This window comes from Pelobates fuscus, chromosome 6 (genome assembly GCF_036172605.1).
Source record: "Pelobates fuscus isolate aPelFus1 chromosome 6, aPelFus1.pri, whole genome shotgun sequence".
Classification (NCBI taxonomy): domain Eukaryota; kingdom Metazoa; phylum Chordata; class Amphibia; order Anura; family Pelobatidae; genus Pelobates; species Pelobates fuscus.
The window spans coordinates 90983654-91103653 of NC_086322.1; the positions used below are offsets into that span (position 1 = coordinate 90983654).

Genomic DNA, 120000 nt, shown 5'->3' on the forward strand with positions numbered 1-120000 from the left:
TGATAAAAAAATTAATACTGCTATGCCTACCAGATTGTCAGGTTATCTGTGGACACTGTGTCCTCTTCGGATGACGTGCATCATACTGGTACTGTCCCATCTCCTATTGATGCAGTGCGTCAATCTGGCACTGTTCCATCCTATATTGATATAGTGCATCATTCTGCCTTTGTTCTTTGTCATATTAACACAGTGTGTCAAATTTGCAATGTTCCTTCTCATATACATGCAATGAATCATTTGGTGTCAACTTTGATGTAGGATGTTTCTCTCCCCCTTCTTTTTATACGAATACACGCTTACCTCATGTACCTTTTTGGCTTTGTGAAAGTGATGCTCGACAGTAGCATATATATTCTCGCTGTTCTGTTTAATCGGTTATGGTCCATGTTACCTGAGAGGAGTGCATTGTAATCCTTGCGTTACTGTATTGTTAGTGACAGGGCTCTGTTTGACTACTCTGATTTCTGATTCACTTTCACCTCTACTTTCCTTTTGATCTATACTCCTGGACCTCGTTAAGACCAGCCCTGAAGACCAGTAATACATACCTATCCTACTTTTCTCCTTTTTGGGCTCTGCTATATTGTCCTATTCTCTGTGTGTTGGGGATACTAAATCCAGACATGAATGTAGCAAAGGCTGTGAATTCTCTGTTTCATAAAATAAGATGTCCCCTTTGCTTTGCAGAATTTAAGAGTAGAGGAAACTAGTCATGTGGAGAATATGAGTCCTGGAGACCCTAAACATGCAAATCCTATGGTGATAAATGGTCTCATTTGGCTGAAACAATTGGTCTCACTTGACTTCTCTCATTATATATAAGGTGATAGAGATTTTGAATCGCCATCAGGTTTAAGTGTTTTCACTACAGTAGGGGCTGTCTACAATAAAGTGTGTTATTCTTATCGTTCAACCCTATCCATTCTCTACTAAATTATAACCTTTGTGTTTTAAAGGTTGAACTCCATGGACTTGAGTCTTTATTCAACCTAGATGTCTATGTGCCCTCTCTTAATCAGTTAACAAATTTAAACTTTATTTCTTTCACGTTGCTAACAATGTACTCTTGTTCGTGTTACTTCTATACTCAAATACATGATATGATATGTATTTTTAGGGGGTTGAAGCAAAGATAATACCTTGTGACATTTATATATATATTGTAGAGGTTCATTGGTATAACATATCCAGTTTCAATCATTTCAGTTTCTTCTCACATAACTAATGTAAATGTTAAGCTGTTCGCCATTCAGTCTTCCATTAAGAACCTATTAAAAACGAAATACCTAAAAACGTATAAGACACAATGGGAATAGTAGATGACGCTTTGCATGATAAACTTTCAGGCTTTCATCAATAATCATGCATTTTAAAGTTTTGTAATGAACAAAAACAGTGAATGGTGTTGAACTGACAAAACAATTACAAACATTTAGATATTGTTGTGATCGACTCCTCATGAATTGGTGGTAACTTGGATGATACTATCTGTTCAGTAAATGCATTATAGCTTTCTTTCCTTACAGTTTGCTTTCAGAGGAACAAGTCTGCTGGCAGAAATATTTTTTTGAATATTTAAATGTCAACATTCTGAGGGAGTTTCAAGAGTGGCATTCTAGAAGATACATTGCTGAGGATAGTATAACAGTATAGATACAGCTGTGTATGCTGCATTGTATATGAATTATATGTGAGTGCTGGTATACACACTTTTAAGAGGTAGCATTTATTCCTAGATGTTTTCAATGTTTGCTTAGCACATATATTTAATAAATATGATTATTATTTTTTTTGTGATATAAAAAATAGCATTAAATGTAGAAATTCACACATCATCCTGGATATGAGTGACTCCATTTTGAATTCCTGTCAGCCGTTATAATCTCAGTAATTTGCACCTGTCAGTGAGCATAGAGAAACCATAGAGAGGTGGCGGAAAAAAACAAAACAATGCTTCTTTTACTCGTCTGCCAATGCAATGTGTGCCTTAACTAAGCCTGAGGTAAACTGGTTGTTAAATCATTACTATATATATTCAAAAGAAAACAATGCATCCCATTTGAAAAAAAATGCTGACAGAAATTTTAAGTGATTTTAAATGTTTATTCGGTGATGTGATTCCCAGATATGTCAAAAACTAATGGTCCAGTTTTTAGCATATAGAATTAGAGGTGGTTGTTCGGGGATGTTTGAAACAGTCAGCATGTACTAGAAGACACAGATTTTCAGATTGCAAACTCTTATTTTCAATTTGCTATTTAGAATGAGAATTGTACAGATATCAAAAAGTGAGATTCTTTTTGTGAGAAACCCATTTGTACAATGATGATACATAGTGTTGGACTGTCGTTGAGTTCACACCCATCTTTACCCACACATGATGTGATCATGTGCCCAATAAATACACGCAGCACAAACAATGGATTGTTTTATATCATTTTCTTGACACACATACTCTGTAATAACACTGTTCGCATCTTATACATAAATGAATATCAGTCAGATGTGTCTAGTCAGATAGTTGAAAATGATTCACAACTCTTTAGCTGACTCACTAGGGTTTATGTGGTTTTAGAATTAAACCATATTTTAACATCTTAATTACTTTTATCTTCGTATAATATTTATTATAGCTGCAAATGTGTCATTATATGCTTGTAGTCTCAATCTGGGTTGAGCAGGGCTCAAAATAGTCTGGAGCATTTGAAAGTTCAGCAGCACACCCTCCTGATGATCCTTAATTTACACTAAACACGACAAGTGCTCCTCAGCATTTTTTTTTAAACTTTTGTCACTGTACTTAATGTTATGCAATTTGTTTTTATCAATCCCCTTAAATAGAACCAGACAACATTCAATTACCGGAATGCAAGATTATAGCCCCATATGACCCTTAAATCCCCCACTCTATAGAATAATGTTACTATAGCTGGTTTGGATCCTTTTTTTGTATTTTATTTTTTTACAAAATAGTAATTTTTCCTATGTTTTGCAATTTAGATCAAATTCATTACAATTCAGCAGTAAATAAATACCATTATGCTACAGTGAGTTGAGTAAAAACTCTTGGCAATGTTTCATATGTTTAAACTATTACCCACTTAATTCAGGGCTCGACAAATCCCAGGCGCCAGGTCGTCATGTTGACTTAGAATTTTGCCCTGGCGTCTGGGATTGGTCAGCCCATTTCCTCCTCCTATCTCAATCCTTGTGTAGCTCTCTGTACGCCGGTGTACCGGGAGGAAGTGAACGGTAATTACTTTCTCCCGGCGCTGAGGCCGCGCAGGGAACTAGCAAGCAAGGAGGACACCTAGTAAAACCATCTGTGCACTGCCCTCCTCCCCCGATTTCAAAGACCCGCCCACCCATATTTCACAGATGCGACCACCCACCCACATTTCAAAGACCCGACCACCCACACAATAATTTCCCTGCGCGGCTTCAGCGTCTGGAGGAAGCTATTGCAGATCCCTTCACTTCCTTCCTGCGCACAGTGAGCTGCACGTGATATCGAGACAGGTGGAGGAGAGGAGTCTTGACCAGTGGCAGGTCACTCCCATTAGCTGTAGCCAGCCCCACCAGTCTAATATTTCCTGCTGTGCCCAGTCCCACTAGACCCCAGGGAAGCCACTCTCCTGCACCCAAAAGGTAGGAAATAGGAGAGTGGCTAAAAATATGTATTCGCTCTTTTAATTTCTGTGTGTACATCTGTCATGCTTGTATGTCTGTGTGTATTTGTCTGTGTGTATCTATGATTCATTGTGTGTGTATCAAATAATACATATATTGTAAGTGTGTAAGAGGATGTTTGTGTGTCTGTCAGTGTGTGTGTGTGTCTGTCAGTGTGTATGTGTGTGCGCATGTGTCTGTCTGTCTGTCAGTGTGTCTGTCTGTGTGTCAGTATCTGTCTGTGTCTGTCTGAGTGTGTGTGTGTGTTTGTCTGACTGTGTGAGTCTCTGTCTGAGTGTGTGTCTGTCAGTCCAGGTGTCTGTCACTGAATGTGTATGCTTAGGTTTCCAGCCCTCCTCCGATTGCTTGGGAATGGTGTTTTTACTCACCTTTTTTACAACGCCATGCCAGTTTCGCTGCAGCTGGCCTGCCTCCATAACTGAGATTATCAATTACCATTCAACATCTCTTCATAGTGAAGCATTAAAGCAATGAATCTCTATGGGGAACGTTCAGTGCTGCCTCCATGCTGAATGTAGGTGCTGCACATTGTGAAGTAGAATCATTACTTTCAGGCTTTTTGCTGTAAACACCATCTTTTCAGAGAAAATTCAGTGTTTACATAACAGCCTAGTGATAACTTCACTGGTCACTCCTCAGATGGCTGTTAGTGATCTTTTCTGGGTCATGGTTGCCTAAAATGCATCCAAACATTCAGTGTCTCCTCCCTCTGCATGCAGACACTGAATTTTCCTCATAGAGATTCATTGATTCAATTCATCTCTATGAGGAGATGCTGATTGGCCAGGGCTGTGTTTGAATTGTGCTGGCTCTGCCCCTGATCTGCCTCTTTGTCAGTCTCAGCCAATCCTATGGGGAAGCATTGTGATTGGATTAGGCAACCACTTCTGATGATGTCAGCAGGCAGTGGGCAGGTCTAAAGGAAACAGGGACAAAGCCAGTAGCTCCAGACTTGAATACCAGTAAGATTTTAATATATTTAGGGAGGCATGAGGGGACCAGGGTGGCTAGATGGTGGTTTTAACACTATAGGGTCAGGAATACATGTTTGTTTCCTGACCCTATAGTGCTCCTTTAAGACTTGTCTAAATGTCAGTAGAGGCCCACTCCGGGCACCATAACAATTTCAACTCAATTAAGTTGTTATGATGTCAGGCAATCCTAAGCTTAAGAAGTTCAACCATTTATGAATGGCTTACCCACAAGGATACGAAGATGGTGCCTGTTTGCACTGCCCCCTGGTTTCCGGCATTGACCCAAGGCTCCAGTGACGAAGCCTTGGACTGGGCACTGCTGATAGGCTGAAATTTTAAGCTAATGCTCTTAGCCTATCACTAGCTTTGATTCAAAAAACTGTGTTAGAAAGTTATGTGCCATTGCCTGTTATAGGCTGAGAGTTTCAGCTAGTGCTCTCAGCATATAAGCTGTGTCCAGTCTGTGTCTCCCTCATTGATGCCTTGCCCCCCCCTCCCCCCCCTGGTGGGAAGGGGGAGGGAGGCAGAGCGGATGGCTGCAGTCAATGCACAGTTTAATCCCTTAAGGTAAGAAGATAGCCCAGGACCTTCTGGTACCATAACAACTTAATTGAGATGAAGATGCTATCATGCCTGGAGGTTTTCTTTAACAAACCAAACATTATACGGTTGAAGCAACAAACCAAACAAGTCCAAAAATTAACAAAATGTTTAGTAATGTGATCAGACAAACTCAATATTTCCTGGAAAGAATTTATCTGCCCGTGTATTTATAAAAAATAAATTAAAAAAATCCTTGACTGTTTCTTTAAATGTGATACAAAAAAAAGTTAAATTTTATCTCTGAAACCTTTTATTGAAATGCTTATATAAGAGGAGATTGTTTTTAACAAACATTCACAATAGGTAACTAAATGATACACAGAGTACAATTGGAGTAATTGTCATTACATTTTTGCTGTTTATAAGATTCTTGCCTATACATGTATCGCAGACATAACATAACAGAGATGGGAAAAAAGTATTATGACATGAATCAGACTACAATCATGTAATTATGTGGCTCACTGCCTTGTAGATGTCAATTCTGAAAGTTAATCGACTTATCAAATAAAATAACTAATAGCTCCCAGTATTACTGCCAACAGGTGCTATGTGCAGATAACTACGAACTGACCAAGTAGGGATAATGAGAGCCATACACACCTATTTGTTTTTTTCACGTATATGCGCACACGCTGAACAGCTGTTATTATGCAATGACATCTTACATTCTCAGTCATTTCAAATGCAAATATATGATGACAGGGTGTGGTCGGCTGACACTAACAGTCATAGCTAGCCAAAGTCTAAATATTACAATCAGCACGGGATTAATTGTGAAACGAGAAGGAACGTTCCACAATAATATTTTTTAACTAAATTAAAAGCTATTTTTTCTTTCAAAAATCACAGAGAGTACACAGTACACTCTTGATACTGTATCTAGCACTTGACATATTTCTCGTGGCTGAGATTGCACCAATGCTGTATTTAACATTCACAATAAAAATGTTTTTAAAAAAAATAAAAATCACAGAGAGTGCTAAAATTTGAAAAGTGAAATTTTAATATCAAAATTGTCTGCATTCAACACAATTAAATGGTTTTCAGATAGAGCTCTCAACCATAATGTTAGAGAAAATGACAAGATATTATAAAATGTACAACATTGCCTTGCTAAAGTTCCCATTCTTTCACTGGTTGGGGTATATAGTGGCATCAATCTTATCATTTACATTTGCTATAGATTGTATTGTTCTTGAAATATCTGGTAAGGGGAAAAATTCCATTCACTTGCAAACAATTAATTATTTCTACTTAGTAGTTAAGGCTTTGCTTGAAGAATGGTATGTACCTGGGGAAGAGGCAATAGGTCCTGAAATTATAGTGTAAGATTGAACAGCACTAGAGCTCTTCACAGTAGAAAATACAATATAGTAACTGTAACCAGATTTTCAAGATGTTTTCCATGTCAGTCGTGGTGATGTAGGGTTTGTTTCCAATCCGTGCAAACTGTACTCAGAGCATTTAGCCAGTGGGCAAAGCATTGAAGCTACGCTCTGCACGTGTGGCAGCCATGATTTGGATTGTAAGAGGGTATAGGAAGGAATAATATTCTATTTTTAGTATTATTGGGTGACAGAGTACAGAGTGGTCGGTCATTGTCGTAAGGTTATAATATCACTGTATGCAGCCAGGGACGTGGACACTCCTGATTATATCTTAATAAGGTGTAGTGGACATTTAGGCAACATTCTCTGATCCTTCTTCATGTTAACAGCCACAAACACTAATGGTTTGTAAATCTCACACCCTACCATTATATTGTTACAATTATTTTCCTCTCGTCTCATGATGCCAAGGGATAGGTGTAAGGGGAAGGGGGCATTTACTGGCTAATGCTCATAATATTAAAATTGACATAAAAAACTCATACAGATGCAAATGGTGTACTGGTGTACAATATGTAGAACCATAGTTTTGGTTGCTGTGGTGCTTGGTCATGGGACTTGGCTTGCCTCAGAGACTAAAAGTTGCCAGGCAATGGCTAAATGGAATGTCAACAAAGGTGATTTATCAATCACACTTCAATATCTGTCAGACAAATAGTATAACAACCTCATTGGACAACAATATACATATACCCCTACACTGCCTTTTGACCTTTGGAAGAGATACTGATCTCCTTATAAAACAAATACAAGTCAGCAATGAACAGGAGAAAGGTCTTCATTAACAGCAAGTGGATTTAAGATTCTTTCTGCCATCAAAACTGAAATAGTTTCTTCGCTTATATATATATATATATATATATATATATATATATATATATATATATACTAATTAATATTTACTAATTTCTTATAATTATCTAGAATTCTGATTAGCAATGTCACGACCTGGGTATTTGTTTGCTTTTGCTTATTGCTTTTAATTATTATTAAGTTCACAGTCATTAGATAATTTTTTTTCCCATCAGGGTTCTTTTTCAAATATTAGGAAGGAATAAGAAAGTCAGATGTTACAGACGTTTGACACGGAGAAAATAGTACATTTGTCCCCTAAGAAAAAAAATTGTGAATCTAAACTTTTTGAGTCAGTATGAGTCCTACTTAGGAGCAGGTTATAATACCATATATTCTCATTGATTTATCAGCTGGTTAGAAACATAGTATGTGATGGCAGATAAGAACCATTCGGCCCATCTAGTCTGCCCAATTTTCTAAATACTTTCATTAGTCCCTGGCCTTATCTTATAGTTAGGATAGCCTTATGCCTATCCCACGCATGCTTAAACTCCTTCACTGTGTTAACCTCTACCACTTCAGCTGGAAGGCTATTCCATGCATCTACTACCCTCTCAGTAAAGTAATACTTCCTGATATTATTTTTAAACCTTTGCCCCTCTAATTTAAGACTATGTCCTCTTGTTGTGGTAGTTTTTCTTCTTTTAAATATAGTCTCCTCCTTTACTGTGTTGATTCCCTTTATGTATTTAAATGTTTCTATCATATCCCCCCGTCTCGTCTGTCCTCCAAGCTATACAAGTTAAGATCCTTTAACCTTTCCTGATAAGTTTTATCCTGCAATCCATGAACCAGTTTAGTAGCCCTTCTCTGAACTCTCTCTAAAGTATCAATATCCTTCTGGAGATACGGTCTCCAGTACTGCGTACAATACTCCAAGCAGGGCCGTCCCGTCCATAGACCGCGCTGGAGCCATGGCTCCAGGTGGCACTCTGACAGGGGAGGCATTTTGCCGCCCCTGTCATAATCTAAAACAGGATTTCCCAACTCTTGGCAGTGGTGCAGCAGCACCGCACGGGTTGGAAACCTGTGTGAGGGTCCATCGGGTAACCCATGCCATTAGGGCCACCCAATGGACATGTGCCATGAAGCGCAACCGGGCTCCTTCCTATCTGTGTTTGTGTGTGTGTGTGTATCTGTGTGTTTGTATGAGTGTATGTGTAGTGTGTGTATCTGTATGCAGTGTGGGTATCTGTGTGTTTGCATGTGTGGTGTTTGTGTTTCTGTGTGTAGTGTGTGTGTATATGTATAATGTGTGTATCTGTATGTGTGTAATATTTGTAGTGTGTGTTTGTATGTGTGTCTCTCTGTATGTGTATTGTGCATGTGTTTGTGAGTGTAGTGTGTATCTGTGTATGCGTAGTGTGTGTGTGTCTGTAAATGTGCAGTGTGTAGTTTGTTTATACTGTATGTATGTGTGTATCTATGTGTGTAGTGTGTGTATCTGTATGTATGTGTATCTGCATGTGTGGCAGTGTGTCTATCTGTATGTGTCAGTGTCTGTATGTCTCTATGTCTGTATGTCTGCAGGCATATCAGTGTGTCTGTACATATTTATGTGTGTCAGTATCTGCATGTGTGTCAGTTTTGGATACATATACTGACACACATACAGTTACACAGACACACTGATACACATGCAGATATGCAGACTCACAAACACAGCCACACATGCAGATACATAGACAAACAAATACATTCCCTGACACAGATACAGATACAGCCACACAGATACAAACACTGACACACATGCATATACACAGACACAGTGTATAGGTAAGTGTATTGGCTGCAGTGCACACACAGACACAAGCTACATTCCCAGCATACACAGACATATACTACATCCCCAGCACACACACAGACACATACTACATCCTCAGCACACACACAGACACACACTTCATCGCCAGCACACACACACAGACACACTACATCCCCAGCACACCCAAATAGAGACACCACCATTGCAGAAGCATATATGTTGTTTTTGGTTTTTTTTATTTCTTTTTTTTTTGGGGGTGGGGGGGAGGGGTGCAGGATTTCATACTTGGATCCAGGCAGCACAATGTCTTGGGCCGGCCCTGACTCCAAGTGAGGTCACCAGTGTTCTGTAGAATGGCATGAGCACTTCCCTCTTTCTACTGCTAATACCTCTCCATATACAACCAAGCATTCTGCTAGCATTTCCTGCTGCTCTATTACATTGTCTGTCAACCTTTAAATCATCAGAAATAATCACCCCTAAATCCCTTTCCTCAGATGTTGAGGTTAGGACTCTATCAAATATTCTGTACTCTGTCCTTGGATTTTTACGTCCAAGATGCATTATCTTGCACTTATCCACATAAAATATCAGCTGCCACAACTCTGACTATTTTTCTAGTTTACCTAAATCATTTGCCATTTGGCTGGTTGCAAAAATGTTGCAGTGGTAGAAAGTGTCAGAGTTAAATATAAACACAAGTCAGACGCAAAGAATAAAGCATGCAACAACATTTGCTTCAGAGTAATCATTTAAACACAGCTCAAATTCCAGGACAAGATATACTACAAAAATAAAAAGGAAATATATTAATTTTAAGAAAAATATAGATAAAAACACGATAAATCATGTATGAATGGGATGTTCCACAAAGTTATTTAGCCAAAATTACTGTATAGTAAATTCATTTTCCCCAACAAGTAATGTAATCACATTTAAATTTATATTTGCAAGAAAAAAAATATTATTCAAGATTGACCAAAAGAAAAAAAGAACAAGATGTAAAAATAACATTAAATGCATAAAATAAATGATAAAGGTGAAATTAGTGTGCCGGTCATTTTGTAAGTAGATTCTGACAATATATTCTGTGTGGTTGTATATCACAATTAGTAATTTCAACAATTCCCAGAGAAAAAATATATATACAGCACCCAGGATAGCCATGTCAATATGTTAGAGTAGTTTGAATCCTAGTTAGTTAGTTGCATTTAAATCTAGAGAGGAAAAGGAGGAAAAGGAGGATAATATTCAAAGTGAATTCAAAGTGAATTTCAAATCCAAGCCATGCTGAAAACATATCTTTTTAGAGAATGTTTCCATTTAGTCTGTTTTGACCTTAACCCCTTTAGGACCAAACTTCTGGAATAAAAGGGAATCATGACATGTCACACATGTCATGTGTCCTTAAGGGGTTAAAGGAACATCATAGTGTTAGGAATGCAAACCTGTATTCCTAACACTATAGTGCTCTTGTCCCTAGTTAGATACAGGTTGTCCCCCGGGTGCAATAAATAATGAATATAATAAATATTTTACTAACCTTTGTACTACCTCTGCACTGTCACATGACATCATCAAGGAGGCATGGCCTCGCCCAGAGATAATATAATCCAAAGTTTTTCATAGAGGAGCATTGATTACCCGATGCACATGAGTAGTGAGCACTGCATGCACATACAAGCTTTCTCATAGGAAAGCATTGAATTAAAGCTTTCCTAGAGGCCTTTGCACCATACGACCCATTTTTACTTTGTCAGTGCAGCAGATGTGCCTTTTGTGGCTTTCAGGAAGTCAACTACTAAACGTGGATTTAACCCTGCAATGTAAACATTGCAGTTTCTGAATAAACTACAATGTTTTACATTGCAGGGTTAAAAGGACAGGACCACTGCACCCAGACCACTTCAATGAGATAAAGTGGACTTTAGTGGTCCTTTGAAATTCACCTTGAATTCTAAGTTTAGTGAATAGCCAAAATACAACACTATATAATAAATCATGATCTCTATTTAGACTTCTAGGTTCCATAGCATGTAAATTACCCAATGCAATGTGCTTTATATATTTGTTTTATACTTTTTACCTACTCAATCATTCAGACATTGACCTGTAAGAAAGTTGTTGTTTTTTTGTTGGAAGTGAACGTGGATTGGTAAACCAACCCAAATGGTCCATATACTTTAGTATATAAACTACAAAAGATGAATAAAGTGCCAAATAATCACATATGGAAAATATGTATTAGTGAGATATAAAAAATTCAAATTAAATGTAGAAACCAATCCTGCCCCTGGTCTCCTCCATCTAAGCTCCCTGCCAATCGTTGTTATAAGATCCTTTGCACCTGGAAGTTAGCAGAGAGAAATCAAACAGGGAAGATGAGAAATTAAACAATGTATAAATTCCTTCTCTTCCTTTACAATGTGTGCCCTGGCTTTGCCTAGACTTGGATTATTATTATTATTATTGCCATTTATATAGTACTAACAGATTCTATAGCGCTTTACAATATTAACCCCTTCAGGACGGAGTCAATAGTGCACGTTCTGATCAAAACAAAACGTAAACAAAAACTGGAATTTGCGCTATATGTCTGTTCACCCGTAGTTCCCCTCTTTCAAATTATATGCACCCACACTTATTATATATCATTTTGTTCAGGAGAAACAGGGCTTTAATCTATCATTAACTATTCATATATGAAACATAATTTATTATGAGTAAAATTAAAAAAAATGTGAGAGAATAAGATTTGTTTTTTAATTTGCATTTCCGTCTGACATTTTAACTGTGAATGTCATAATACTGTTAGGTTTTACTGCAAAAAAATGCACATATTTGTAATCAGCGATGTCTCACGAGTACAACATTACCCCCCATTAACAGGTTTTATGTTGTTTTGGAAAGTTATAGGGTCAAATATAGAACATTCCATTTTCAAATTGAAATTTTCCAGATTAGTAATGTTACCTTTGAGACGGTGTGGTAGCCCAGGAATGAGAATTACCCCCATAATGGCACAGCATTTGAAAAAGTAGACAAGCCAAGGTATTGAAAGTGGGGTATGTTTAGTCTTTTTTAGTAGCCACTTAGTCACAAACACTGGCCAAAGTTAGCGTTCATATTTGTTTTTGTGTGAAAAAAGCAGAAAACGAATATTTGGCCAGTGTTTGTGACTAAGTGGCTACTAAGAAAGACTGGACATACCCCACTTGCAATACCTCGGGTTGTCTACTTTTGCAAATGGTATGCCATCATGGGGGTAATTCTCATTCCTGGGCTACCATACGCTCTCAAAGGCAACATAACCAATCTGGCAAATTTCAATGTGAAAAAAATGAAATGCAAGCCTTATATGTGACTCTCTAACTTTCCAAAACACCATAAAACCTGTACATGGGGGGTACTGTTATTCTCGGGAGACTTCACTAAACACAAATATTAGTGTTTTAAAACAGTAAAACATATTACAACAATAATATAGACCATAAAAGTGCAGTTCGCTTGTAAAAAATGTGAAAAACGTCACTTTTACTTAAAATATCATAGTTGTAATACAATTTACCAGTTTGAAACACTAATATTTGAGTTCAGCGAAGTCTCCCGAGTAAAACAGTACCCCCTATGTACAGGTTTTATGGTGTCTTGGAGAGTTACAGGGTCAAATATAGTGCTTGCAAATTAAATTCTCTGCACTTTCTCCCTGTGTTGTCAGGCATGTCAATCAAATTTTAATTAATCAAATCACATAATTACGTTAAAAGATTATTTAAATATACACGTAGAATTTTAATATATATGCATTTATAGGTATTTAAATTCTACGTGTATACTAATGTAATCTTTTATGTAATTATATGTATTTATCTATATATATATATTTGCGGTTATTTGTATTTTATATATAGATAGATATATATAGAATGTCATTCTCTGTGTATTTTGTTACTGATATATATATATATTAATAACAAAATACAGTTAGAATGAAATTACATATGCATATATAATTTATATTAAATTTTGTTTCAATATTTTATTTATTTATTTTATTATTTTATTTATTTATTATTTTAATTATACATATTTATATATAATATATATGTACATCTATTATATATAATATATATATATACATATTATATATATGTAATGTCATTCTAAGTGTATTTTAATATTAATATATATACTTATATTAATATTAAAATACACTTTGTATGGCGTTACATATATATAATATGTATATATTATATATATAATATATATACATATTATATATATATAAAAATATATTTAATTTATTTTTAAACATGTTTAATTTTTTTTTTTTATTATTATTCCTACCAGCAGGGGGACTGTCTGATATTTTAGCTATAGGGGGCCATGTGATCGCTCTTTGAGAGCGATCACATGGCCCCCGGGGGCCTCATTTGCCAGAGGGGGGCTGCCTGGGCTCTCAGGCAGCCCCCCAGAAGAGGATCGCGGCGGAGGTAAGTACAACTCACCTCCTGGGGCTGCAAGCCGTTACGATGTACCATGCCGTCGCAACGGCTTTAAAGCCCATTTAATGCAGGACGGCATGGTACGTCGTAACGGTGTTAAGGGGTTAAGATGTAATTTGTGAAATCATTAATATAAATGAAAAAGAAAACAAAACATATCATGAAAAAACTCATAGTTTGTGTTAAAAACAGAAATTTTCGGGGGGCGGAGCCTAGCCGCAGAGGAAAGCAGTCGCACTAATCCGGAGCTCCAGGGCCTAAACGGGAAAAACGAGAAATAACACCCAAACGGGGTACCCCCAAAACAAACCCAAGACCACCTACACGTCCCCGACGACATGGGACGCAAAACGAAGAAATTTAGCGCAGAAAAAGCCTTTCCCGGGCTCACAATAGGGGACATGTGGAGACAAGCGCGAGCGCCAGCGGGCCCAACATGGAGGCGCTCCACGGAGGCTGCTCAGACTTCTCCGATGACCTGTCGGGAGAAGAATACTCACCGGCTCCAGCACCGGGAATACCTCCACAGCCCAATAAGCCCACACCGGACTTCGCTCCGGTGACTACGCTGATCCTGAAGCAACTGCTTGCAGACCTTCAAACTAGCTTGCAAAAGGATATCATGGCGCTAAGGGGAGACCTGAGAGGCCTGACGACCCACATGGACACCCTCGAACACACTTCCACAAAGAACACCCGAGACATCGGGGAGCTCCGGAAAACCGTGAGTGACTTGCAACTACAGCAACGGAACACGGCACACCGCATGGCGGAACAGGAGGATACCAGAAGGCGCAACAACATTAAGCTGAGGGGGATCTCTGAGGCAATACCCACGGCGGCATTACCACAGCTCATCAAACGCCTGCTCACAAGCATATTGCCACCTACCCAAGCAGATAGAATAAGCCCTGATCCCCTCTTCAGGATCCCCATTCTGCCCAAAGCACCTACTCCAGCCACAAGAGATGTAATCTTTGCCTTCCGCTCAAGACAAGATAAGATGGCAATCCTCACCGCCCTACGGGGAAAAACACCACTCCAATTTGAGGACATGACATTGAATTTCTTCGCAGACCTATCGAGCGACACCCTGGCGTGGCGGCGCTCCTTCAGGCCACTCACCACGCTCCTACGACAACAAGACCTCCAATATCGATGGCAGCCTGCCCACACACTGGCCATTCACCAGGGGACAGACTCCCACCAGATCCGTGACATGAGTGAAGCAGCACAGCTACTGCAGGCCTTTGGCCTACCACGGGACTCTCTTACAGAGCACACCATCCCCAAATTTCACCAGGGACCCATCCCGAACAACCCCATTTGTACCACAGGGACTAACACCCGACCCCTATGCAACAGTCACCACATGAACGAATTATGGCGACATCGTACCCAAATCGGGACTCACCTAACATAGGCCATACTATTGCATACTTGTATTCTATTTTGTTTTTAATCCTTTTAATGTTTATTTTGTGTTCCTCCTTTTACCGTTTAACTGCCGGTTAATCGCGGCCACTGCCCTGCCGAGGCGCATTCTAAATGTCGCTCGACACACAATGAGCGCTCACCATAACACCCCCCGCTACTTGCCCACCGCCTATTTTGGCACAAGGAGGCTAGAAAACTCCTACCCTGACTTACCACCCAGCGGATGCATGCCCGTATCTAAGTACACACATCCTATGTTTTACTTAGTCTTCTAATTCCTAGTCTCTCCCTAAGATATGCGCCCATGTACGGTAATACCCCCAAAAAAGCATGGTTACCTAAACATCTACTGGGTACTATGTGGAATGAAATGTATGGTAGAAAAATGCATCACTCAGTATGACCCAAGCTGTCTACACACTACAGTGCTAGGCAGCTCACTAGCGGCAGCACGTTAATTTCGGCTTATCGATTAATACTTCAATCCAGTGCCACAGAACGGGTTAAAGTGGCATGTAACAGATTTTGTACAAGTATAGAAGTAATCAATTAGCCACAAAGTTATCAAAGTACTCCCTGAAATGGTCTGCCGCCCCCAACAATGCCTGCAGCCTCCCCCCCAGGGTAGTTTAAAATGTTAAAGCTGTTTTTCCAGCAGAGGAATAGTGTGAGTCATTCTTCCAGGCTTATGAGATAGCTAATATTCCTGTATTTTCTCTGAAATTGAGATTACCAAGATGACCCACTAACTCACTGTTAGGTGTTCCCTGCCCAGGGCTTATCAGAAGAGCACAGACTCGGCACGGTTACAATGCATTGTGTACACACACTGCTAGAGCGGGATTTAACTGTACACCTCTCTATTATCCATAGCTAGGGCAGGACTACAAACTACAACATTCTATGCCTTGTAATAGGTGCCGAACTTGTGAAATGGAAACATCAACATATTTTCTACACTTGTAAGCTAATTAACAGTGAAGTCTTGTTAGCAATAACCTTTCCTATTAATATATTCCTAGTCGAACATAAGCATGATCTAGTTTATTATAAAAAAGTGCAGCCTTATATGTCTCGTAAGGTCTGATCTACAATTGTTATGCATTAAGTGTTATCACTTGTTTTATTTCCTTTTACTCTACCAATATAATCGTCTAAGCTGGTCAAAATTATAAAAATGTGTGAATTCTCATGCCACTACCTAGCGTGTGTTAATCTTGCAATACGCTGTTGTGGCATCTGTTGATATCTTGTACCCACCTGCACAACATAAATAAAAAAAATAAAAAAAAGAAATTTTCACTATTGTGTTTAATGATGTAAATTGCGGAGAAGTGACAGATCCCCTTTAAGCATACTTATGAGTGTGGGTGGAGAGATTTACTACTTGTTTCTTGCAGTTTTTCTTTCTCACACTGCTGACAAGCACCGTAATGCAAAAACTATATTACCAATAAGCTCTAAAGTCAATCGGGGTTATCCACTAAAGTGAGAATTGTTGGGAATTCAAAGTGAATTTCAAATTAAAGGCTGAACTGATTCCATGGATGAATTGGAGAAATTGTGGCCTCAAAAGACCAGTTTTGGCACCATAACAACATAGAATGTGATGGCAGATAAGAACCATTCAGTCCATCTAGTCTGCCCAATTTTCTAAATACTTTCATTTGTCCCTGGCCTTATCTTATATCTAGGATACAACCCCACTGCAATTAAATTGTTATGTTGATTGGAGGTCCCCAGCATTACCTTATCTCAGTGGGAGTTCACAAACGGTTTAACCCCAAACAGTCCAATCTAGCATGTTCCTGGCTGTTCCCAACAACATTTGGAGTCTCAAATTTGGATAGAGGAAGTAGGGACTCCGGCTGGGCAAGGGCCTTGATAATTGGCTTAGAGCAGTTGATCTGATGCTCAAAGCCATATAGTATCTCCCCATTCATAAAAAGGTACGTACCTATTTCTGACACCTAAAAGTGTTATTCTACCTTTATATTGGTGATATCAGCCTTTTAGGTTCAGAATTAAATGCATGCACAAAATGAAGATATGCTGTTCAAAACAAACTTTAATCATTAGTAAGGCTTAAAGATGAAAGTACTCTCCAAGCACTGAAACCACATTTTCTCTTTGTATGACATTGTTACAGATAGGAGAAGCACAGTATTCAGCTTAATTAAGCAAAATCACCTACTACATGCGCACACATAGTTAATACACAGTGTATAACTCTTACGTGACTTATAGAAGGTCTCTCATAGCATATTGTGACCTTACCTGCATCATGCTTTGATGAGCCTGATTATATTTTAAAGGGACACTATAGTCACCAGAACAACTACAGCTTATTGCATTTGTTCTGGTGAGTAGAATCATACCCTTCAGGCTTTTTGCTGTGTGCTGTAAACACTGACTTTTCACTGACCACTCCTCAGATGGCTGCTAGAGCTGCTTCCTATCTAAGTCTTGCCTAGTGTGCATCACAACATATAAGTATCTCCTCCCTCTGCATGCAGACACTTAATTCTGCTCATAGAGATTCATTGATTCAATTAATTTCTATGAGGAGATTCTGATTGGTCAGCTGTGTTTGACTTGTGCTGGCTCTGCCCCTGATCTGCCTCCTTCACAGTCTCAGCCAATCCTATTGATTGGCTCAGAAGAACACTTCTGATGATGTCAGCAGACAGCTTGCTATTCTGAGGCAGACAGAGGCAAAGCCAGCAGCTTCAGGCTTGAATACAAGTAAGATGTTACTGTATTTAGGGAGGCAAGAGAGGGCCAGGGAATCTAGATGGTGGTTTTAACACTATAAGGTCAGAAATATATGTTTGTTAGGCATGTGCATGGGGAAAATTTTCGGTTCGGTTCAGCATTCCGAAATTCGGGACTTTCGCAATTCGCGACTTCGGCAATTTGCCACTTCAACACTTCGGAACTTCAGCAACTTCGGAACTTCGGCACTTCAGCACTCCGGAACTTCAGCACTTCGGAAATTCGGCACTTCAACACTTCGGAACTTCAGAATTTTGGAACTTCGGTGTAACGGACAACCTTCCGTTGACGGATGATCCTAGCGCTTCCTCAGGACTCCACGCACTGCAGACGACACCACAACCACCGCAGACTCCACAACCGCCGTAGCTTAACTGGAGCCGCGCCGTCTTCCTTCCACCCTGAATGAACCTCCAGCATTCAGGACCGTGTGGGAAAGACCTCTCCTCCAAGGAGAGCGTAACAGGAACAAGAACAAGTGATTAAAGCTCAAGGGAGTATGCAGCGCATAGCAATCCCCAGTGTGATATAGCCGTTCCATCCAATAACGAGACAAGGCTACGTATTGAGGGTCAAGAAGATCTCTGGTTTAATGACAGGGACTCTGCTTTTATGCAGTGCTCCCCTGCAAGGGAGGCGCCCACAGGCAATTAGGTATTAACCAATCACATATCGGTTACATTCCACATATTCCCTCCCCTCTGCTTGGGAGATAATTGAGTTTCCTACTGTATCTACTAAATTATCTCCAAGCTAAAACTTATACATTTTATACATTTATATAACTTGTAAAATATACATGTCACAAACATAAAACATAAATTTTCATAATCAATCCATTGAGGGGAACAACATATTAAAAAATGGCATGAATCAGACCAGGGGTTCAAAAGTTAGTAAAAGTATTTTTAAAAACCCACTGCCAGCATGGCTTTCCGGCCCAAACCAGTTTCAGAGTCTTCTATCCTGGAGATAATTGAGAAGTAATCCAATTATCTCCAAGGATAGAGGCAAAACTCCATTAGCCACATGGCAGACAAAGTACAATAAAATACATAAAAATACATACTGTTACATTTATCACATAGAACATACACATTCTACCTATCCCCAGATAGCTTAGATCTGAGCGCACATTATTACCGGATGGCGCTCAGATAACCTACATACAGTTCAATCGCCATGGAGCCAAAGTCTTTCGTACAGTCTTTCAGTATACGGCTGGGCTCCATGGCATAGCTATCTGGGGTAGCATGGCTTTAACAGTCCGCAGAAAGGCACAAATAAACCTTTCGGCAGGGAAAATAACAGGTTTGAACTGCAGGGCCATAGTCGCAGGGCAGGAGGCTAGCAATAAGTCCTCTCCAATGCCCAGTGGCAAATGGCAGTTTGTCACATTCGGCATTTCGGAATTTCGGGACTTCGGCACTTCGGGACTTCTCTTGCAGCTGCTTAGTAGATAACTCCCTAATTCCCACGGTATTAGGGAGTTATCTACCAAAAGGCTGAAAGACCTAAATAATTTTTTCAGCCAAATTTAGTAACTAAAATTACTTAGTATTAGTAAATTTTGCCCCTACTCGCTATACCGCGAGTAGGGGCATGTCTAGTAAACAGTGAGCAGCCACAGCCCTGCCGGGTGAAGATGGATAAAAAAAATTTGTGCTCGTTTTTTTTTATTGCGTTGGTTATTATGGCTTTTTATTTGTTTTTTTGGGCGGCTGAAAAAAGAAGATTTTAGAAGAAAGAAAACATTGAATGGTAAGTTTTATTTTTTTTTTACAGGTACTTCGTTAAAGGTCATTATTTTTAGGGTGAGGGGGGTAAGTAGGGGGTTCATTTTTTGGGGGGGGAGGGGGTGACTAGGGGTTTGGGGACCCCTAGTCACGTGGGGGGGTAACATTTTTATTTAGGGCCCCACCCGCCGCTTGGGGGGGAGGACAATAGGTCCCCCCCTATTGGTATTTAGGGCCCCCAACCGCCGCTCAGGGGTGGGGGCCAGGGGGGAGGACATTAGGTCCCCTCCTTATTAGTATTTAGGGCTCCCACCCACCGCTCGGGGTGGGGGCCAGGGGGGAGGACATTAGGTCCCCCCCTTATTCCAATTTAGGGCCCCAGCCCGCCGCTCAGGGGTGGGGGCCAGGGGGGAGGACATTAGGTCCCCCCCTTATTAGTATTTAGGGCCCCCACCCACCACTCAGGGGTGGGGACCATGGGGAGGACATTAGGTCCCCCCCTTATTCCAATTTAGGGCCCTCACCTGCTGCTCAGGGGTGGGGGCCAGGGGGGAGGACATAAGGTCCCCCCTTATTAGTATTTAGGGCCCCCACCCACCGCTCAGGGGTGGGGGCCAGGGGGGAGGACATTAGGTCCTCCCCTTATTCCAATTTAGGGCCCCCACCCACCACTCAGGGGTGGGGGCCAGAAGGGAAGGACATTAGGTCCCCCCCTTATTAGTATTTAGGGGCCCCACCCACCGCTCAGGGGTGGGGGCTAGGGGGGAGGAAATTAGGTCCCCCCCATTATTTTACTGTAGGGCCCCCACCCACCGCTCAGGGTTGGGGGCCAGTGGAGAGGACATTAGGTCCTCCCCTTATTAGTATTTAGGGCCCCCACCCACCGCTCAGGGGTGAGGGCCAAGGGGGAGGACATTAGGTCCCCCCTTATTTTACTGTAGGGCCCCCACCCGCTGTTCAGGGGTGGGGGCTGGGGGGGGCAATAGGTCCCCCCTTCAGGTAAGAAGCCCCCACTCACGCAGCCATAGGCTGTTCACTGTTTAATAGACATACCCCTATTTGCAATATAGCGAGTAGGGGCATCATTTACTAATACTAAGTAATCTTTACATAGTATTAGTAAATTTGTCTGAAAGACCAATTTATGTCTTTCAGCCTTTTAGTAGATAGCTCACTAATACCGTGGGAATTAGGGAGTTATCTACTTATTCATTCCTGTCATTACACTGACTAAGTAACTTACATTTTATATGAATGTATGTTACTTGATTGTTGTAAGTGTTGCAAATGCTTACAGATGAATCCTGGCTATGTTCGTATATTTTTTATTTAAACTTGTATACAGTGTAACATTCTTCATTCTTTCACTGGGTAAGTATATTAGTTCTTAGTCAATACTGTGCTTCGGAACTTCTGCAACTTCAGAACTTCGGCACTTCGACAATTCGACACTTCTGAAATTAGGTAATTTCGGGACTTCAACCATTCGGCAATTCGGCAATTCATCTATTCGGACACTCGGAAGTACCCGAATTCACATTCGGACCGAAACTAATTGCACATGTCTAATGTTTGTGTTCCTGACCCTATAGTGCTCCTTTAATGAATGAAATACATGACACAAATGTACATTAAACAATGTAGGGATTACAACAATATATCTGATAACCCATTATAAATATTTATGGCATATGCTCAGGACCTCCATTGAAAACAGTGTTAGGACAAGGAGTGGCTCAAAGTCTTAGCCGTTCACTGGGCCCTGCAGAGCTTCTGCAGGTGGAATGGCAGAAATGAAAACTTAGAAGTAATTATCCTTTTTTCCCCCTATATGTTTTATTTATCTGTTTGTCTTGCATGTCATACTATTAAAAAAGCCTGTGGCAGCTGAGAGTCATAGGAATTTCTGGTTAGTAACAAGGAACGCTGGTTTTCGCTGCATGCATGGTTCTGGATGAATACAGGCATAGTAGTACAATATAAATGCTGGGAGCTTAAAAGGGTAATGCAAGATTTATAAAAAGCTGATTTTAATTTTCAGCGTCTACTTACAATACAATGATGAAACATATCTTTCAATTTTGTAACATGTTTGAAACCAGGTCCCTGAAAGCTGGACAAAAAAAAAGGATAATTTCTGTTCTTAGCAAGACTGCCCCTTCTCAGACCTAAAAAGCAAAATGACTAAAAAAGAAGACATTGTTAAAATAGTCTTCACCAAAACACCACTTTCTCTCCTGACAATGCTTGATGTTTCCTAATATTGCTGTAGTAGATATATTGATTAAACATTTGCTTAGCAAGCAGGGCAACCAGCCTATTTAGAGGATGGCCTTTATTTTCCAACCTTGGATGGTTTGCCAAATAACATCATTACCATGATCCCTCTCATTTAAGATATGACATTAAAAATATAATGTATATAATGACAATTCTGTAGATCCTTTAAGATCTCGCTACATGAGTGCAATTAGCAAAACATATAAAACTATCAATCTACCCCTATGTATATCCCCCGGCAAAAGCAATCTCTTCCTTTCACCCACCATAATTCTTTGTTGCTGTGTTAACAGATAATGACAAATTAAATAAATCTTTCACACAGACAAAACTATTCTACAAGAAGTGCAGGTATGTGATGCCTTGCTCCTAGGTTTGCAAACCAGCATACAGTAGTAGGGAAACTGTAAATGAGATATCATAACTTGTGATCTGACCCTCAGGTCTTGGAGTGTTTTTGTCATTAAGCCATAATTTAAACCTGAAATCCAGAAGGACAAAAATTGTTGGGAAAACACCAAAATAACTTTAGCTTAATAAAAATGATGCACCATGCAGTCTAACTGCTCAATTCTATGTCATTTAGGAGATAAATAACTTTGTTCATGCGGTCCTAGTCACACCTCCACTAGCTGTGTGAGTCACAGCCAGGGAGATGTGTTTAGGGTTGCATAAACAAAGTGATTTACAGGAGCACCATGACAACATCACCCCAATAAGTTGTTTTGGTGCCATGAGGCCCTAGGCACCATCTTAGCTTAAGGGGTTAAAGTTATTTAAAATGGTTAAACCCCAAATTTTTGAAGATGGTGTCTGTAAGACCTGCCCCCTGGTTTCTGGTGATGTCCGTGATTTCAATGCACCTCAAATGAGAAGCTGACAACAGGACACCGCTGATTGGCAGGTAAAAACATGTGCGGTTAAAATCTTCAATATAATCCACACAGACAAATATATTAAAAGACACAAATTATCATGAGTTAATTGGATTATGGATTGATTTCCTGTTTGTCACTTTTTGCTATAAAAGCACATTTTTCACCATGTGGTGTCAGCTTGAAAAAGACCTTTATGGTCGAAACGTTGCGTTGCATTTTGTTACAATAAAACTGCCGGCGGCTTGAATTCGGAGTGGCTGTGATTCTTTCTTCTTTACAAATTATCCTGGGTCCCATATCAACTAACAAAAAATAATATCTTAAATAGTACCTTTATTTAGGATACATGTATTACCCTGCGGTTTGTATGTGTTTTTAGTGGCCAACTTGTATTTTTCTTATTTCCCATGCAGTTGATACACATTGCATGTGAGTACATCGTGGAAACAGTAGTGGAACGCAACTTGTAGGTTGGGAATTCAGAAATCAGCATCACGTGGAACGCAAGATTAAGTAATGGAACGCAATCCGGAAGTAGCTAGTGCTCCTGAAAACGAGGTGCAAACTGCAAACGAGTGCTAATGGAATACACGTGGAACCAAAGACCGAAGAACTGCTGATTAGATGATTGCCCCATTGGGCAAGTTTGTGACCTTTTAAGAGATGTTTGATGGGAATTGTACTGTTGTTTGGGGTTTGAGCTATAGAACCCATCGGGTGTTTGCTTCTATGTTATAGCATTTCATTATCTGTGCCTATCTGTCCCTGTTGAGGTGTGGAAAATGGTCCTTATGTTGGGAGGAATGCCCGGGGTCCACCGGGAGCTGCTCCCTGCCTCTTCTGGAGTTGAAATCTTCTTGTCTGACTTAAACCTAGTAGAACAGACCCGGAGAGTTTATTCACTAAACAAAGAGTTGTGGTAAAAACAAGTTTAAAGATTGAACTGTTGTAGCTTGTGGTGCTGTTACCATTACTTGCAGCAGCACCCTATCATTTGACAGAGGGGGAATTACCTACCACTAATTGCAAGAAGCAATTATCCATTATTATAAATATATCTAATTCAACAAAACTGTTATTAACAAAGACTCTATGTTTCTATAGTAAAGTAGGAGACCATATTTAAAAGAAAAAAAACTACCACAACAAGAGGACATAGTCTTAAATTAGAGGGACAAAGGTTTAAAATTAATATCAGGATGTATTACTTTACTGAGAGGGTAGTGGATGCATGGACTAGCCTTCCAGCTGAAGTGGTAGAGGTTAACACAGTAAAGGAGTTTAAGCATGCGTGGGATAGGCATAAGGCTATTCTAGCTATAAGATAAGGCCAGGGACTGATGAAAGTATTTAGAAAATTGGGCAGACTAGATGGGCCGAATGGTTCTTATCTGCCGTCACATTCTATGTTTCTATTTAAATGCATTCTTCCAGTAGAAAGTTTACTATCAAATATAAGTCAACAGCATGGAAATTCCCTGTGGCTTTGGCTACACAAAATACATTCTTAATCTTGGATACACAACACTGTCACAACCGTTACTTACTAAGGTTGAAACAACTATTATGATACTGTTCTAAATTACTCATTATAAAATAGCAGCTTTAAAATGTCAACTATAATGACTATCCGAATATTGAATTCTTTGCACTTGATTCCATTATTCTTGCGTAAGTCTGACCCACCATCTATGCAACGTTTGCTTTCCAGAATGGTGGACCTCAGGTCGATGGAGGAGCTTATCTTTAGCTCTACCAGATTTATTAACACATACACTGCAAACTGGGCCCAGTGGCTGACCTCTACAGGGTTCGCTGATCTTCAGGCAATTCTTGCTAAACATTTTTTTATTACATTCACTAGCATCTACAGTCCAAGACTGGTTAATAGCTAAGTACGGCTGATGTGATCACGAGATCCACCACTTCCTATTTTTATCTTACCCACCATACCGCTTAGGTTTCTTTCACCCTATCTCTCATATAAGATAATTATTCAATAGCTGGATAAGCAACTGTTCTTGTCTTTTGAATCTATGTGAAAGCTATCTTATAGATATGACACTCTGTACAGTTTTTAAACTGTGCTATATATACACTCTTTTAAATATTTGTAATCATTGAGACCCTCTTGCTTCATCATGACTGACTGAGTCACATATTGAGCTACTGGTAGATCATCTAAATGGAAAATTTTATTTATTTATCGCTTTTATTTTTACTTTCGTACAATAAAAATAAATTGACAAAAAAAGGCATTATAACTTATCGCGGTGTGTTTGATTACATTTCTAGGTTCAGCAGTGTGTCTCTAGCCATGATATCTGCTTATACTGTCTAATTGCAAATGCAAGAACGAAGAGGAAAAAAAAAACACTGACTACTTTTAACTGTTTATTATTTATAGGCGGGTTAATATACTGAAATAATATAAATTATGGGAGATATTTGTAAACATAGATTGTGTATATAAATTATATAGCAAAGGATAAAGCAAATTAACTCCTTTAAAACCACCCATGTAAGGGGCAATCTTACAGCTACAGTGACTTACGCAGAATCCTAGTCTGTGAGCTACAACAATAACAACTTATATGGCACTAAGAATGACGCCTTAAAATAGGTGCGAGTATCAGAGGATTATTATTAGTAAGAGAGCACAGGTGATTGTTTTACCATGTTTAAAATGCAGTATTATTATTATTGACCAAAAACAGGGTGAAATACAGACTTTATAAATTGTGTAACCTAATTAATAATAGCAGGGGATATGAATCCTGCTTAAGGTTTGATATATTTAATAATTTGCATGCAGTCATTTAAGCACATGGTACACCAACATTATTTATTTAAAGGACTAAAATATGAATTACATGTATTTATTGAAAAGCAAAGTTTCAATTAACTGGTTTACTTTGGATTATTTTTCACTATTAATATGCAGCAAGAGATCACCAATTATTGGTTATACCCGTGATACTATATCTACTAGCAGTTTACTGCTTTTCCGATAGCCAAAATATTATTATTAAAGTTTATCTGTCATGAGTGCATGGATTTCATTTTGTTGAAAAAGTTACATTGTTTGCAAATGTATGATTTTGACATAATCCTATTTAAAAATAGAATCCCTTCCCATCTCAATCAAGTTGCAGCATACACTTTTATGCTGTCTGATGAGTGACAGGAGCTAGCAGGAGAACCCTCCTACAGGCACTTCTCTAGTCCTCTATCAAAGCAACTACAGCATATGTACTGTAGCTGCTGTATTTACTGCTCTAGATCATCCAACTGATGGTAGAGGAATATAGAGTCAGAGTGAAAGATGCAAATGCACTGCTAATGAAGCTAGCATCTAATAGCCAAGTACTGTACTCCCAAGTAGTGGCAATCAGGTCAAAAGGGGGTGGGAGTAAGGAGGGAGCCAGGGAAGTGTCGCATATTAATGAAGCTTTTTTTAAAAAATGAAAACTATAAAATAAATGCTCAGGTTTCTGAATTGGGGTCAGATGTTGCTCTCTAGTTGAATTTAAATTACCTTCTTTCACCTACACATGCATTACCCCTCCATACACACTGCCCCCCATACACACATACATTGCCCCCCATAAACATACATTGCCCCCCATACACACACAGTGTACCCCTCACACACACTGCCCCTATACACATACATTGCCCCCCATACACACACAGTGTACCCCTCACACACACTGCCCCTATACACATACATTGCCCCCCATGCACACACAGTGTACCCATAGGTGTGCGCAGCCTATTGTATAAGGGTGTGCACACTAAAGCAGAAACACACACGCCACGTATATATATATATATATATATATATATATATATATATATATATATAAGGTGGAGCTTTGAAATAGAAATTCTGCGGATATTCTGCAAAATAAAATCGGTACAGAAAATAGTGCAATATGTCTTTAAAACACTATATAAAAATAAATAAAAGAGTAGTTAAACTCACAAGCCTGGAGTCATACCCTCATATGACTTGAGTGGTATAGTCCTCTGGACCATTTGGGGGTTGTCCAGACCCTTCTTTCCAGCGTTCTTAGTGGATATCCCTCAGCTGACTCCCAAGTATAGAAGTGCCAAATGCAAAAGGGTCCTTTAAAAATAATTTTATTTCTCCAAATATAAAAACAAAATATAAAAATCAATATATTGGTGCCAGATATTTCTGGATAGACTAAATAGTCCAAAACAGTGTGTTAAAGTCCAAAACGCGTTTCGCCTTATTGAAAGGCTTCCTCAGTTGGCTGTTGTGTATTTAATCTGCTGCTGCTGCTTTTAAATCACCCGCTTGCCGGTTTCACTCATTACGTTCGTCACTTCCGGGTTTCGTCCTGTTGGAACACAACGTGCGTTCCAGCGCTTACCGTCACTTCCAGGTTGCGTCTTATTGGAACGCACATGCATTTCAGCGCTCGTTCTTCTCTTTTGGTTTACGTGTATGCTATTCAGAATAAGCATACCTTCAAGCTTTATTGTTATACAGTCAATATGTTATGTACAATATATCTCTCTACTCAAGGGTAGTTTGTATAAACTATATTTAGACTTATGGGAGTATTAGTGCATATAGGTATTTATGTCACTTTAGGATCCCCTTTTCTATTTTTTATTACATGTGTATATATATCAAATTTGTTATTGTTTCAACCTCTCAATACTTAAAGAAATATATACTTATTTCCTAAGAGGTGTATATCTTTAGGTATATATCCAAATAATATTAAAGTGCAAGTGCAGTGGTACATGCTATAAAAGTGCAATGTGGTGATGTGTCACCCATATAGAGGGAATATTTAAAGAGATATACACACAATATAAATATACAACATATAAAAATATATTAAACCATGTGCACGCATTTTTGCTGTATATATATATATATATATATATATATATATATATATACACATACATACACACACACACACACATACTGCTGTGTGTGTGTGAGGGTGCTGTGTGTGAAGGCGCTGTGTGTGTGTGAAGGCGCTGTGTGTGTGTGCGGGCGCTGTGTGTGTGCGGGTGCTGTGTGTGTGCGGGTGCTGTGTTTGGGGGCAGGTGCTGTGTGTGTGTGTGAAGGTGCTGTGTGTGTGTGAGAGCGCTGTGTGTGTAAGGGCGCTGTGTGTGTAAGGGTGCCTTTTAGTGTGTGCTGTGTGTGTGTATTTGTAAGGGTGCTGTGTGTGTAAGGGTGCTGTTAGTGTGTGCTTTATGTGTTTGAGTGAGGGTGCTGTGTGTGTAAGGGTGCTGTTAGTGTGTGCTGTGTGTGTAGGGGTGCTGTGTGTGTGAGGGTGCTGTGTGTAAGGGTGCTGTTAGTGTGTGTATGTGTAAGGGTGCTGTGTGTGTAAGGGTGCTGTTAGTGTGTGCTGTGTGCATGTGTAAGGGTGCTGTGTGAGGGTGTTGTTAGTGTGAGGGTGCTGTTAATGTGTGTGTGTGTGTGTGTAAGGGTGTTGTTAGTGTGATGGTGCTGTATGTGTAAGGGTGTTGTTAGTGTGAGGGTGCTGTTAGTGTGTGTGTAAGGGTGTTGCTAGTGTGAGGGTGCTGTGTGTGTAAGGGTGTTGTTAATGTGAGGGTGCTGTGTGTGTAAGGGTGCTGTTAGTATGTTAGTGTGTGTGTGTGTGTGCTGTGTGTGTAAGGGTGATGAATGTGTGTGTGTGCTGTTTGTGTGTAATGTGTGGGGTGTGGGGGCCGTTTAGTTAATATCCTCCGTCCCTTCTTACCTTATGTAGGGAGGGGGGACCGTGCTGCTTCCATCCCTGGTGGTCCAGTGGAGAGTGAACTCTAGCCCCACAGGGGGCTAGAGTTCACTCTCGCGAGATCTGAGCTTTGCCGCGGTAACCGCGGCAATGGATCATTTCATAATATTTGGAGTACAGACAGAGGAGGCAGAATGCTACCTCGAAGACCATTTTATATTAGAGGGGCTGTTAGTCCCACTCCGATTAACCTACACAGACAATAAAGCTATACCCCAACAAATCATATTTAAAAACCCACAAAACGCATTTTAAGAGAAATGCATATGAAATGACAGTACAAGTCTCTTTGATAGAGTGATTCTTATAGCAGATAGCAGCATGTACAGATTAGGCTTCTTCGGATTTAACCCAGCGTACCCCGGTGTTCAGGTCAGAAAACACCTTGGCCAGCAAAAGTGGTAGGCAGAGGAGGCAAGCTGTGCACCCATCCGGCATGCCTTAAAAGATTTGGTATAAGGAGTTTGAAATATTCACAAAGAGAACAATATTCTGGGAAAATAAAATTGATACACAAGTCAGTCTTACCTTTCTAGTTACACACTTAAAGCATTACTACACAGTGGCATGCTATGGAAATTTAAAAAATTCATCTGATCGTCAATTAATCCAGACTAGCCTTGTACACTCACGCATAGAACTAACATCCATAAACATACCTGTAATTAACTTTAACTTTTGTATGGCTTTCTTTGCTGTGTATGCATCCCTTCCATGTACATTCCATTTATTTCCCTCTCATAAACGTTCTCCACCTTAACTGTCTCATACCACTTGCGTGTAAAATGCAAATTCTTCACCCACAAAGTGTACATTACATATTGTGTGCTGGGTGATTTATTGATTTAATTAGCCAATCTTATTTGATCACTGTTCCCTCTTCCTAGACATAAGGTGTACTTTGGCCAAGAATAATATGTACAAGTGTACATGGATATAACGTTAAAAATGATTTGCATGTTTATATTGAAACTATCCTCTATAACAAATACTAAAGTAAGAGTAAACTGGAAAAAGTTGACACAATTTACTCCGTTTTCATTTTTTTTTTTTTTAGTTTTGAAGAGGATAACAATGGCAAAGCATTTATAATAATGATGTTATGTTAATATCCTTTCTGTGCCATGACTCATGTGTCATCTTTAACTTTCAGGTGGCCTGACACCCCTTCTAATAAAGCAAGTCATTTTTCTTCCATATGATTAATGATGTCCTACTAACTTACAGGGTTATTTGGTAAAGTAAGAATTCAAAGTGAATTTAAAAATATTATATGGACATTCTTATAAAATTTAAGGTAAAAAAAGCAGAAATTGTGAAATTCTCTAAGTCAGCTATGCATTCAGTTCAGCTACTCTAAACTTAAATTTGAAATTCACTTTGAAGGACGGTTTTGCAGATTTATATATGAGGTGATCTTTATAAGTAGCAATTAGTCAACAGTAATCATGGACAAACTTGCAATATGCCCTAAGAAAATTTAACATTTACAGATGCTGTGGACTACATCCCCCCTGATGTTTTGCCAGCATTATCAGAGATGTAGTCCACAACATCTGGAGTGCTGGCGGCTGCCTACCCCTCTAGAGTCAGAGTTTTTTCTTTCTGTAGTGGTTGTTAAAGTAAACGTAGTGCATCAATTATAAAACAGGACACTTAAAGAAGCCTAGAGACATAAATTCTATTTTATACATGCATAAACTGTATAAAACCGAATGGTAAACTACAGCGCAGGGCGCCACAGTCACAAATGTGAAACAATGTATAGTTACCACTTCGTAGTGTAAACATTTAATAACAATAGTGAATGAAAAGCCAATGAAAGGAACACTCACAAAAATATTGGCACAATTAAAAATCATCAGTTGTGCAAACACGCCCTTAACATCACCCTTGAAGATTCTACTTATGTGTTATCTTATATTAGATGGAATTTGATATATTTTTTAATATGTTTTTTTTGTGGAATATATCTCTTATTTATACGTATCTGCTATTTTTATATATATATATATATTGATTTATGTTCAGCAGTTCAGAATTCGAGAGAATTGACCACACTCAAAGGACTTCAAGCCAGAGAAGGTTGATTTATGTATATATCTTTTAGAATGTTTGTAGAGATCCACAAATTGACCTCAACATGCATCAAATGGACGTGATCTCCTGACTTTACATCACAGTCTTAGATTCCTGTCCATTTGCCCAGAGCATTAATAAAGTAGTGCTGCATTTCAGGGTGGTCGACGCATGCGCGGTGGGTGCCCACCGGACATCATGCGCAGACTCACGAAAGAGACATGAACCAGCCTATTTAAACACTGGGCAGTGAAGAGTAAGCATTCAGCTCGTAAAACAGTCATTACAGACGAAACGTGTTGAGCGATTTAATCCCCGAAATGACATCAGTAGAGTGGCATAGCGATATTTCAAACCTCCCAACTGCCTCCTGCATGTGAAGACTCTCTTGGGTATCCAGAGGTACATAATGTTGACAGGCATTCCTGGGGACTTAGCCTAATTATAGGCAAAAGGCATGTTTGCACAATTGATTTTTTTTTATTGTGCCAATTTTTTTGTGAGTTTTCCTTTCATTGGATTTTTATTCACTATGGTTATTAAAAGTTTGCACTATGATTCTTGTCAAATGTTTTTTATTGAAAGGTTTACATTTTTTTTAAACATTCTGTGTTTATTGAGTTTGCACATTGAAAAAGGGCATATTTTACAGAGACATCAGTTGTGAATGATTGATCAGTGCAGATACAGATGCAAGTACAGTTCCACTAAATCTGTTGTTTGTCTGCTGTGTCCATTGTTGTCGGATTTGTGCTGTCATACATTGTAGTGCGTCTCGGTAAGTTGTGTGCTGTTTTCAGTGGGTGTGTTTCTCGCTCTCTGTCCTTTGGTCATTTTGTGTGCCTGTGTGGGTGTGCGGAGTTCTATTAGTCAATGCCTTTCTGTTCAGCAGCGTCATGTTATGCCCTATTGTATATCAACTTAACAAACTATGTAATAAAAATATACAAAAGTATAAATATTAGTACAAACAGTTCAAACCCGTTGTGGGCCGTGTGAGCGTGTTGGGGGGATCTGGTGTGTTGGGTCTGCTTGTTGTCTCCCCTGTGGGTTGTCAGCCATGAGCCGGGCCGGGGGTCCCCTTGTGTCATCATGGTTAGGGTCTCCTGTGCCTTAGGACGTGAGCGTGGAAGAAAGGTTTTAATTTTTAACAATAATAATCATCATAGTATCAGTAAAACAATGAAATATATGGAATGAAGAAAACAAATAAATCAAACAAAAAGAAACAAGGGGAAACATATTCATCCATTATAAAATTGATAACATATGCTTTATGAAAAACACTACATAGTGTCAAATAAGGTGTAAAAGCACTTTACACGTACTGGTGATAAATAGTGTACAAACAGTTGCGAAAACAAACAGAACAAGAGTAAAAGGAGAGGCACATAAACTACAATTCGGCAAAAAGTTCATCATAAAGAGTATTTTCGTTTGACATTATCCTCCCATATGTTCCAGTGGTAAGTTAATAATTCTGTTGTGTTTGATGGCAATCTGAGGTGCATCTTATAGCACTTATTCTCTAAGGCCAATGTTAATACCTCTTTAATAGCAGGAATTACGTCAGACCTCCCATAACGTGGTATTACCATAGTGATCGCTATCAAGACGTGGCATACCATTTTCTTATTCACTTTGGTAAAGTTTTCAGGAAATGACTTGAATAAACATACTTCTGGAGTCAAAGTTACAACAGAAGGAGTGATATCTCTGATTATTGTATGTATATTCTTCCAAAATATTTGTAAACATGGACAATGCCACCACATATGGTAATATATGCCTGTTTGCCCACAGCCACACCAGCAGAGATTTGTAGAATTGGGGTATATTTTCTGGAGCCTGGATGGAGTCAGATACCACCGATATAAAACTTTAATAGCAGCCAGTAAGCCTTACTTCAGTAGTGGGGAAATGATGGAAACCATGTTAAAGGATAGGATTGTTGAAAATCTAAAAACACATGGATTTCAAGATCAGAGACAACATGGGTTTACTTCAGGGAGATCATGCCAAACTAATCTTATTGATTTTTTGGATTGGGTAACTAAAATAATAGATCAGGGTGGTGCAGTAGACATTGCTTACCTAGATTTCAGTAAGGCTTTTGACACTGTTGCAGGCTTATCAATAAATTGCAATCTTTAAGTTTGGATTCCAATATTGTTGAATGGGTGAGGCAGTGACTGAGTGACAGGCAACAAAGGGTTGTAGTCAATGGAGTATATTCGAAGCTTGGGCTTGTCACCAGTGGGGTACTTGGACCCATTCTCTTTAATATTTTTATTAGTGATATTGCAGAAGGTCTTGATGGTAAGGTATGTCTTTTTGCTGATGATACTAAGATATGTAACAGGGTTGATGTTCCAGGAGGGATAAGCCAAATGGAAAATGATTAAGGTAAACTAGAAAAATGGTCAGAGTCGTGGCAACTGACATTTAATGTGGATAAGTGCAAGATAATGCATCTTGGACGTAAAAACCCAAGGGCAGAGTACAGAATATTTGATAGAGTCCTAACCTCCACATCTGAGGAAAGGGATTTAGGGGTGATTATTTCTGATGACTTAAAGGTAGTCAGACAATGTAATAGAGCAGCAGGAAATGCTAGCAGAATGCTTGGTTGTATAGGGAGAGGTATAAGCAGTAGAAAGAGGGAAGTGCTCATGCCATTGTACAGAACACTGGTGAGACCGCACTTGGAGTATTGTACGCAGTACTGGAGACCGTATCTTCAGAAGGATATTGATACCTTAGAGAGAGTTCAGAGAAGGGCTACTAAACTGGATCATGGATTGCAGGATAAAACTTACCAGGAAAGGTTAAAGGATCTTAACATGTATAGCTTGGAGGAAAGACGAGACAGGGGGGATATGATAGAAACATTTAAATACATAAAGGGAACCAACACAGTAAAGGAGGAGACTATATTTAAAAGAAGAAAAACTACCACAACAAGAGGAAATAGTCTTAAATTAGAGGGACAAAGGTTTAAAAATAATACCAGGAAGTATTACTTTACTGAGAGGGTAGTGGATGCATGGAATAGCCTTCCAGCTGAAGTGGTAGAGGTTAACACAGTAAAGGAGTTTAAGCATGCGTGGGATAGGCATAAGGCTATCCTAACTATAAGATAAGGCCAGAGACTAATGAAAGTATTTAGAAAATTGGGCAGACTAGATGGGCCGAATGGTTCTTATTTGCCGTCACATTCTATGTTTCTATGTTTCTATGTTATAGTGGTTCTCCAAATGAGCCGAACACTGGGTGATACCTTTAAAATCTAAAGAAATAGCCAATCAGTCATCAAGAGACATTTCTCTCTGGAGATCCCTCTCCCATGCGACTATGTAATCCAATTTGGTTTGGGGTCTAGCTTTAATATAGGAATAACATAATGATATAGTACATTTCCTTCCTGGGTTATAAATATTTATTTTTTCTATTTTGGACTTCTCTAAATAAGTATATTTTTGGTCAAGTATCGGGATTTCAAATATCTTGCTTAATCTGGTAACTACAATCTCATATTTAGTGGCATCTAAATCTTCGAAATCATGTTTTAATCTAAATTTGTCAAATGGTAACAATTAATTATTTGAGAAAAACTCATCCAGATTATTTAGAGAGAGGGACCCCCAGAAATCAACATCATATCATATTTTAAAATGGACACTGGCATGGCCCTGGACCACAAAACCATTCCCTTTATCTGCCTAAACATTAAATCCCAAGTCTTTAACGTTGTCCTGGTTGTGGGAAGTATTTTCCTGATTTTAGGGCGCAAATTATTAAGTAACCATAACAATTCTTAAATCGAATATGGATTTAACTTTTCTTTTTCAATTAATAACCACTGAGGTGGATCGGCAGTCAGATTAAATTTAAAGACCTGTGCCGCATTTGTTGCAAAATAATAACTGTGAAAATCAGGTACACCCAAACCACCATTCACCCTGAGATGTTGCAGTATAGATAATTTGATCCTACTAGGTTTGGCTGACCAAATATATTTTATTAGAGCTGAATTAAGTTTCTTTTAAAAGGAAAGTGTGATGGACAGTGGGATGGCCCTTAAAAAGTATAATATTTTCGGGAGAATACTCCTCTTTAATGAATGTATTTTACCCAGCCATGATATCTCCAGCTCCCTCCATCTGTCCATCTCCTTCTGTTGTTCTGGCCAGACTTTTGCCAAGTTACACGCATGCATGTTCGACAGGTTTTTGGTTAAGCTAATGCCCACGTAAGCCACATATGATTCCCTCCACTCAAAATTGAAGGCATCCCTCAGACCATCCATGACAGGTCATGGAACCTAAAAGGGCAAATCCTGCGTCTTAGTTTTGTTGAGTTTATAATAGGAAACATCCCCAAATTGTTTTAATATGTACTTCAAGGAATCAAGAGACGCAACCGGGTTCCTTAAAGACAAAATTATATAGTCTGCAAAGAGCCCAATCTTATGAGTGACACCACCAATCGCAACACCCTCTATCTTCGGGTCATCCCTAATTAGTTCGGCCAGGGTTTTCATCACCAGAATAAATAATAAAGGGGACAACCCTGTCTCGTATCATTAGTTAGTGGAAAACATTCTGAGATGGAACCAGTGGCCGACATTCTAACTGTAGGTTGATGATACAGAGCAAATATTGCATTTACTAGTGTAGTAGTAAAACCAAATTTAAACAAAACTTCTTTCAAGTATCTCCAGTGTATTCTATTGAATGCCTTCTCCGCATCCTATGAATGAAGCAGAGAAAGCGCATGATCTGTTCTAATTTGATTAATAATATTGATAAACCTACTAATGCCATCCGTGGCTTGTCTGTCTAACACAAATCCAACCTGATCATTTTTAACAAGTTTAGGGATTATTTTGGCTAACCTAGTAGCCAAAACTTTGGCATATAATTTGGTATCGTTGTTGATCAATGAAGTACGAAAATTAGCACATTTATTTGGATCCCTACCCAGCTTGGGAAAAGTCACAATCTGGGCGCACAGTGCTTCAACGGGCATCCCACCTTTATTCCAATAGGAATTAAATAGCCCAGTCAAGTGTGTGAACAAAATAGTTGAAAAAGTCCTATACTAATGCATGGTAAAACCATCAGGTCCCGGTGCCTTACTCGTAGGAGTATTTTTAATTGCCTCCCACACCTCATCCTGGGTTATAGCTAAATTTAGAGTCTCTAATTTATCTTGGGAAATTTTTGGTAGCTGAATTTTATTTAAAAAAAGCATCTAATTGTGTCCAAATTAGGCTGACTGATGTTTGGGTCCGAATTAAGATTGTAAAGGGACCTATAGTACTCTGCAAATAAATTGCTAATTTTGGTTGAAAGTATATTTTTTCACCGCTATCAATTACAAGAAGTTCAATCCTAGATTGAGCCATTTTATGTCTCAATTTGGAGGCAAGCTTTTGGAGGCTTTATTCCATTTGGAGTAAAAAATTTGTCTTAAACATTTCAACATCAAGCTTGATGTCATTTATCATAGCCAATAATGAGGGGGATGGGCCACATTTATTTGCCTGATTTAAGTTGTATAAATCCTTTTCCAAAGATTTCAAATTTGTAGATTTTGTTTTTTCAAGTAGGATGCTTGTTGAATAAAGTGACCTCTCATAACAGGTTTGTGAGCATTCCAAACTGCTTCAAGAGCCAGGTCTGGATCCAAATTTGCACTCTGATTCTCTTTATATTTTTCTTTTTCATGTGACGATCAGTTCCTCTATGAAAGTGGTAACTATACGTTGTTTCATTTTTTTCTTTGGGTTTTATACAGTTTATATAAAGGTTATGTATGTATATTTTGGAGGGATTTTAGGGAGTGTTCCCATTATCAGTGGCCTGCCTTGCACTTTAATATCACACTTAACCGTATTTGGATGCGATCATTTCTATTTTAACTTTTATGGTCTCAGAAATCCCACATTTTAAAAGTACATTGGGATTTGCAACAATTAATTCTTAAGTTGTCTTTCTGATCATTATATAAATGCCAATTGTTTGCTGATTTGATTGCCAGCACCGAGTAATGAATTGGAATAATGTTTTCATTTGAAATTGGTCAGGTAGCTTTTATTTATTAGTAGTAGTATTTTTATTATTTTTTTATTCTATTTTTCTTATTCTTTTTCTTATTCTGGATATAATACTGCATCAGTAAAATTATGTTTTGCCTGCCTGTCGGAGTTTGTATTAGAGCTGTTTTTATTAATTGAATCAATAATCACTAACCCTTTAAATTCTCTATTTGTCAATATTAACTTATCTTCTACTACCTTACAATTCAACTACCATTATCTTCCTTAGATTGCAAGCTTAAAAGCCATCATGCTAAGCACTTGTAAACAAGCTACAGATACACAATAAAAAGCTCTCTGTGCTATTCCTTTTGAAGAAGTATGCCTAGTTATATTTTATGCCGTCTGCATATTTATGCATAGTATAATTTTCATCTAATCCAGTTAAAGTAAATTAAAGCGAAACTATAGGCACCAAGACCGCTTCAGCTCATTAAAGTGATCTGGGTGCAATGTCCCAGTCTCACTTCTTCCTGCAATGTAAATCATTGCAATTTTAGATAAACTGGAATGATTACATTGCAGGAGTAAGACTGCCTCTAGTGGCTGTCAATTAGACAGCCACAAGAGACACTTTATGTGGTTAAGTGACTTTTGTTTGCCTAAGTGACGCTGGATGTCCTCGCGCTCTGCATGAGGATATCCGCCATTAGAGAAAACCCTGTAGGAAAGCATTGCAATGTTGCTTTTCTATGGGGAGGGTCTAATGTGCTTATGACACTTGTCGAGCATAGGAACACATTTCTCTTCCAGGAATCAATTTTAATTTTCCTGAAAATGTACTGAAAATGGCAGTCAAACCACCACCATTCAAGCAGTAAAGGAAAATGTAATGGGTCATACCATTGCTACAGTGATGGAGGGGGAGGAGTGAATGCACTTTCCCATTTTACTGTTAGCATTACATTAGCATGTTTATCTGAGGAAAAAAGGTAGTTTTGCTTTTATACTAGAATTATAGAAATTATGAAACATTGCAAGATAAGAGTACTGTACACAGTCTATGGCTTCTCACAAAAAAAAATCTACACAGGATTATCATTATTATTATTATTGCCATTTATATAGCGCCAACAGATTCCGTAGCGCGTTACACTATTATGAGAGGGGATTTAACTATAAATAGGACAATTACAAATAAACTTACGGGAACAATAGGTTGAAGAGGACCCTGCTCAATCGAGCTTACATTCTATAGGATCAATAAATAAATAAAAACTAAAACCTGTGCAAATTTGCATAATGTTAATGTTTGCATGCAAGGCACTCTATACACTAAATAATTTTAATATATGATTATGTGCTAGTTATGCATCCCATTTTCGGGGGTGTACTTGGTAGTCAAGATGTTTACATCAAAATGAAACCTCACTTTACCTCATATTACTCCATAGGGACTCCATAAATCCCTATTGTACACTAGGGTTGAGAAGAGTTGGGAAGAGCTTTGTACAATCGCCAGAACATATTTTCTGGCTGCGGTACCAATATATTCTTCCATAGTCCTAATGTTTACATTGTGATAGAATTCTGCAATCTATATATTCTCAGAAACACCAGTAAGTTCAAATAGAAATTCTCAGAGTAAATGGGCAGATTTGTAGCTACTGTATATAGCGAGAATTGCTATTTGCCCTTTTAGATTTAGGATGAAAAGATATGTGGCAGGTATAAATTCTTAACATTTTAGATAATTTTATTTACGTATCAATCATTGAAAGGCAAACTGTACTCAGGATAGATATTTTGCCCTAAATTTACATGCATGTTCTAAATATAATAAACAGAAAAAGTTTTACAATATAAAAAACGTAGAAATTATTTATATACTACCCAAGAGAATGCCCACTAGAGGATGCTATGTGTTTTACTGCGCGGCTTCATTCGGGGTTTGCCTCCATTTAATCCTTCACAAGTAACATCAATAATTAAGAATTGACCCCAGAACATATTATATTTATGAGATATTATGAAATACAGTGAAAAAAGTAGAAAAATTAAATATGAAAACGTATTATAAAAAAAATATAAAAGGAATAATAAATACACTCTGATCAAGATTCTGGAATTATATGATCATGTTGTATGAAAAGGGCAAAAGGTATCTCCTTTCACTGATAAGTTTACATAGTGGAAATAATATACTTATCACAATAGAATACATCTATGTTAAGTTACATACAAACAACAACAAGAATTTCTCTAGAACTGTTAAAACAGACAGGTTCTGCTGAAAATTAACTCATATACTAATGGCCTAAACTGATAAGAAAATACATCAGTATAGTCTAGGACCCTAGCTTGTACACACAGACATGGCACCAAACCTGATAACGGTATTATCTATTTACCAAGCTGTTCAAATATTGTTTTAAATATTTGATTGGTCACTAGACCCAAGTTCTTGCTTAACAGGTGAATGTCATCTCTTGGCTGGCGAGTACCCGAAGAGGCCTACGGCTCTTTACATTACAACACTGACATTCCCCTACCCTATAAAGGTAACATACCTAATAGTATATTACACAATGCCACATTTGTATCTATACAAGTCTAATTACTAGAGATGTGCATGGGAAAAATATTCGGTTCGGTATTCCGAAATTCGGGACTTTGGCACTACATAACTTCGGGACTTCGGTTCAGTTTGGCATTACGAAATTCGGCACTTCAACACTTCGGAACGTTGGCACTTCGGAACTTTGGGACTTGGGGTAAGTGTAGGGTTAGGTTAGGGTTAGGGGTAAGGTTAAGTTAGGGGTAGGGTTAGGGTAGGGTTAGAAGTAGGGTTAGGGTAGGGCTAATGGTAGGGTTAGGGGTAGGGTTACGGTAGAGTTAGGAATAGGGTTGCATTAGGAGGAGGGTTAGGGTTAGGAGTAGGGTTATAGTAGGTTAGGGGTAAGGTCAGGGTTAGCATAGGGTGAGGGGTAGGATAACCCTACCCTAACCTTACCCCTACCCTAACCCTACTCCTAACCCTACTCCAACCCCTAATCCTACCCCAACCCCTAATCCTACCCCAACCACTAACCCTACTCCAACCACTAACCCTACTCCAACCACTAACCCTACCCCAACCACTAACCCTACCCCTACCCCAACCCCTAACCCGAACCCTCTCCTGTTTTGCCACTTTTTAGAAATCCGAAGCACTTCGGAACTTGCGAAATTTGCGACTTCGGCACTTTGGAAATTCTGCACTTTAGCAATCCGGTTCGGTTCGGCATTCCGAAATTCGGAACTTCGGAAATTTGCCACTTCGTTTCTGTTCATCATTCCAAAATTCGCCACTTCGGAAATACGCCACTTCGGACATTACCACTGTGCCCTGGAATTCCAATATTTTGTAAAAATCCTATAATTTTTAATGAAGGTGATATGGTTTAAGTTTAAAAGGTAAGCTGATCCCGTTTCATTTAGAAGGGATTTTTCTGGACTATTTCTTGAATTTGGGGCCATTTTTTAAATAATTCAGGGCTTCAATCCAGAACCTTTTTGTAACAATCGGAGTTAAGCATAGGAAATATCATTTAAAATTTTCACTCAAGCACCATATTTTGTGAAACATTTTTTTTTAAAAAAATCTCGTTTTGTGAAACATTTTTTTAGAAAAACATAAAAAATAATATTTTACCTGTCATACCCATAATTGATCAATAAGATGGCAAAGCGAAGATGTATATGTAAGGAGCTAGGAATTTAAGGATGTCCAGGTGTTACATGCACCTAAGGCAGAGAAGGGTAGTACAGTCTCCATGGGACTGCATGGTATTATGCCTAATGCTATTAAGTGTACATTTATCCTCCCTTTACATAAAAGCGTCCAGTCGTTTACAGTCCTTTTATCCTTTATACATGCGTTATTCAGACAGCTGCTCCTCTGCTCTTTCAAACATTTTATTGGACTAATTTAAAATATATATATATATTGGATATTACTATCAAGGAGAAATAAAAAAAAAAAAAACTTGTAGAATTAATGGTTTTCTTTTACTTTACCAAGAAAACACTGTTATGATTATTTTTTCTTGTTTTGTTTTACAAGTTTTAAGTTTTATTTAAGATTAATGCTAGTACTGTATAATAATTATTATTTAATAATTATATTATTTGGCAAAAGCAATAATATCCTGGCACTTTTACGACGAGGGGATTGAATAATTATTATGCAGCATGTTCTAAAGTAGTACAGAAATGTCTGATAGTGAGATTGTTGATCAGTACACCCCATGCAGTATTTCTAGTTTAGACCCTGTGCAAACCTCAAGGTTGCAGGCAATATTCCCGATAGAGTCAATGCCACCTTTCCAGACATACTGAAGATAAATAAAACGAGTAAGAAAGATATGATTTTAAAAGACAATTTTAACTAGGCAAATGTCTCTAAGGTGACAGATTCATTTTAAGCTCTGGGTATGTGAACAAGCATATTAATAGACGTGTAGCAAGACTCATCTTGTTTTGTTGTCTTAGCTGTCTACAGTTGGGGTAGCATGAATGGTATGCCATTATGTGGAAGTTTTGCATAAACCAGTACATTTTTGTTTTCATTTGGTGAAATTGTTTGTAAAGTGTTATGATGTAAGAAGCTAAATTGCCACAAAACCTGGGGCTAAAAACAGGGTATATTAACTAAACAGTGAGATGTGCTGAGTTGACAAAGAGTGGTTAAAATGATCATAAATAATAAATTTTAACTAGGGATGTCAAATACACTATTTTATCCCAATATATATATATATTTAACATGATACTCAACAGCATATATGAATTGCTTCCCAGCAGTATGTAGAATGTGTATACTCACAGAAGGAAAGCTGTGTGGAAACGAGTGATCCTTTCTTGAGTACTATGCTATGAAATACTGCATTCGCCTTGTGGTAGTGGCACATGGAAAGATAGGTTCTTGTCAGTCATCACTCCAGTCCACATCCTCCGTATGTTTAGCCTGAAAAAAAGATTTTTACCTCCCTAGAAAAAAAACAAAAACAGTTAGTTACCCCCTTGTTTATATTGTACATGCCTTCAATCTCTTTTGCCCATTAATTTTGCTTTTGCAGTTTCTCCCTCTAACGGTATTTCTGTTTCGTTTTCAGTCTCTTCCAATCCCTGTCTTACCATGCAGTGCAGTCTGTCTCCAATGCACTTTCTTTTTTTGTTCCAAAAACATTTTATTATTATGAATGAGACAAAAGGACTTAGCAAGTGTTGGGGTTACAATGATTTGAAGTGGTGCCTGGAGTCCATGGTGCCTGGAGTCTGCCTGATAAGAGTTTCGCTTTGAAACACTGCACATACAGAGTTTAACCCTTCTGCTTCTGGATGTGTAACTTCACCTCTGGCAACGTCATTGGGGTATCATTATCCAGCCAGGAAAAAAAGTCAATTATGTGCATTATCATATGCACAGCATTTCTTTCGATTGGTTGAGAGTGGTCAGCCGATGTTCTCAGTTAATGACTGGCTGGAGGAATCGACTTCCAGCTCTGCAAAAGTTGAATGATGTCCCTGTCCACTGGAGGCAGTACGCACCTGGCAGGGACCTAGGTAGGAAATCAAACCAGTTTGCAAAGACCATTACTAGGAAACTGGGCGTGGCTTGGCATCATAGCCACTACAGCTGTCTGTAGTGGTTATGAAGCTGGGAAAAACTAACCTTGAATACATAGCAAAATAAAATGAAAATAACAAAATAAATACCCCCAAAATTTAAAGAAAACTAGATCAGGAATAGTTTTAAGTTCTAATATCACAAATATGAGGGAAATTAACATTTCACATTTTTAACAATATTAATATCAATGGTTATATCACTTGCTAATAGCAATTGCCCTTAAAACCTGCTATGAAATAGATTTCCCTATCCCTCCACTTAGCCTCCCATGAAAGGTCTGTAAAGAGTACCAGTGAGTGAATTGAAATGTTTTGAAAATAATAGTCTTCTGCATGAAATCTAAAGATTTTAAGCAATCTGTGTGCAAATGCACTGGGTAAATTATGTTTCCTAAAACAAATTACACAAATTGCCATAATAATAATTACAGCAATATGGATATTTAACAAGAGGCAAGTGGTAAACAAATTAACTTCAAATTGTGACAGACTCCTGGTGTTTCCAATAGCTGAACTGGCCTTGTTAGGACAATTTTGTTTAACGCATACCTTAATAGCAGACCGCAAGTGGTGGGAAACAAGATGGCTGTCCTCATGAATGACAGCTCTCCTGTAGCTTCAGGCACATTGAATGGAAGAAAAAACAAGTTAACTTTATACACAAAGACAAACGTTTGGTAGGCCAAAGAGATGTCCCCGAGGAATAAAGGCTCAAGTACTTTGAGACAACTTTCACATCCAAAAAACAAGTGTATTTGTTTGCTTGCTGGTTTGAAAAAAAAAATGTCAAGTGATTCATGCCCTTTTAAGCACGAGTTGTTACTGCACCTGACCCAATAATACAGCAGCTGTGGTTGGCAGGATGTGATGCGGACCCTCTAGTGCCTGCCGCCCTGAAGGCCATTGCCTTTGTGGTCTTGCGGGGAATAAGTCCCTGTGTGTGATATATGTCATTAGTGTGTGATTTGCATGTATGTGATAGACGTTACTGTAAGTGTACTGTGTGTGATTAGGATCGATACTTTATTACTAACGTTTAATTGTCTTTCTTACAAATAACGCAAATTGGTGTTCCACGGGATGAAGTGTTTAATCTCCATTTCTAGCAGATTAGCCCTCTTACAATTTTCCTCTGGTCCTAAACTACCACTCCAGGCAAATAAGATTATTATTATTTATGAAGCATTAACAAATCTATACAATTGGAGCAGGGCCGGATTAAGAGCCCAGTGGGCCTGGTGCTGATAATTATGATGGGCCTAATTACAAAATCTTATTGACCAAAAACACTAAAACAGTCCTACCTCCTAAGCGTCATGTATCTGATGGAGATGGTGCTGGAGGGAAACTCATAGGATGCAACTATGAGCAAACACAAACCCTTTGCTAATCTCACGCTTTCATCTTTCAAGTAAACCCATACCCCCTAACAGCAGTGCCCAGTAAAGCAGGAAGTCTATGGATGCGGTAAAAGGGTGGGCCACTGACACAAATCACATAACCAGAACGGCCGAAAGGGCGAACATACACAAAAAGGGCGCATGTCTGTGTCCCCATGTCTCCCAGTCCCTTAGTGTCTGTGTCCCCATGTCTCCCAGTGTCCCCATGTCACTAGGACACTAGGGGACATTAAGAGACATTGGGACACTGGGAGACATGGGGACACAGATACTAGGGAACACTGGGAGACCTGGGGACACTGAGACTCTTGGGGACACTGGGAGACATGGGGACACAGGGTGACAGACACGAGGGGACACTGGGAGACATGGGGCACTGAGACACTGTGATATATGTAGGGGGCACTGGAGACTTGATAAAGACCTGGGTACAGGTCAAAATGTTGCAGTGTCCAATAAACCTGCCTAAAGCTATCACAGTGAGTGCCTGAGATTTTTTTATTTTATACTAGGGGACACTGAGACACTACGGGCACTGAGAGGCATCGGGCACTGAGAGATATGGGGCACTGAGACACTCTGATACATAGGGGACACTGATACCTAGGGGACATTGGAGACTTGATAAAGACCTGGGTACAGGTCGAAACGTTGCGGTGTCCAATAAACCTGCCTAAATCTATTACAGTGAGTGCCTGAGATTTTTTCTTTTATACTAGGGGACACTGAGACACTAGGAGACATGGGGGCATTGGGAGACTAGGGGACTTTGGGAGACTAGGAAACACTAGGGACACTGGCACACTACAGACACTGAGAGACACCAGGGACACATGGGGATACTGAGATACTAGGGACACTGGTTGGGAGATGTGGGGACACTGGGAGTGACCCATGTCTCCTAGGTCTCAAAGTCGCCCAGTGTCCCCATGTCTCCCTGTGTCCCCCAGTGTTTCCATGTCTCTCATTGTCCCCTAGTGTCTCAGTGTCCCCATGTCACCCAGTGTCCCCTAATGTTTGTATCCCCATGTCTTCCAGTGTCCCTTAGAGTCTGCGTCCCCATGTCTTCCAATGTCCCAATGTCACTAGGACACTAGGGGACACTTAGAGACATGGGGACACATTGGAACACTGGGAGACATGGGGCCACTGAGACACTAGAGGACAGTGGCTGGGAGACATGGGGATACAGACTAGTGGCCACTACGAGACATGGGGCCACTGTGTCCCTAGTGTCTCAGGGTCCCCATGTTCCCCAGTGTCCCAATGTCTCAGCATCCCCATGTCTCGGAGCTGCTGTCTAGACTCTCTGTGCAGAGCTGCTCCCCCGCGGATCAGAGAGTAGAGAGAGGCAGGGAGGGAGATGCCGTAACTTCTTATCGCTGCCTCTATCCACACAAACAGCGATCCCTGCTGGCCGGTGCTGGTACTGCAGAATAATCTCTGTTTATACTGAGACAAACATTTGTATTGCCGGTATTACTGCAATACCGGCACCGGCTAGGCAGCCTCAAATACCTGAGAAATACTTCTGAGAAATACCTGGCAACCCTAAGGAATACATGAGAAATACCTGGCAATCCTAAGCGTAGTGTGTAAAAAAAAAAAAAAAAATGTAAAGAATTTTTTTTTTTTTTTAAATCAATGGGCCTATTCCATGGGCCTGGGCCTGGAGCTGCAGCTCCATCAGCCCCTATGTTAATCCGGCCCTGAATTGGAGGACTAACAAATAGGTAGATGCAACAAGACAAGTTTGATGTACAGGAACAGAAGGCACTGAGTTCCCTGCTCAAACAAGCATACTAAGCAGAGTGGGGGTAAAATGACACATGAAATTAGGGTAAGATGTATTTCATGTTATGTACAAGTAAAGAAAAAGATGCCATGAGACTTTACAATGAAAGCTTGTTTTTTTTTTAGCTGACGATGTTACAGGAGAGAAGATGGGTTAGTGAGGTGTGAGGTGTAAATGTTGCTAACAGTTTAATTGATATGCCATCTTGAAAAAGTGAGTTTTCAGTGATTTTTTTGTAGAAATTGAGACTAGAGAAAATTCTACTGGAGCAGGGAAAGGAGTTCCAAAGGAACAGTGCAGCCCCAGAGACGTCTTATAGGGCTCAAATTTAAAACTGAGCCCTTTTTCTTACAATTACGGTACTAACAGAGGGGGGAGGCTTTAGAGGTGCAGGAGGACAGGAAGATAGGCCTTGTATTGATTATAGCAAAAACCAAGAAAATGAGAACTCTGAGATTGGACAAAAGCTTAGAGAAACTCAATAGCTTGCCCTTTGGTACATCCCCGCTCAGATCTTAAAATAGTTTTTTGCTCACTTGTGCCATTACAGGGAGAACATATTTGAAGGTCAGCCTAAGGCACACCTGTGCAATAATCATGCTGCCTAATCAGCATCTTGATATGCCACACCTGTGAGGTGGATGGATTATCTCTGCAAAGGGGAAGTGCTCACTAACCCAGATTTAGACAGATTTGTGAACAATATTTGAGAGAAACAGGCCTTTTGCGTACATAAGTAGATAGTTCAGCTCATGAAAATGGGGGCAAAAACAAAAGTGTTGCGTTTATAATTTTGTTCAGTGTAGCTCTCTATAATTCATCTAAGGATGTGTGAGAACAATGTTAGATCTAAAGGTACAGTAGTGATGTCACGAACATAAAATTTTCGGTTCGAGAACGGCGAAGGTGAACTTCCGCAAATGTTCGTGAACTGGCGAACCGGGCGAACCGCCATAGACTTCAATGGGCAGGCGATTTTTAAAACACACAGGGACTCTTTCTGGCCACAATATTGATGGAAAAGTTGTTTCAAGGGGACTAACACCTGGATTGTGGCATGCCGGAGGGGGATCCATGGCAAAACTCCCATGGAAAATTACATAGTTGATGCAGAGTCTGGTTTTAATCCATAAAGGGCATAAATCACCTAACATTCCTAAATTGTTTGGAATAACGTTCTTTAAAACATCAGGTATGATGTTGTATCGATCAGGTAGTGTAAGGGTTAAGCCCGCTTCACAGTGACAGACCAAACTCCCCGTTTAACGCACCGCAAACAGTCCATTTGCACAACCGCAAACTCCCCATTTGCACATGTTTTAATGCAAACTAGTCTAACTACTAATATAGTTGAAACATGCTTTTATTCATGCCAGACAGCCATGCAGGCCAGACTAACAAACATGCCAGGGCCAATCATAGTTAACCACCTCAGATAGTAACATGGCTCCCTCTATATACAGAGTAAACATGGCTTCCCTCTATATACAGTGTAAACATGGCTCCCTCTATATACAGTGTAAACATGGCTCCTCTCTATATACAGAGTAACATGGCTTCCCTCTATATACCGTGTAAACATGGCTCCCTCTATATACAGAATAACATGGCTCCCTCTATATACAGAGTTACATGGCTTCCCTCTATATACCGTGTAAACATGGCTCCCTCTATATACAGAATAACATGGCTCCCTCTTTATACAGAGTACCATGGCTCCCCTCTATATACAGTGTAAACATGGCTCCTCTCTATATACAGAGTAACATGGCTCCCTCTATATACAGTGTAAACATGGCTCCTCTCTATATAAAGAGTAACATGGCTCCCCTCTATATACAGAGTAACATGGCTCCCTCTATATACAGAGTAACATGGCTTCCCTCTATATACCGTGTAAACATGGCTCCTCTCTATATACAGAGTACCATGGCTTCCCTCTACATACCGTGTAAACATGGCTCCCTCTATATACAGAATAACATGGCTCCCTCTATATACAGAGTAACATGGCTCCCCTCTATATGCAGTGTAAACATGGCTCCTCTCTATATATAGAGTAACATGGCTCCCTCTATATACAGTGTAAACATGGCTCCTCTCTATATACAGAGTAACATGGCTCCCCTCTGTATACAGAGTAACATGGCTCCCCTCTATAGACAGAGTAACATGGCTCCCCTCTATATACAGAGTAACATGGTGTAGCGGAGAGCCGATCTTTCACAGCTATTCTCCACTAGAGATCCCAGTGAGGCTCAGGAACAAGGTGATGATAAGTCCACAGGCAAGGTTTCTAGCAGGTAGAGTAGTACAGCAATATCCCCATCGCAATCCCAATAACTGGACGACACACAGTTTCAGGAGTAGAACTGACAAGCTTTATTCCACAGTTCCTTATAAAGCCCTCTCCCATGCAAGGGAGGAGGTTCTATCACTTAAGACATTATCCAATCTGTGAACAGTAACCTCCCACACATCTCCTCCCCTCCTCTAGCATCATAATCCCCTTATCATGTACATAGTTTTACCCAAGTTTTGGATGTACCCTAAATACTTGGGGTACATCCACAAATCCAATATCTCCAGATAGCCCTAGTCTGGAGGGACAACATATTTTAAAATCAGCCCATTCGGATAAACGGTTCGTGAGATATGGGGTTCCAAAGATTTGACCGACCGCATGGGTAAAGTATCCGAAAACAGTTCCATGCATTTTGGCCCTGCGGTCGGTCACAGAAAAGGGAATGAAACAGACGAATTTCCTGGGTTATAGAGACTAAGGGGAATTCGCATGAATCCCCTAGTTCGTGAGTTTCTTTCTACCGAACGGCGGGTCATTCGGTAGTTTCTATACGAATTTCTGGAAGTATGGAGGTCTCAGCGGTGTTTGCCTAGTCAAGTGTCCGATTTTAGTTCCAGACACTCGACGGCAAAACACCGCTGTTCGGTAGTTTAAGATGGCCGCCGCCACGTGTTCGTATCCCGAATGGCGGCCACCCAGAGGACAAAGACCACACTGCACGAATAGGTAATTACCCGTTTGCAACATTGTTGCAAACGGTAATTGAAGGCACACTTTACACAGGGTGGTCTGGTTGTTCGGTAGTTTCATTCCCTTGTTTCATTCGAATGATTCTATCGAACAACCAGAGGAATACAGTACTTTACACACATTCAACTGCCAATATACCCGGATACAATGATTTCTATGCATGTTCACACACATTAAACTAGCAATATGACCAAATACAATTATCCCCATACATGTTGTAGGACAGCCCGGTACCAATCCGCTACACATGGCTTCCCTCTATATACCGTGTAAACATGGCTCCCTCTATATACAGAATAACATGGCTCCCTCTATATACAGAGTAACATGGCTCCCTTCTATATACAAAGTAACATGGCTCCCCTCTATACAGGGGCATACCTGGAGCATTTGGCACCCGGGGCGGATCCTTTATTTGGCACCCCCTCCCCAACTTTAAAATGTAAAAAACAACTGCATTGTTTTTTAAATGTATGTGTATGCAGTGTGTGTATAGTGTATGAAGTGTATGCAGTGTGTGTATAGTGTGTGCAGTGTGTGTATAGAGTGTGTAGTGTGTGCATAGTGTATGCAGTGTGTGTATAGTGTGTATGCAGTGTGTGTAGTGCATGTCGTGTGTGCAGTGTGTGTATAGTGTGTGCAGTGTGTACAGTGTGTGCAGTGTGTATGCAGTGTGTGTATATCGTGTGCAGTGTGTATGCAGTGTGTATGCAGTGTGTGTAGTGTGTGTATAGTGTGTGCATAGTGTGTACAGTGTGTGTGTATATTGTGTGTATAGTGTGTGTGTGTAGTGTGTACAGTGTGTGTATGCAGTGTGTATAGTGTGTGCAGTGTGTGTATAGTGTGTATGCAGTGTGTGTATAGTGTGTTTGCAGTGTGTGTATAGTGTGTAAGCAGTGTGTATAGTGTGAATATAGTGTGTATGCAGTGTGTGTATAGGGTGTATGCAGTGTGTGTATAGTGTGTGCAGTGTGTATGCAGTGTGTGTATAGTTAGTGCAGAGTGTATGCAGTGTGTGTATGCAGTGTGTGTGCAGTGTATGCAGTGTGTGTGTAGAGTGCATGCAGTGTGTGTAGTGTGTATGCAGTGTGTGTAGTGTGCATGCAGTGTGTGTAGTGTGTATGCAGTGTGTGTAGAGTGTATGCTGTGTGTGTAGTGTGTATGCAGTGTGTGTAGAGTGTATGCAGTGTGTGTAGTGTATATGCAGTGTGTGTATGTGTGTAGTGTGTATAGTGTGTATGCAGTGTGTGCAGTGTGTATGCAGTGTGTGTAGCGTGTATGCAGTATTTGTAGTGTGTATGCAGTGTGTATAGTGTGTATGCAGTGTGTGTATAGTGTGTGCAGTGTGTGTAGTGTGTATGCAGTGTGTGTATAGTGTGTGTAGTGTGTATGCAGTGTGTGTATAGTGTGTGTGTGTGTGTGTGCAGTGTGTGTAGTGTGTATGCAGTGTGTATAGTGTGTATGCAGTGTGTATGCAGTGTGTGTATAGTGTGTGCAGTGTGTGTAGTGTGTATGCAGTGTGTATATAGTGTGTGTGCGCAGTGTGTGTAGTGTGTATGCAGTGTGTGTATAGTGTGTGTAGTGTGTATGCAGTGTGTGTAGAATGTGTGTAGAATGTATGCAGTGTGTGTATGCAGTGTGTGTGCAGTGTATGCAGTATGTGTAGTGTGTATGCAGTGTGTGTAGTGTGTGTAGTGTGTATGCAGTGTGTGTACAGTGTGTAGAGTGTATGCAGTGTGTATGCAGTGTGTGTAGAGTGTATTCAGTGTGTGTAGAGTGTATGCAGTGTGTGTGTAGTGTGTATGCAGTGTGTGCAGAGTGTATGCAGTGTGTATGCAGTATGGGTATAGTGTGTGTAGTGTGTATGCAGTGTGTGTATAGTGTGTGTAGTGTGTATGCAGAGTGTTCAGTGTATGCAGTGTGTGTAGTGTGTATGCAGTGTGTGTATAGTGTGTGTAGTGTGTATGCAGTGTGTGTAGTGTGTATGCAGTGTGTGTAGAAACATAGAAACATAGAAACATAGAATGTGACGGCAGATAAGAACCATTCGGCCCATCTAGTCTGCCCAGTTTTCTATATACTTTCATTAGTCCCTGGCCTTATCTTATAGTTAGGATAGCCTTATGCCTATCCCACGCATGCTTAAACTCCTTTACTGTGTTAACCTCTACCACTTCAGCTGGAAGGCTATTCCATGCATCCACTACCCTCTCAGTAAAGTAATACTTCCTGATATTATTTTTAAACCTTTGTCCCTCTAATTTAAGACTATGTCCTCTTGTTGTGGTAGTTTTTCTTCTTTTAAATATAGTCTCCTCCTTTACTGTGTTGATTCCCTTTATGTATTTAAATGTTTCTATCATATCCCCCCTGTCTCGTCTTTCCTCCATGCTATACATGTTAAGATCCTTTAACCTTTCCTGGTAAGTTTTATCCTGCAATCCATGAACCAGTTAGAGTGCATGCAGTGTGTGTAGTGTGTATGCAGTGTGTGTAGAGTGTATGCAGTGTGTGTAGAGTGTATGCAGTGTGTGTAGTGTGTATGCAGTGTGTGTAGTGTGTATTCAGTGTGTGTAGAGTGTATGCAGTGTATGTAGACAGTGGCGTACACACAACCCATGGGGCCCCGGTGCGAAAACTTATCTGTGGGCCCCCCCCCCCCGCTTACTTTGCGCGGGCTGGGGCCGCAACACATGGCGGGCGGGCACCTGGTCGCAGGGCTGCGACCCGTGAGACCGCGGTATGTACGCCAGTGCATGCATAAACACATACACTTAAAGGACCACTACAGACACCCAGATCAAATCAGCTCAATGAAGTGGTCTGGGTGCCAGGTCTCTCTAGTTTTAACCCTGCAGCTGAAAACAGCAGTTTCAGAGAAACTGCTATGTTTCACTGAGGGTTAATCCATCTCTAGTGGCTGTCTCATTGACAGCCGCTAGAGGATTTTCTGCGATTCTCACTGTGAAAATCACAGTGAGAAGACGCTGAACGTCCATAGGAAAGCATTGAGTAATGCTTTCCTATATGGGCGGTTTGAATGCGCGCGTGGCTCTTGCCACGCATGTGCATTCAGAGCTGAGAGGCGGATCGGGACGGAGAGATCCCCAGCGCCAAGGGAGCCCGGCGCTGGAGAAAGGTAAGTGCTTTAGACACACACACTCTCATGAACAGACGCACACATTTACTGACAGACACACACTCAGTGACAGACGCACACAAACATACTCAGTAACAGACACACACACTAACACTAACACACTCTAAAACTAACACACTCACTAACACAATCACTCACACTAACACACTCACTAACACACTCACTAACACACTCACTAACACACTCACTAACACACACTCACTAACACACACTCACTAACACACACTCACTCACTCACACTCACACACTAACACACTCACTCACTAACACACACACAAACTAACACAAACACACTCACTAACACACACTAACACACTCACTAACACTAACACACTCACTAACACACTCACTAACACACTCACTCACACACTCACTCACACACTCACTCACACACTCACTCACACAATCACTCACACACTCACTAACACACTCACTAACACACTCACTAACACACTCACTAACACACTCACTAACACACTCACACTAAAACACTCACACTAACACACTCACACTAACACACTCACACTAACACACTCACTAACACACTCTCTCACTAACACACACTAACACAAACTAACACTAACACACTCACTAACACACTCACTAACACACTCACTAACACTAACACACTCACATTAACACACTCACTAACACACACACTCACTCACTAACACTCACACACTCACTAACACACTCACATTAACACACTCACTAACACTAACACACTCACTAACACACTCACTAACACACTCACTAACACACTCACTCACACACTCACTCACACACTCACTAACACAATCACTCACACAATCACTAACACACTCACTAACACACTCACTAACACACTCACTAACACACTCACTAACACACTCACACTAACACACTCACACTAACACACTCACACTAACACACTCACTAACACACTCTCTCACTAACACACACTAACACAAACTAACACTAACACACTCACTAACACTAACACACTCACATTAACACACTCACTAACACACACACTCACTCACTCACTAACACTCACACACTCACTAACACACTCACATTAACACACTCACTAACACTAACACACTCACTAACGCACTCACTAACACACTCACTAACACACTCACTAACACACTCACTAACACTAACACACTCACTAAAACACTCACTCACACTCTCACTAACACACTCACTAACACATTCACTAACACTAACACACTCACTAACACTAACACACTCACTAACACTAACACACTCACATTAACACACTCACATTAACACACTCACATTGACACACTCACATTAACACACTCACATTAACACACTCACTAACACACTCACTCACTACCACTCTCACTAACACACTCACTAACACTAACACACACACACACTCACTAACACACTCACTAACACACACACTAAACACACACACACGTTTTTTCAGTTTTTTTTTTTTAATTTAATCCCCCCAGCCTCCTTACCTGTGTGAGAGCTGGGGGGATTCCCTGGGGTCCAGTGGTGTTGCTGGTCACCCGGCTGGCGGGCGCGCGAGGGAGCACTGTCCCCTGGGTGCTCCCTCTTCAGCTCCCTCGCGTGCCGCGTACTGATACCGGAGCCGGAAGATGACGTCATCTTCCGGCTCCGGTTTCAGTGCGGTGCGCGAGGGAGCTGAAGAGGGAGCACCCAGGGGACAGTGCTCCCTCGCGCGCCCGCCAGCCGGGTGACAGCAGGGCCAGCCTCGGGGGGCCCGGAGGTGGCCGGCTCCTGGGCCCCCCAGCAGAAGAGGCTGGCCCTGTGGGTACATACCGGGTCGCAGGGGCGGCCGGGCCCCCTGGTGGGCCGGGCCCGGTCGCAGCCGCGACCCCTGCGACCCTGGTATGTACGCCACTGTATGTAGAGTGTGTGTAGAGTGTATGTAGAGTGTGTAGAGTGTATGCAGTGTATGCTGTGTGTGTGTGTAGAGTGTATGCAGATGCAGTGTGTATGTTGTTTGGAATAAGTGCTACCACTTACCTGTCCCTCCCGTCCTCCTCGACTGGTGGTCCGGTGGCACAGCATCACTGGGCAGTTTAGAGGGGCCCAGTATTCTCCATGCTCGTTAATAAGACTATCTACCCGAGTTTCCCATCCAGCAGCAGGGTCCTCTGTTCTCGCGATCCGCGAGAGCGTTGCTATGGCAACGTTCTCACAATCCGTGAGAGCGTTGCAATGGCAACCCACGGCAACGCTCTCGCGGATCGCGAGAACAGAGGACCCTGCTGCTGCTGGATGGGAAACTCGGTTAGATAGTCTTATTAGCGGCCGGTCCCTTTACACAAGACACAGGGCGGCATTTCGCCACCCCTGCGAAAGTTCGCCCCGGGCACCCCCCTAGTGAGTGGTACCCGGGGCGGACCGCCCCGCCGCCCCCCTCCCTCCTTAGTACGCCACTGCCTCTATATACAGAGTAACATGGCTCCCTCTATACATAGAGTAACATGGCTTCCCTCTATATACCGTGTAAACGTGGCTCCCTCTATATACAGAATAACATGGCTCCCTCTATATACAGTGTAACATGGCTCCCCTCTATATACAGTGTAACATGGCTCCCCTCTATATACAGTGTAAACATGGCTCCTCTCTATATACAGAGTAACATGGCTTCCCTCTATATACCGTGTAAACATGGCTCCCTCTATATACAGAATAACATGGCTCCCTCTATATACAGAGTAACATGGCTCCCCTCTATATACAGAGTAACATGGCTCCCCTCTATATACAGTGTAAACATGGCTCCTCTCTATATACAGAGTAACATGGCTCCCCTCTATATACAGAGTAACATGGCTTCCCTCTATATACAGTGTAAACATGGCTCCCTCTATATACAATGTAAACATGGCTCCCTCTATATACAGAGTAACATGGCTCCTGAGCTGCGGGTGGGGGCACTATAAAAGAATAATGGGGGGGACCTACTGTCCTCCCCCCTGCCCCCACCCCTGAGCAGCGGGTGGGGGTCCTAAGTTACAATAAGAGGGGGGACCTACTGTCATCCCCCCGGCCCCCACCCCTGAGCTGTGGGTGGGGGCCCTATTAAAGAATAATGGGGGGACCTACTGTCCTCCCCCCCGGCCCCCACCCCTGCGCGGCGGGTGGGGGCCCTAAGTTACAATAAGGGGGGGACCTACTGTCCTGCCCCCCGGCCCCCACCCCTGTGCGGTGGGTGGGGGCCCTAAAAAGCAATAAGGGGGGGGACCTACTGTACCCTAAATGAAAATCCCCCCCTTCCCCATCAAGCCCCTAGTCATACACCCAAATAAAAAAGCCCCAGCTACCCCCCTCACCCTAAAAAATAGTGAGGGGGGAATAAAATTACTACCCTGTAAAGTAAAATTCAACTTACTATTCAACGTTTTCTTTTTTCTAAAATCTTAATTTTCCAGCCCCAAAAAAGGGCAAATAAAAAGCCATCATACCCGTCGAACTTAAAAATAAAATAAAAAACCATAGCGCAAAAAAAATGTTTTATCCATCTTCACCCATGGAGGGCTCCGCGCAGACTAGGGTATTAACATATACCCTATTGTTACAATTGTTACTTTAAAAAAAAGCATGAGGAATGCCGTTGGGGTACCACATGTTCATTTGATATACCTCCATGCACTACAAAAATAAAGAATTTTAAAAATAAAATACACCCAAACCTGGAGTATCCTAGGGAACCAACACACAACCCACCACACCTGTCTGAAATAGCACAACCCTGGGCGTGTCACCCAACTTGTCTAATATAAAAAAAAATGCTTAGTTCAACTTGTGTATCAATCTTATAAACATGTACAATGTTTTCACATGCTTTGACACCGTATCTAGATGTATGCTCGAGATTGCTTGTCACAGTTGTCGTGGCAAGACATGCTTGTATGTTATTAAGCTATGCACTAGGAAAATAAAGAATTTTAAAAAAATAAATAAATAAATAAAAAATAAAAAATAAATACAAATTAAAAAAATAATAAATAAAAAATGTATGCAGCTTCCAAGTGAATCTAAAATGGATGCTGTCCAGGAGGTGGGGGGGTCTGCTAGGGAGGGTGTGCTGCTGATTGGCTGGAATGTGTCTGCTGACTGTGAGGTACAGGGTCAAAGATTACTCAATGATGACAAATAGGGGGCGGATCGAACCGCGCATGTGTTCGCCCACCGTGACGAACGCCAACACGCTATGTTCGCCAGGAACTATTCACCAGCGAACCGTTCGGTACATCACTACTGAATGATAGCCTTTTACATATCATAGAATTTCCTGAGGAAGTTGCCATGGCAAGCTTGACCTTTTAATGGTCAATCACCAAGCTGGAATTGCCTTAAATTGATCAAATATTAGAACTTTTAGGCCATAATAGTTGTACATGAACAATAATAGTGCCGGAGAATGTATTTTGGCCTACAATATGCAATTCTCTGCACAATTCACAGATAAGTGAATAATCCTGTTGCTTTACTTACGACTTCCAGTACAGACTTCTGCTGCTGCAAGTCTTGGTCATGGATTTGCCCAGTGAAATCACAAGTACCATTCACACTGGTATATTTGTGCGCAACCCAAAGAAGGATTAAGATCTCACAGGGCACCAGTTTGAAAACTCCCCTTCATTCTTCACTAATGGATGGCAGGTTGCCAGTTTGAGAAACCCCCCTTCATTCTTCACAAATGGATGGTTCTAGGTTTCCTGTCTAATCTCTGCTCGGATGCCTTATGGTTAATCCTGCTGTGGTAACACCCATGTGTGTCCCTAAGTACCTCTCTTGAGCATCTCAAGTCTGTCGGTAGTTGTCTGAGCAGTGTACCACCATTTGTGTTTAGACCAAGTCACGTTTCTAATTTTAGTTTGTCTGTAGTTTCACTGTGTTGTTTTTTACTCCGACCATCGGCAGGCCTTGCTATATCCTCATTCTTATATGACTCATACACAGAAGCCTGTTATTGACATATTGTATTGCTTTTTATGGCAACTTCAATATTCCAGTCTGCACCGTCTCCTATACCAAGAATCTTACCAAATTATATGTGACACTATCCTCCATAGCAGCATTTTGGTCTACTAATATAACTTCTTGTATTTTCAGGGCAGTGCAAAAGGAATTCCATTCACCTTACAATTTATTTGCCCCTCTCTGCAGAATATCTTGGGAACAGCCTTTGCTGATCAGACTTTGTGGAAGTATTTGTTTAGCTAAGGTCTTAGATCAAACTGACTATAATGAATGGATTCTGCACTGACTGCTATTGGTGGAACTACCCAGGAACAAATAATAGCTTTAAAATGTCTGACATGAGCTTCCCTTGATAGGAGGAACTCCATGGCGCAACCGCAATAGCGGCCTTAGTAGTTCCACCGCACACACTTATATACACACCTTCTGTACATATATCTATATATACACATATGTATATTGTGCATAAACCTGCACAATCATATACATTCTCATAAATACACATACAACCGGTACATGCATACATATAACTAATATTACAGTCCATACAGTCATGCAAACATATACATATTTACACAGAAACACAGACATATATATATATATATGTATGTATATATATATCAAGAGTATTGCAGAGTATACACATACGTACGGACTAAACCAAACCTCTTCCTCTTTACTTTTTTAAAGATGTAATCTTTATTTGTCTTCAGTCTTTCATCATTTTATCAGTTTAGAGCAAGACAACCCTTAAGTTTCTCCGTCTAGCTATCAAACTCAAATTCTGCACTGTACACTGTAACAATTGTCTTTCTTTCGTAATCCTGGGGTCTATATACTGACATATCAAAATTCAGGTACACACGTTTATGTGTCAGAAGACAAGCACAGCCTACCATGTGTGTAAGTGCCATTTCTGCTACATTGTGGCTGCAACTTCTATATATAATATAATTGCTCCAAAAAATTGCTTTTTTTCTAGAGACCTGTACATAGCAGGTAAGGTGCTCTCACCATGAGTCAAAGCATTGCCACAGTAACACGGCTCATGCACTGAGTGCCGCTGGAGCCGTGGATTGTGTAACTGAATTGTGATGTATCAGTGCATAGGCTCCAGGGTTACAGGTAAGACCTGTGATCCTGCACGTGGCTCTGAAAGAAAGAACATTGTTACAGTGTGCAGTGGAACATTTGAGGTGATGGCTAGAAGAAGGAAGTTAAGGGTTGTTTTGCTGTAAACTGATAAAATGAAAAATTACTGTCTACAGAAGATTACATTTTAAAACAATAACGAGGAGGAAGGCTGGTTGAGTAATTTGGGAATAATTAAAGTTGTATGTTTTGTGGGTATGTAAGTGTGTATGTATATATATGTTTTCATGAATGTATGGGTTGTATTATCAGTTGTATATGTATGTATGCATGTACAGTTTGTATGTGTATATATGAGAATGCATATGGTTGTACAGGTTTATACTCTATATACCTAAATGTCTGTGAACAGGAATGTGTACAGAAGATGTGAATATAGGTGATGAATGTATATGATTGTTTGTTGGTTCAGTGGCGGCCCTGGAGTTACACCTGTCAAGGAGAGCCTGGCCAAGAGGGGGCCTCGATTGCAAAGCCATTATTTAATATATTGTCAATTGAGCAATATACTTAAAGGACCACTCTAGGCACCCAGACCACTTCAGCTTAATGAAGTGGTCTGGGTGCCAGGTCCAGCTAGGGTTAACTAATTGTTTTATAAACATAGCAGTTTCAGAGAAACTGCTATGTTTATCAATTAGTTAAGCCTTCCCCTATTTCCTCTAGTGGCTGTCTCACTGACAGCCGCTAGAGGCGCTTGCGTGATTCTCACTGTGAAAATGAGAGCACGCAAGCGTCCATAGGAAAGCATTATGAATGCTTTCCTATGTGACCGTCTGTATGCGCGCGCAGTTCTTGCCGCGCGTGCGCATTCAGCCGACGGGGAGGAACGGAGGCGGAGAGGAGGAGGAGAGCTCCCCGCCCAGCGCTGGAAAAAGGTAAGTTTTTACCCCTTTCCCCTTTCCAGAGCCGGGCGGGAGGGGGTCCCTGAGGGTGGGGGCACCCTCAGGGCACTCTAGTGCCAGGAAAACGAGTATGCTTTCCTGGCACTAGAGTGGTCCTTTAATGAATTACAGCAGGAATCACTTTAAATCATAGGCGTGCGCAAGGGGTTCTCAGGAGATCTCAGGATCCCCCCTGCCGGCTCATGCAGAGCCGGCGCTATACGAGCGCCGGCTCTGCTCTCAGCCTCCCCTCCCCGGCTCACATGCAGGGAGGGAGGCAGGAGAGGACCGGCGGAGCTATTGCCAGCAGCTCCGCCGGGTTCCTCTCGCAATCTGAGCGTTGCCGCGGCAACGCTCAGATCTCGCGTGAGTGAACTCTAGCCCTGCGGGGCTAGAGTTCACTCTCCTCTGGACCACCAGGGAAGGATGGCAGCTGCAGCAGGATCCCCCCTCCCAGGCATAAGGTAAGAAGGGAGGGGGGATAACTGATCTGCCTCCACCTCCACTGGACCACCAGGGACAAGGAACAAGAATCCCCCCTCCCCACATAAAGTAAGAAGGGAGGGGGGATATTAAATAATGTACCCCCACCTCCACCCCCCACAATCACCCACACACATACACAGCACACACACACACACACATACACAGCACACACACACACATACACAGCACCCACAGACATACACAGCACCCACACACATACACAGCACCCACAGACATACACAGCACCCACACACAGCACCCACAGACATACACAGCACACCCACAGACATACACAGCACACCCACAGACATACACAGCACACCCACACACATACACAGCACACCCACAGACATACACAGCACACCCACAGACATACACAGCACCCACAGACATACACAGCACCCACACACATACAGCACCTACACACATACAGCACCCACAGACACACAGCACCGACAGACACACAGCACCCACACACATACAGCACCCACAGACACACAGCACCCACAGACACACAGCACCCACACACACAGCACCCACACACATACAGACACACATACATCACCCACACACATACAGCACCCACACACACATACAGCACCCACACACACATACAGCACCCACACACACAGCACCCTCACAAACACAAACAGGACCCTAACACACACACACAAAACACTACCAGTACCCTCACACACAAACAGCACCCTGACACACAGTACATTTACAGCACCCTCACAAGTGCACACACACACACACACAAACAGCACCCTGACACACAGTACATTCACAGCACCCTCACAAGCATGCACACACAAACACCCTCACCCACATAGTACACTACCAGCACACACACATCACACTAACAGCACCCTCACACAGCACACACACAGCTTTGTGTGTGTGTGTATATATGTGTATATATATACATACATATACATATATACATATATATATATATATACACACGCCGCGTGTGCTTGTGCTTGAGGGTGCACACCCTAATGCAATAGGCTGCGCACGCTTATGCTTTAAATGCTCCCCTTCTGGCACTGTGCTGCTACATCATCACAATGCTATGACTCATTGAGTGAGCACTGAACTGGAAGAGCATGTATGTGGTCTACATCCTCCGGAGGTGCAGAGCAGACCTTATGCTCCCCGAGTGGACCACCAGAGATCCAGCCGGCATCCTCATATAAAGCATGAAATTCCGTGATACTGCAGGAGGCAATTCTATTAGAAGTCTGAGAGACAAACACTAGAGGCAGTCTTAACCCTGTTGAAAAAACAATGCAGTTTCTCTGTCATCCTGCAATACCCCCTGTAACAGACCGTTATGCTCACCAGAGGTGAATACTGTACTTTCTCTAGGGCTTCGTCCCACAACCCGGCTCTGGCCATCTCTCTGTACCTAAACATGTCCTCCTCTGACACTGCTCCCGACCTCAGGGATACGTAACAGTACAATCTATCTTGCAACTTCTCCTCCACTTTCTGAGTTCCTTTGTAGATAGGGGCACTGTCCGGATACTAGCGTTACCCTCAATTTGTAAATCCAGGGAATGGTGTTACCTTGTAGCTGTCCTTCTGGGCTGTGGGAATGATCCCGCCGCTTGCCACCAATTGTAACGGACCGTTTTGCTCACCAGAGGTTAAAAATAGTTTAGGCGATATTCCCCTTTCCAGATGCACAGGCAGCAACTGTAAGCACCAATCTCCCGAACTGCAAACTCTACGAATCCTGGAAACAGCCGAACAGGAAAACCATACGAAAGGGTTACACTCCTGGCAGTCAGCATACAATCCAATTCCCCCAATAACGAGATGACACTTAGTTTTGAGGGTTAAGCAGAATCTGACTGTCCTGGCACATACAGCCTCTTTTACTCCCAATCCACAACCACAGTACAGCCCACAGGGTTTTACAGAACAACCAATCAATCCGTACAATACCCACAGACACTCCCACACAAAATCCTCCCCTCTGCATGTGATATGTTACATAGTTACATAGTTACATAGTTAGATAGCTGAAAAGAGACTTGCGTCCATCAAGTTCAGCCTTCCTCACACCTGTTTTTTGCTTTTGATCCAAAAGAGAAAAAAAAAAAACCCAGTTTGAAGCACAATTTTGCAACAAGCTAGGACAAAAAATTCCTTATTGACCCCAGAATGGCAGTCAGATTTATCCTTGAATCAAGCAGTTATTACCCTACATTGAAAGATTATATCCTTGAATATTCTGTCTTTGCAAGTATGCATCTAGTAGCTGTTTGAACATCTGTATGGACTCTGATAAAACCACTTCTTCAGGCAGAGAATTCCACATCCTGATTGTTCTTACAGTAAAAAAACCTTTCCTTTGCCTTAGACGAAATCTTCTTTCTTCCAGTCTAAACGCATGGCCTCGTGTCCTATGTAAAGTCCGGTTTGTGAATAGATTTCCACACAATGGTTTGTATTGGCCCCGAATATATTTGTATAATGTTATCATATCCCCTCTCAGGCGACGTTTTTCTAAACTAAATAGGTTTAAATTTGTTAACCTTTCTTCATAGCTGATATGTTCCATTCCTTTTATTAATTTTGTAGCCCGCCTCTGCACTTTTTCTAGTGCCATGATATCCTTCTTTAGAACAGGTGCCCAAAATTGCACAGCATATTCAATATGTGGTCTTACCAGTGATTTATAGAGAGGCAAAATGATATTCTCGTCCCGAGAATGAATGCCCTTTTTCATGCATGACAATACCTTACTGGCCTTGGCCACTGCTGATTGACATTGCACATTGTTGCATAGTTTGTTGTCTATAACAATTCCCAAGTCCTTTTCGTGTGTTGTTACCCCTAATTCGCTTCCATTAAGGGTATACGTTGCTTGTGTATTCTTTACGCCGAAGTGCATAACTTTGCATTTTTCAACATTAAATTTCATCTGCCATTTGAGTGCCCAGTCCTCCAGTCTATCTAAATCCTTCTGCAGCAAAGTAATATCTTGCTCACATTGTATTATTTTACAAAGTTTTGTGTCATCTGCAAACACTGAAACATGACTTTCAATGCTGTCTTCAAGATCATTTATAAAAATGTTAAATAGAAGGGGTCCCAGAACAGACCCCTGAGGGACACCACTTGCCACCTCTGTCCAGCTTGAAAATTTACCATTAACGACAACTCTTTGTATTCTGTTTTTAAGCCAATGTTCTACCCAAGAACAAGCATTTTCATCGAGACCGATTTCCTTGAGTTTGAACACTAATCTTTTGTGTGGAACTGTATCAAATGCCTTGGCAAAATCCAAATAGATCACATCCACTGCAACACCCTGATCTATACTTCTACTTACTTCTTCGTAGAACGCAATCAAGTTAGTTTGACATGACCTGTGCTTCATAAAACCGTGCTGATTTTTGCTGATAACCATATTCTTCTCAAGGAATATGCTTACTGAACACAATGGATAATCTCATTATCACAGGCAGAGGAATACAGTTTTTACACAATATTTATAACTTTGAAAGTATGCATCACATTCACATAAACTTACATTTTCCGAATCAACATACTCCAAATACAAACATATGTCAAAATCATCCAAATTGGTCCATTGGTTCAAAAGATAGATTGAAGTCCTTTGTGACCAAATGAAGCATGGCTTTTCTGCCCAAAACCAGTTCCACAGAGTCTTCTATCCTGGAGATAATTGAGAAGTAATCCAATTATCTCCAAGGGCAGAGGCAAAACTCCATTAAGCACATGGCAGTAAAAAGACAGTAAAATACAATAAAATACACAAGGTTAAATTTATTACATAAAATACAGACATTCTACCTATCCCCAGATAGCTTAGATCTGAGCACACATTATTACCGGATGGTGCTCAGATCACATACATACAGTTCAATCGCCATGGAGCCAAAGTCTTTCATACAGTCTTTCAGTATACAGCTGGGCTCCATGGCATAGCTATCTGGGGTAGCATGGCTTTAACAGTCCGCAGAAAGGCACAAACCAGCCTTTCTGCAGGGAAAAATAACAGGGGCCATAGTCTAAAGGGAGCAGGCAAGCAACCAGGCTTCTCCAGTGCACAGTGGCGAGGTTGGTTCCACCACACCCCCCTTACTGCCGGGCCCCCGAATGATCGCTCCCCTGGAGCGATCACTTCCGGGTTTCCCCACATGGAGCCTGGCAGTGTAGTGCAGAGCATCGGAAGCCATCAGGCAGGCTTCCGATGCTCAGCCTGTATGTTGAGTGCCTTGAGGGGTCGAGGCACTCAGTGAACAAAATAACCCCCCCCAAAAAATTTTTTATTAACCCCTCACCCCCAATACTAACCCCCTCCCCAATAATAACCCCCTCCCTTTCACTTACCCGATCGCCGCCACTACCCCGCCAGCGATCGGCCTTCTTCTCCGTCTGGGGGGAGGTTCCCCAGGGGCCATGTGATCACTCTGAAAGGCGTCCATAGTGCTGCCTGCAGGGGGACTGTCTGAACTGACAGGCAGTCCCCCTGCTGGTGAAAAAAGTCAAAATATAGTTTTACAATAAAAAAATAATATATTATAATATATCTATATATAATATGTGTGTATATATATATATATATATATATATATATTTATATATATACCGTATTTATCGGCGTATAACACGCACTTTTTTCCCCTGAAAATAGGGGGAAAATCGTGGGTGCGTGTTATACGCCGATATCCCATAATTACTTACCTGTCCTGAAGCGTGGGCCGGCTTTACAGCGCGCACCGCGGTACAGGAACTTTAATTTAAGGTTCCGGTTTCCGGCGGGACTGAAAGGAAGTGTGCACAAACACTATGGGAGGGGAGGGGAGGGGGAGGAAAGTACACTATGGGAGGGGAGGGGAGGGGAGGGGGAGGAAAGTACACTATGGGAGGGGAGGGGAGGGGAGGGGGAGGAAAGTACACTATGGGAGGGGAGGGGGAGGAAAGTACACTATGGGAGGGGAGGGGAGGGGGAGGAAAGTACACTATGGGAGGGGAGGGGAGGGGGAGGAAAGTACACTATGGGAGGGGAGGGGAGGGGGAGGAAAGTACACTATGGGAGGGGAGGGGAGGGGGAGGAAAGTACACTATGGGAGGGGAGGGGAGGGGGAGGAAAGTACACTATGGGAGGGGAGGGGAGGGGAGGGGGAGGAAAGTACACTATGGGAGGGGAGGGGGAGGAAAGTACACTATGGGAGGGGAGGGGGAGGAAAGTACACTATGGGAGGGGAGGGGGAGGAAAGTACACTATGGGAGGGGAGGGGGAGGAAAGTACACTATGGGAGGGGAGGGGGGGAGTACACTATGGGAGGGGAGGGAGGGGGAGAATACTATGGGAGGGGAGGGAGGGGGAGAATACTATGGGAGGGGAGGGAGGGGGAGAATACTATGGGAGGGGAGGGAGGGGGAGAATACTATGGGAGGGGAGGGAGGGGGAGAATACTATGGGAGGGGAGGGAGGGGGAGAATACTATGGGAGGGGAGGGAGGGGGAGAATACTATGGGAGGGGAGGGGGGGGAGAATACTATGGGAGGGGAGGGGGGGAGAATACTATGGGAGGGGAGGGGGGGAGAATACTATGGGAGGGGAGGGGGGGGAGAATACTATGGGAGGGGAGGGGGGGAGAATACTATGGAAGGGGAGGGGGGAGAATACTATGGGAGGGGAGGGGGGGAGAATACTATGGGAGGGGAGGGGGGGAGAATACTATGGGAGGAGGGGGGGGATACTATGGGGGGAGGGGGGGAGAATACTATGGGAGGGGGGGGAGAATACTATGGAAAGGGGGGGGACACTATGGGATGAGGGGGGAATACTATGGCATGAGGGGGGAAATTTCCTGGAATTTCTTTCTAAAAATGAGGTGCGTGTTATACGCCTGTGCGTGTTATACGCCGATAAATACGGTATATATATCTTATATAGAAAAAAAAGTTAATCCAGGATGCACTCACAGGTCTTTAACTTGTACGATGTGATTTATTGTATAGAAGTTACATACAGCAAACTTATTCACGTTTCGACACTGCCGGGTCTTTTTCAAGGCATCCAGCCTCTTAAAATTTCAGTTATTAGAAGCACGGCATGCCACCGGCAGGGGCTCCTGATTGGCTGAGAGCAGTCAGTTGACACTCTCAGCCAATCAGTGACTCCCCTTTCACAAAACTGTCTTGATAAAGGTACGTTTCTTTTCAAGACAGTTTTGTGAATGGTGAGTCACTGATTGGCTGAGAGCGTCAGCTGACCTCTCTCAGACAATAAGCAGTGCCCCTGCTCAGCAGCACTCCATGCTTCTTGAAAAAGAATTTTAAGAGGCTGGATGCCGCCTGGGGAGAGTTGAGATTGGCACTAAAGGGCAACTAAAGATTCTAAAAAGGTCTAACCCCTTGATATAAGGGTGCGCCCGGGGATCTCTTGATACCAGGATCTCTTGGTACCATAACAACTTAATGTAAATGAAATTGTTATGGTGTCTAAACTGTCCATTTAATTTTAAATTTCACTTTGAAATCTCAGTTTATTGAATATCCCTGTCAGAGCACCAGCTCAAAAATGGATTGACACAGATAGATGTACAAATGGCTGCAATGGTTATGGTGCTCAGAATGCCACTTTAATAAAAAAAAAAAAACGCCCCAGCCTGGTTACTAGATAGTAAAATATCTACAAAGGAAGAAAATCAGCTTTACAAACAAAGAATAGATGTCAATAGATGTTTTGCCTTCAAGATTTTATAAAGCACCGCGTATGTAATTTGAAATTATATTTCAGAATGGTATTTAAAAATCCCTGAAGCCATGTAAAGGTTATCTTCTCCAATTTCCCATATGACCTATAAGGGTGAAGAAAATGCAAGCATTTCAATATGTGATTAGGAGAGTTACATGTATAGGTGATATGCATAAACCCAATTAGAATTTTAATTAGCTTTGCTGTTCTTTTAAAGAAAAACAAATGCCTTTGAGTGAATTAAAATCTTAAATCAGAAATACAGAAAATTCTATGTCTGTTGAATGGATTATGAAAACACATTGTTAATCATACATGTAAACACTGGGGGTTTGAGCAGTTCATAAAGTGCTCTCAAAATCTAAAACCAAAATAGGAGTAATAAAAAACATTATTTTTAATGAGTCATGTGGTTTTGTCGTTAAATACAGCTAAATGTTTTTTTGTTTTTTTGTTTTTTTTCATTGGAATAATAACCATAAAACTTTGCTTGACAGGTAGTTGCTGATAATTGCGTATCTATAAAACGGTGTCAAGACCTTTACATGATCTCTCTAGTCACCCAGAGGTCACTGTTTATAGCAGCCATTATATGTGAGTGAGATGAGTTAGCCCAATTTAAAAATGTTTATATAATAAATATGTACAACCAACCTGTAAAAAATAGTGTATGTTTAGAATGATCTGTTTTATTGGTATTCAAATAGCTAAGCTGGCTATCGCTGGAATCCCGACACACTCTTCATCTTTCCAGCCTTGTGCATAAGAGCATTTCTGGGAAGCTCCCACCCTACCTGAGTAGAATGCTCTCCCCAGCTGCTCCCACCTCCTATAACCTCTGATCCAGTACTAGCACGATATTTAGCATACCGCAATACAAAAATAAAATGGCTCGATTCTACTTTTTCCGACAAAGCACCACAATTATGGAATAACCTCAGGGACACAGTCAAATCTTCATTCAATCTAAAATCTTTTAAGAAATCGATGGCAATATACCTCAAGCACAGAATGCACCTGTCATGGTTGAATATATTTATTACCTGTTATGTATTAAATTTATATATGTGTGTGTGTATATATATATATATATATATATATATATATATAGTTTGTATATTGTATTTTTTGTAATATTGTATCCTATTGTGACAATGCAATGTTTTGTGGACACTGACCCAGGACATACTTGAAAACGAGAGAAATCACAATGTATCCATGCTGGTAAAATATTTTATAAAAAAATAAATAAATACAGAACAATTTGGCTTGAAGTGAACACAAAGATGTGAATAAACATTAACCAGACTAAGTTGTCTTCAATTATTTTTCGTCTGTGCGTGAATGCTTTAGTTTTGTTCATTTCTGAAGCTTAAAAATATAGTAGTCTAACGAGCCTGACTAGTGTTTGTTTTGGGAGAGTTTTGTCAACAGAATCTTGTGATCATTCATCCAAAGTGTGTCTGTTAAAAATCGCCGGAAATGTCTGGCTCTGCAGATTCAATCCCTTTCAAATGCCATCGCATTCAGCCTGCCAGGTAGATAGCTGGAGGTGTTTGGAGTTGTTGTTCCCATTGCAATATTGGATGCCAGTTTTTGCACACTGTGAAATGCTAGTCCTTGTATGAACACATTGAGAGCAGCAAATGTGCACAAAAAGCGGGAATTCAAGGTGAAGAGACACCCCCCTCAGGGTCTATTGTGTGGCTTGATCTTATCTCAGGGACAAGTACAAAGGAACAGGCAAAGTCTAAGGAGAGAGAGAGGGAGATGATGCTGATGAGAGGGAAAGAGAATCAGTGGGAAAGGAGAGTGTTAAGAGAAATAAAATGGACATATTTTATACTGCCCCTTTAATTAGAGGGGATTCTTTTTAAAGCAGCATTTATTCATTATGTGTTTTTTTTGTTTTTTTTTTAAACATTTATTTTGAGTAATGAAGGATGGCCATTTTTTTCTATTAATTTGTAATTAAAATATTAAAATCACGTGCAGATTAAAATATAATAATGTAAATATTTACATTATTATATTTTAATCTGCACGTGATTTTAATATTTTAATTACAAATTAATAGAAAAAAAATGGCCATCCTTCATTACTCAAAATAAATGTTTAAAAAAAACAAAAAAACACATAATGAATAAATGCTGCTTTAAAAAGAATCCCCTCTAATTAAAGGGGCAGTATAAAATATGTATATATATATATAGAAACTATGCAATTTCTGATAAAGGTCTTGATAAAGACCGCTAGACGGTCGAAACGTCGATTTTTTTGCATGCTATTTGAATACAGTAATTTGATTTACCAAACCCATGGAGTGCTCTCATTTCTTGCTTTGTTTATATATATATATATATATATATATATATATATATATATATAAAATATGCATATTATAATATATATATATATATATATATATATATATATATATTATAATATGCATATTTTATAAATATAATACCACACAAGATTTTTCTGAATTAAACTAGAAAGCGTTTGTTTTCAGGATTTTGAAAATAAAAATAAAATATATACATTTAAAAAAGAACTCAAAACAGACAGCTGCTGTGTGTGTTATATGTTTTATGGATAACTTGTAGCACTCCAGAAGTCTTATAATGTGGTTCTCACTAAAGCTCAGACAGTCTGAAGTGATGCACAGTGATAGATAAGCTGTCTCTGTGGAGTGGGCAGACAGACTGCAGTCAGTTTGTGGGGTGGAGATTGCTGGAGAGGAGTGGACCTGCTGTACACAAGAGGGAGGGGAGAGGTGTGGCCAGGCAACTGTAAACCTATACCTTGTAAGCACACGTTGAAGAGGTCAGTTTGATAATAACTTCTGTGTGAAGACAGCAGAGAGGACAGAGAATTGTTTTTTTTGAAGGGGGCTAACAGCAGCCTCCCAGCGTTGCATTCACTATGGACTGGGGATTCCTAAGCTTGTTGCTCCTTCTCAGCTATCACACAGACAAAGGTCAGCCTGAGTTTTATTCAATCTATCCCTAATGTTAAACTCATATAGTGTTGTGAATGCCTGGTCACCTAGTGATCTGCTTGTTAATGTATTAGAATACCTGATTTGTTCCCTGCTTGGTGTGGTGTATGAATTAATACTTTAGTTGTTGCATGTTTTATTTGGAATCCTCTAATTTTCTTCCACTGATACCTCATTATTTTATTATTATTATTTTATTATTTATATAGCGCCATCAGATTCCGTAGCGCTGTACAGTGGGTCAGAATGATGTCTATAAATGCATGCTAGCGTGTCAAAATAAAACCTACCATTACAATGCAAGGCATGTGTGATAAAATGTATTAATATTTAGAATGATCGGTACATTTAACACTTTCTATATACGTTTATGCATGCTGCCAACCAGAAATGTGATTACAGTCTCTATTCACTGTTTTATATAGGACAGCAGTGTTTTGTTGCTTAATATCAGAAAGTAGAATTGATAGTGACTGCATTGTGTGAATTAGATCAGAGATACAGGCTTGGTGCAAGTGTTCAGGTATATTTGTATCACATTAACATCTGCTGCTCTGAACTTATTATTGTGAGAATCCCATGCAACCTGTGTGAATGCGGATGGTCCTTCTTTGCATATAGTAACAATTCGGTTACTGTGAGGCGGAATAGCGTGGATGCTGTATTATGATTTTCAATAAATTTGATGCCAGGAGCAGTCTGTCTCACTCTCAGACAGGGTGTACGCCACAAGCACACACCATATCCTGTTAAAGCTTATTAATCTAGTTTCCCTGTTATTTGCATTTTGTAACGATCTGGTGTGACGTGCCAGAAAAAAAAAATACAATTTAATTTTGCATGTTGTTGCAGTATCCGCAGTACTGTGACTGTCACATCAAAGTACAGTACATGGATGTTTACATGCTTGTCAGTGTTGGCACCTATTTGGTATTTGTTTTTTTTCTAAGTCGTGTATTACGTTTTGCATTATATACATACACAGATCTGTCTGTCTGGACAACAAATCTTCAAGTGGAAAAATCACATTCCTGTTGACTGTTCCACTTCTAGAACTTTGTCTCAAAATTGCTTCTTTATAGACATTGCATCTCATCTCATCTAAATCTCTCTCCCTCCCTCCCTCATTCTCACCATTCTATCAGTTATATAAAGGTATAATTCCAGGTGAAGCAAGTAATAGTGCGTTCGCTAATGCCATGGTTATGAAGGGCAGGATTATTCCCTAAATTGTTTATATTCCATAGTAAATTTAAAAAAAAAGAATTCAGCCTGAATTCCAGATTTGCTTCCAGAATATTTAAAATGAAATTAAAACTAACTTGGAGACTATTTTCCATTCTTGCTGTTGTAGTTTATAAGATTTGATATTAACTTTTAATTCCTGACAATTCACGGTTTAGTGAATAACCGTGAAAGACAGTATGGTAGTGATAGTGTTAATCAGCACACTTTGTACAAAAAAGCATGTTGGGGTTTTGCGGCTGTTTGGTGTTCTTGAAGGGTTGCCGTGGAAGTGAATAAAAGTTTGGTGAAACCTTAGACAGGTCTTTGTGCAGGCTGCTAGAAAATAAGTACCTTACTCCTGTTGTTAGGGTTACAGTACAGAAGATAAGACACGTTAAATCACAAACAAATCACCACCTACAGTCCTTTCAAAACAAAGTTATGCAAAGTTTACCCTAGGCAGAATCACAGCATATCACAACAGTGGTAACCTCATAAATGTTAAAATAAAAACATTTTGTTTTTTGAATAAATATAAGCCTAAGCGTGATCTCGGTATGTTTGGTTCTTTGCTGTTTTGAATATCCCTTTATTATTTGATTAACACTACGTTAACACTACGTTGTTCATCACATGTTTTAGAACTAACATAGAAAAACGTTTGAAAACATATAGTGCGCATGTACTTTAAATAATGCATTTTAATGTTAGTTCATTGGTTGTAGAGTAGTAGAAAATCGTGGCTTATCTTTGGACATGGCAACACTGTTGTCTCCGCTTCTGCTAAGTGTTTTTGTGGCTTAATCTGCTGAATTTATTTAAGTGTTTCAAGCTTAGTTTTTTTTTGGGGGGGGGGGGGGGGGGGGATTCCTTGGGTTGTAGTATTGACAATATAGCTCCAATAGCCACATTTTGAAGTGTACTTTTTGTGAGGTGTAAATGAATGGGAATCAGCATAACAAAGTGACAGATTAAAAGAAAAAGATGTTATAGCTTCACAACACAGTTGGCATATTAAAAAACTGATAATTGGGGACATTTGCAACAGACTTTTGTATATTAGGACAAAATAGACGATCTTGATAATGTTGGATATTTTCTTTCCCAGCTTGGCTATCGTTGCCTAAAATGTCCAATTCCCTTGCATATTCAGTTATGTCCAGTTCTGATTTGGGACTTGAGTCATCATGTGAACATGCCAGGAACTTGGCAGCAAATTTGTATAATTCCCTGCTGAGTTCCTTTTCACCTGCTCGCATTATGCACACAGGAAGAATAATGGCTTCCGACAGAGCCTTTTGCATTTAACAATTCCATGCGATTTGACATTATTTAACACCAGAGTTGATAATTGTCACCTTTTTTGGCAACAAAATAAATACTTCAAATAGGACATTAACTTTAGCAAGGCGAACATGTCATCCACACATTTTGTGATTGACTGGTCCAATTTAATTAATTGTTGTTTTTTAATTTGGTTGCTTGAACTCTGAAGGACTCCGTGGTTTTTGGGGTTTATTTGACATATATTATACAATATTTAAGTAGACATATAATAGAAAAAAAAATGTTATTGCCATTTATATAGCGCCAACAGATTCCGTAGTGTTTTACAATACGAGGGGGGATTTAACTATAAATAGGATAATTACAAGAAAACGTACAGGAACGATAGGTTGAAGAGGACCCTGCTCAAACGAGCTTACAGTCTGTAGGAGGTGGGGTATTAAACACATTAGGACAGGAAATAGCAATCAAATAAGGTGGGAGTGAAGTAGAGCTGGAGGAGAGAGTAAAGTGATCCCCTTTAGGAGAGAGCAAGAGACAGGTATGTGAGGTAGAGGTTACTCTGGGAGGCCATAAGCTTTCCTAAAGAGATGGGTTTTAAGACACTTCCTAATTGATTGAAGACTAGGGGAGAGTCTGATGGCGGTAGGCAGGCTATTCCATAGGAAGGGATCCACCAGCTAGAAGTCCTGCAAGCGTGAGTTGGCTGTACGGGTGCGAGCAGCAGATAGGAGAAGGTCACGGGCAGAGTGGTGAGACCGAGAAGGGACATACATATGGATCTGTGAAGAGATATAAGAGGGGCTAGAATTGTTCAGTGCTTTATAGGTATGGGTTAGCACTTTGAATTGACTCCTATAGGATACAGGAAGCCAATGTAAGGACTGACAGAGGGGTGAGGTGTGAGAGGACCGACCAGAGAGAAAAATCAGTCTTGCGGCAGCATTCATTATAGACTGCAGCGAGGCAATGCGGCTTTTGGGAAGACCAATTAGGAGAGGGTTACAATAATCCATGTGGGAAATTACTAGAGCATGGAAAAGCTCCTTGGTAGCATCTTGCGTAAGAAAGGGGCAGTTGCGGGCTTTGTTTTTAAGATGGAATCTACAGGATTTGGCAACATACTCGGTGTGAGGCTCAAAGGTGAGGCCAGAATCAAGTATGACGCCAAGACAGCGAGATTGCAAGGATGGACTGATGTGGATACCACTGACTTCAAGGGAGAGCAAAAGAGGAGAATTAGTAGTAGGAGGAGGAAAGACAAGGAGCTCAGTTTTAGAGAGATTGAGTTTCAGAAAGCGGGAGGACATCCAGTCAGAGATGGAAGAAAGGCAAGCAGTGACACGTTGCAGGAAGGCAGGGGAGAGGTCCGGGGAGGAGAGATATATCTGGGAGTAATCAGTCTACAGGTAGTAGTGGAATCCAAAGGAGGTAATAAGTTTGCCAAAAGAGGCAGTATAAAGAGAAAATAGAAGGAGACCAAGGACAGAGCCTTGGGGGACTCCCAACAGAGGCAGGACGGGGGGAGGAGGTATCATCAGCTTGGAAGTAATATGAGATCAAACCTTGATAAATAGACCAGTATAACGCAGTTAAATTACTCTGTTTTTGGCAGCTGACACTTTTGTGATAAAAAAAAAAAAAATACACATCATGGTATTCAGGTAATTAATATTGTTTTAAGGCATTGTAAATCATTTTAACAATACTTCCCCTTTAAGCAGTGCCAGCACTACACGTCTCTTCTTTGGTGCTCAGGATAATAAACCCATAACATTAATTATGACATTCTGCCTTGATGTCTCTGTGGTGCCCAAAACAAAGACATAAATGCATGTTAAATAGACATTCTGCTAATGTAGTGTCCTCGAAGAGTAATGCTTCTTATAAAGCACTTTGTATATAGCCCAGTGTTCTCACAGTAAATACTGGCAGGCATTTACAAGCTACTTCTGCTAAATTGTCCAAGTCAGGATCTGAAATACACATATTAGTAATAATATACAAAGCACCCTTGCAGACAGTGCAAATATTTCAGTATAAAAACAAATGTGAATCTCGTGACATGCCTGTAAATTAGTGAACGAACAGGACAGAGTTATTCACTATACTCTGATTTGTACTGGATTGAAATCTGAATGGCATTTTATTTGGTAACAATAGCTAGTCTGGAAAAATCTCCAACACAGCTGTAATCACAGTTTGGCTATTTTAGTCTTGGCTATTTGCTGTTCATATTTTAATTCTTTTCAAATTTGAGTTTAATAAATAACCCCATGTGGCTTAGTACTATTCATTCTAATGTAACGCACGTAGACACATAGGGGTATATTCACGAGAAATCGTATTGTGAATATAGCTGAATTGGGAAATATTTGCAAATCAGCACTCTTTGCCTTAATTTTGCAGTTTGGTTTTTAAATTCACTACAGTTTAATGTTTAGCGAACAGGTGTCTTAGGTCCACACAGACAAAATTCAATAAATTACAGGTAATGATATATGTTAATATAAGGCAAATAAAAACATGATTTTGTTGTAGTTTGTGGAGCATGCATAATCACACCTCCATTTTGGTAGAATATCGGGATAGGTAAATCATGGCATTTACAGTATTTGTTTTTTCATGGTATAAAAGTGGTGCACTTTCCCTTGGTGCTTCTTATTTTTGAAAATCCTGAATGAAAAGCCTTAACTAATCACTGGAAGCCATTGTTGGAATCCTGGGTAGACCAGGATCGACTGAGAGATTTGTCTCAGAAGGTGGCACTGTAGAGCCAGATGATCGTGGGTGTTTCACTACAAATGAAGGACATATCTTGACCTGAAGTGGTCCTTTAGTTTACACCTTCCATAGGTCTTCAACCAGAGTGTGAAATTGGAGTGTGTAAGTCTCAACACCAGCATTGTCGCACATTTGATTTGGGGGCAATATTCCTGCATCTAATTTTAAATTGTTATCAGCTTTTATCCGGCAATATTATATAATTTCATGGCAACAGTGGGGAGGTGCATTCCTTCACCCACATGAGGATTACACAGATTTGAAAGTACTTTTATCATGGTGTGTAAGTGCCACTAAGTGATAAGAACTGGTGGCCCTTTATGAAACCAGAACATATATGTTGCAATAAATATATGTTCGGCTCATTCGTGTTTTTTTTTTTATAAATGTTTTTTCACCTTGTATTTTTCTATTTTGCCAAATGATGTTGTTTTCAGGAATTCGACTAACTTCCTCTGTCTTTATTTTGGGGAAGGAAACAAGCCATTCATAACATCCTGGAAGACCCATCCTCCAGGACCTCGAAATGGAGTACACGTGCTCATTATTAGGGAAATGTCTTTCAGTTTGTAACATTTGTATCAAGCTTTATTTATTTAAATCGTGTTAGGAAAGAGAAAAAAAAAAAAGCAATTCAATTGTTCGGCTTTTATAAAATAAAATTGTCTACTTATGGTGGTTTCTGCTAATAGCCCACAATGAATAGGATAAGTAAAGGAAAAAATTGTTATACAAATTTGAATTTCATGCCATTTCTCAGCATTGCATTCTGCTCACTAATGCGTCCCTGTTTAATCTGAATCTAATTGTGTCTGCTTTAATTAGAAAATTGGATTTAGTGTCTAATCAGGATTCATGGCAAATGTCTGAACAGTCTCCGCACATCCAAACTGTCTTCACATTTATTGAAAAAACACCACATTTTCCACTTTTCTGTTTGATTTTTGATTGTCAGTGGGGCATTGTCACTTTTCAACATTAAGCAAATAGATGTCTATGCACATCACAGGTGGATTTGTCCTACTAGTGTATCCAAGGCTCATTATTCACATTGAGATTAGCTTTGCTTAGTTCTAGGGCATTAGAATGTTGTTGTTTACCATATCAGTAAGTATATACTTTTAGAAAGTCATTCTTCTGCACTTGTCAACAAAATCCTAAACGTGTTAATTTATTGTAGCAATGGCATAATGAGCTGGCACTGTCCAACGAGCAGCGGAATTGCTTCTTGCTGCATGATGTGCCTTTTCTGAACAGATATGGGAAACATGGGCTTTGTCACTTTCCCACCACAGATAAGAGCTACAACCTCACTAATTCACTATTAAAACACAGCATGTAAGGCATCCCAGTTCTTTCTGCCTCCAGTCTTATGTTGGGTACTTTCAGATATTTTCAGGGCAAGACTGCTGGTACTTTTCCAAAAACACGTTCACAGCTTTTCTTTCTTAAGTGTCTCAGTTTCTGGATGATTGCTGCACAGTGATCTATCTCACATGCATTCTTGGGCATCATGTACTTAGCATGTCCCTTTAACATACCACTAAAGTTACCCAGTCCACTTCATCTCAACGATGTGGCCTTTGAGAAAGAGTGCTGCAGGTTTAAATCCTCCTCTAGTGGCTGTCATACTTACAGCCACTAGAGGTGTTTCCGCTGCAGAGACTTAGTAAAACTAAGTCACATGATGCAGAAGCACCCATAGTAAAGCATTGAGATTTAATCCTTTTCAATGGGGAAACTTGGATTTGAGTGCATGCATAAGCAAAAAGTTAAAGGAACACTATAGTGCCAGGAAAACAAACTTGTTTTCCTGGCACTATAGGGTTATTAGATCCCACCCTCCCGCTGGGCTGAAGGTGTTAAAACACCTTCAGCCACTTACCTTAATCCAGCGCTGGGCTCCCTCGGTGTTGGTGACCTCTCATCCCCATGCCGACGTCAGCTCTGAATGCGCATGCACGGCCACAGCCACGTGCATTCAAACCGCCTATAGGAAAGCATTAGTCAATGCTTTCATATGGACGTCCGGCGTGAGTTCAATGCAATTTTCACATTGAGGATCGCGGAAGCCACTAGAGGCTGGATTAACCCTCAATGTAACCATAGTTTTCAGCTCCAGGGTTAAAACTAGGGGAACCTGGCACTCAGACCACTTTATTGAGCTGAAGTGGTCTGGGTACCTATAGTGGTCCTTTAAGTAAAATAATTAACTTTATATAGGAAACTGAAGGGGGGGAGGTCTGTTTTTAAATAGGTTCAGGGACACTACAGAATTAGGAATACAGGTATCATCCTATTCTGCCTCAGTATGGGTCCTTTACAGAGGATTTGCGGTGCAAAATGTTAAATTGGTGCAGTTACCATGGAAACCAATGGACTGGTCCTGCTGATTGCTCAACTTTCAGAATTACCTTCTAAAACTAAACAAATTACTTATGTACTTATGCAAGGGCATTGGTCAGTTGATGATTCTGAAATGAGAGGATTATGTGTAGTCAGAAGTTGGCAATACTGAGTCACACTGCTGTTTGTGGACTAGGTGTATATGTTTATGCATGCAAAACCTCTGAGTGAATGTAAGACATTCTCAACATGTTTTGTGTAAGAAAGTTATACATGTATTGATGTAAAAGGTTACAAAATGAATGAATGAATTTGTAGAGAATGAACACAGAGGACATGAAGCGTAAAATAGTTTAAGTTTAGAGAAAATGTCAGAACAGGATCTTCAGAATGAGTCCTTTGCAACAATAACAATGCTTCTAGTAGTATTACAGATAAACTCCACTGCTTCTTAAATGCATTCTAATCCACACGGCGGAACATGTCTTTTACTGTAATGCTACTGACAATCCAAATATGATGTGGCATTATTCCCTTGTGAATACACCGACATAAGCCTTGTGATAAGTCTCAGACGCATGCAGACTCACCCATAATTTACATTATTCTTGTGTTTCACACGCCATCATAACTTCGAACTAAACAAGCTTGCATTGCAAACAAATAGTGAATTTTTCATTGATTTCATATATTGAGTGCAAATATATTGAAACGTCTGAATAGCAGTCAGGTAGAGGAGGACTCGGCAAGACATCTCAGTACTTAAGTTACTATTTTCAGGTAGGGATACTATCCTGCAATGTCTTGCACAATATAAAATCATATTTATCCTCCTCCTCTGCTTTTGGTAGTTTATTATTAGGAGTTCAGTGAATTTTTAATACTTGAGAACTATCTAATATAGTTCGCAAAACATTAACAAGTCAATGGCAGCTATGAAACTTTCAGGTTTTTTTTGGTGGTTTGTATGTTTCCATTTTTAACTTCCCACAAGCAACAATCTAGTTACACGATATTTGCTCTAAGTTTGCGTACTAGCTATCTATCCAATGCTTAATATGCAGGTTATGCTTAGTAGTGAAGATTCATTTGTATGTTGCTGAGCTTTAGTTTAGTGAATAAATCCAGTATCTGAAAACTGTCCTTTATTATAATGCGTTTAGCGTCAAAGGTAAATGTAAGGTTGTTCTGTTTAATTAAGAAACAATGGTGCTATTTATACATTACATAATCAGCTGGGAGATTTCGTACACCATCAGTCATCCCTTTATATTAAAGGCATAGCCCAAGCACCATAACCACCTATGCTTTGCATAGTTAATAGCAAAGAGCTCCCCATATTTGTTTCCATAAATCCCACATTTTTCTTTCCACATTTTGTGATGTCACGTGATGATCTATGTTTCCCGTTGCCTGTACAAGATGTCGTACATGCCGTAACTCACTTATAGGGGTTCTCTTCGTATACAAGCTGCAGTTTTGAAAGAATATATAAATGGAGCTACTTGGTGAGCCAAGGTGTGAAGTATTTTCATTTATGTCTCTTGTTGAATGAAATAAGAGAAATTCAAAGTAAAGTTTAAAATACAACTAAATATGTTTTTATTACGTTAAAGGATATTTACAAACGTGTAATATTTCAATCAACGGTTCTTAAAGAACCATTTCCATTCAGTTCTTCTCAATTCATTTTATTCTTTCTACAAGAATCCATGCTTTACTTCATATGTGTTATTTTTAAATCAGATAGTGGCATATCAGTATTTTACCCAGAGAGAACTGCCTTTTAAGTGTACGTAAGCTAAATTTTTAACCTAGAGTTCCTAAGCAAATAACAGCAAACTAAAATAAGAATCCTCTATTTACTCAATAATGTGTGCTTATCACATGATTGTTTACAAATGGGTAATTTATGTCTGCTAGAACACAGGTTGGTAGTTACGTGTTAAGGGCTAAACCCTTCGCAAACCAGAGACATGTATTTTCTGACATTGGAAGAAGATCACTTGCAATATATTCTTTTTATTTTTAATTCAATTTGCATACATAATTGGCCTCCTTATTTTTAAGTTTTGACTTTAAAAAAAAAAAAAAAAAAAAAAATCTCAAATGGGAAAAACTATTTTTCAAATTACCAGTAAACATATGTTTATTCTGGTGCTGGGACAGTCTTTTCACTGCAGGGGTCTCACAATCACTGGTCTTTAAAGAGGTCTCACAATCACTGAAACACAAGTTAAAGGGACACTATAGGCGCCCAGACCACTTCATCTCATTGAAGTGGTATGTGTGCACTGTCTCTGTCCCCTCAACCCTGAAATGTAAAACGCTGTAGTTTCAAAGAAACTGCAATGTATATGTTGCAGGGTTAAGACTGCCTCTGGTGGCTGTCTCCCAACACTAGAGGCACTTCCAGGCCTTTCATGGAGTTTAACTTTGTGAAATGACGCTGGGCATCCTCACACTTTGCATTAGGATGCCCAGCGTCTTGAGAATCCAAATAGGAAAGCATTGAAAGCTAGCCACGCATTAGGTTCCCCCCCTTTCTGATGTCAGAAGAGGCAGAGTGGGACCTGGAATCAGATAAGTAAAAGAAAGGATTTTAACCCCTTAAGGACCAAACTTCTGGAATAAAAGGGAATCATGACGTGTCACACACGTCATGTGTCCTTAACCCCTTAAGGACACATGACGTGTGTGACATGTCATGATTCCCTTTTATTCCAGAAGTTTGGTCCTTAAGGGGTTAAGGGGTTAAACACTTTCATGGTTGCAGAAGGGCACTATAGTGTTAGGAATACAGTGTTCCTTTAAAGTTTGTTAGGCAATCAATATGAGAACAAGCAATGTAACTGTACATTAAACTAGAGTTAGGTATATGGAATATCTAAGTAAGAGATATGGCATCATAGAAAATGGAAACATGTGGAAGATATCTCACATTCGTCCATTTTTATCTCAGTGTACCATTTTTCATCTGTAAGATATACTAGAATAAAATATGCTAAATCGCTTCATTTTGCTCTCTCTAGAGTCAATGGGAGATTTAATTGCACTGGGGTACAGTGCTGCAAAACACTTTGCTGTAGTGTATCTTAACCGTTTTTTTTTCTGTTTTTGCTTGTTAATAAAAAGAGTACTGTGAGTTGTCATGCCAAACAAGCTTCAATGGTAACAATATAAACCAGCTGAGTTTGAGATACAAATAATTAGCCTGAACGGTGTAAACTGATATTAAATTCCAAGTTAATATATTATTTTAGATCAATATTGCCAAACTGCAAAACAAAATGTGAAAATGTGTCATCTTGAAAACTCATCATGGTTATTTTTATATATCAGTTCATTTCTGAATCTGTCCATCTGTAGCACTGGGAAAATATTCACAAAATGATGAGTTTGCAATGATGTAGTGAAATATTTCATTTTTGGTATACAGCATATATGTAGATAACATCTTGCAGTGGTTGCAAAGAGTTCTGTTAGTCAGAATTTCAGAGTCAGCTGCAGTACAATAGGGCTCAGTATAGCTGAAAAACCCAAGAAAACCCACGTGTGGCCATTTCATTTGAGAAGACTAATTTTAGACGTGAAATCGAGAGACTTGTCGCTGTGGATAAAGTTACATAACAATAAATTCCAAGTAGAAAAGTATACAAGACTCTACGCAATTTATTACAGGCTTAGAGCACCTGTTGGGAATGTGAGTTTTTCATTTATTGGAAATTTTACAGTGTATAACGTTCCAACTTTCATCTTGAAAAGCGTAGCCAACATATTTTGATTTTATTTTTCTCCCATATTTGTTTTTTTATAGTTTTTACAATTTTATTGTTATTATTTTATTATTATTAAGCAACACGTGCAAATTTTACAGTTGTGATTTCCAGTTTGTAATTGAGATGACGTTGTTAATAGTTTTTTAATGCAAAGTGTTGCTCTAAACACCATAACAACAAGATTATGGTGTGGAGAGTACTGCGTCCCTATATCCCTGAAAATTGCTTATAACTGCGGCAAATGGGAGAGGGGGTGGAGGGAGGAATCTCTTTGGCTATAGGTATGTGCCCGAACCCAAGCCACATGCACAACTAGAGTGGACATTTCTCTACTCTACTGGATATACTGCAAAGTTGCTGTCTTGGAGGATTGCTGTACAAAGTCTGTTTCATAAAACTGAACAGCGCTGTGTATAAACTGATAGTAACCACAGTCTGGCTGCTATCAAATTATTGATCCAGTGTGTTGAATGGAACTGCAGATGGGGGATATATACTAATCCCATAAACCACCTGTTGAGCAGGAACCTGAGGTATAGGATTAGACTATAAAGAATAGAATAAGCTCCTTATTGGCGGAACATCTATTTAGTGTGGGAGTAATCTCCCCGTAGAAAAGCAAACATTGACTTTGTGAATGTTAAAATACGGTTGATTTATCTTATGTTTGTTTTAAACCATATATTATTTTGCATTGCTTTTCTGTACAGTGCCTTAAACAAATGTAAGAGGTGGCACTTGCCATGTGTGGCCCCTTGAAGTGGCACTTGCCGCCCAACCCCCTTGAAAAAATAGTATTTTATAAAGATAGAATTTTACGGAAATCCAGTCCAGTCAAGAGATATACAAAGATAAAGTAGGGGCTATATATCCTATGCCCGACACCCCCAGGCACCTCCAGCGGCGAAGTCACCATGGGGGCTTTGCAAATTCTGCAAAGCCCTTAGATGGTGACAGTGCTGCTTTAAAGCAGTAGTGACTAACAACGACAATACTGAATTTTTGAAAAATCCATTTCTCTTGATGCAAAGCAATTTCAATGAAGCTTCATGGGAAATACAGTTCCAAATTATTTGGTATGCAAAAGTTAATCATTCTTACGTACTGTTTCAAAGAAATAGCCCCATATTTTGTCGCCGTTCCAATGGTAATGAGAGTTTCGTTATTTAGCAGTAGCCATGATGAAAGCTCTCCCCTTGAACTTAGGATAGGAAATTCTTTAACCCCTTAAGGACACATGACATGTCTGACACGTCATGATTCCCTTTTATTCCAGAAGTTTGGTCCTTAAGGGGTTAAAGTGTCAGTCATGTATGCAAATGTCATGCTCTTTCCTCTGGTGCCCAAAAGGTTAAAGATGAATTAAATCTGTATGTGTGTGCTTGGCTTTAAATACCAGTTACTTGCTTCTACAGCTAGAAATGAGTTCAGACGCCTGAATTTACCATGAAGCTCCAGGCATTAGAATTAATAACTAGTTAGAAAGCAAATATGTTTCCTGGTGTAAATTTAGCAACATCCCTCCTGCTTGCTGTTCTCCACCCCTTGTACGTGTTCTATTGTTTAGACAGTTTAAAGAATGGGCAGTCAGCCAGACCAATGAGAGGGCAGACAGGGGTTTTACGTTTTTTTTCCTCTGTCACTGAAGCATAGTGGAAATGTTGAATAGTTGTAATAGTCTAAATCGAGACAAGTAGCAGGTAGAGAGGATGTCCTTAGTGCTCTGTTCATGCTTACTTACTTGGTCTAGTGACCTTTTTTTTTTTTTTTTTTTCCAGTGTACAATACTGGCTACTATTTTGTTTTGTTTTTACCTTCACTCTATAAACCATGAGCTACTCTGGCTGTAATGTAGTGAAGCTACTCGCTGGTTTGAAAGTTGTTTTAGCAGAGTTTGCAGTATTTGTTTCAGGACTGAAAAATATAACTTTGAATAGGATAATTAGTTTAATGTTGCAGGAAATAAAAACGTCGATCCCTACCCCTTTGCAGTGCTCTTTTCCCATCCTGAAACTCGTTCTGCACCACTACAAGACCTATCATCCATTCTGCTCTTTTTTCTCCGCTCATCTGCCACTCTTCCAGCCATTTATTATTTCATTGCATCGTCCTTACCTCCTCCTATATACCTGTCTCTCTGGTATAATCCCATGTCTCCCATTTAAATTCATACTTTGTCTCTGTTCTGCGCTTTCATCCATCATGCCTTTCCACCTTTATTATCTTACAAAAGATAGATCCCCAGATGTTGTAGTACTACGACTTCCATGATGCTTTGCATGCCTTTAGAATGACAAAGTATCATGGAAGTTGTAGTTTTAAAACATCTGGGGATCTACCTTTTGGGCACCCCTGTCTCACAGTCTCTTTTTTACTACAAACATTTTCAGAATTGCCCACCACCACCCCCTTCTCTCACCTCACCTATCGTTCCTGTAAGTTTTCTTGTAATTGTCCTATTTATAGTTAAATCCCCCCCTCTAATAATATTGTAAAGCGCTACGGAATCTGTTGGCACTATATAAATGGTGATAATACTAATATTAATAGTGATCAGGGTCCCATAACAGGATGCAGCACCCAATTGGCCCATGATTGTTTGTTGTCAATTACAACATAGAAAAACTTACACAATTCATCTTTTATGTGTAAAGTGTGAAACAGCCACCATGGAAACCTAAATAATGTTCCTGCACCACAAATGTGCAGTGTTCTCCTTGAGACACATTGAGCTAAATTTAACATGTATAAATGAATGTATATACACATTTATATATCGCACAGAGCTTGAAACACTAAGAAGGCAGAAACCCAGAAATACTACTGTTGATACCTATCTTTTTAAAGTTAAAGCATAATTCCAAGCACAATGACCACTTCAGTGATTTGAAGTGGTTATGGTGCATGGAATCTGTACGAGCAGCATTTTGGGCTTATCGCCACTTCCTGGACTCATTGGGGCGTCATCAGCCAGTCTTGAACACTATTGTTAATTTTCTGCACTATGGAGCAACGGAGTCCGAAGGGGATCCAGGCAAGTGGGAAACCGTTGCCAAATGGTTTTCCCCATTACTGGGGACCATGCAGGCTAGGCTACACTTCAAGGCAGGCTGTAGTGGTTATAATGATTGGTGTACTTACATAAATGCCTATGTGTGGTTCTTTTCTCAGAAAGTATTCATATGGACAGCTATTAGAAATAATTATTTGAACATGTTGTTACTTTGATGTCAACATGCTAAATGCATTTAAAAATATTTGAAAGAGTTCAAAATATATATATTTCAGTAACATAAACAAGAGTCTTTTCATCTGTATTCTCTGTGTTTTTTTTTTTTTTATGTCTTAGCAAATGTGAATATGTTAGGTAATGGATTATAACATTCAATGTTTAAACAGATAACCCAGGTGATTGTTAGCTTTAATGGAACGTCTGTTAGCTGAACCTATCTATCGCCTCCGGGCATTAACTGTTGACCTTTGCATGTTTTATCATCACAGGAGCCATTTTATTTGACATTTGAGCACAAAAGGACAATTATCTCAGTTACAAATTTGGAGTCAGTGGAACTTTAGTAAATAAATAGCGAATTGCAATCTTCAGAAACACATATTCTAAAGGAATACCAAGACTGAAACTGACCTAATTAAATGATTAATTTTACATTCCTCCCAAACGTTCCTCAAGAGTGGGGACTTTGTAACCCAAATCTGTCTGGCTTCTATTAACCTACTGTCCCTCCTCACTATAAGCTCAGATTGCGTCACACACCTTTCCAAGCAATAAAACGCAATTATCAATCAATGAGAAAGGTTTGAAGCTAATCAATCTCAAAGCAAATAAATGTTATTTGTCTCTGGCAACAAATTATATTTATGATATCAGTTGTTAATAAGGGAATCCAATATCATATACTTTATTTATCATATTTATCTGCAGTTTCATTAACATCTTCTGTTGTATACTAAGGGGTTTATACCACTAGGCCGTGGTACACTTAGGCCAGAATAGCAGATTCATTTGAACTATTCTGATAATGGGCGTAAATGTTGGAACATAATTTATCTCATCCATATATATTTTCTAGTGAATACATCTCTTACTGATATTGAACTATAGATGTCATGCAAAACTTGCGATATTAATTTCTTCAGACAATCTATTACATTTAAGAGTGTTGTTTCTTCACGAGTGCACTGTCCTGAATTTAGCTATTGGAACTTTGGAGTACATGATGCAGAGTCTCGGCACCTCACCACAGATGACTGGATTCTGCTCAGTATGTGTTGGTGGACATCTGTTTGGCAGAGTCCGTAAAGAGATGTGTATTAGTACACAGTTCAGAGAACAGCACACAGCGTGTCATTATTGAAGAGACCCGCAATTTGGAATACTCCACCCTAGACACAAATAATAATAATTAGGACTAGATGGTCGAATAACCTCTTCACCTGTTGATTGTCTGGCAGCTATTTAACCACCAATCTGTTTTTAGACTGCAATTCCCTTCATTCACTGCCAACGTTAGGTGCACAATGTTGGTTAGGCATTGGTTATATGACCATAACAACATATATTTTATATATATATTACATTCAGCAACAAGAATGAAACCAATGGGTGTCAGACCTGTTTCACTTATTCTGCTAAATATTACACTTTTAAGGCATTATGAATATGGTTCCCGAATGCGTAAACCTTGCATGAAAATAATTCTTTAATTGTTGTCCAATTTATATTTTCTTCGAGTCTGATAAAAAGTCTGCATGCAGAATGCATACACAGGGCAAACCTATCCCATTGCCCTTTACAACACAGAACATATAGTAGTTAGGGGGTAGGAAGACCTCTATGCAAAAGCCCTGTTCAAAAAACTGTGAGTAGGACTGTAAATCTGCTTATTAGACAGTTCTTCCCATATTATGTGACCAGTATAACAATGGCAAAACCAAATATCCCATAAACCTCTTCTTCTATAAGACACGATAAAACTCTGTTGACCACCATGAGAATATCCTGATTGTCAAAGACCCCTCCTGGTTTAGACTGCGGCTGCCCACATCACTGCAAGTACTGCTTCTTAAAAAGTTTGAAAAGCTAGTATTCTTTTTTTTTTCCGTCTTCTTTGCATTAGTGTCCCTTTTATGAAACCATCGATGCCTGCTAGTATAATTTCCAAAGTTTGTTTGAAATATATTATTACAATTATTTGCAGAGTTGCAGAAATGTGGTGTTGTTGTGTTGTTATTTTTTTTCTTTTACTTAATTTTCAATATTCTGCTTTTTGATAGGTGATGCAGTTCCTTCAATTAGTAACTTCCAAGACCCTAAAACAATCCTTGCTGGTCAACGCATACAATTTATTTGCAAGGATACCGAAGCGGTAAGCTGGAGCTATCTTAGACCCGGTTATGGAAAGAAGCCCAAACAACTGCGCACCTCACCATTTCATGGGAGCAAAACTGATATACTGTACACTATTGAACGAGCAGAGCGCAAACACACTGGACGATATATATGTACCAACACATTGACAGAAGAAAGTGTCTCATTCTATCTGTTTGTTAAAGGTAAGCCACACATTCAGCAGTTTTTTTCTTTTGTAAAAGAAATAGTAGACTTTTAAGAAGAGATGGCCAAAAGAGAGTTGTTCAGCTCTAAAGCCAAGAAGTGCACAATGCAATTAGGCTGGCAAGGCACTATGGGAGTTATATGCGGGCTGATCATTTGTTAGAATGAGAACGTGGCATTACATACAGTCTAGGAGTGGAATGAATTGTTTAGAATATGTAATATATTTGATATACCATTTAGTAGGTATATACTAGGTAAAAAATGTAAAAAGAAAGATGAGCAAGAGATGTAAAATACTAATCTGATTTAGTTTTGTTTGTTTACATACACTATAATTTGATTTTGTATATGCATATAGGTTTGAATGGATGGCTGGCTAAATGGTCTGGTAGATAAAAAGTGTTTTTTGATATTATAATGTATTTGTACATAGTCATGTGTTTAGAAATCAACAGATTTGTTGTGGTTCTGTTTTAATATGAATCTTTGAATTTCCATCTGTTTCAGACTCAACAAGTCCATTTTATGATGACCTTAAATTTATTGATGGACAGGAAGGAAGTGATGTTACCGGGGTATGCCCTCGTTCTGATCCCGATGCTCTTGATTTTGCTCTCCAAACATGTGATAAGTCTCCCCTGCCTAAGGATTTTATCTATGTTGCGGACTTTGAGAATGGCATCACCATAAAAACCGTGCAGACCAATTTTAAGGGGTGTTATGAATGCACAGCATCTCAAAACGGCATTTGGAAAACAAGCAAATTCACGTTACATGTAAAACCTGGTAATTATACATTTTATATTATCCTATCAGTTACTTCTTCATTTTGGAACCAAAAAATGTCAAAGTACCATTTCAGTTCCAAAGGATTCTCAGAATTTATTGTAAAACAATTATACAGAATATAACTCCTCAGTACTATTGACACATTTATTGGATTCTTTGCGGTTGTAATGATTTTTTTAATTCACTTTGTTTTAATTTCTTTCTAAGCACATGTAGACACAAACACTGCAACGGCTAGGTAGGTGAAATTAATATTCATTAACATGTACTGCAAAATGTATGGAAAAAAAAACTTTGTGAGTACATTTGGGTATTTCAGGTGTTCTGAAAATCTATGATACTTCTATAGAGACGAGGGTTATTTATCACACCAGTTGTTTGGCAAAGTTTTAAATGTGAGAGAATCCGTCACAACATTCCAGGAGTTACCACGGTAATTGCGCCACTTCTAAAACTTTGCTCCATGATTCCTAGTAATAAATAACCCATATTTTTCTTGGGTTTCAGGATTTCAGCATACCCACTTGTCTGGAATTAGGTGCTTTATACCTATATTTCATATAATAGGATTATTTGAAAATGTTGTGAAAAGCCAATATTTTATGGATTACCAATAAAGTGCTGGCTCTTAAAAGCACCTGTATTTTATTTATTTTTTATGATCTCGCTGTCATTTACAAGGCTAAATTGGGAAGTGTAGGTACTTCTGCTGCCTACATCCAACGTTGTACATAAAGTTAAACATTTAAAGTTAAATAATACATTTCTCCAGTGGCAACATATGTACTATATGTGGCATTAAAACCACATACAAGCCAATGTTATACAGTTTTCCTTCTTTATAAAATATCCCAAACAATTCTAGCAGATTTTGAGTTCCATGCTTACTAACAATTTTGTGTCTTATGTAGGTCTACCAAAATTGTGTAGCATATGGTTTCTTGATCCCATAAGCCTGGGTTCTTTAGACCTAGTTGTGTTATTTTTTTTACATCACTACTTTTTAAGGGGGAGTAGGAGTCAGGGTGCTTGGTAGAAGAAGGGTTAATATGTTTTCCAACCATAATGAGCAATGCTGCTCCCAAACCACCAGCAAAATTACTTTTCTTTCACTTCTCTAAATGAAGTCATAATTTCAAGCTACATCAGTAGTACTGTCTTATCCATTAACAAGTGACCCTCCGTACTAATGATGCCAAATTCCTCTCAAGAGGCCAACTCAATCCCCCTTCTTATAATTGGCAGATGGAGACAGCTTTATCTCTCTACGAAGAGATAACTCTGAAAATGGGATAAAGATAACTGAAGGATCCCAATGCTCTTGTCAAAACACAGATTTTAATATGCAAGCAATATGTCTCCAGTCACGATTAAACCTAATCAAGTCATGAAGGCTCCTATGCCTTGTTTTATTGTTGTTGTTTTTTATTTTGACCAAAGGGCATATTGTAGTGTTTGCAGGCAGCATATGCAAAGCTATGCATGTCTATAAATATATGGAGAGAGAGAGAGTTGTGCATTATAGTGTTATAATACCTTAGCAAGAACATAATACACAGTTCATGTTTACAGGTCAAGTGGACATCTGGGAGATTGTGCTGAAAACCTAGAACAGAGCTCAGTTCTACACATAGATCATTGGAGAATTAATATGATTTATTAGTGTTTGTGCAAGTGAATATTACAAGTGTTATACAGAGTTCAAACTGCAAAGCGAGCCTAACCTTTATTGGGCAATTCTTTTTTATTTTTTTTAAATACTTTTTTGGTTTCTTTTTTTAAATGAGCAATTTATTTATTTATTATGTGTTGAGCAATGTGTATCTATTTATGTATTTAGTAGTAAGAGAGATTGTAATGTATGGGGGGAAGAAGAGGCTTATACCATTACCTAATATGTTGTTCCTTACCTTGCAGTTCACAAAACCTTGCCTACAATCTCACTGACAAAATCCAGGCAACTTGTCAAAACAGGAGAACCATTTCAAGTAACTTGTGCAGTAAAAGATGTATTCAGTACTGTGGAAGTGAGATGGGTTAATCATCAAAACATGGTAAGAATAGGGGATAACTTGAATTTGCTCTTACATTTTTTTATTTTGTTTTTATTATTGAATTTATTATATGTCTCATAAGTTATCAATGTGCCTAAATCCCAAGCTATATTCTCTCGCCAATTAGAATGCCGTTTGGATAATGAACAGTGCTAAATTATTAAAACGTGGTGATGCAGTTTATATATTAATTTGATGTTTTGGGCACATAATAGCTTTTGTGATTTGAAAAGCTTGTGTAATTGAGGCAAGGACCGTAATATGGTAACAGCTGTCTGGTGATTCAATCCTCAGTACATCTCAAACAGAATTCTGTAAATTTAGCAACATTTGCCCTGAGGGCAATGGGTGACTTTGTAAGTTTTGTAAACATTACTAGTGCCCATTACACTCAATTTGTTTGGGACAAAATTAAGAAACACAGGCATGTTTTTAATCAGCCCTTTCAGTTTCTCATGAGTGTAGAATTTTTATGAAAATCTCACTTAAAGCGTTGAGATTTAACTGAAATTCCAACACAACCTTACTATACTGTTAGATAAATTAAGGAGCTACCTTGTGTTATCTAGATGGTAATTCTTAGTAAAATGTGTTAAACGATGGAACTTCAAGCAGCTTCCAATACCACATCTTGCTATTACCTGATAGTTTGTTTCCGCACAAAGCACGTGCATGAAAAGATCTGTGGAGTATCGCGCACTCTAGGGTTATCTTCCATACCCTAGCTTTAACAATATATAATCCATTAAGTGTCATGGACAGTGTTTGGAAAAAAAACCAAAAAACTAAGGGGTGAAGCTGAAAGTAGATTCTTTCCCGACGCCCACCTTCATATGTGCTACCATTTTTGTTGCAGCAAAAATCTTCAGCTTCTAGCACATCAGTGACATAAACGTGCAACAAAGAGCACTGTCTATGATCCTGAAAGACAATGGGTTCTTACATAGACCAATTTTTGTGATGTGTGACAAGATACCTGTCTCCCACTCCAATAGCTGGCGACAGCTGTGGGAGTCAACAAAACTTAAGCGCAGAAGCTCTGCCCATTCTACAGGTTTTGACAACTTTTGACAACATAAGTCGAAGTACTTGCTACTTTGTTTTATGATATCATTTGTTTGTGTTAGAATTTCAGTAAATTTCCAATTTAATCAATGAGTATCTTCAAAGTTAAAAGACAATTGTAAAAGCATAAGAACCTCCAATTAAGAATTTACCTTTAATCAATGAAAACACATACAATGCACTCACATAAAGTAGGTACCAAACAAAGCTCCTCTCTTTTTGTGCTTGTCAGTTAGCTTTGGCTCTTTGACTTTTGTCCTGAACAGGTACTGTCTTAGCGCTGTGGGGTATTCTGTAATGCTGATTCCCAATTAGAAAGTGTTTTGACTAGTCAAAATTAGTATTTCATTAACATTTTACTAAATACTCCAAAAGTGACAAGATGGTTACACAGACGCTTTAAGTGATTTGTTTAGCCCCTTAACCCCTTTAGGACCCATGACATGTGTGACATGTCATGATTCCCTTTTATTCCAGAAGTTTGGTCCTGAAGGGGTTAAGGACCAAACTTCTGGAATAAAAGGGAATCATGACATGTCACATATGTCATGGGTCCTTAAGGGGTTAAGTGTATTTATTAAGTGCCCTTTCAAAATAAACCCAAGAAAGATTAAATTTGCTCCTAAGAACCAATGTATATTTCCACCAGAACACACCTACAATTTTTCATTACCAAGGGAAAATATTTTTCAGTGTCGGATTAACATTTCCTAATTCCCTATGCGATGTTACGGCTCATTCATAGCATAACTGGTATGTAATATAGTTGAGACATGACCAAGAAGGCATTTTGGAATACCACAATGACAGGAATTATCCCTTCTCATCACATATAAACTGCTATGTAAGCTTTTAGTCAATTCAGTGGGAATATAAAGCCCTCTAATATTCCCCTTAACAGAGTTCCATTATTAAGGAGACATTATTTTAAAACTTTGAATACAATTATTCATAGTTCCGTAAATGGAGGGGTTTTGTTGCCTGACCTTAACATTTATAAAACTGAAAAAAAAAAGATATAGCTGTAATTCATGTGATGACTACAGTAATCAGACTGCTGTAATAATATGAGATTGCTGTACTTCGCTGTTTGATTGTGGCTAACTAATCCACATCTTCTGCCTTGTGTGTCCACCTTTTAATCATCGCACCATGCCACATCTGTATCCCTGCTTTTTTCGAACTTTAACAGTACACTGACATTTATAATCGCCGTGTCAGTCTTTTCCGTGTATAATCCTAGGATTATAGATAATCATGCCTGTATGGCTACTGACAAGATGTATGTTTACATTTCTCACAATGTTTCGCATAGTTTTTGTTCGCCTAATGAATATATTCTTCAGTTTGCTACGGTCAATATTTACTGTTTTATTTAATAAGCGACACTGTTTACACCATATGAGTCACTAATTAACGTATTGTACTTATTGGAGACTCGGTGAACCTGTTGGCAGGTGAACAACATTACAGGCTGTGTATTAGCCAGCCTTCCTGCTTCACTGTAACCGTAACTGAGGGAATCCAGTGTGTTATTGTTACTGTATCTCCATATCTGTGTTTCTCTGGCTTTGCCTGTTTGCAGGCTATTAGACAATCACTTATCTTAGAATTCTACGGTTAATTGTTTCATATCGCCTACTGCAATACAATCTGCCTTCTAAGTTGCAGAGAAGCACATGTTGTAAGGCAAACAGCTATAAGCTGGTGCTACGTCTAGTGTCTGGAGTTTGTAAATATAGTGACTCATCTTTGAAAGTGAACTTTCCCCAGTTTAATACTTTACAATGTCATCCTGAAATAGCGTTTGAAGTGTTTTTGCGATGTTGCCAGTGGCCAGTGTAACCCAGTACTCCATTATTTTTCGTACCATATTTTTGATTCCCAAGCCTGTTACACATCCTACTGTCACTCATGCAAATTTTATCACATTATTCATTCCCATGGGCACAGTAAGAGTTTTGGCACGAGCATTTGGGAATATTTCAGATTGTACTGTTTGTTCATCCAGCCACTTGACACAGTGGGGTAGTAACAACTCGATTTTGTTTTGTCGAATTTAGGCATCAGCCAAACATTTATTAGTCAGTCAGTTGGTTTGTTTGTTTGTTTTGTCTTATTCCAGTGTTTGAGCATTTTTTTTAAATTTCAGAAGCCTCAGTCAAGCTGAAGTTTATGGGATACTTAGTTTACCCCACTCTTCACAACCTATTCAGAGCTGAATTCACAGTTTTAAGAACTAGGTATTTTTAGTGGTCTCCAGTCTCTCCTGAGCTGGGACAGATATATAAAGATTTCCAGCCCAGCTTGTGTGTGCATGTCACATGCACAAGTTTGAAAAAATATACACAAAAGAAAATGTAAAATTGCCCTTTTGATGTCATTGTTTCAAAAGGCAGTCTTAAGTCTTACAGGCACTGCGATTTTTGCAAGTGTCTGCAGTTACAAAACACATAGGGAAGGAAAAAAGATTAATGCAAAGTTAGGCCGTTTACAGGTGCTCTTAATGAGAGTGACACTAATTATTTTATGTTAAACATATATTGCTTTCTGATATGTATTGTGACCCCAAATTCAAGTTTCAATTTGAAAAGAATTTATTTTACCAAAATTCATCTCAGCGTATTACTAATTTCTGGCTGTTTATTAACCTCTTACACGGTTATTATCTTTTCTGGATCACAATTTGGTCCTTAAATACCATGTGCTACTGTGAAAAGTTTTGCTTATTTTGTATTTGTCCCTCTATGCAGCCCAGCCCTCCATTCCTTGATTGAGTGGGACAATCCATTTTGATACAGCATCTTTAAAGTTACTTTGTTATGACGTAATTCATTGGGCCTTAAGGGGTTACATTTATTTGTGCTCAATAGCAGTATTGTGGAGTACCTGTTTCTAGCATGGTATTGGTTATTTGTGATGCTAAGTATGTTTAGAATACTCTGCAGTACTGGGATTAGTGAATACATTTTATCTTGATTAAGCAGGAGTGCACATAGTTCCCCTGAGGCCTAACTTATTGATTGATGGACACACCTCTCTGATCTTAAACAATCTTCTGATAACTGCAATATGTGTCTGAGGACTAGTCATCTCTTTTTGTCAGAGACCTTGCAGAAGGCGGCTGTTGTGATAACATTGCTTGTAAAGTGATTTATTAACTTGCTTTTTTATATAACACTGCTGTTTATGCAACAGATAATAAAAATGTAATCACACACACAAAAATCGGGTTTATTTCTAACTTTGCACACAAGCCACCTCCGCTATTCTAGGAAGGAAAGGTGACTTTCTATAAAATGACTCTGTCATCATAAATAGTATGTGCACCATAATAAAGCATATTAAAACCGTCTATACATAGTGTTGTTAGTTTTTAAAACTGTTCAGCAGTTCTATAGAAAATAAAAACAAATACAATATTTCCAACTAACCTACAGTGTGTAGGACACAGATCGGTCACTGACAGTTTGAAATAGTTCTTTGAGTGATTGTATCAGCGAAATTTTATTTAGATATAGTATATAACATTTTAAAATGATTTGGGAAAAATCATTTTAAGGCAACAGTTCCATTTGAAAGAACTTTATTATTTAAATATTGATACGATACCCTAATATAAAAATGCATATATCAGCAAATCCAAACACCAAAAAGGCAAAACATGGCACATAACAAAATGAGTTATCCAACCTATCAGTCTGCATAGTCCACAACAATTTGATGGGTAATAATGTCTAAATTTGAATGTGTTTTATATAGAGAAACATTTTGCAGATTTGTAATATCATACTTACGTTAGAAGTTTTATTAAAAAAAATATATAAAATACATGCTAACCTTTCGCTTGTACTTAATAACCATATATATAATATAATAATGCTTACACCTATGAGTTTAACACAAAATATCCAAGATTTATAAAACTGTTGGGTCTCAGCATTGCTGTCCTGTAGAAGCACAATTGTTTGATTCTGTTTTAGAAAACCTAAAATGTATTCCTTTTTATGTGCGAGCTGCTCTTCCTTCCTCTCTTACAGAGAAGAAATTGCAGCATAATTTACTATTTCCTACCATCACGCAGTTTTATGCACGTCCTTTGTCTGTTCATAAAGATATAGCCACAAGTTCCCTATAATAGAATTTTTAAATGTAGAAAGTGTGGTGTGACTGTATGCAGCAATATCTAATTTAGCTTATCTAATCTAAAACATTGCTTCTGTTTAGCATTTTGCCTTTTTTTCAGATCACTAAACAAAAGCACATATTCTTGTGATTCTCCTGTTGAGATTTTTTTAAATAAAGATTCTGTTATATCTTTTGACTAATATTTTTTTATTCTTTTGCAGATTGTCAGTGAAAATAGCCAATACCTTGCTCCAACAGTCTTTGGGCGCAATGTAACTCTGAAGAGCAATGCTGTTCAGTTTAATGAGTCGGGTACATTTATTTGTCAAGCGAAAAACAGTATTGGTGCTGTGAATGTTACGTTCACATTAGATGTTATAGGTAAGTTAGAAATGGCAATACCTGCATTTGTTGCAGGAGATGTATGCATACGTGAAACCTACAATTCCAATTTGCACATCATATGTCACACATTTCTGAAAGTGTACAAATATTATGTAACTTCTAAATGTACAAGTATGTGCAATGCTTTAATCACAACTTTAAAAAAAAACCTTGCTCTATAACCTCCTTATCACACTCCTTGAAGTTTTGTTAACAGTGGGCCCTCTAATGAGGCACTTGATACATAGTTTGTGGCATCACATCATCCACTAGTCTGCTGTCGGAGTCTGCTGGCAGAGCTCACAGAGAGAAGAGGGGTTACCAGTTATCTCATACCATAAAAACCTTCTCACATATCATTATCATACACCACTGTAAACTACACAACTTTAAATTATGCTGTGATGTACAGCTACAGTATATGTTAGTTGGACATTTTGTTTTACTCAAATGTTATTTTATCTCTATTCTCTGAAAAACTGTTATTTCAGGAAAGTTGGTCAGATTACTGCATTTTCTAAATGGCTGCCATTGACCTATTCACCTTTGAGATAACAAAGAACATATTTTTTTGTAATACTTTCTGTAGATGAAAATCTCATATCATGCAGGAACCTCAAGTATTACCCTCTCAGATAAATAGTGATACACATGTCTGCAAGAGTAAAGTTCAACTTCCGTACTCCCTTTATACTTTCATATAATCTTTGTGGTTTATCTGTTACGTGCTAACTGCTTTTCTGCAGTTACTATAAAACATGATATATTTTAATTTGTATTTGTTTCTTTATGTATTTGGTAATCAGATGTGGGATTCATCAACCTGACCATCACAGATAACACGACCATTGATGTAAATGCTGGAGACAGCCTTGTGTTAAGAGTGTTTATCGATGCTTACCCCAGGCCATATGAAGAATTATGGACTTTTATGAATGAAACTATATTAAACACATCGGATCATTTTGTCGATACACGAGAAGAGGGTGACAATAGGTAAGTAAGAGAATTAAAGCTGTAGTATTCTAATGAGCATAGTAGTTCCTTGTAAATAATGACCCATTCATTCTCATATAATTAATGTAACTTTAAATTTTATGATTTGAATTTCATTGGCTAAAAACGACTGACTTCAATAATATTTTTGGATAGCTGAAAAAAAGCAAATCAAAATATAATTATATATTTTTTAGTTTGATTTTACTTAATTTACAAAACAAAGCAAAAGGATAATCAAATAAGTATGCCACGTATACGTATTGTCTCTAAAGACAGTTTTATCCAAAATAGACGATGGCAGAATTTTAAATATCTCCTTTAAAAAGCAATGAAAGGTTGATATATTGCATAGATTGTATGTGTGACCTTAACGACAGATTCTTTAAATCAGTAAATTACATCGAGGCCACGTTTATTGCTCATTTTATTACAGGTACATTTCCGAATTACATCTGATCCGCTTAAAAGGAAACGAGAAAGGCGATTATACGTTTTATATCTCAAACGCAGACTCCAACTCTTCCGTGACTTTCAGTGTTTTTGTAAAAAGTAAGTTATTAGTAGTTTCAGCCCATTTAGCTTCATTTGTAACATATACCACAGCGATCAGTAAATGCAATTTTGTCTCTTTCGATACAGCAAGGCCAGAAATCCTCACCGCAGAGCGAATCAGTGACGATATGCTGCAGTGCGTGGCAGCAGGGTTTCCTACACCCACCATTGATTGGTTCTTTTGTTCAGGAAGTGAGCAAAGGTAACAACAAGCAATATTGAATGTTTTCAAAGTGCCTTTATAATCATCTGATTGGATAAAACAATAAAGGGAAGCTTCAGAGAAATCCCCACCCCCATCACTTTCCTTAAAAAAAGGCATGTAAATCCTTTCCTGTGCTTTCATCCACAATAATTAATGTGAAAACCAGGCTATTTAAGGTTGCCTTAGAGATGAAAGTGTCTCTAACACCATACATTAGATAAATCAGCAAACCCAGTACGTCACTATGATATATACATTCTACTTTTGTATTGATATTTTATAGATTTTTGGGAGATTCAAATAACTTTAAAAGAACTGTTTAGAAATTGATGTCAGTAGTGTTGTTTATGACAGATACACTGTACAAATACTTAAATATAGAAGTATAATTTGCTGAAATTAAGTTTAAAGGGATTCTGTATTTAAGATATCATTTTTTTAAATGCACAAAAAAACACCAAAACATGCCCGATATAGTTATTCATATCTATTAAATAATTATCCTCTCTGTGCAAAAGATCTGTTCTTTCCTAAATCTTGCGCCTGTCAGAATTAAAGTACTGGGAATTTCCATTAACCACTGGAAAGTAAACATTCGACCCAAAACAGAAGAAATGCAGTCCTGCCAAGTGTGCGGTAGATCTGCGCTGCCTGGATTCTCAGTGCTGTTAGAATGACGCAGGCTTTAAAGAGTGGCTACAGAGTTGATGTATTTGGCAATCTAAATAGTATTATATAATCTGCCTCACAGTCTTACTCAAACTCAGGCACAGTGCAAACTGCCTGTGTTATAGCCCCTAGGTAGGATGACAGATTTATAGGCGTAAGAGATTGTAGGGAAGGTCTTCTACAAGTCTCTTACTAGTAAATTTGCAGGGACAATTTTAAAAAGAGTAGCAGTAATCACAGCTTCTCAAGTTAATAATGTATTGGTACCCTTACCACACTACGTTTAACATTTAAATCAGGAATATTGTTGCAGCAGGATCACAGTGATGTGTTCTACTTTGTCCATTCCTAGACACCACTTATAGGACGAGCTTCGAGGTGACAGGTACATTGTAAGCCTGGTTAGTAGCATAGGCCTTACGTTTTCAGCCAAATACTTAAAAATCCAGAAGACTTGGTAATAAAACAAACAAACAAAAATCAGAATTTTTATTCACATCACAAGTGATTTTTCACTTGCTACATAAACTTTTTCTTTTTTTTTTTACTTTTGCTATTTAAAGTTCCGATATATTATTTTCCAGGTGTCAAAATGCATCATCGATTTCTCCAGTGGACCTAAAGATCAGCCAGGAAAATTCATCTCTAGGGCGCATAGTGGTGGAAAGTACCATTAATGTGAGTTCAATTAAGAAGAATGGTACTGTGCAATGCATCGCTTCCAATGAGGTGCAGAGAACTTCATCTGTTTTCAGCCTTGCTATTAAAGGTACTTTAACTTTATAAAAATAATAGAACTCAATTTACTTAAAGTCAGACGTGCCTCCAGAATATCTTCTAAATGAACTGTCTGGACATTGCAGCTAGTATCATTTCAGCCCCTTCGTTCACAATGACTGCATTACCATTGCAGACCTCATTTGCAGTGTTGCATTCTGGTGTAACTCTTCACTAGTTATTGAAAGAGCAATAGGATAGAATGTTATCAGCAGAACAGACAAGGACCAATGAAGGAGCAGAACAAAGGCGATCTGTGTTGAAGCACTGGTTATTAACCTGCTGCTACCCATTTGAGTTCTATTGACATTGTGTATGGCTTAGTAATTGCATTCATTATACTTACAAGATGTTTGATCTAAGCAAAGGAATGTGATGGTCACCCCTTGGTCATGCAAGCGAAAAATAAAGTATTCAAAGTGCCAAACTTTAGGAAATGACTGAAAGGCTATTGTTACCAATGTACAGTTTATACAGAAATTACCAGACTACAAAGCATCTGACTGTACGGTTTGAAATCTGCTAGTGTTAAGATGTAAATTATAAAGCAGATGTGATTTTCACCATGTGGCTTTTTTATTTTAGAAAACATCAGCTCCCACACTCTGTTCACTCCTCTGCTTATTGGGTTCATTGTGGCCGCAGCATTGATGTGTGTTCTTGTTGCCATCCTAATGTACAAGTACATGCAGGTATGTTAAAGTTCTAGAATTCATCTCTGCTATTCATTGCCTTATGGCTGTGACTGTAGTAAAGCATTTTTATTTATTTTTTTCTGCAGAAACCAAAGTATGAGATACAGTGGAAAGTGGTGGAAGAAATCAATGGAAATAACTACGTTTATATTGACCCAACACAGCTTCCCTATGACAACAAATGGGAGTTTCCCAGAGACAGACTGTGCTTTGGTTAGTTCATAATACGTGTACACTCCATATGCTCTCTTTCTTGCTTATTTCATTGAACACCAAAAATATGTTTTCCTTTTTGAATAGTACATAAATGACCAGATCAAAGGACCTCTGTTAGCATGGAAGTTTTTAGCTGTTAAAATGTTTGACAATACGTCTCAGTACCTTAAGTAGCAGATACACATGTAATGCTGTAATGAAACATACCCAAACCTCATCTACAACAAACATTTTACTGACTGTCACACTGACGGTTTTATTTTTTAGATTCAATGTTTATTGAACATATATTCTAAGGTCAGTCATAATCCATACAAACAACAAATCGTAATATGACCTGGTTAAGCAGTATGTGGAAGACCGAGAATTACCAAGGCAAAAAGGCACACAGACAGTTTTTAGCCCTAGTGATAAAATCGGGGAACATGCTTTGATTTATAGCAGGCTTAAAGGGGCATTCCAGACGGCAATCAATCCCTCCCTTTCCTGTAATGTATTGTGAAAAATTTGCATTTAAAAAAAAGCTAAAAAAATAATTTACTTATTATAGCAGTGATATACCTGGCATGTCATAGTATTGGTATAAGTGGTATTTCATTTGTTAAAAATGACCTCCGAATGTGCCTTGTTTGGAGTAAATCTCCAGAATCTCGTCTTTCTACAGTGACATCAGAATGCGTGAGCTTGGTCCTACCATTGCTTTTAATTAGAGCACTGTGCATAATCCAATAAACCCATGTTAAGCAGGGTATATAGTCGTATATACTTATACGAATAACTTTCACCTCTTTAATGAAATCTATGCGGTTGTGCCATACCTGGTTGACAGTAGCTTCATTCATGGAAAAATCTACTTCTTAATAGAAGCCTTTGGTCATTAGTACTAGCGGTCATCATTGGATAATGGAAGAAGTTATGCAAGACAGGCTCTCATTTAATAGCAGATTAAAAGCTGTGAGAGAACGGTGCATATACCATACAGTCTTTTGGATAACAAGGGGTTTATAGGATGGATTCACATTTATTTTTTCCTGTCTGTATTCTCACCACCTGCTCTTTGAAGTATTGGACAATTGGGTGGAGACAGACAATGATGGGCAGTTTTCCACACTTGTTCCATAATAACATTGTTTTTCGTCATACGTACACTGATCAGCCACAACATTAAAACCACTGACAGGTAGTCAGAGATGGTTGCAGACCATGTACACCCGTGGTGTCAAATGTTAAAAGAGAGTGACCAAAGGAATATGTCTACGGTCTTCAATAGTGATTGACCCACTTCTAGTACTTTGGAAAACTTTGATATATTACCCCAACATGTTTAACACACTAGTAAACACTAAACAGATATTACAAAATGACATCTTTCAAAGTAGATATGGATCATTCCAGAGAAAAAAGACTGGGTTCTAGGTACATCTTATCAAATATATCACATGTAGAATTTTATATAAAATAAACAACAAATGTACAATCAGACCTATGTATTGTGATTGCACTAAATGGCCTTACTTTTCAAAGATTTATTCTTACTTTACTCTCAATCTAATTTTATTATATATCCATTTGCATTTTTAGGTAAGATCTTAGGTGCTGGAGCATTCGGCAAAGTAGTTGAAGCAACGGCTTATGGTCTTTTGAAAGCAGACACCACATTGACTGTTGCTGTTAAAATGCTGAAACGTAAGTATATGGCGTTTTGTTTTTGTTTTTTTGTTTTTTTTACATTCTTTTATAGTCTGTAAATAATTGTTTTTTTTATAGTAACTTTAAGTTAACTACATTTTCTTTTTGCAGCAAGTGCCCATTTAACAGAGAGAGAAGCTCTAATGTCTGAACTAAAAGTTTTAAGTTATCTTGGACACCACAAAAATATTGTGAATCTTCTTGGAGCCTGCACTATTGGAGGTAAGTTACTTTAAATTAGGGTATTAACTAGTGCTTGGGTAGTTTAGGCTAAATAAGCCATTTCATTTAGCTTTACATAAACGTAAATGTGCAAGCCAATTTTGGTGCATTGCAAATATATTAAATTATAGCTGTACTTAGCTGTAATATCCTTAGTAGGTTTGACCCAAGAAGAAATCTGAATACCCTTTGGAATCAAGAAATATTTTTTCTTGACTCTATTACAAAGAGTTATTAAGAATATATTTTGAGAAAATATGTAAAGATACAAACAGCCAAAGTAGTTGACTATCGTTCTTTGGATTTTATTTCTTCTGGTCATGCTCATAGTTGTGCTTCGAGGTCTAGTAATGTCCACGCAAGTGAAATATATGATGCTTCAGATATAGATCTGTAAAGTGATTGTTTTTTTATTTGCCACCTGGTTTACAAGGGTTAATGAAAATTGTTACTTAAGCCTAAATCTCATGTGTGACTAAGCTTTTAAAGAGCTGGTGACAACTGAAGCATTGTTAATGTGGACTTGCACTGCCCTGTGCAGTGTGTAACAAATACATCAATCATCTTGCTAGAGACGAGGAACACATCATGTATTCAAGCTGAGATCAAGCATTGCGATTCAGTTTAAATTGCTGTCTATCTCTGCCAAAGTATGTGATACACAAACATGTGCCTTTACGGACAAAAATAACTCTAATTCTTATCACTTTTCTCGTCAGTTAGTACTTTATGAGACTGCATGCTATCCCTGATTACTGTCCTCACCAAGATGTTGTCATGTACTACCAGGCACAACACACAGGACTTAGGTTTACACCTAGCTCAGAAAGAAATTGATAAAGAAAGAAGAATGAAAGAGAAGAAGCGTATTACTGGTCCTTAGAATTGACTGGGTTTAGCAGATTAGCAGCAGATTGATTAACAGGCGAAGGAATAGTTATAGAACAAGCCGAGGTCCGGGAATACAGAAACGTGTACCAGCAATAAGAGGAGTATGGAGTGGAGATTAGGCAAGATACTAGCTTAAAAATGCCAAATACACACAAGTAGTACATTGCACTCTCAGATCACCACAAGGAAAAACTACATCAGGGCACAGTACATCCTTAAGACTGGACTTAATTAGCACTTAAATAGCCCTAGAGTGTCTGATATGCTGGTATCGTCCATACAGCACCAAACAGTACGTGTACGATTTTGCACAGATGACGCAAGTACGTGACATATTGATGAAAATTTAGGCAGGAATATCCAGTATCATAAAATTACACCAGTTCTCAGACCAATGAAACATTTAAAAATTGTCTTCTTTCATCAATATCAATATTTAATTACATAGTAATTGTCTGACTGCAATCATTTGGTTCCTTTGATTTTTACAGTGCTTCAGTACTGGGTCATACAATTTCAGAGCAGGACTGAACAACATGCTTAGGCTAGTTAAGGGAGATGAAAGTTGTAATCCAAGAAGAACTATAAGGAAAACAGTTAATCTACAATGATTAGGTCATGGTCCGACAATAAGAAGAAGATGACCAGTGGTTAGGTAGAAGTTTTAGTCCAACAACAGTTTGCAACAATGTATTTTTGAAAATCCACTTTGGTTGTGCCAAGTATCTCTGCGGCATTGGTATGCCTGGCATTTCTCTGGAATGTTAACCACAAGCACTTTGATCTGATTACCTGCGTCTTTTCTCCATACTTGTTCTTTTCTTTTCTTGTTTGTGCTTTCTTCAGATACATATACCAGCCACATATCCTTCAGCACAGTTACAGACAAAGCTTTAATTACAGGATACGTAATAGAGATTGTATGGGGAAGTTAGCGTCCCAGGTGGTGTTCTTGAAAGTTATAGTTAAAGTCTAGAAAAACACAAAGGCGAAAATGAGCCCAAATTATTTAATTGTAGTAAAAGAAAAACATACATGTTTGTGTTGTGCTTGTTGCGTTTATAAGCATCCCTAACTAAAGGGCAGTATGATCATTATCATTTTGGGCAAAGTAGAGTCGTCTATGCTTGTCCTTAGTGAAGACAGTATGGGGAGAGATTTCGGGAAGAGTTATAGACAAAACCAAAATGGCACAATAGCTACGGAAGCCAGGAGCATTTTTTGCTAACTCCATACATTTTAAATCATGATTGTTCTAGTTTTACAACTTTGTCCCACTTTTCCTTTAGCAGCAGATTTGTTTTATTCATCTTATTAAATACAATTACATCAGATTTACAATAAATCTGGTCAAATAATTAATTAATTCATTAAGAAGCACTGGAGATTTCCCATTGCAGTAATAGCTAGAATTAATCTGATTCCTAGCTGTTATTGAACCAAGGCAACCATGAAATTCACTAACTTTCTTATATTATTTAATTCTGTTACAGTCATTGCAACGAGTTTATTCAGACAGTTTGATTGAAAGCATTACTATCTCCAGTGTGATTGCAGTTCTTGTATTTTCAATAGTTCCAGCTTGTTTCATAATTCTTTGAATAGAAACCAATTTGTAAAATGCTATAACTTGCATTCTTAAGTGTTTAACTCACTGAATAGTGATTTATGGAGTGTGTTCTTAATAGTGAAATTAAGCTTTCAGTGTTATTGTAAAGGGATTTGAAGTTTTTAATATGTCATCACCAAAAAATGCACTCTTTAACCTGAAATTTTAGATGCAGATTTAAAAAAGTAATGAATCAGGGATAGGTAAGAAAGAATCATCATATGTTTCTCAATACTCACTTAGTTACATTACGTAAGGACATAATCTGTCCATATCTAAGTCAGAATAGCGGGTCACAGAAATAAGTGAAAAGAGTGTGTTAGAATCAGCTTTAGATTACTTCAAACTATATTATAACAAAAAAAGTGTAAAGATGCAGAGATTGTACCGCTGACTTGAAGGGAGTCTGAAAGGGATGTTTAGAGACCGACAGAGGTTGCATACGTTCGGAGACACCAGTCATGCATGTCTTATTTTTAAAATTTTTTAGATTTTTCACAAATTATAGATCAGCCTACGTTGACAGCTCTTAGCTCCCTGCTTTGAATTACATTAAATAAATGTGTCATTTATTTTTTTACCCTAGGGCCGACCCTCGTCATCACAGAATATTGCTGTTATGGAGATCTTCTGAATTTTTTGAGACGAAAACGTGATTCATTTATTTGTCCAAAATTTGAAGAACATTCAGACACTGCACTTTACAAGAACCTCCTTAACTCCAGAGATCACATTTGGTAAGAATTAAAATAAAACAAACTCATACGCAATATGTGCGCATTTATAAATATACCCATACTCTTGGCCAGAATTTCTCTCTTTTGAATGTTCATAGAAGATTTTGTATCTAATGTTATTCACAGAAGTTTACATTTTCCCTCGAGACTGATGTATTGTTCATCCCTCTGCTGATATTATCTAATTGTTCTAACTTCTGTTCTAACATCTGTAATGACTGTATGGGATGCCACATGACCCTGATCTTATAGCATTTTGTAAACATACCAGCATATGGCAGCTGAGAAGAAACTGTAGAAAGATTAAAATAAATGGGTGCAGGCGGGATTTCATTGTAACTTAGCAAACCATTGGCATGACTGTGATTAATAATGATAGGACTGTGCTCTCAGGTTGTTTGTTATTAAGATGTTCAGTGGTAGTTCAGAGATCCTGCAATTAGCCCAGCATCCTGTATAGTGCTTACAAGACCAAGGACGTCAGGCCTTAATGCATGCTCTCCTGCCAAATAAAACAATTCATATCCTTTTCTTTTGTTTGTGGTCTCTTTATTTATGAAACTGTAAACACAGTCCATGTTTTGAATCCAATCCTTCCTCTTTTTCCTCAGTGACGGAATGAGTGAATATATGGACATGAAGCCTGGAGTGTCTTACGTTGTCCCTGCTAAGACCGGCAAACGACGATCAGGTGAGTTATCGTTCAGCAAAACCTCCCACAATGGTGTATCCGCTAATTACTGAGCCTGTAAAAAAAACACTAACATTTTGTCCAACATAACTATAATAAAAAATATTCTTGCAAATTGTTCTTATCACATCTGGCTGTTTTGGTGTAATTTCTTGTTTAGTCAATAAATCCCATTGTTTTATATATCTACAACAGCTAATTCTTGAAGCCAATAAGAAATAGAAAATTTGTTACACAGATGTCACTGGCAAGCCACATCATTTATACCGAAATGAAAGCTAAAATCAAATAATTACATTTTAGCAAAATGCTTTCTGTTTTCACTGGACATTTGTGTTTACTCTTCGCATATTTTTTTCTTACATCACTATCAAAACTGTAAAACATAGTAGGAAGAATTGGGTAATTAGTCGGAGCAAAAGCGTTGTTTGTTGGAAAACTTTGTATAATATAGTTTATAACTTTTGGCCATTTTAGGTTCATATGTTGATCAAGATGTCACCATTGCTATGCCCGAAGAGGATGATTTAGCTTTGGATACAGAAGATCTCATCAGCTTTTCATTCCAGGTTGCCCAGGGAATGAACTTCCTTGCTTCTAAAAATGTAAGTACTTTAGATATGTTTAGGTTGCTTTCTTGGACTTCTGCTCCTCAGAGTAAAGTATACAGAGATGTTAAAGTCACACTAAACTGTAATAATATTAAATAAAGGCTTTTGTTGGTTTGTAGATACATGCTACTTCATCCTGAATACATCTCACACCTCATTAGAAAACAGCATAGGAAAAAACACTCACTAAAACACAATCAGCATTGTGGGTCTCATCCAAAAATATTCCAGAAGCCTGAAAAGTGGACAGTGCTCTGGCTTATGGTGTCAGAGTTAATTAGATCAGAACACATGGACAATGAATTACCATTAGCATAGAATAAACAAAGTGTTTTGATTTAACAAAAATGTAGTAATCTGTGTGACTGACAGTTCCAAGGCATTAGCCACACTCATGTTGATTGTTTATGAGAAAATATTTAAGGAAGATCTTGTCAATGCATTGACAAGACTTCTTCAAACACGTGGACCACTTTGTAAAATGAATATTGTGACCCACTTGTAAATCTAAGTACATTTGATAACTACTGCATCGTAAGAACACCACCAAGCTTTGTTGACCACTGCTTGGACAGCTTGGACAGACGAATCATCATGATATACATGTTCTAAACAAACTTAATCACCAGTTTGTGATAGTAAAGTGTCTTTTGTTTTTTCACAGTGCATTCATCGGGATTTGGCAGCAAGAAACATACTCCTTACTAATGGTCGAATTACCAAAATCTGTGACTTTGGCCTCGCTAGAGACATCAAGAATGACTCAAATTATGTGGTTAAGGGAAATGTAAGTCTAAGCAGGTGTAATTCAGTTAGTGCTTCTAAGCACTTCGAAATTCACTTAGAAAAAAATTGAGAAGATAGTAAATCACATCAGTGTACTCTCTCTTGTACAGTACATAATGACTTGGTGCTGTAATGAGATATTTTATTTAAAAAATGACTGTGGAAGAGCTAATAGTTACATTTTTTATTGTCCATTATGGAGATGTTTGGTGTAACATACATTTTACAGAAGTATAAAATGTATTGATTTTCTTAAATTGGTTATCACTACAGAAAGGTAGTAAAATGTGGAACCCTGATGTTTATGAAACAGGAAAACAAAGATATAGCTATCCATAAAAATGTTTTTTTTAATGTTAAATAAATGTAAGAAAATTAATTAGAAAACAGATATTATGTTTGAAAAAATAATTAGCCAATTTGGGAAAATTATCCAACAATTATTTTTCAAGCTCAGCATTTTTTACCTAAATTTTCCATTCCTTCCATAATTTTCCATAGTCAGTCCTTCATTATAATTAATCGTGGACATGAACAGTATAAAACACAGAATTCAAAGCAAGCAGGAGAATAATCTGAAATTCTGTGCAAGTGTAATAGACATCTAAATCATAGTGACCATGTGGGGAATAGGTTACAAAAAGATAATGTATAATAAGACATACATATTTAGGGATAATATCAAAGTTACCATCAGTACCAAGAGAAGTTTCAATGTAAAATTTCTGTTTTGATCACCAGTATCATTGATCATCAAGTGTGGAACAGTTTAAGTAACAGTGCTACAAATTGTTTTCCAGGCTCGACTTCCAGTGAAGTGGATGGCCCCTGAAAGTATCTTCCATTGCGTGTACACGTTTGAAAGTGATGTTTGGTCATATGGAATACTCCTTTGGGAAATATTTTCTCTAGGTAGGTATAAAGGTTATCAATGGCAAAGCAAAAAATCTGCAGACCCCTTTGGCCAAAATGTATCGAGGGTCACATTATCCTCCTTTGGCATACATTTTTTTGTCTATGTTATTAAATCTTAAATCTCCATGCTGCACTGAGCATGTTTCTGAAATACTTATACTTTGCTTATATAATCCAACACAGAGTAGTCATGTTTTCTTTGCTTATTATAATTCCTTATTGATTAATTGGCAGGAAGCAGTCCATATCCCCGAATACCGGTGGATTCCAAGTTCTACAAGATGATAAAAGATGGATACCGCATGTTGAGTCCAGAATGTGCACCAGCTGAATTGTAAGAATCTGAATTGCAATTAAACTCTATGCTTTTTTTTTTGTGTGTTTTCTGCATACTACAGGACGATGTACATTTGTGGGAAAAAAATCATATTTGTTTATATATGTTGTGTGTGCTTGAATTAATGTAATAGAATCATACATTTAGCTTATTGCTGTTTTTATTATTGATTCATAGTATGGGTATATTTAATATGCCTTACTCTGACAGCTCTAATTATATTGCACAAAACAGTCAATTAAATTAGCATGTCAAAAATGAATAGGACAACTTTTCAGCTATTTAACAAGTGTTGCGTAAAGGAACGAATATACTCAATTATATACACGTTTGTCCTAAATTTGGAGATGTTTTACTAACATTGAGTTGTGGGGAGTTGACAAACCATTGTAAGCTTTTCCCAGGCTCAATGCAACTCACAGTTTTGTGAATAGATCATTAAACCCAACTTAACGCCATTTTCTATATATAAAAATTACCACAGAAAAATAAGCAAACACAACAGTGATTACATGTTATTTTTCTCAGGTATGAAATCATGAAAGGTTGCTGGAATTCTGATCCACTGAAGCGACCAACATTTAAACAAATCGTACAGAAGATAGAACAACAGCTATCAGATGGCAAAGGACATGTAAGTGTATTTCTTTAACATCTAGCAGAACACACTGTAATTAGGGCTTTGAGTAAACATTATGTTTTGTGGGTATTATATTTTTTAAATCCAAAGTTAACAACCCATGGTTTATTTTCTACTTTAGACACTAATTGTTGATTAAAGCACTGTTCCTCAAATTAATATGCCAAACATCATAGCAGTGATGTCGTAGACCACCCACAATGTAAGTAGTCAGATAACTAACAAGCAGTTTGATTGTCTACCTTTCATCTGCCATACAGCAGTGACTTCCTCCTTGGAGACCTGGAGGCTTTTGTTATCTCTCCTGAGCTAAGACAGCTCATTTGGCTGAGATAGTCAGCTGATTAATCACAGCCAATTAGCTAAGCCCTGCACTTCTCGGCTTAACTCAATGCAGACAGCTTCAGGCTCTCATGGAAGAGGTGAATTCTGGTACCATAAGCACTATAGCTTGCCCAGTTATTCCATTCAGTGTCACACTAATTTCTCTGGTTACTTATACTTGGGTAAAAAGTCAGCTCCTCATATAGACCTCACTAAGAAGCTTCCTATGTGCATGTGCAGGAACCAGATCACAATAAATTAGTGAAAGCTAATCTTCCATACTCGGCACACGAGATTCAGACTGTACGAGAATGCAAGAATCATTTGAGTTCAGTTTGTAATTGAAGGAGAGGTCCAGCTATATGGAATGCTTGGCGGGAAAAATTACATGTTCACCCAGTTATCAAGTGCAAAAATGTATTTCCACCATAATCATGTAAACATTGTATACATATATATTTGTATATTTATATATTAATCAATCTTTATATTTTTATTCTCTGTTTAGACTCTTTTAAATACTTCCCCTTTGATTTCGAACCAAATTCCCCTGGATCATTCAGTCCGAATTAATTCAATTGGAAGCACCACATCTTCCACACAACCATTACTGGTACAAGGAAGCCTCTGAATGAACATTAAAAAGAACTCAGACCCTGCGCAAATTACAGCTCAGTCTATGTGATTCTCCTGTTCTGTCTATCATTTGTCATGGGATCAACGCATCTAATGCTAAAATCATCAGTGTACTAAATAGGACCACCAGATCCTAGGGACAATGAGAAATACAACCGCCACGTACTATGGAAGACATCAAAGCAACAAACTAATCATGCCAAATGGGCAGTAAATGATGTGACTCCTGCTACCATATATCATTGGTAGCCATATTGGTAGCCATATTTCAGAGTATTGTTGGTTTTTGCTACAGAACCTCTTTTAAGTAGCATAATAGTGAACATTCGATTGCTTTGTTTTGTCTTGTATGTTCTTCTGTCACTGGGAAGATTACATATTTATTTTTGTAAATGAAAAATGCTTCTGAAGAATATTGTACAGAGATCTGTACAATCTGAAATTTTGATGTTAACCATTGTGTTTTGATTGACGCAGTCTTTCAAATAATATTTTTTTGTTTGTTTCGTTTTTTTTTTTAAATACTTTGTCGAAACGTCCTAAGACAGGCAGGTTTACACTGTATCTTGATTCCACTGAGAAAAAAAAGGGTTGTATTGTTTCCTAGACTCGTAGGAGGGAAATTTTAATCCTTAAGGACCCCATTTCATTTTTAATTTCAAATGTAGAAATGTTAAGAATGAAAATAATACTGTATGTACCTCAAAAGGCTGTGTGTATATGTGTATGTAGGTACGTATACGTGCAAATTCAACATCAATCTGTACTCTGTCATTCAGAAGAATATAATATGCTCAACCAATATCCACACCATTTTTATTTTGTATATATTTATTGATTATTCTCAGGCACTTAATCATAGAGATAAATACAGTCAATGCACTAGGTATGTATGTTAAATTATCTTATGTATAGAAAAAAATAGCTTTAATAACAAAGAATTGCAAAAGTTAACTATAGGTCATAACACATTGGTAGGATGCTTGCAGTTCTTCTTACTGTGTGTCGTGCTACTCTACAGAACCATGTGTCCCATTTATACGTATTTGCACTGGACTTGTCTCTCTTGTTCTTGCACCTTTTTGAAATGTTTTAAGATATTCATGCAAAATAAAATAATTTAAAAAATAAAAAAAGGATTAACTGTACGTGGACCAATTAGCTGATGGAGAGATGAACACGGGGGTAGATAATCTTATAGGGGAAAGGTTGGTTTGTGTATATAACCAAAGTTATGGTGTTGAGCCAATTTGTCAACTTAGAACCAAGGTTCATACAGTGACTAATATGTTCTCACTTGCCAACCTTTTCTTTCACTCTTTCTAAGTCTCCACAAGACTAAGTAGAAAGTAAATTGGATCTTTCAGATCCTGACTGTGTTTTTGTTTGAGTACAGGACTTAGACAAACTCACTCTAGAGTCAGGGTTGTGGCACAAGGAAAAAAAACATGATATTTGAATTATCTCTTGACTCTGCATTAGTTACACTCCCTAAGTACTGTTGTTGTTCCAAACGCCAATGAGTTAACTGAGCTTTGCTCTGGATAAAATATTAACATTGATTTGCCGGGGGTTTCCTGACACATTAAGAGGCATGGGAAAATGCTGGTTAATGTATATGGAAGTCCTCAGGAATGAAGCTCTCTGTAAAGGTTAACCTTCTCTAATGGACAAATCAGCAGAATCTGAAATCGATAACTGAAAGTTTCAATTTATGGTACCTGCCCAGACCAGCTACGTTTCTAATGGTTAGTCTCTTTACCTACTGTATGACCATCACTGTTTAATAGACCACTTGTTAATATTATTGTTATGGAGGTACTTTGGGGGCACTTAGTCTGACATTTTATTTGAATCATTTTGAGATGTTATATTTTTGTACTTTTTGTTTTAAATGCCACTGTTATTTGACTGTGACTAGATGTTTCAATTTTATTTGTTTTATGTTCTGTAAATATGGATAATGTCACAATAATTTCTTTGAAGCCCCTGACTTTTCATAGTATTTTTCTATGAGTGTAAATATGTGTAATAAATGTTGCAAGTTTGTAAAACATTTTGGGGTACGTCTATCCCCTTAAAATACAAAGAACAGTTCTTAATAAAAAGTTCCACTATAAAAAAAAAATGTTTTCTCTTTATTACAAAGTTTCACAATTCATAGAATGGGATGTGTATGGCAAGTCTGGTATATGTAACATTATTCTTATGAACCATTTAAGGGGAAATTTACTCGCAATTGTACTTCAATCTCTTTCAATTAAATACTCTGGTATCCTGCTGACCCCTGCATGATGTCCCATGTGCAAAGAAAATAAGACTACACGAGAATCTGTAAAGGAAAAAAGTTAAGGCGGCGCTCTAAGCACCAAAACTATTAAATCTTATAATAGTGGTTTAAATCGTGTTTGGTTGCCATTACCCCAGCTTATTTTTTTACTAAACTATTATACAGCAAGGTTTTGTGCATTCAAAGTTCAGCCACTCTGCTACACTGCCTTAGTGTTCATAGCCGTCAGTGGTGTTCTTGGTTGGACCACTTGGAAAGGATGACATGGAAGCAGGTCCTTTACATTATTGTAGCAGCAGTCAAAGGCTCAGACATTGGGTGCCAGGAGAGGAATCACTTAAAAATTATCTGATAGAAAACCGAGGAAGGATATGCATTGTGGTATATACTTAAAAATGTAATGTGAAATTATAGATCAAAAAAGTGTTCCAGAAGAAATGCTGAGCACTAATATCATCCCTATTTTAAAACAAGATAAAGACTCCAAAGCTACATCAAATTATCATCACATTTCTCTTTTAAATGTAGACCTAAACATAATCGAGTCCATACTAACCAATACACTAAAACAAATGATTACATCGTTGATACATACAGACAAGTGGGATTTTTTCTGAGTAGATCATCTTCGAATCATATAAGAAGAATTATAAACATGTTATATGCGGCTTGTTCCTCAGGTATTCCCCTCCTAAACCTTTCACTAGACGGCAAAAAGGGTCAGCTGGGATTTTTTGGATCACAATTGGCAGCTTTTTGGTTTTTAGGTATGTTCTTAATTCTTAAATGTCATTAAAGCCTTATATAATTCCTCTTCCACAAGAACCATTGGCTTGGATATAGATGCAGGTTCGTTTGATGCAGGGAATGTGACCAGGCATGGTTGTCCTTTGTCCCTTCTCCTACATATATGTTATCCATAGAACCACTAGCAAGATTCATCAGGAAAAATCCACATATTAAAGGTTTCACCTTTATATCAGGACAATCAGTCTTTATGCGGATGGCATACTAGTTACTTGCCAACATCCCAGAACTTCATTAGACAAATTGATTAATAAACAATTTCAATAAATGTTCTAATTATAAATAGAATTTAGAAAATCCTCAATTCTAACCATAACTTTATCTTCAGGGGATACAAATTATATAATGGGAAAATATGATTTTGTCAGGACAAATAATACTCTTGATTGTCTAGGTATCACATTTTATATGAAAGAAAAAAAATAGAACTAGTTTACAACACCTATCAGATAAATTTAAAAGCAGCTTAGTATGTCCACGGTATTCCTTAATACTTACCTGATCACCGCCATTCCCCTGCCGGCAATAGGTGTTGCTCGCGGTCTGGGGGGACTGCATAATCCCTTGGCAAATTAGGCCCCTCGGACCATGTGATCACTCTGAAAGAGCAGTCACATGGCCGCAATGGACATCTATAGTGCTGCCTGCAGGGGCACTGCGTGAACTGACAGGCAGTCTCCCTGCATGTGTATAATAAAATAAAAATATGTCTGTAAATAAAAATATAATTATATATGTATATATCTTATATATAACGTCATACAAAGTGTATTTTTAAGTAATATATAGATATATTAATATAACTGAAAAACAAAAGAGTGAAATTACACACGTATATATATTATATAAAATAACTATATATATTGTATATATATTATGAAAAATAAATAATAATTGATTAAAAATAAATGTAAAAATGTAAAAATAATTAAAAAAATTATATATATAGAAATATATTTTTTAATTCTAACTGTATTTTGATATTAATGTCGATATATATATCTATATCAAAATACACTTAGAATGAAAATAATACAATATATATATATATATATATATATATTTATATATATCAATATACATAATTACATAAATAATTTTATAAATATACACGTAGACTTCAAATATATAAATATGTATTTATATTTAAATTCTACATGCATATTTATGTAATATTTTTAAATAATTAGGTAATTTTATTGATTGCAATTTGAGGGACCTGCCTGATAACCCAGGCCGAAAGTCCAAAAAATTGAATTCATTGAGATAGGACATTAATTGGTTCGATCAATGTTACCCCTTGAGCGGCTGATGAAAGCATAGGAAAGCAGAAGCTGGGGGGGGGGCAGGGTTGGCAACTCAAAGACAACTTGTTGGAACGAGTTTGGGTCACACTGGCTCTGTTCACTCTGGGGATCCTGGTCCTGGGGCCGCTGCTCCCAGTTGTCGACATTGGGGACGAAATTGCAATACTTTTTCTGGCAGCTTAATAACCTTCGGAAAATGGGGTTGGGGTGGAACTACCATTGTAGTTGTCTAGTCTTGGCGTATCCTCACCTAGTCACTCACATTAGACTCTGACCAGTAGGCTACCCTTCATCATTACGATGATCTTGCCATGCTCCTAAATTCAAAACACCACATAATACTAATTATAATAAAAAAAAAACTTATACGATGCTACACATATTGCAATGTAGTTTATATATTAGAAGTCTTTGTTTACAAAGAGGCTCACTTAATGTCCCTCCGAAACCTCTTTTAAAACTTGGAAAAAATTTGTCTAGCAAGAGAACTTTACATGGATGTCCTCTGCAGCTTATGTGTGACATTCTAGCAGGACACACACAACAAACACACTGCAGTGTTATGTTCTAATGTTCCTTCATCAGACTTATTATTCAGCCTATTTACAATCTTTTTTTTTTTAATTTAAAGTTCATATGAAAATCAAATCCAAAAGAAATAATAAATGTAATAAATATAGAAGAGTGAGCTTGTAACAAAGATTATAACTCAGTAAAATCTGAAATGACCAGATATCTGTCCCCAAATTGAGGCATTGAACTATTTGTAGTGTGTATGGCACAACATCATGAAGGAATAGGGGAGACTTATGGGAAGATTGAAGAAACATTGGAGGAAGATGCATGATACTTTTCCAGTCAAGGGGACCAAAGTTTAACCCCTTAAGGACTGGTGTCTGCTGTCATTGATCGTGTTGGGGAAACCTGCCTGGCAACCAAGGCAGTCCCTTTGTGGTCAATCATGGTGATCTACAGCATGTGATTTAAAACATTGGCTGAGACATTAGCTCTGCCTCTCTCTTCTCCTCACTTAGATCTGAGGCAAGAGAGGCAGGGAGATATTTAATAACTGTCAAAAGTTTGAAAAGTTTTAAAAACTGGAAAAGTTTTTTTTTTTTAAATGACTTTTTTAACCCTTTCTATGTAGATCACAGCATTAACCATGTGATCAGCCTGATTAGAGTAGTACTTTGATACTATTTCTTTATTTATTTTTTTGAGTCAAAAAATAGTTTTTTGATGTTTTTTGTCAGCCGCAGCAGTTTAAATTTTTTTGTTACACCTTCCCTGCTGCATGATCACAATACTATACAGTATATGTACTGTACAGTACGGTATCTGTGATCAGAGGGCTCTCTGATCAAGCTGACATTTTTAGGGGGTTATTTCTATAAAAAATAATCATTTTAGTACTGCTCACAGCTGTCTGAACTAGTTCTATATTTTTCGGAATTGCTGTCGTAGAAGAAGATATGCGGATATTTGCCCACAGTTCACCTATACCTCTATGTGCTGCAAGTCCTATCCTAGCTGCTAGTTTGTTTTCATTTCTAGTGAATGTGTGCAGTGGGTTTGATAGTAGTAGAGCCCAAGGATCCAGTGGGAATGTTTTTCTCATCAATTGTGAGAGATGTGCCTATTTGGGACCAAAAGGTTTTCAATTTAGTGCACATCCAGCAACAGTGTGAGAAGGTTCCTGTTTCCCCATATTGTTTCCAACAAAGGTCCAAGGGGAGTTTTCCCATTTTATGATGTCTGATAGGGTTAGATACCATCTAAAAAGCATATTACATGCTTGCTTTTTATGTGTGACACAAATGGTTAATTTTTCCATGGCCTCCCACATATCTGACCAATCACTCAACTATTCCAGAGGGCTGAGGTCGTGTTCCTAAGCAACTATATAAGGTAGAATGATTTGTAATGTGAGTTGTTAGCATAATATAATAGTGTCGATGGATTGATGGTTGATGGATAGAATATAACCTGCCAAAAATGGTTTGTGAGATTTGAAGCTGGTGTTTAGTGAGAGAGTGAGCTGGATCCTCTATGTATGTTTATCTATATGAATATATATATACAGGTATGTATAGTTGTTCTCCAACACCTTCATACGTGAACAATTATTCCTTTCTGTTGCATAAGATCTCTTTCTATATTCTTCTCGAGTGAACATAGTAAAAACACACACACACAGGCTGCCACCATTAAGAAAAAATAGATAAATGAGTCCAAATGGAAACTTATTACCTCATTGCCAGGTCATTTGCTACTGGGTGAAGTAGCCTCTCATGACCCCAGTTAGACCTGAAAAGCATATACACACACACATATATATATATATATATATATATATATATATATATATATATATATATATATATATATATATATATATATATATAAAGTCGTTTCCTTCAGGACACAATGTAAATAGAGTCTAGACTAGTCAATGAAAATGTATGCAATGTATACACGTTAAGAGGAAAATGCTTTTGCCAAAGAAGATCTTTAAAAGACAATTGCATGTTTATACACTAAACATCAGAATTTGTCACTGGACAAAATCTGGTGAAAATTACCGAATTCCGACCACATCAGCAATTCTCGCATTCACTAAAGCCAAATGCGGTCAGGATTCGATCAATCTGACCGATTCTGTAATCTTAGTATAGCTAAGTTCAGAATTAAAAAAGTAAAACTAATAGAAAATAATAATAGTTGGGACGGACTTCTTGGCACCCTGACCGGGTACCTCCATCAATCGCTGCTTCCTAGTAATCCTGGAGTACCATAAGCACCGCACCAGACACCATAACCACCATAAACCACACAAACCACCACAGCTTGGTTGGGGTCTCGCTGTCCTCCACCCACCCTGTACCCAAGACCAGGACCTCTCCTAGTCCAGAGAGCAAAGCAGGCTGCTCTTACAAGAGCAAGTGTTGTAAGGCAAGGGAGTATAGTGATTATAGCAATCCCCAGAGTGAATATAGCTCTCCAGTACCCCAAACATGAGCCTAGACTTCATGAAGGGAAAAACAACTGGCCTCCATGTAAGGGGCACTCCCCCCTGGACCTGAGAGTAGGCTACAGTAAAAACATACACACGATTACATTGGCTCTCAGGTCCAGGACACTCCCATACAAAATAGGTCAATCCCTCCCCTGTGCCTGCGAGATAATTGAGTCAGCACTGTATTAAACTCAATTATCTCCAGGCACAGAAAATGTACATTTTTACAAAAAAACCCAAATACCGTTAATCGCCACAGTTACATCCCCTGATAGCCCCTATCGGGGTGACCAACATATCCAAAAATCACCCAGATCGGTTCAGGGTTTCAGGAATTTCGTGGAAGTCATAATTTGGTCCCATTCCCAAAACAGTTCCAGAGAATCAGGGCTTGTGGTCGGTCTAGTTTGAAAACCGAACAAACTACCAAACATAGTCAATGTTCTTACCCTGGAGCTTGTTCACCTTGTTCGTGGGAACGTTTTCACTGAACAGTGCCCTTCTAAATTGTGTGGTCCTGGAAGTACAGCGGTGTTCAGGAGTTTCAGTATCCGAAAACAGTTCCATGAACTAGACTCACCGCTGCCTGCATTCGCGGGAACAGGATGGCAGCCACCTTGCGGTCGTTCATGCGAACAGCGGCCACCCAGACGAACACTTAGAGCACTGCGATGGAAAGTGTTACAAGCTGTCAATTTGGCTTAACAAGCTCCCGGGTTGTCCCTGGTTCGTACAGCTGTTTGGGAACCGAAACATATAATCCCAATTGCACGAACAGAGCCCTTTTAAAGTATTTTTGGACAGGTATATTGCAGGGGGCCATAGTCCTGAGGCAGGAGGCTGTCAAGCAGGTCCCTCCAAGAACCAATGACGAGGTTCAGTTCGTCACAATAGTGATTTAAAATCCTACAATGGGCAGTGAGCCCTCCAGGGGTGAAGATTAAGTATTCCATATTGCAGCATGTGTTTATTTATTTTTTTAGATCGGACGTGTTTATATTTTATCTAGTGGCGTTGGGAATTCTGGATTTTTATTTGGCCTTTTTTGGGGGCTGAAGAAAATAACAATATTAACCCCCATAGTTTATTCATTATTTTTTTTTACGTTCTTAATGTGGCTAGTCAGCTGCCACATCATTAACCTTTCCACTTCCGAGTGTTTTTAATTATTTTCCCACTGGCAGTTTGTCCTGTGCATTTAATAGTTATGAGTAATTTTAATATATTACATATTCTTTCATCAATATTTATACCTAGTACAACACTCTGATTGTTATGGAATGTGTCCGGAAAACTCAGTTTTTTTTTTAACCTTGCCTTTCAAAACTGGTGGTTGAAGTGACCAATACTTGTGAACCAGTTATAGGGAAGGGCAGGAATAGCTTATCTGACTAAAAGTTAGTTTAAGTTGTCTTAAACCAACAATTGCTAAACACAGGTATGTAAAGGTTGAGAAAATTAACTCGATAACCACGCCCAAAACATTGGTATAGTAATGAAATCTTTACGCCATAAAAGAGACAGTGCTAAAGCATCTAGCATCTAGCATCAGAAATGCTGAAGTTGCCTGCAGGTGTTTACAGACGCAGAGCCCCAAAACTGTGGCCAAATCGATGCAGGATTTTAATAAAGGTAGGTTTCTTTACATTACCCTCCCAAAGAAATGGCCACTGATTGGTTCCTTCTAAATTTAGAAGAGAGGGAGCTACTATGAAATTTATTGACAAGCAGGGGGCATGAACATCATGCCCCCCCGAGTGGACCAAACATTGTAGCATGCCAATCATTTCTTGGACTTTTATTAATCATGATTGTCAAATAAAATTGGCTGGGATAGCAGAAGAGCCTGACTACTTCTTTAGCAAACATCTTGGCCAGTTAAGTCTAAGATGGTAACTTAGAAAGGAAACAAAATTAGCCATTTTAGCAAATCTGTTAACAATTATAAGGATGGTAGGGAAACCTTGAGATGGATGCAAGTCTACAATAAAATCTATGGAAAGGCGGGACCATGGGTGCTCAGAAATAGGTGGAGTGGAGAGAGTAGGCCACAGGGAAGGGAGTGTAGAACCTTATTCTTGGCACAAGTGGTACAGGCAGCTACACAGTCTCTGACATTCTTGGTTAATTCTGGCCACCCCTCTTTGTATAAGAAAAAAAGTCTTACGGTTACCCATTTGCCCAGCAAATATGGAGGTATAATAAGTTTCCTACAATTGTTTTCTTACAGAAGTGAATATAAATAATTTGTTAAGGGGATATTTATGGTGTTTGTCATTTTGTGCAGCCACAATACTTTCTTTGAGAGTTGGAAATAGTGAAGGATGTGGCGGCCAGAATACAACTAGGTGAAGCAATATGTGGAGGATCTTCTTTTTCCTCCTCAGAACCGAATTGCCTCGACAATGCACCTGCATTTCCAATTCTTTTACCATATCTATTGGTTATGATATAGTTAAATTACGATAGAAGTAGAGACCACCTTTCTGGTCGGGAGGACAGCATTTTAGCTTCACTGATAAATGTGAGGTTTTTATGGTCAGCTAGGATAAGTACAGGGAAGGCTAAACCCTACAGAAGGTGTCTCTACTCTAAGTTTCTTAGAATATAAACAGGAATGTAGTGATGGATCAGAATGGGGGGCAGACACAAATGCTTTTTTAAGAATCTAAAGTGCTTGAGGAGCAGAATTATTCCAACTAATAATGTCCAGTGTCCACACTCCTTATGGTTAGTACATTCCAATATTAGTGGAAAAGATAAGAATATCATCAAAATAAACCATGACACAGAATTGTAGAAAGTCTCCTACAACATTATTTATGAATTTGGAAGATGGTTGGGGCATTACAGAGACCAAAATGCATCAGTGTATATTTATAGTGCCCACCGAGTGTGTTAAATTCCATTCATGCCTTGCTTTAATCTTCACCTGGTTATATAAGATCCAGTTTGGTAAAGACATTTGACCCTTTAATCCTGTCAAATAGTTTACTTATCGGGGAAATCGGATCAGCATCACACGAAGGTGTGAGTCTCATCATTTTTTTTTATAATCAACAATTTTTATTGTATGTTTTGCAGAGTTCAAACGTACTTAGGGGTACAGAAGTAAGAGAGGGGGAGGGAATATCAATGCTGAGTACATAGATTAAGTACATAGTCATATGATTCGTGCCCTCGGGGGCAGTACATTTTCAAGTGTTAACATATTTTCAACCTCTGCATCCGTGTTTGACAATGATGGTAGCCCACTTAAGTTCTGTCTTTCTGTCTCCATTTTGATAAAACATACTATTTTATTGATAAAACATACTATATTTAAACTATATACATCTAACCGATTTAACCTACAACATATGGTCATTGTGGTGTGAATCATGCGACAGCTATGTGGGGTTCAGTGACTACGTTACCCATGTGAGTGTGCTACTACCAGTCCAACTTATTGCCTTCCGATGACCTCTTAGTCTCCTGATCTGTGAGTCTCATCATTTTTTTTAAACAAAAACCCAAACTTTTGTCTAAAGTTTCTGGTACATAATACTCCATAGCTTTGTTTTCAGCTACTGATATGGGGTAGATTATTCCACTAGGAATAGTGTAACAATTCAATAGTGAAGCTGTACAAGCGATGTGGAGGTAATTTATCTGCTTTCTTTTTATCAAAGACTCTAGACAGATCAACCAATGGGGTTGGGATATTGGGGTGGGATTCAGGTCGAAAAAGGCATTAGGGTTGAACTGAACTAAGCCATAATTTTAGACAGTTGGCACCCCAAGAGGTTATTTCACCCTTCTCTCAGCCATAG

At 38.8% G+C, this 120000-nt stretch overlaps 1 protein-coding gene across 1 annotated transcript; it reads left to right on the forward strand.

Moving 5' to 3' along the window:
* Positions 1–69001: 69001 nt before the first annotated feature.
* KIT (KIT proto-oncogene, receptor tyrosine kinase) lies at positions 69002–110875 on the forward strand. Its single transcript, XM_063458015.1, has 21 exons — positions 69002–69128; positions 85865–86143; positions 86655–86933; positions 88854–88990; positions 94405–94564; positions 95374–95563; positions 96000–96115; positions 96206–96320; positions 97577–97761; positions 98355–98461; positions 98551–98677; positions 100262–100366; positions 100481–100591; positions 103678–103828; positions 104440–104519; positions 104997–105124; positions 105795–105917; positions 106717–106828; positions 107066–107165; positions 107697–107802; positions 108641–110875. Exons 1-21 carry the CDS (start codon positions 69074–69076, stop codon positions 108761–108763), a joined length of 2889 nt encoding a protein of 962 aa, XP_063314085.1. The 5' UTR covers positions 69002–69073; the 3' UTR covers positions 108764–110875.
* Positions 110876–120000: the final 9125 nt, after the last annotated feature.

Bases quoted from the DNA above. Each gene is read 5' to 3' on its own strand.
- KIT (XM_063458015.1), top strand. From the start codon at position 69,074: ATGGACTGGGGATTCCTAAGCTTGTTGCTCCTTCTCAGCTATCACACA. The intron at 95,564-95,999 runs GTAAGTAAGAGA...ATTTTATTACAG, and splicing joins CGAGAAGAGGGTGACAATAG to GTACATTTCCGAATTACATC. The intron at 100,592-103,677 runs GTAAGTTACTTT...TTTTTACCCTAG, and splicing joins TGGAGCCTGCACTATTGGAG to GGCCGACCCTCGTCATCACA.